The sequence below is a fragment of the Centropristis striata genome, chromosome 13 (assembly GCF_030273125.1).
Source record: "Centropristis striata isolate RG_2023a ecotype Rhode Island chromosome 13, C.striata_1.0, whole genome shotgun sequence".
NCBI classification, from domain to species: Eukaryota; Metazoa; Chordata; class Actinopteri; order Perciformes; family Serranidae; genus Centropristis; species Centropristis striata.
This window is the reverse complement of record NC_081529.1, coordinates 10,916,635-11,060,813: the sequence shown is the minus strand read 5'-3', so window position 1 is coordinate 11,060,813 and position 144,179 is coordinate 10,916,635. Positions and strand designations below refer to the sequence as shown.

Genomic DNA, 144,179 nt, shown 5'->3' with positions numbered 1-144,179 from the left:
AAAAGGTGACCTGTGGCCCCCCGATGCCATGCTGGAAACCGCCAGAGGGGTGCCATTTTAAAACCCCTCCATAAAGACATTTAGGAGTCTCAGGGTGCCAGCGTGGCAACCAGGTAGCTGCTGATCTTTCAGCTTGATGCCTGTGTGTTTTTGCCCAGGTACTAATGAGCTGCATCCAAAGATGGCCGTCTTCTGGCCTTGTGGCGAGGGTTAATGTTGGATTTTGGCACCAGGACAGACTGCAGAGGTTACAGATGTAATCTACAGCCAAAGCTTGAAGTTGGTGAAAAGGCGACAGGTGTCTATGAAGCCTTCACTTCAAATCTAATGCTGATGTTATTTCCATCTACTTTTCAAAAATGTTGTAGGCTTAACTCATTGCATCTAAAATTTGATGCTGAACTTTTCCTTCACGTGGTGCGGCATTAGCATAAATCTGGTACTATATGTCTGGCCTAATGACTATGGTAATTTCAATATTCATTTGCAGCTTTGTTTTGGTCTCCTCCTACTGCAGAGTTGGATGATCATTCTCTGTGGGATAATCACTTTGAGTGATCTATTTCAAATTACAAACAGTCATCTGATCTCTTGGTAATGTTAAAACATTGATAAGTGAAGCTTTAAAGTTAGGATACAGTTGGTTTATTACAAGTTGAGTCGTATTTTAAGAGCTTTCACTTGTTTTTGAATTGGGTATGATAACACTGTACTCACCACCAGAATATAACCAGACTGGCTTTATTAGATTATCTAAACCAGTGAATACAATCCAGGTGTATCCCAGGGGTTACTGCTGCTGTTAGAAAGATTGTCGAGCTGCTAAATTAAATAATTTATCAGTTGTAACACCTGAGCACATGGTGCAGTTTGTGAAAATTAGCAAAAGCAATTGCAGATGTTTAGACAGATAGCTCTATGTAATGAATACATGATTAAAATAATGAAATAAATATCAAGTTAAATCAAAGTTCATGTAAGTTAATGGATAAAATTGTTATCTTAAGATATTGCATAAGCAACTGAAATGGTTAGCTAAATGTACTGACTTAACATTTTGTATAATTAGCTAAAAGTAATGGATAAATGGTTGCAAGCTAAAAGTAAACCTGCAGACTAAACTATTAAAATAACTAAAAGTAATGGGTAAACATTTAGCTAGAAGAACTGACCTAAAAGTTGAAACATTAAGCTTAACTCCAAGTAGTAGTAGTAGTAGTAGTAGTAGTAGTATGCAGACCGAATGGCCATATGAAAAACGGAACAATATTACATTATAAGTGGTGTTTTATATTTGGAGCATACATTGGGAATTGTCAAAGGGCTGTGGGGCTACCTCAGACAAATAGGGTTGGGAACCACTGATCTAAACCAGTTTGTTGATCAAGATTAAAACAAATTGAGCACAACTGAAATGTTTTAATCCCTCAGGAGAAGTGACTGTGCACATTAACAGAACTCAAGTGGTAGCGAAAGGACATTGTTGCAATGGTAACACATCTAGAAGCCACTGAAACTAACAATTTAGCAAGCTAGCGAACAGCTAATGCTAACTGCTGTGTAATGGCCGTGGGGAATATCAACATATTCCTTATGACATTCATGCTACATATTGTACAATTCCAAAAACAAACTATACAACTAAAATAATAATATATTCATTAACCATTCATTGAAAAAACGTCCATGGCCTCCTTCATTTCAACCTGCCCATTTATATGGGCTCATCTCATTAGCATGTGTCCCATTCAGTGGGAAAAGTATTCAGATCCCTTATTTCAGTAAAAGTACCAATACTACACTGTGAAATTACTCCACTACATGTAAAAGTCCTGCATTGAAAATCTAATCAAGTAAAAGTACAAAAGTATCAGCATCAAAAAAGTAAAAGTACTCGTTATGCAGAATGGACCCACTCATATTGCTTTATATTGCATATATTGCTGCATTTATGTAAGGACATTTTAACTTTCTCAAGACAGGGCTCATTTTAACTACTTAATATACTTTTATGAGGTTTAATTAAAATAATGTCTAATCACTTTACATGTATCATGTTTTATGTTAAATCTCGACCATAGACTGTATAAAAAGAAAAGTAACTAAAGCTGTCAGCTAAATGTAGTGGAGGAAAAAAGTACAATATTTGCCTCTAAATGTGGTGGAGTAGAAATAAAAAGTTACATTCAAGGAAATTACTCAAGTAAAGTACAAGTACTTAAGTAAATGTACTTAGTTACTTTCCACCACTGGTCTCATTCTAGTAAGCATTGAAAGGCACCATAAGCTGGTGAATGTTGTGTTTTTCCTCTTCTGGCTTATTTTTTTCTGTAATTTTAGCAATTGACCTGGTGAATAAAATCTTATCTTGACTGATAGAAACATTAGTATAATGATAAAATCATGAAGTGTCAGCATGGGAAACAAGAAGAGATATGATAGGAAACAAATGTAAATAAAGAAGGGAAGAAAGGAAAGAAGAGGTAGAAGCACATTTAGGTCAAATCATGTGATGCTGGGGTCTCTCTCTCTGTCTCCCTGACTCTCGCTGACTTTACACGAACACAGTAACAGCCCAGTAAGAGGTTCTGGTTTCTAAGGAAGCAGTAAACACACCAGGTATCCCAGCATGCCCACTACTTCTCCTCCTTGATCTTTTGACGTGTAAAAACCTGCTGCCGCCAGCAACACCCGGCACAGTGAGAGTACACACACAAACATGCACGTTGCAGTTGTAAAATCAGTTCCAGTGTTTTTTAATGGATGTTTACAGCTAACATTAACAGAACAGCAGCAGTAGCAGTAATATAAAGAAAAAGTGTATCTTCTTACACAGCTCTTTATCATCTGTTTGAGGTTCAGCATATTTTTACATTTCACAGAATACCTTGCATCTTCAAGTCCTGTCATCAGTCTCATCTGTTCTTTGTTAAAGGTACTACAGCTGTGATTTAAAGCTGCAATCCTTAAGATGTTCATACAATTAAATTATATTTTTAACAATATGTATGGTCTGCAGGTTTTGTTTGCAATACTAAATGTATTTAGTTAAATTTTGTAATCATGTCTTTATATGTTATTGTTGATTTCTAGTTGCGGAGTTCGCCATTTCTGTGCTGGACTGAAATTGCCAATCTAAGCACAGGAAACTCACAGAAAAATGACATGCTTGCAACTTGCATTAAAAGTTTTATAATTTACCGAATGGCAGTCATAAAACTTCCAACTTCAATTTGGTGTTGTCAGTCTCATCAACAAACTTTGTGTTGCCAGGAATTTAACTGGCAAAATACAGGGCGACAGAAAATGCAATGTATTTGTCACCAAGGTTAGCAGTGACAAGTGTGTGGAAAGAACAAAACAACATTAAAGGGATAGTTTGGATTTTTTGAAGTGGGCTTATGAGGTACTTACCCACAGTCAGTGTATTACCTGCAGTACATGGTCTGCACGTTCCCAGTTTGGAGATTCAGTTCGCCACCATTGGGAATTCATTCACACACCGATGAACACAGCATCGGAGCAATTTGGGTTTCAGTATCTTGCTCAAGGATCGGACGGTTCGATTGAACCACCAACCTTTTGGTTGGGGGCCAACCAAGTCTACCAACTGAGCCACAGCTGAGCTTATACAACCACTCAAAAAAATCTATTCCTATAATATTTGACCTTTTCTGATAGCAGATCAGTTATAAATACTGCATGAAGTAATTAAACAGACAGAAGCTGTTTGCAGAAGACCTGCAGGTGACAGACCTCCAACTCCTTGCAATTATTATTGACTGACTTTTGTTTTATTAGTCTGACTGACTCAGAACAGCTGCTCTTCAGTTGTATTTCTGACAAATTTACCATGTCAGATTGTTTTGTTTAAATGCTTTTTAGTTGTCTGGGGAAATATATAGTAACTTATTAGAAAAACCAAAATTTGAAAAAGAAATTACATCCTTTTGTCTCCCAGAATTATGCATTTTCTGCTTATCTTTCCTGTTAATTATCTTTCATCCTTCCATCCTTTGGGCTTTTGGGAAATGCTATTCAACAGAGGCCACAAAAAAACAGAAATACTGAACAAGAAGTTCTACACCATGCACAATGTTTAATGTGTGACCTGTAAAAAATTGTCAAAGATTGAAGCTGTTGCTGCTGATGTTAACTTGCAGCTGATTGATTCTAAAATACATGAATGGTTGACATTTAAGATACCATAAAAAATATTCTGCTCTTAAACTCCATGGGAGCTGCTGGAAATATTTGGATATGATGTCATGTAATATACGACTGGCCACTTACCCACAGGCTAAAGAAATATACACCAAACTGCAAAATGCAGCCAGGAATGAACGGACAGCTGTTTTGAGCCGAGTTACAGTGTTTTAGTGAGGTTTTCTTTTAATGGAAGAGCACCAGTGGTAGTAATGTTAATAGTAGCGTGTTGAACGGCTGCTTAAACACACACAGCGTCCCTTCTCTCTTCACTGTGCCACTAAATGAAAAGGTTGGGGCCTTTTAAAAGCCTCATCACACCTGCTGGCAAAAACAAAGTATGTTAAAAGCAGAGCAGAGGTGGCGCGGAGAAGAACGAAGCTACGTGCTGATGGACACTATTTCTCAATGGAGGGTTGACAGGGCAGCCACGTCATTTCAGACAGAAAGGAAAGTCACTGCTTTAAAGTTTCCAGCTTTGAAAGAATGAAACATCCCTGCCATTTCATGACTGATATCGCCATCATATTGTGCATCTGCAGAACGGTAAAGACAATGATATGGACTATGAAAGAAAAAAGGAAAGGAGGAAAAAAGAGACAGATGGTTAAGTCCATAGACACAGACATTGTAATTTACACACACATAGACAAATACACAACTGTTCACGATCTCGCAACCCAAGTCCCATTAGTTCCCACAGACACAGACACAGACACACACACACACACACACACACACACACACACACACACACACACACACAAAAGGAGTCTCTAATTTGATGTGTATTTATAGCGGTCTGAGTGGCCTGGACGCCACGGTGGATGGAGGGAAATGTAGAGGCGTGATTACACACTACTATTCCCAGCCCTCCCCCTCCCTTCCTGTAAGCAGGGCACAGAATCTTTACTGTTGCAGCTTTTATTCTGAAAGGTGAAGAAGTAAGAACTCTAACTGAAAAATAGACCAATGAGCAATTCTAGCTGTAGTAGTAACGTTATAAGTATAACATATATTAATGTTAGTAAAGCATCATTACTTCTAATAGTTATAATTCTTTAGTTGCTAGGAAGTCGTAGTACTTGTACACATACACCATCTTGCTGTCGGATATTAAACCGTAGCTCAAAATATTCTATGGGAGAACGCAAGGAATATACCAATCTATTTTATTTTCTCCCCAATGTCCCCTTAAGATCTCTTAAAAGTTTGGGTATACCTTTTTTCACTTTTGCAGGTCAGAGTCCATCCATCCATGACACATAGTGACAGACAACCATTCATGCTCTCATACACTTCTATGGGTAATTTAGAGTCACCAATTAAACCTAAGCTGCATGTTTTTGGACTGTGGGAGGAATCGGAAGACCTGGAGAGAACCACGCTGACACAGAAAGAACATGCAAACTGAAAATAAAAATCACAAGCCGAAGTCGAACCAGCGACCCTCTTGCTGTGAGGTGAGAGTGCTAACCACTACACTTAACCACTTTCACTAATATTAATGGTCCTTCAGATGTGCAAAAGCAGTGACATTTTTTGTTATATTGGACGAAATCGTTGTCAGAATATTGAATGATTGTATATCAATGCATCAACCAATATGCCAATAGCAGGTTATTCTCAGCTCATTGACTGAGATGCTATATTAACATGTGTTGTTAGTGGCGTCCTCTAGTGACTGTGCTAATTGTGACTTATATAATTATTTTTAACTACGCCACTTCCAGTTTTAAAATCGTCCTTGCAACGACTTCATTTTTGGCATTTACATGCATTTATTTTATTTTTTAAAACAGAACTTGTTTGCCCTCACCTTAGAGAAGTAGTTTTCTAGCCTGAAGTGAATAAAACGATTACCTTTTTCATTGATTAAATCTAACATAACTGAAAGGGAAATGTAACTAACACAGTGAGCATCCACTGAATGAGTTAATAAAAACCTATTGTACCTACTAGAAGGTGGCATGGGTTATGAAATGGGCTGATAACAACCTAACAACCTACTAGTAGGTAGCGCAGGTTATAAAACGTGCTGATTAAAACCTATTGTCCCTACTAGAAGGTGGCGCAGGTTATTAAATGGGCTGATAACAACCTGGCAACCTACTAGAAGGTAGCCTAGGTCCCTACTAGGCCATACCTGCTATATCAGCCTGTTTCCACCGTGACCCAGTCCTTTGTCAGCAGCAGATAATGGATGGATAAAAAGTTGTAATGATATAATGTCCAACAAAGTGAAATATCAATTTTTTCCATTCTTCCAAGTTCAGAAGCTTAAGAGGATAGAAGTGTATTACATTTTAATTTCAAACTCCACATTAAAATCTTCCATGAGCCCTGTGCCTGAGTGGACTTGATAAAAGGATTTAAAATACTATCCATCCATCTATTGTGCCTACAGTGTCGCAGGGAGAAATAATGTAGCAGTAGTAGGAGACTCAATAGCTTTATAGATAGTTCTTTTTTTTTTTGTGGATTCCATTGGCGACACTTCACCTGCAGGACAAAAAATTCATAGTTATGAGCTTCCATGTGTGCAAATCATCAAGGAATAGGACAGTTATACACACATACACGTACACACCTTAAGCTATTATCGTCAGAATGAAAACAATGCATTTCTGGCTTTCTAGTTCCCTTTTCCTTTTGCTGAATGCCACGCCAATGCCAGGAGGACTTTCTGAAAAAGAAATACTCCCCTGCTCACTCACTTTCTTTCTTTCTTTCTTTCTTACTCCTTTTCTGAAATTATTATTTTCATCTTTTATTCTATTAAAAGGCATTGGAATGTGTATTCTTCAATTTCTGCACACAGTCTTTGTATTGCATAAATTGGGTATGACTGGAAAGTTGAGACTGAATGGATTCAATGAGCCCAATTGTGTTAGCGCGCAATGATTCTAGTCCGCATTGTAGCATGTCATTGTAGTGAGACCATTTTGTGATCTCACTGTATAAAATGAGCTGCTGTGACCTCTAGGATAATCACAGACTCATGAAACTTCACAACCACAAACAAGAGACTTTTTTTCAGCAGTTTCCAGAACAAAAGTGTTTACTGTCCAATCACCAAGAAATGCAATTCTTGCAGAAGTTTCCAGAATGTTAAAAAAATATATGCTGCAATAACTTTCTCAGCTCTTATTCACTTTGGTCTTTGTTTATTAATTAATTCATTAATTATCTTAAACCTCTTACCCAAACTCGGGTCGCAGGGTGTTGGGCGAGAGGACATATAGAGACAGAGAACAATTCACGCTCTCATTCACTCCTATGGGCAAATTTAGCTTAATCCTAAACTGCATGTCTTTGGACTGTGGGAGGAAGCTGGAGGACCCGGAGATAACCCACGCTGACTCTGGGGGAACCCTCTTGTTGTAAGGAACGGTACTGACCACTACACCGTAGTGGTCAGTACCATTTAGCCAAATTAGTTAAATGATTAGATGATAGTGGAACAAGTAATTTCCCAAAGTAGGTCTATGTTAAAAAGCAGCTTCAATTTTACCAAAATTGATCTTGACATGAAACATTTTCGTGGATTCCCTAATTGCATCGATTGCATTCAAATTAATTGATTTTTCCATTTTAATTGCAGCTATGACCAACACATAAACACATGCATAAGCAAGCAGATAACTAAAGTCCACCCACACTCACATCAGCTCCAGTGTCCTGGTGGAAAAACAGCAACAGGTTTTTCAATCAGGCAGCCTGAAGACACGCACACACACTCAGACACACACACACACACATACACACACACACGTTTTACGGTCCCACACAAGTATTCTTGAAAGAAGGAAAGGTCTGAGTGTGTGTATGTTCTTAACTCAGCAACAGGAAGTGCAAAATACAGACAAAAGGGTATGATGTGTTCCTTTTATCAATAACTTGTCACCCAATTTTAGGATAGCTAAAATGATCATGCATTTTACATATTGTAGCACCTATGGGCAGTGATGCAGAAATCAATGCAAATGCACTTATTTAATGGTCTAATGGTGTCTTTGTTCAATTCACTTTGCAGTGTGTATTACCTGTTTTTAAATATATTAAATTTACATGCTGTGTTGGTGGAAATGTTTTAATTTACAAAACGAATGAATATTTGTGTCGTGTGTATAAGGTAATATACAGATAGTGGTAAATAAATATTTTTATTTGACTTAAACCTCAACTGTTTGTTCTCTCTGCTCCACAGCTCAAAGTTTTTCCAGGCCTCTTTGCTCGAAACCGTTCAGTTCTCAAGTCAAATTTCACTCGGCTCCACTCAAATTACTCACTGCTTACCCTAACAAAGAAAAAACCCTTGTTAACCCCATTGTAGAGCTCACAGCTGTCAGCTTTTGACAAAAACATAGTTTGGGTAAGCAGTAATCGAACTATACAAACTAATTGTGTGAGCAGCACTGGAGCGATATTGGAGTGGAATGGAGCAGGAGATGGGTGACAACTGTTTAAAATATCCACTCTGTTTTATCCAAATTCCACCTGCACATGTTCTCTATAGCAGAGAGGAGGAGCGGGCTACAGAGGTCTGGTAAGCTACGGTTAGGGTTAGGGTTAGGGTACAACTAGCTACAACAGCTAGTGTTAACATCAAATTTGGGGTCCCAAGCAGGTGCAACCTCCTGGTCTAAACAATGAAGCAAATGCAAGCAGAGCAATGAAGTGCCTTAAGCCTGCAATCTTTCAAATATCCAGCAGGAGTCAACACAATCAGTTGCAGAAGCACTCCGGTCCTATCTATCTCAATACAAAGTGAGACTACTTCTCACTTTATTTACTACCCTCAATCGCTAGTTTCAAATCTACTTCAAGACAATATGATAGTAATTGTGTACATTTTAACATCATAGAAGAAAATTGATCATAAAGCAGGGTAAGATTTGGGGGGCGTGGCTACCTAGTGATTAACAGGTCGCTAACACGGCGAGTGCAATGTCCTTGGTTCTCACCCATAGATCCCCTTGCTCCTCCCTCGTCCAAATATGGTCTCTTACAGTTTAAAAAAACAAAGATGGCGACAGCAGTAACGACAAACACGATGCTTCAAACAGGCAGTTCACAAACCAATCGGTGACATCACAGTGACTACATCCATTATTTATATACAGTCTATGGTTCCAAGAACATTTGTTGCTGATGTGTTTTTAACAGTGTTTGGACAATAATTGAGCTCTATAGCACAGGAGAAAAGACTCATCACACTGGAAACACTCACATTACTTGTTAGGAGGATCAATTAATTGTTGGTTTTTGTCTTATGTCTTCAAAAAGAAATGATCACCAATTCCTGTCTAATTCCCAACAACCAACTGGGTTGAGTCTTAGAGTGAGGAGAAGACAGTGAGTAGTTCATTTTGTCTGACATTCTTGTGCATTTGAGCTGCCTTCTGTTTTCCTGCATGCATGTGTGGTTTTCTGAAGTCAAAAAAAGAAAAGACAAACTCAATGCCACAATGCGACTAACCTCTGTGTGAAGTTATTATTGTCCTGTTCTGTTTTTCTCTCTCAAATTCTCTCTCTTTTTGTCTGTTTCTCTTTTTTCTTCTTTTTCTGCTTCAGCTGTCCTTTAATCGGTGAAACCTGACTACACATGATCACAGGACAATGCTGTTGTGTGTGTGTGTGTGTGTGTGTGTGTGTGTGTGTGTGTGTGTTGACCTTGTGACATCTTTGCAGAGGTGGGACCAAGTCATTGTTTTGCAAGTCACAAGTAAGTCTCAAGTATTTGCTGTCAAGTCCCAAGTCAAGGGCGACAAGTCTCAAGTCAAGACCCAAGTCCTACAGTTTGAGTTTTCAGTCCTTTTAGCAACAGAGTAATAATATTTACACAGATCATGTATGCTTCTAAAATCTGAATTTATTTATCAAAACTTTTTTTTGCAAGAACATTCTTCAAACACATTGAAAAAAGTGCAGAACAAGAACATATTGAACTATAACTAGTTTAGTGATTGAATGAAAAATTACAAAAAAAACAAACAGTGTGTGAAACAAAGCAAAAAAATTTGGGGCGTTTTTTTGTGCATTCTCTCGTTTCTTTCTCACACTAATTTAGCAATGCTGCTAGCAAAGTTACTTAGCCGAGAAGCTAGCGTTATCGTTCATTCAGAACTTACCGTTCTTTGTGCAACTTCAAATGTCAGACGAAGTTGGAAGTTGTTGCGTCTCCATCTGTAATCTTTGACCTGCATGTTTGCCTACTGCAATTCGTTTTTTGATGGCCACTTTGTAGTTTTTATACCCGAACAAAACTATCTTTGGTATCATGTTGCCAACTGGCGCCATTTTTTAACAGTTCTTCTTCATTGGTTGTCCTGCAATTTGATTGGATGGATGCTGTCGGATCAAAATAATGTGGATGGAATTTCGTCAGACACACACTGACAGACACAGCTACGCACACATTTACATAAACAGAAAAAAATAAATAAGGCTGACCTTAGTAACAGACTTTTTAAGTCTTTTCAAGTCAAAAGGCTCAAGTACAAGTCAAGTCACAAGTTATTAAGTCCAAGTCAGGTTGCAAGTCTCTTTACATTTTGTCAAGTTGGGTCAAAAGTCATCAAATTCATGACTCGAGTCTGACTCAAGTCCAAGTCATGTGGCTCGAGTCTACACCTCTGCAGCTTTGCATCTGTAATATTGTAAATCCAGATCTACGATAGGATAAACCAAAAAAAAAGCTTCCCCCTTTCCTCACCTAATGCCGATGTGTGCTGCCTCTCCTTATCCTCGTCTTCCTTCTCATCCTCACAAACACACACTCTGTTTCCAGTGGGCCAACCTCTAATCATAAGAAAATAACAGGGATGTCAAGGTGATCATAAAACCGCACATATTTCTCCCTTCTGCTTCCATAATGTCACATATTACACACCAAGAGGCATCATGGGAAACACCTGCTTCAGAGCACACAGGTGGTTTGATGAGAGAGACAGAAGGAGGGGGAGAGATTTGGAGACAGGGCTTCTTTAGGGGATGTGGAGAAACATGTAATTTGAAGTGTTTTAACAGAACAGGTGATGCCTAGTGGAGGAATGTGTTTAAAAGAGTATAATTATTTTTTGTTCGAGGAATACAGTTTCCAGCAGATTGTCTTGATGGTCAGCTTAGTTGTTGAGAGTTAAGAGGATGTCTCCATTATAGAGTCTGCCAGTAGCGGTTCAAGACCAATTTTTACTGTGGGGGCCAAGGAGGGGCCAGTGTTTAATCAGAGGGGCATATTTAAAATCTGCAAATATGATATTTAAGCATTCAAAACCTTTATTTTACCTTATATGAAAAATGAATTTAAGTATATTTGGAAGATACAAATACATTGATTGAAACAATGAGACTTACCAACAAGAACAGTTATTTTTGTGCACAATTACTTTTTTTTTTGTAATATACACAAGCTTTTATTGCTTTTATTTAACTACACAATGTACACATTTTGGGTTCCTTTTGTGTACAATGCGATATTGTTTAAAGAAAAAATAGGTAAGAATTGTTCCAACATTCAGCGTTTTAAATTGATAATTTCATTATTAATTTGACACAAGGGCCACAGCAGGGGCCAAGGGCTTCTTCACAGGGGCAGTGGCCCCTGTAGGCCCCTGTGTAGAACCGCCACTGGAGTCTGCATTCAACTATTTAGCATTTGATCATGTTTGAACTAGGGATGGGCATTTGGAAGAAACCTGCCAACTCAAGCATCTATAGCACTTACAATCAATTAATCGATTAATTGCTATGTGTTTATACGTACTCCTGTATGTATAAAAACAAAATAAAAGATATATATACATACAGTATGCAAAAGCCTGTGTTGATAACGGACACTTTTATTTTGAAAGCAAAATTAAAACACTGCTTACATAAATGCATCGATACAAATAATGTAATAATAATATTTAGAATATATAAAACAATCTGAGTGGGTCCATTCTGCATCACGAGTACTTTTACTTTTGATACTTTAAGTATATTTTGATGCTGATACTTTTTGTACTTTTAGTAAGTTTTGAATGCAGTACTTTTACGTGGAGTAAAGGATCTGAATACTTTTTCCACCACTGGTGCTAATTGACTTCTTACTTTATGTTGGTGAAGTGGTAATATTTTATTTGGTAAAACATTTTTTATTACACAACAAAAAGAGAGCGAACAGAATTGGGCCTGCAGAATGTAAGTAAACAAAGGAAGCAAGAAGGGAGAGAAGGAAAAGAGGAAATAGGTGAAGCCATGTGGGCGAGAGATTAAGGAGTGTAGGAGAGAGAGAGAGAGAGAGAGAGAGGACGCACAAAGTGAATATGCAGACTGCAGTAACAGGAGACATGAGGAATATGAAACGTCTGCCAGAAGTTACAGTGAAGGAAAGAAAGGGAGAAAAGAAAAAAGGCAGTGAAGAGAAAAAGAGGGACAAAATCAGTAACTAGAGTCACACGTCAGCAAACTACCCACACTAAAGATTGAAACTAGTGTTTTTCATCTTTGGGATGTTGGGAGTGAAAGTATCATATCAACAGTTTGAGAAATGATCAGTCTGCAGTTCGGTTCCAGTTGCACGTCTGAAAATGAAATAAATGCACCACAGCTGATTCCAACAAGTCTCCGAATCCAGCTGAGAGGAAGGACTAACCTCTCTAGCATTTAACACACACACACTCACACACACACACACACACACACACACAAACAGTGCTGCGGTGGACTGTAACTCATGTTAGGGAGTGGTGAGAGTGTGAGAGAAACCAGAGAGGAGAGAAGTCCTTTCCAGAGTTTAACTCTTCATGTTCCATCCACACTGACCACATGCAGGCAAATTACAGGGCTAGCCTGCTGATAAAAATAGTGTATGTGTGCGTGTGTGCATTTATGGTAGGAGACATTTTAAGGTCACATTTTACTCATTTGGTTGTATTAGTTTTAGTAAAAGAAAAAAAAGAAGAAGTGTTTGTTCATGAAATGTGTCATTTTTGTCAATTTTTATGCCCTCAAGCATTCTAAGCTGTCATCATCTTTGTTTGTGAGCGAGCATGGTGGTTCGTGACTATTATGAGCTTATTTTAAAAAGCACTGTTCACCCAAATTGGTTGTTTAAACCAGCTATTCTCAACCTTGGGGTCCCGACCCCAATTGGGGTCGCGAGATGATTTCTGGGGGTCGCCAAATCATTTTGGAAGTCAGCGCTGTCTCCACTGTGTTAAAGTGTTCATGTGTTAATGTGTTTTAGTCTTTTTGGTCATTTTGTGTCTTTTTTGGTCATTTTGTGTCTTTTTTTGATCATTTTGTGGTCAATTTGTGTCTTTTTTTGGTCATATTGTTTCTTTTTTGGGTCATTTTCTGTCTTTTTTTAGTCATTTTGTGTCTTTTTTGGTCATTTTGGGGGTTTTTTGGGCCATTTGGGGTCTTTTTTGGTCATTTTGTGGTCAATTTGAGTCCCTTTTTGCTTAATTTCATGTACTTTTTTGGTCAATTTGATTCTTTTTTGGGTAATTTTGTGTCTTTTCTGACAAATCCTAAAGAAGCAAGTTATGACTTTCCAAGGAATTTTTTTCAGTCTTAAAATGTTATATTTGAATATAATTTTATATTATGTCTCTTTCTAATGCTTTTAATGTTTTTGTTAAGCACTTTGAATTGCCCTGTTGTCTAAACGTGCTATATAAATAAACTCGCCTTGCCTTGTGTTAATCAATCACTTCATTTAAATTAGTAGCTCTTTATTGGGCACTGATTGAAATACTTGGAAATTGAAAATTTCAACCGTAATGTGTTATTGAAGGATATTACAAGACTTTTTATTTTGTGACTTTTTTCAAAATGTTTCATTTTTATGTTACAAATCAAGGTCAATTAAGTTATTATTATTATTATTATTATTATTATTATTATATGTTATTATTACCCCAATCTTTGCTGATTTATTGGGAGAAATCCATGTGGTTCTACAACCTCACAGACAGCGTGGGGCCCCCATTTTGGATGTCCGCTGAAGTTGCCAAATACGAGTCTTTGCCTGATAAAGGGTTAAAGTTTATTGGGGTTTAGAACATTATGATTTGAGTATATGATGGCCATTCCCAATTATGGCCAATTATGTCTCAGAAGTTGTTTCAGCATTTTTGGGTTAATACCATTTGTTACACCGATTTGGTGCTAAACTTTGCCATTTTTCTTTTGTCGAGATGGGATAAAACATTACAGAAATCTCTCCAACATATCCCATCAGAACACCAAGACCTGGAAGAAGACAGATAGAAAAATCCAAACTGTGTTTGGTTTCAAAAACTTTTCTGCAATTGCATAGCAAACTGCTGAGAAACCCCCTTATTGCCAATACATGATTCAATATATACATATATAATATATAAAGCTATGAGGCTGTGATGATCCTCACGGTCACAGCAGGTCATTTTATACAGTGAGGTCAAGTTTCAAAAACTGCTCTCACTGGAATGAATGCAATGGCTCCTATAGAGACTAACATCATCACACATGAATACAATTGGGCTCATTGAATCCACAAGAATCTCAGCTCTGCAGTGATACAAAGGAGCTATGTTTCAACTCTTGTCTTGTCTCAACTCTGCTACAACCTCTGGAGGAAAATTTGGCAAAAAGTGCACAATGTGGTTAATCAACTTCTGAAAAAGAGATGTTTTAAAGTAGCAAGGATACTGAATGCATGCAGACTGCTGAAAACGACATTATAGATAATTTGTAGGTGTGCTGTTATTATTCAATGAAGAAACCTGTGATATATTTTGTTATAGTACTTTTATTTTTATTAAAACTACTTAGATCGATTTTAGGAATATACAGTCATGGAAAAAAATATTAGACCACCCTTGTTTTCTTTAATTTCTTGTTCATTTTGATGCCTGGTACAACTGAGGGTACATTTGTTTGGACAAATATAATGACAACAACATAAACAGCTCACCAGAGTTTAATTGAAGGGCTGATATTTAGACATTTTCCATGGTTTTCTTGATAATGATTTTGGTTATTATCAAGGAAACCAAGAAATCAAGAAATTTAAGAAATTCAAGAAAACAATGGTCTAATCATTTTTGACATCCATGACTGTATAAAATGTTAAAAAGTTTTTGAACCTAAATCACAGCATGGATTCTTCCATGTTGTTCCAAAGAGCTTGGTATATTGATGTTATATTCTAGAGGGTTTTTAACCATTTTTATCAATTCTCGATATGAATAAAATCGCATTATTCAGCATAAAATGTGTGTAATAATGGTATCAACCCAAAAATTATGGGACATACACTACAGGACAAAAGTTTGGAAGCAAGATCAAATTTGTACAAAAAAAGATCATAGTTTCATTGGTATACTTGGCAACAAAAATAAACATGATTATTATATAAAGAGTCACTTATCAGAAAACATTTAACTATAATTTTCTGGTTTTGGGGTTTTTCTTGCTTAGACTTTGCTTTCTTCAAAGTAACCTCCTCTGGCTTTAACAACAGCATGGCATATACAAGGTAGGTTTATATTTATAGGCAAACTCTCAAAGGCCAAAGAGCTAAAGTGAATAATGTAAACTGTTTGTTAATTTAATTTGTGTGTGGTTTTTTTTTTTACTTTTGCACTGAATCTGTGACTCTTGCAAATCTTCTTAACCCTTAAACTAAGCCCTTCTTCTCTTTTGTTTACATTTATTCAGCAATGGTCTGGTAACATCAATGTATACCTAAAGGTCAATTGAGGAAAATGGTTCAATTCATTGAAACTAAAGTCTGATCATGCAGTTAATCCAAAGAAATCCTACTGTTTTTAAAAAAAAAGTCATTGTGAACAGAAAATTGAAGATATTTGGCCTGCATTTTCCTTGCTTCCAAACGTTTGGCCTGTAGTGTAGTTGAACATGAAAATATACATCAGATAGCAACCACTAATGGTATGACCCTTTACACACCCTAGCAGGTTTCAATAATTAATTTATTAAGTCATTTTAATTAAATATTTTTGACGAGATCAACTTGACACACAGTGCTGAGCTGAATCTCAAATTAATCTTCAGGTTCACAGCTTTCAGATGATGTCACGACTATTATGTGGCGTTTATTGTTGACCTGCTATCTCCCCCTAAACATCCACTGCCCACAACCACCAATTCTCAAAAAGAAGGACCTTGGTTGAAGGTTACTTTTATAGTTTTAGTTTTGTTTTTCTCAGAGGAAAAAAGATTGTCAACGAATATTTCCAATCACGGTTATCAACACTGCACTCCTTTTTCCTGTTTTTTTTTCTCCCCCCCATTTCTTTCAGATGTTTTGTTGCTGTTGGCCTGAAACACAGAAAAGAAAGAGAAGAGAATGACATGAGAGGAGAGGTACACTGCAAAAAAAGAAAAGTTGGGTGAACTCAAAATTTCAAGGCAACAACTTTTACACAAATCAACAAATTTTAAGTTGGACAATTAAACTAAATATTTCAAGTTTTGTTTTTGAGTTTGCTCAACTCTGAATTTTTCTGGCACGATTGTAACGCCACTATGAATATCAGCTTATGTTGTGACCACAATTTTGAGTTAGCATTGATACGCTAATGGCTACTCTTGTAGCTGTAACAAGCAGCGCCGCTAGCATCAGTTAGCTGCTAGCATCAGTTAGCCGCTAGCTTTCGCTAATAACCAAATTTCCCAACAAAGAAATAAGAGTTAGCAGAACTATTGTCCCTTGTTGTGAACCCCAACTTAAAGATATAAGTAACAACAACTCACAAACTTGTTTTTGAGCAGACAACTGGCTTCCTTTGTTGTGCTAACTTACATAATTGCCCTAAATGTCAGTAATTTATATTTCCAAGTTTTACCAACTTAAATCACTGTTTTAGGCCCAAAAATAAGAGTCCGCTTTTTTGCAGTGTAGATGGTGTCAGGATGGCATAGAGGTGGAGGAAAACACAAAGTTGAGGCAGAAACAGCAGAGGGAGAGCAAAGGATACAAAAAAAAAGAAAAAAACTGGGAAATGGACAGTGAGGGGCGGCCGAGGGGGCGGAGACAGAGAGTGGAAAGACTGATGTCGCAGACAAAAGGAAAAGAGGCAAAATTATAGAGATGGAAAGAAGGAAAAGAAAAAAGTTGGAGAGAAGCAAGCAGAAGAAAGACAGTGTGACGTGTGGATGGAGAGGAGGAACAATCATAAAAAAAAGATATAGTGAGGAGTTGGATCTAAAAAAAGTGGGACATTTAAGGCAGGGAGAAAAGGCAGAGAGCGGAGGAAACTGAGGGAGGAGAAAGACTAGGAGTAAAGGAAGTCCGCAAAAAAGGAAAATCAACATACACAAAAATCACTCAACTTCATTAAAATTGCTTTAAATAATTTCAAAATAATATTTTTAATACTGGGAAATATCAATCAGCTCAGCTTTGAACTTGAACACAAATGATATCATTTGTGATTATCACAGTGGCAGAAAGTGAACGTTTGAACTGCTGGGATGAAATGCATCACAGACCAAAGACTTCAAAACATCTGGCTGTGATGTCATAATCGTGGGACGATGCCGACACAGGACAGAGGAGAGTGGGATCATTTTTGACGGAGCACCGAAGTGACAGACGTCTGATTAGTGATGATAGAACAAATTACTTTTTTCTCATGTGTCCAGACTGCACATGAACTCACACACAAACACACTCAGACTCTGCAGGCAGTGGTCAAAGACTCTGTAAAACATTGACCTCAATGGAAAAGAATGCAAGCTCTCTCTCTCTCCCTCTCCCTCTCTCTCTTTCTCCGTCTCCTCCCCTCATGTGTCAGACACACACATATTGGTTAGATTAAACTGCCACGGAGAGAGAGGGAGAGAGAGAAATATTCTTTTCCCCACATTTGACCCAGTCTCTCTCTCCTCTCTGTTTTTCCTGTCAGCTCTCATGTCTCTCTTCTTTTCCTTCTTAGCTCTGCTCAGTATGCTGAATAATCACACGACAACAAAACACTTTTTATCTGAACAGCACTTTCCTAAAAGAAAAGTGGACCGACAATGCTAAAGATCTATTACTGTGAGTGTGTGTGTAAAGGACGTTCTAGGTTCATTAATACTTGGTTGTTTTAAACTCGCAATTTACTAAATGAAGCAGTATCATTTGTTTTTGAAAACTGCAGGGGTGGAAGAAGTATTCAGCTCTCTTACTTCAATAAGAGTACTAATACCACACTGTGAAATTACTCCACTACAAGTAAAAGTCCTGCATTCAAAGCTTACTGAGGTAAAAGTACAAAAGTATCACCATCAAAATGTACTTAAAGTATCAAAAGTTAAAGTACTTGTTAGGAAGAATAAACCCACTCAGATTGTTTTATATATTCTAAATATATTATTAGATTAATTTATGTAAACAGTGTTTTAATTTTGTTGTCGTAGGGCTCATTTTAACTACTTAATATACTGTTATGTGGTTTAATTTATAAAAATGCATATCACTTTAAATTTATCATGTTCTATGTGTTAAATCTAGACCTGAAAAGTAATTCATTCTGTCAGCTAAATGTAATGGAGTAAAAAGTACAATATTTGTCTCAAAATGTAGTGCAGTAAAAGTATAAGGTTACATAAATAGAAATACTCAAGTAAAGTACAAGTACCTCAAAATTGTACCTCAGTACGGAACTTGAGTAAATGTACTTTTGTTACATTCCACCACTGGAAGAGTGCTATAGCTTTTTCCAGTGCTAGATCTCATTCATTCATCCTTATAATGGCCTGTCAGGGCCTCATTTTCAATGATGTTGAGAACACAGAAAAAACACAAAGAAAGAACAAACAACAAAAGATGGAACACCATTAAAAACAGCATCAAAAACAGTTACATTTACATAAATAAATACATTTCCACTATAAATAGATGCAGAAGAGTTGAATTAGCATGGTATGTTCACCATAAAGTATTGTACTATTGTAGTCCTTAGTCTTTTAACATTTACTGTAAAAGCCGTCAAAATACTGTGTTTCAGGATTGTCAGTAGGCAGTGGTGGAGGAAGCATTCAGATCTCTTACTTAAGTAAAAGTACCAAAATCGCACTGTGAAATTACTCCACTACAAGTAAAAGTCCTGCATTCAGACCTAACTGAAAGTACAAAAGTATCAGCATCAAAATGTCCAAATATATTATTAAATTATTATTACTAATGTATTTATGTAAGTGCTTTAATTTTGTAAAGACAGGGCTCATTTTAAATACAAATTATACTGTTATGAGGTTTCATTTTAAAAAATCACTTTTAATTGATTATATTTTTATGTTAAATCTTGACCTGTAAAGTAACTAAAGCTGTCAGCTAAATGTAGTGGAATAAAAAGTCCAATATTTGCCTCAAAATGTGTAGTAGAAGTATAAAGTTACATTGAATGGAAATACTCAAGTAAAGTACAAGTACCCCAAAATTCTACAGTACTTGAGTAAATGTACTTCGTGACATTCCACCTCTGGTAGTAGGCCAATTAATGCAGAATAGACTAAAAGGGAGCTATTCAGTTATATCATCTTACCAACCTTTTTACTGTAATGTTTGCATTGCATTTTTCAAATTGTACATTTTTGAATGAAATGAAATGGTGCTAAACTAATTAACTAATTATTTTCACTATCTTCCCAAATGTGTAAAACTTAAGACGTATCTAATTCAAATCTGGGATGAATTTGGTGAATTAAGGTCACTGTGACACTATAGTAGTGAGATTGGAGCCTGTATATAATAACTCGAACATAATTGTGAAACACTGTCAAGTCAGATTTATCGGCCATTTTACTGCTAGTTTTTGTGTTGGGTTTATCTACACTTGGTAAGTACCTATAACAAGATGAACAGCTTTATCTGAGTTTTGAGGGATTTTTTTTTAGTTTTTCCACTTTGTTGCATTTTATACATTTCACATGGAAATCACTGACTGCATCACATTTAACTGACTGCATACTGAGTGCACTGAGTAAGAGATGGTAAGATGATCTTGCAACAAAGTGTATCATATTTCCAATTAGCAAATTTAATAAAGCTACCATTTAAGAAGAGACACTTTTTATTTATATGTTTCCATGTCAAATTCCGTAAGCCAACAGCATGGTCACTAAGCTGCTCTCCTGCTCAACTTCAACAAGACAAATCTCAGACTGCCTTATCTGAGGAAATGAACAAAGGAAAAGGAAATGATAAGATGTGACACTGTTGACAAAACAGGGTTGGTTGGATTTTCAAGGGGGCAGAAAATGTGGACATCGAGCTCCAAGAAAACTCAAACTGCATTAAAACAATTTAAACAAGGGCAGCACTGAATAAATAAATCAAAATATTTAGTATTCTTAAACTCTCCATATTAAGACTTTTTATTCAACCTTGACACTGCGACACTACGACTGGTCACAGCGGTGCCAGACGTCCTGTGTCGTGTCATTGGGTGTTCTAGTCCTATTTGGATAAGATCATTTAAAACCTAAATGAGGCCTCATGCAAAATTAAACATTAACCCTAACCCTCGCCCTAACCATAAAGTTACCGTTACCAGTCATCAGTGGTGGAATGTAACTAAGTACATCTACTCAAGTACTGTACTTAAATACAATTTTGAGGTATTAGTACTTTACTTGAGTATTTCCATTTTATGTAACTTTATACTTCTACTCCACTACATTTTGAGGCAAATATTGTACTTTTTACTCCACTACATTTAGCTGAAAGCGTTTAATACTTTACAGCTCAGATTTAACATAAAAAACATGATACATGATGATGATTGGACATTTGTTTTTAAATGACACCTCATAACAGTATATTAGGTAGTTAAAATGAGCCGTCTTTCCAAAATTAAAACACTGCTTACATAAATGTATCAATACAAATAATCTATTAATATATGGGGAATATATAAAACAATCTGAGTGGGTTCATTCTGCATGAAGACTACTTTTACTTTTGATACTTTAAGTACATTTTGATGCTGATACTTTTGTACTTTTACTTCAGCAAGTTTTGAATGCAGAACTTGTACTTGTAGTGGAGTAATTTCACAGTGTGGTATTAGTACTTTTACTAAAGTAAAGGATCTGAATACTTCTTCCACCACTGCCCGTCAGTCATTAGATTTGCTAACTAACATTAATGATAAGCCACAAGGAAGTAAGGCCTTGCCCTGACCAGTCCCAGCATCGCAGAGTAGGTCTTGTTAAGAAATGCAGTTGAATCTATAAAAGCGCAGCTTTGAAGCCAATTTGACAGATTGGCTTAACCTTGCAACTGCAACTTCCGGTTGTGATGCATGATCCCAAGATGTCTTCTTGTGTTACATTTGTGGGTTATAGTTCACATCGCATTACCTGATTTGGTGTGAATGCAGCCTCCAGGTTACAGGAGTATGTGTTTTGGGAGTGTATTTTCGCATGACTGACAGCTGTCCCAGCCTATCATAGCCAGTCAAAGTGGTTATCCCTCCTCAGTGCCACACAGGAGCCACCTCTTCACCCAAATTAGGATTTCCAGGCTCCACTAGTTGCCGAAGATGAACCCAAACTCCAAGGTCACCCATATAGGTGCCAGGACCATGATTTTACAGTGAAATAAAACAGTTAATTTTTAAATAACATATTTTTGATATAAGTTCTTAGTCTCAAAATGCTGAATAATAGAGATTGATGTTATGTTTTACATGATTTCTGATTAAATGGACTTTTATTGTAATGTGTCTACACATACACACACAAACTGTGTTGATAAAAGTACTAATTTCTATCTTTCTTTCTTTCCTCATTTCTATCTTCTTTCTTTCTTCTTGCCATGCTTTCTTAAATTATTTTTTATTGATATGAGTGTTAAATGGCCACTGTGTCTAAATAAACACTCAAGGGGGGGAAAAAAGCCTCCCACTCCGTCTCATGCTCTTTCTCTCTTTCTCTCTGTCTCTCAGCGAGCCTGGAGGTTTGTGCTTGGGTTTTGCAACGTCACCCTGCCACGTCGAGGATGGGCAGTGTGCCTCTCTCTGTCTCTCTCTCTCTCTCTCTCCTTCACAAACACACATAGATAGAGAGAGGTCAAAAGAGGTAATGAAACGAGTGAGAAGAAATGAGAATCATGAAGAAGAAACTGAATTCTTTCGCATGTGAAACATCACAGGGACTTGAGGCGGACATGTTATCATTATAAACATTAAAGCAAGCCTCAAGAGCGCTACATTGCTTTAATCTCAGAGGCAGATAAGTGAGAGAGAAAATGAGAGTAGAGCAGAAGAAAAGAAAATGTAAAGCTGGCGGACACGAACACAGTGAAAGAAAAAGAAGAAAGAGGGCTGGAAATAGGCTGAGAGAGAAGTTATTCTGAGAGCTGTATGGGCAGGGCGGCCTGGAAGGGTTCCTCTAGGTCTTCATCACCTCACGTTCACTCTGTAGGCCAGCCTGGAGTTGGGTACGAGTATCCACCATGCAGATTAGCGTGCAACATCAGAGTCCCATACGATAAATAGTCATAATATACAGTCATTGAAAAATGATTAGACCATTGTTTGACCAATTTCTTGTTCATTTTAATGCCTTGTACAACTAAATGTACATTTGTTTGGACAAATATAATGATGACAACAAAAAATAGCTCATCAGAGTTTAATTTAAGAGCTCATACCTAGCCATTTTCCATGTTTTTATAACCAAAGTCATTATAAAGAAAACCACGGAAAATGTCTAGATATCAGCTCTTGTATATTTCCATGATGTAACGACATGTTTGTTGTTATCATTACTTTTTTCAATCAAATGTACCTTTAGTTGCACCAGGCAAAGTAAAAGTACAAAAGTATCAGCATCAAAATGTACTTAAAGTATCAAAAGTAAAAGTACTCGTTATGCAGAATGGACCCACTCAGATTGTTTTATATATTCCAAATATATTATTGGATTATTATAATTGATGCATATATGTAAGCAGCGTTCTAAGTTTGTATCGATAGGGCTCACTTGAACTACTTAATATTCTGTTATGAGGTTTATTTCTCTTTAGGTCATGTTTTCATGTTAAATCTAGACCTCAAAAGTAACTAAAGCTGTCAGCTAAATGTAGTGAAGTAAAAAGTACAATTATTGCCTCTAAATTTAGTGGAGTAGAAGTATAAAGTTACATAAAATGGAAATACTCAAATAAAGTACAATTATCTCAGAACTGTATCACACAGGTTGTTTTATATGTTCTAAATATATTATTAGATTATTGGATGCAGTAATGTGCTGCCCACTGCTCCTTGTATGGTGTGTTTACTTGTGTGTAAAAAAGGATGGGTTAAATGCAGAGGTTGAATTTCCCCATTGTGGGATTAATAAAGTAATTCATCTTGATGAATGGTGCATTTATGTAAGCAGGTTTTTTTTTGCTGTTACCTAAATGTAGTGCAATAGAAGTATAAGGTTACAAATGTGTAAATACTAGAGAAAAAGTTTGAGGTAAAAGTACCTCAAAATTGTACTTAACCCTCTATGGTACACATTATGATGCCAGTTAGGAAAAATGTTTGGAGTGTTTTAAAATAGACTGAATAAACATAATCTGAAGACATTTTATTATTTCTTTTATTTAATTTTTTGGTTTAGGGTAGTTTTTGGGGTTTGTTGCCCATAGGCAACATTGTACCATAACGGTGCAGAAGTGAAAAAAGTTTTAAAAATTAATTTTAACATAATTAATTTAATAAACATGGGTAAAATATTCAGTAGCTTCAACGGGGTACAATACATAACATTTTTATTTTGCCTGTAGGCAACATTATACCATTGAACCAACGACCCGTTGAAATGAATGTCTTGAACAGTCTAAGTGTATGAAAATATCAAAAATGAAGGTTTACTCACCTATCAGTAGAAATTTTTTTTTTTCTAGATGGAAAAGGGCCAGGAAATTACATTTTGAGTGATTTTTTGTGGCGCAAAATGGCAAAGCTGTTTCCTTTGGAAAAGTCTGCAAAAAAGTGTTTCATTATGGCCTCCTGGAGGCCATGTGACAAATTAAAGCATTGGTGGTTCCCTATACTCCTCCCTATTTTTTAAAGTATCGCATCACTCAAAAACATACATTATAGAAATTTGACAGACCAAAAATGGGTATGTTGCCTGAGGGCAACACTGTACCATAGAGGGTTAAATACAGTACTTGAGTACATGTACTTAGTTACATTAGACCACTGTTTGTTCCTCAGGACCATCTTAGAAGCCCTCATTGAAACCGTTTGGAAAAGTGCAGGTATTTAATAACAGGTGATTGGATGAACAATTTTTCTATGAATGTCATAGCTGGAAGAAAGGCAAAAGGCTTTCGTTTCTTTTAATGTTCTCATTTCACTGATGTTATTGCAGTTAATTGTTAATTGTTATTGTTATTGTTATTGTTATCTATGCTAACCTTAGTGCTGGACTACAATGAGATAAGACGACAATGTTCAGCATTACAGTGGACGAGAGGATCCACACCTTGACTTTCCTCTTTACTGTGTGTTTTCACAGGCTGGAGGGGTCACTGACCTCTCAGCCAATGAGGCGCAGTGTTCAGGAATGATGGAGAAAACACATGTAGGTCCAACAGGAGGCAGGATTTACGTTCCACTGCCCCACATGGACACAGTGTCGTCGCATATCCACACTGCAAAAAAGGTGTGTCTAAAAAACAAGATAAAAACACTAAATCTGAGGGAAATGATCTTGCTGCATGGACAGATAATTTCACTTGACAAGATTTCTTAAATTAAGATTGTTAAATCTGGAAATAAGCACGCTGAACGCTTAAAATAAGAAATTAACTCTTAAAACAAGATTTACCTCACTGTAGTTTTTTTTTAATCTAAGCAACAAATCATTTGCAGTGCACTCTGCTTGGGCCAGTTCATCGCTGCTTGCAGCTTTAATTTATCTTGTCTTAAGAGTTAATTTCTTATTTTAAGCGTACAACATGCTTATTTCTAAGTGCAGACCCCAGCCCGATCCATTCAGAATATTTGTGGAAATACTGGTTGTGGTGGTTTTGAAAGGTTTTGGGCTTAAGTTTAAGAGGGGCAGGAACAAAGTCAAAAATTCTTATGAGAAATCATGTAAAAGTGAATACAGAAGGTGTTGTGGTTAATTACAGCTCACCTGATGCCATGTGAACCACCTTAAACTGCAAATCCCCGCCCCTCTGCTACTTTGGGGATGGTAAAACAAACGGCAAAGAATTAATGGAAGTATCTTGAGCCTGACGCTGAGGCAGCTGGTAAAGCTTTTACCGTGTCTGACAGAGCAACTGTTCCAACCCCCACCAACACTTTACCGCCTCGGACCTTTGACCTCTACCAGGGGATGAGCACTGATGTCTCTCAGAATGACCTCATGTGGAAGTTTGTAGACACACATTCATCAGGACCCCCCTGGAGTGCTCCTAGCTAGGGATGGGCGTTTTGAAGAAAACCTAATGATCAATTAATCGATTAATCGCTTTGTTTTTATTTATACTCCAGTATTTATAAAACATGCATACATGGGAAAAATTAAAGATATATATACAGTACTATGCAAACGCCTGTTTTGGTAATGGATGCTTTTATTTTGAAAGGACGAAAAGAGTCTTTCTGTTGATAGTAAAGCTAACTCAAATGAGATTAAACTGTAAAGATGACGTCAAGGAGTTCAATGATTATGTTTTAGCCCCCGAAGAGACATGAGGTTAGTTTTCACAGTAATCTTACATATTTAAGTGTGTTTTGTGTTTAAATAATTTTTGGATAAAATTAAACCTATAATTCATGCTAGCAAGGTTTGATACAGTAAGCTAGTTTTGCTCAAATTAATACTCTTGTATTTCATACAAGAGTGTGTTTCATAATTGTGTGAAATTGTAACTTTCACTTTGCAAACTGTAGCTTTATCCAACTTAATTCTCAGCTCATTGGCTTATTGACATACGTGTTTCAGTTCAGTGAGCACTGATACACAGTCAGAGAAAATGAACCCATAAGAACCCAGACCCAGTTATCCTTAAAGGATGTGTTCTATAAGTTCACCACATAAAACACATTTCTGATGTTTTTAAATTAAAAAAAATGCTACCCCTAAATTGCAAAGATCTGTGATGTGACATATGAACGTTACATTGGCCGTTTATGGTATTCATGTTTATGATATTTCTTATTTTAAAATAGAAAAAAAATAGGCAAATTGGTGTCTCTGTAAGCAGAAAATGTGTCTTTTTCTTTTGCATGTCCATAACATATATCAAAATAGTGACTTTAATTTGTTCAGTTCCCTATTAATGGATTAGAATTTTTAAGTGGGTTTAAACTTAGCCAAGTAACAAAATATAACCTTTTTAAAATTAGCTACTTTTTCACATTTCTGTTCCCAGTCACAGCTACATTTTGGAGAAGTCACTTCCTGTCAAAGTCACATGACCACCACACCAGGGTGTTGAGTATACGTCACTTAGGGATTTAATGAGTTAACGTGAAGCATAAAGCTGAATATGGGAGATTATAGAAGATTTAAAGTCTTTGTTACATGGGTGTCACCATGGGTTCTAATGGGTTAAAATGAAAAAATACACACGTCGATTAAAAATTCGATGTGATCGACCAAATTCTTAACGACCATTAATCGATCATCGATAAAGCTTTCCCAGCATGCCTCTGTCATGGTTGGGACAGAAGCGCAGGCGCATTTACACTGCCACTTTGTTCATCTCCTGGTTCTAAGCATGGAAACACAGGGCTGAATGTTTCCAGATGTTCTGCAAACATATTCTTTGAGAGAGAAAAAAATTAACAAAGCAAATGCTGTTGTGTTGTTCTGCACTGACTAAAGAAATTGAGCCATTGAAGCACAGAATACACTGAGGGAGAGCGGAGGAAATGACCCCAGATCACAGATTCTTTGACAATAGAAATAGTACACTGACAGAAAGCAGCAGTGCTTTTATCCAAAGAGTATCATGTATGATTTGATCAAACATGCTGATTCAAGTTCAGTAAACATTCAAATCTAGAAAAAACATTTTCTGGCAGATTAAATTATATCAGTCACGTTTTAAGCTTTGACTGTTATCTCTTCACTGTCAATGGATAAGATTCTTATCTCCTGTTTGTTTGGGCGGGTACAGTAGGTGTGTAACCACAGAGGTAGTGTAGATAAATGTTGCCGTGCCCGGTGTGTCTCTTTCTCTTCCTGGGCTGTGGGTTTGGCTAGCAGCCAGATGAAAAAACATTAGCTAACGGGACTGTGGGGCGCTGGAGAGCCGAGACTCTGCAGACCAGCCTCTCACAGTGAAGGAGATATTCGATCTGAATGCACCGCCCATCCCCACTTGACTTGTCATGGGTTTTTTTTTCTAAAAGGGCTAAAAGTGATGATACAATACACTCCAGCCACACATAAAACAACTGTTTTATTGGGTCAGCTGTATTTCTCTCCTCTGACTGCTACTCTAATTCTTCGACTGGATCTAAAAACAAACTTTCAAAGCTTTCTTGAGATGTTCATCCCTCAAAGGACAATAATACTGTAACATATACACTCACCAGCCACTTGATTAGCTAGCAAGGTGTACCTAATAAAGTAGCCCGTCTGCTTCAAGGTTGGACTCTCAGAGATGCTCTTCTGCAGACCTTGGTTGTAAAGAGTGGTTATTTGAGTTACTGTTGTCTTTCTATCATCTGGAACCAGTCTGACCATTCTCCTCTGACCTCTGGCATCAACAAGGCATCAAGGCTCACTGGATAGTTTCTGTTTTTCTGACCACTGTAAACCCTAGAGATGGTTGGGTGTGAAAATGTCAGTACATCAGCAGTTTCGTGAAATACTCAGACCGACAACCATGCCACATTCAAAGTCCCTTAAATCACCTTTCTTCCTCATTCTGATGTTCGCTTTGAACTTCAGCAGCTCGTCTTCACCATGTCTACAAGCCTAAATGCATTGAGTTACTGCCATGTGATTGGCTGATTAGAAACTCGCTCTAATGCGCAGTTGCACAGGTGTACATAATAAAGTGGCCAGCTAATGCAATTGGGAATGTACAGACCTATCAGTACAGAGACCATGTTGGTCTTGTTGAAAGGAGATCTCTTGTGTGAGAATACGAAAGAAATGTCAGTGCATTTGTGAATGTTAACAGAATGGGTTTAAACAGGAATGTGAGATTTGTCGGACATCATCTGCACGTTGTCTGTTTTGCATTGTAATTGATTGGATGTTGTGCCGACAGCTCATGTCAGACACACACAGACAAAGACAAACTTTTTAATCTTTGGGTTTTGGGGAAAGTACCAAGTTTTTCAAGTCAAAAGGCTCAAGTTCAAGTGAAGTCACAAGTTATTAGTCCAAGGCGAGTTGCAAGTCTCTTTACATTTTGTCAGGTCAAGTCAAAAGTAATCAAATTCATGACTCAAGTCTGACTCGAGTCCACACCTCTACTAGCCTTCAAACATGTGGATCTATCAATGGAATCAGCTTTTCTCAGTCACAGTCTCATCACTAGCACCTGAAACAAACACCCAAATCACCATTCTTTTCTTCTTTTAACTATATTTCTGGTTTTGATCTGTGTTCTTGGTTAGCTTAGCTTAATCAGTAAAACCCAAATTTAACATCACCTCTCGAGTCAGCACACAGCAGGATTACCTTTTTAAATGCATACAAATGGCGCCTAAGCGCACCATGAGGTGAAGGCACACATAAACACACACACAGGTGTGACGGGAGACTGGAGGCTGTGGATTTACTGCACAGGAAGTGGAGGACAGCAGGAGGTTATGACACGTCATTAACACACACACACACACACACACACACACACACACACACACACACACACACACACACACATCTAATTTGCTGTTTCTTCTTGTCACGCTGCTTGATTAGCAATGCATAAAGTTACATAGTTGCACTTTGTATTCCCTGAGCATACAGAACAGCACCCATGTTGTGTTTAATGGTTCCTGGAGTGCATTCAAATATGTGTGTAAGAAAAGTGTACACATTTGCAGTAGCCTAATATGCATACACACGCTGCTTAATTACTCTTTGCAGTAATGGCCACATTTCCAATGTCCGGTAGGGATAAACATCCCTGAACCCTAAACAACTTTTCATCAGTTTTCACCAGATTTGTTATTTAGTGCAGAGTAAACTAGAAAAATGCACTCAGTAGAGTGAGGATCTCCACCTTGCGTTGATATTTTCCTGCATGGCATAGCAGCTCTCATCAATCCGAACTCCACTCAGAAAACAAGCATTTTTAAGATGAACACAGCATGAATATTTTTCTGCATACTTTTGATTCACTTATTGCAATTAAGGCAGAGCAAAATATTTTTTTTATTGGGTACAAACCATTTTGTTTTAGTGCTGAACCAGCAGTCAACCATTGCTGTTCCCGGAGGCGATAAAATTCACTGAGCCATGTGCACCTCTGGATGATATTAGACAGCGTTTGGTTTTCCAACGTATCCGGGACTTCAACAACAGCTACAAAGCAGCATTAGTGCTTATTCTGACCACGGTAAATGACAGAAAGTGACTTTAATGGCAGTGTTGTTTATCCTGGCACATGTCCCACGAGTAACATAAATAACAAATGTGATCAAACCAGATACCAGATGAATGAATGAATAAATGAATGAATAAATGAATGAATGAATGATTAACACAATGATTAAGTACACTGGTTTGGGAGAAAGGATTCGCAGTACCTGCCTCAGGTAGGTCCTTTCTGAGCCGATACTAACTAGTCGACGCTGATTGGAAACGGTTGAGGCGGAGACTTTGCGCATGCGTGACTCATTTGCAGACTGGACGCTGAGGGGTTAACATCTCCTGCTCTGACTGCAGCTGGGAGAGACCGCTGCGGGAGGACTGGGCCACTTGTGAGTGCTTTGGGACGGCGCCTGCTACTTGTTAAGAAGAGTAGGAACGAGTCTCTAAAAGTCTCCTACAACACCAGAAAAAGTCGCTAGATTTGTCGTTAGTGGCTTTTTAAAAAAATAGTCGCTCTGAATAGTCGCTAAGTCGGCAACACTGCTTGCCGGGTCGGTGTGTTGTCACATTTGAACTCCGTTGGTTAGCTGCTACAAAAGTATATGTATGGGAACAGAGGTCAAGGAGAACTAACTAGTGAGCGTAGCCAAAATACTTTCCAAAAAGTACTCAAAAAGTACTCCTAATGGCAGTACAAAGACAATGAAAACAGGTTTTGAAAATTCTGAACTACCACAACTAGGAGAAAGACTTCAGTAGACAGTCATAAATGTGCAAAACAAATCTAGAGTGTGATTGATCTAGTGACATGAGAGATTAGCTGCAGACAGACAGACAGACAGACAGACAGACAGAGTCACACACTCCCAACTACAGACTCCTGGCTTCAGCGTGGCAGAGACAATGACGGCAAGCAGAGAAAGATAACAAAATAAAGGCTTGTTGTGAAATAATTTACATGTAAGAATCAAATGTATTTCACAATAAAACTGTGTCATCAACAGACAAAGAGTGTGTGTTTTGTCGGCTAGAGCAGCAGTTTAATGCTTTATGACATCACCAAACTTTCTTTTTCTGAATGAAGACACAGTGATTGCATGGTAGTGTTGCATGCCAATTAACCCCACCTTATCATTACCATCATGATATTGTGCCTATAGGTGTGTCTCCTGGGGGCTGGGTGCTGTCTGGACGTGTAGATACTAGGTCTGTTTACATACGGGTGCATGACTTGAATTCAGCTCCCAGCAAATGACACTAATGTTGCCACATTTTAATCAAAATGTCACTGTTAACTCTGTGATTCTACATCATTCCCTTTCTTGAATCAAATATAAAAGAGTAGAATGATCTGAGTCAGAGCATTACTGGATATTTTCCCTCTGTGGATCATTTCTCTCTCTGCTGTCTGGCAGCGGCACTGTACTCATAGTTTCCATCCTCAGCCTGTCTGCTGAGAGAGGGGGATGGGTTTGATATTCTTTGCATGTTGAGAAACAGAGAAAGTAAGTGCAACAGAGAGACATAAAGTGTGCTAAGCATTCCTCTCTCTCTCCCTGGCTGTACTAAGTCACTCCTCAGTGTGCTTTTCCATTCGTTCACTCTCAGCTGGCCGCCTCCTCTCTAATCCAACCCATCCTTTGTTAAAGATTTTCCTTCTTCATTCTATCCTCTACTGTATATTTAACTCAGTATTTCATTTCAAATGCCCCCCGTCTTTCTTCTTGTAGAAACTTTGTTTGAATGACTGTCACATTACTGTTAGACCCTCAACATCGCTCTTCACAGCTGAGCCAACACGCCCTGCAGATGTAAAAGCATTCTAAACATTTACTGCAAGCATGTGATTGGTCGCAGATGGGTGATGTCACTCAGATTGTTCCTGGGATGTTGCATCGTGGCCGGAGGGTCTTCTTCTCCTGACGTAGAGCCATGAGGAAGACACTGTCTGTCTGTCTGTCTGTCTGTCTGTCTGTCTGTCTGTCCGTCCGCCCGTCCGTCCGTCCGTCCGTCTGTCTGTCTGCCTGCCTGTCTGCCTGTCTGCCTGTCTGTCTGTCTGCCTGTTTGTCTGTCTGTTTGCTGCCAGCCTGCCTGTTATTTTCCACTGTGTTTTACAGACCAGGAGGTTTTCAAATATAGATCCTTAAAAAGAAACATCGCCATATGTATGCTTCCTTTGGTAGGCTAGTGAGTTGGGTGTTAAGTAATGAGATCCTCATTATATCACTTGTGGGATAACCATCACATGATTTTAAATCATAAAACCTACCAAAACATTAGAACAAAATCTAAGTAAATTAGTAACATACTCCCCAACACTGCACACACATTCTATAGTTTACGTTGAGAAATGCATAAAAAGGCAACAGAATTCACATCACATATTCTGAATCAAAGCATGTCCTATATTGATTTAAGTGATTGACAGGTTGCAAACCAACAACTCAGGTTTGATACCACATCTTAAACATTGCCCACATTTAGATTCCAGGAAGTTACCCCCTTAATCCCCCTAAGTGGGAGATACAGTGTAAACAAGGCTCATCTTAAGCTTGGGGTCATTTTGGTCTTCGACCTGCCTTTGCAGAGCAAAATTACCTTGTTACTTGCATTCATTCTCTGGGCTCCATGAATATGTGTACCAAATTCAGCTGCAATCCATTTAGTAGTTGTTGAGGCATATTTTAGTCTGGATCAAAGCAGCGTTCTGAACGACATACTGAACTTGCAGTTGCTGGAACCACATCGTGAGCGTGGCTTAAAATGTACAAAAAAATGCTAATTTGTTTTGGTTGGTGCTTTTTACATGTGTTGAAAATGTTTCAGGCTCATTCTAGTGTTTCATGACCCATTCAAGAACATAAGGACATAAGAGGAAAATAAAATGAGCCGGAAGGATAATGACAGAAAGAATAGCATTTCCTAGAGATCAGTCAGCACACAAGCGGAACAAAATCACAACAGGCCCAGCTTTTTATTGTCTTATAGACAGGCACTTGACAGCCTATGCATTTAACAGACTACTAATTATAACTATACAACTGCCTTCCTCAGTATAGCCTTACTAGAATTAGCTTGAAAAGAGGACAAACTTAAAACAAAATTACAGAATGTACAACAGATTAAAGCATCACAAAAGCAGACAGGACAAGAATGGATAAATGAAGAACATAAAAAAGGTTGGAGTTCACAATCACACACACTGTGTGTGTTCCTGCATGTCAGCCAGGGGCCTCGAACTGAATAATTCAACCATTAAAAAATATGTATATATATTTTGTCTCTTAACCGCGTCTGTGACGTGTGCCTGTCATTTGTGAGAGTGTGGTGTCTGCGAAATGCAAGACAAAGTTTACTATCAGATCAGCTCTTGAAGTGGAGTCCCATGTCCCCATGAGGCCACAAAGGATTACAACTATCAAATACTAGAGAAGACTACACTGTAAAAAATGTCTGTAGATTTTACGGTGAAAAACTGCTAAACCACGACAGTGAAAGATCGTAAAATGATAAATGAGTTAATTCAGTTTCAGTAACAATGAAACACCATAAATTGATATATCAGCCAAACCAGTATTTTTTACAGTTTTGTTTTTGAAAAATACATTACTCCACTGTAAAATAAATTGTAATATGTATTTAATGTAATATATATACAAGCCACCAGCGTAATTTTTGCATTTATCTTTTGAAAAAAATAATATATAATATAATATAATAATAACATATAAAATAATGTTAAATGTACTAAACACCATATCTCTAACAAAAATATACTGTAATATTTAATGGTAAAATCTTTAATTTATGTGGCATTTATAAAGTATTTACTTGTCAATTATATGGCAAAACAGAGTTTCTTTTGATGGAAAAACTTTTTATTTATACAGTGAAAAATGGAATAAAATGGGAATCTTAAACGTGAAATCAACAGTGCCAATATCTTTTTACCGTAATATTAAAATAAGTTCTATTGTATTTATAATGGTAAAGCTCTGGCAACCACAGCTGCCGTTTTTTTACCGTAAAAACAACAGGGTTTATTTAAAGTCAGAACCTACAATATGGCTGACCACGTTTGGTCAATGTGTTTTTGCGATTTTGTGGGTAATGTGTAACAGGAATAGTTAATGGTAGTGTCTATGATGTGAATATTTTGGATATTAGTAGTTAGTATGTTTTTGCGATCTGTTCAGGTACCCCGCCTCTAGTAACCCTAGTGCGGATAATGAATAAATGAATGACTGGATATACGCTGAATATAATATATAATATAATATATATTTAAGGATAATGAATGACTGAATATAACGAACCCCTTGTCCGTCACGCACAAGCCTCACAAATCAAATAGGATTCCACTCTATTAAATGTGTCAATTCCCACTGAGGGCCTCAGAAATACATTTTAGTCAATCAGTAAATTTTAGTACATTTCTGCTATTGGTCAACCTTGATCAACAGTTGTTATTAACCAACATGTGGTTAATAAGTTCAAAACACATATACAGTGAGATATTTGTGTGAGTTGAAACAGCTGTCTATGCAGATTACACTTTACTTAATGCGACAGAAGACAGAGTCAGTGTGGACTGCACAATAGAACGTATTCTCGCCGCTCATGTCTCCATGACAATGTTCTTTAAAACAAGCGCGCACTGTGAACGAAGACGTGTCCACTCACTCAGTCACATACCCACCCGTGTGTAGGGCTTACTTCCGGCGGTCAGCCAAAAAAAACCAAACAGTTCTTCACACTGCAGTGGTTGTTGATGTTCTCATCTGGAGATTGAAGTTTCTGAATGGCATTCTGCAAACTTTTTGTTCATAAAGCAGATTGAAAATGCCCAATTCAATCTCTCAATCTCAATTAAGCATACCTGTATGTATGTATTTTGCTCAGTTTTCATTTTTGTTGTTTCATGTTTTCAGCCTGTTGCAGTTATTTCTTGTGGTTACCTGAGCAGCATGTAGCATTTGCCACCCACCCAACCACACACACACACACACATGCACACACACATATATTTAGATGCCAGACACCCCCCTCGAGCCTGTCTGAGTTTACCTTGGCAAGCACATCAAAAACAGACTGTTTGTGAGTTACTGTCTGACTGTGTCTGTAGTTAAACTGCCTGCACAGAGGGCATCAGTGCCTTGCTCAGGGGCATCTAATGACATTCAGACACATTACATGTAGTATATTATTAAATAGTATATTACTGCTATAAGTATGACTATAAATAAATAGTACTAGTGGAAGTATTTTCTGGGAAAACAAGTGCAGCTCTGAGTTCAGTTTGACCTCAATGACAGAGAGAGAGAGAGTGGTGGAGAGTCATAGAGGAAGAGTTATAGAGCAAGGAGAGTGAGTCATACATGTGGACGTGGCTTCCCTCTCTCACTCATCCGTCCCTCCTTTTGCTTCCCAAACCAGAGCAAGGCCTTCAATTATCTGTTTTTTTGGGGCAGAGAGAGAGAGAGAGAAGACTGTGAACTGACAAGCCCTTCATCGCAACACTGCCTCTCTCTCTCTCTGTCTCTCTCTCTGTCTCTATCTCTCTTAACCCAGGAAATTCCTTCATAATGTTCTTTCAGATTAAACTGATTCCGTCTCCCTCTTTCTCTCTGAGTTGTAATTCCAGTAGGTGGCAGGTGGCAGTAGAGTGTAGTCAGTCTAACCCACAGGCCCGCACCCTTCACCCTGACACACACACACACACACACAAACTGAATTATCTAATTACATCATTAAGGGCAATTTAAATCTTTCTATAGCGTTTTGATGTCTGTGACTCGTCTGCCTCACGGAACCTCTATTTCTATAAATGTAACTCTGAGACATGCGTGTTAGAAGATACAGCTCCCTGCTTAGTGGCAATTATGTGTCGTTTTTTTATTGCTCTCAGTGTACTACAAAATTTAGTTGCACTTTTTGTGATTGGACAATGACGACGTTTGACTCGCTCATCGGGACAGGAAAGTCAACTCACTGCTTTGCGGACTCTCCTTCTGCCAACTCTGCTACCTGACTTTGAGGTTGAGGTTTTCAAATCACTATATCTGTGCGCTAAACACGCTCTAACCTCACAGCAAGAGGGTCGCTGGTTAGAATCCGGCCTGCAGCTCTTCTGTGTGGAGTTTGCATGTTCTTCCCGCATGGGTTCTCCGGCTTCCTCCCACAGTCCAAAAACATGCACTTAGGTTTAATTGGTGACTCTAAATTACCTGTAGGAGTGTATGAGAGCGTGAATGGTTGTCTCTGTGAGTCTGCCCTGTGATAGCCTGGCAACCTGTCCAGGGTGTACCCCGCCTCATGCCCAATGTCAGTTGGGATCGGCTCCAGCCCCCCACGACTCGAGTTCGGATAGGTGGTTAGGAATAATAAATGGATGAATAAATGTATACTGAATATACAGCTACAGCCATTCAACAGAAAATCTTGGAACCCATTGCCTATTGCTCTGATGAGGATTTAGCCTCTGGGGTTCAGGGCTGAAATTTCTGGAGTTCCAGTGTAGCCAGTGGCTATCCAGATAGAGGAGTTGAGTTAGGAGACAACAACTACAACTGGATTGTTTCACATATAGCAAGTTAAGCTAAATAATCTAAGCTAATAAAAGGCTAAACTGAGACTCAAAGATTGCATTTCTGCTTCTTTTTACTCTCCTCATGGACTGTTTATCTGCGAAACCAAAGCTTTCTCAATTGTGATTGTTCAATACTATACTTGGACTTCAACCAAAACGCTTCTGATGTCAAAATATGGCCTGCACATTCTGCATTCATATGCAAAATCTGTTTAAAGACATCAGTGAGCAGATTCTTAGCTTAGCTTAGTTTAGCTTAGCATAAAGACTGGGAACAGGTGTAAAAATGTCATTTTGGTGACTGAAAGTGGATTGTATGCTTTCGGTTCGGTCTAAGCCATATGCAATAACTGTAATAATGTTTTTATACTTTTGCATTGATGAAACCGACAAGCACTTCAGAAGTTTAAGGCAGAATCTGCCAGTCTCCTATAACCAGTCTTTCTGCTAAGCTAAGCTAACTACATGTTGGGGATAATGTCATATTTAGCATACAGACATGAGAGTGGTATGAATCTTCTCATCGACCTTTTCGTAAATAGTCCAGATTGGACCGGAACCATGTCTGTCAGTACCCTGGTCCTCCCTTTTTCTAGTATTAGCTTCTCAGCACTGTAAGAAATGAAAAGGATGTAAGAATCCTTCTCCTGAGGCTTTTATCATATTCCTTTATCATATGTTCATTTAGAAAAGTTTATGCTCCAACACTGATACATTTTTATGGTTTCCTTTGTTTGAAAAACCCAAAGTGAGTACATTAAAAAAGAGAATAGAATTTCCCCCTGTCAGGTGTCAAGAAGTGGTCTGCTAACTCCGCATGTATCGGAGGAAGCATGTGGCAGTTCAGGGCTCTCCCCAGACTGACAGGGACGAGGTAGGATCATGAAGTAGGACAAACTGGGTGATTAATAAAATGGGTTGCAAATCGTGGGATAAAAAAAAAAAAAAAAGAGAATAGTGAGCATTGCAACAAGACCGGAACAGCCAATTAACAGGTGGTCAGTTCCTGTTGAGTACTGAACACACACACACACACACAAACACACACCCAGGTAACACGATTATTAGGTGTAAGCCTCCCGTTCCTACCATACACACACTTGCAGTAAATTATTATTAGCGGGAGGCCCCTCAAGCACACACACACACACACACACATGCATATGCACATACACACATACTCCGCATTAAACCCTAAAGTCGTCTTCTCTCCTGTCTTTGCCAGTAGCGTAAACATCAAACAGCCAATAGCTTCCGTTCATAAAGAGCCCATTACACACACACACCCACACCTACACACACACACACACACACACACCTACACACACACTATTGCTGTGGCTCTCAAAGGCAGTAATGAGAAAGCAGCAGGTAGGTTATTCTTTTCATCCTCCCTCTCTCTCTCTCTCTCTCTCTCTCTCCTACACACACACACACACACACACACACACACACACACAGAGGCTGTCGTGCTGTGTGTGATGACAGACAGCTGTGTATTCAGGTTTTACAACCTAAGAGGAAGTGCAAAGTCGACAACAGAGCAAGATCAAAGCAGCTGCTACTGTACCGTTAGGCACAGTTTAATTCAATAGATGCTCAGTAAAGTTGATCTCCTACTGTGAAATCTAGTTAGATCAATCAAATACACTTTAAAACCTTAAAGCATGCAGTGATGACAAATTCAGCTCACCGCAGTTGTTTCATTCTCCTCAAATGTTTGTGTCAAATGTTGAGACCCGGCATAATCATATCTCTGCATTTACACTTCACTTTCTAATCTTTTACCATGAATGTACAGTAGTCAGCTGACATGTGCAGACTGATATTCATAATCTGTGAGGTAGATCTGTGTTGGAGTGTAAAAGATGTGCTTCATTTTGGAAGTACTACTGTATTGAGTCCATTGTGCTCCATTCTCTTAACTTGATATGAGAGGCAGAACTCTACCCACCTGACATCTTCTCCATCACATCAGTACCCATAACTGAAAAACTATTATTTGAATTTGATGAGGCTGTATTGCTAATGGTGTTTAAACAGATTAATCTTTACATAGTTAGCATGCTGATAGCATAATTAGTACTAAACACTAAAAACAGCTGGGACTGCCATTAGTCCTGCAGGTATTTGTTCAATAATCAAAGAACTGGACACGTTTTGAAGTGATGATGTCGCTCTTATGAGCGTTTGGAAGAAACCAGCCAACTCAAGCATCTATAACGTTAACGATCAATTAATCGATTAATCTCTATGTTTTATACTTACTCCAGTAAGTATAAAAGTGATAAAGATAATGTCAAAGAGTTCAATGTTTTATGTTTTAGCCCCCGAAGAGCCATGAGGTTAGTTTTCACAGTAATCTTGCAAATTTAAGTGTGTTCTGTGTTTAATTAGGTTTTGGATTAAATTAAACCAAGTAATTCATGCTAGCAAGGTTTGATATAGTAAGATAGTTTTTCTTAAATTAATACTCTTGTATTTCTGTGTGTTTTATAATTGTTATTGCAACTTTCAGTTTGCAAACTGTAGCTTTATCCAACTTAATTCTTAGCTCATTGGCTTACTGACGTACGGCCGCAGAACTGAACGCTCAGCAGTGTTTCAGTTCAGAGAGTACTGATACACAGTCATAGATAAAATAAAAATAAAAAACACAGATTGATTAAAAATTTCACATGATCGACCAAATTCTTAACAACCATTAATTGATCATCGATAAATTATTCTCATTCCTAGTCGCTCTAAAGCATCATTTAGATTATTAAATTTATCTTGTTGTCAATGCATCCAATAGTTGTCAACATGGCCCAACAATAAAGGTCACTGAGGTCCAGACCTGGTATTTTCTTTGCAGCGAATTTAATAAAATTCAAGAAAGATTACTGACTTGCTCATCTGATAGCCATCTTTGCTTATATATGACTGGGTTAATGGTGAAGTGATTGATGAATGAAGAACATAATGGTTCTTTGATTATGTAATCAACTTGAATAAACCAAACAGGCAGCTGAATTCACGGGAACCACGATACAGGTAGGCCCAAATTGACAATTTTTCTGGTGGACTGCTTGAAGGGAAGAGATATGGGACTAGATGAGGAGACTGAGGGAAAAAGAAAGAGACAAGGAAGAGACAAAGAGCAGGTGCTGCTCACTGTGCCCAGGACCGTATTGGTATTATGTCCTTGTGCTGTTCAGCACAAACAATCTGACTGTGGAACGTAGCCGCGACTGGAGGCATTATGCAGTCAGGTTTTCCATTCATCCATCTGTCCCTCCCAGTCGTGTGAGCGTATCTCAGGAACACCTGGAGGGGATTCAAATTTGGCACGATTGCCCACTTACTCAAAGATGCACTGATTAGATTATGAAGGTTAGAGGTCACGGTCACTGTAACCTCAGAAAATACTTTTTTCTCTCACCTGTTATGACAAAATTTCACATAAACTTCCACTAGGAATAAATGGTGACGTGATGACATTTTATATTCAAAAGGTCAGCTTTACAGTGATGTCACAATTTTCTGAAAAAACACTTTTCTGGCCATTAACTGCCATAACTCAGGAACAGAAGGAGAGACATTTGGTCAGATCTTGAAGTGGTGACACCAATCTCGATTGTGTTGAGTTCTGAGCTATCGAGTCGATAGCAATAGTAGAAGTCCACGTTTTAGAATTTGTAGCTCTGGAATTTGATCTTCCTGTGTTTTCTATTTCTTTATGGTGTGGATCATTCAGTACAACACTGAAACTGATTCACATGTATACAGATCATTTATTCCACTTGGTATGAAAGTTATTATTATCCAGTTATCCCATTTTTGTAAGTTCAGTTTTTGGACTGCTGTATTTTAATCATCATCAATCATCAATCGATTGTCAGTCATAGAGTAAAGCTTTATTTTTTCAGTTTGTGTTTTTTGTCATTGTTTCATCTCTTCAGGTTTTAGATCCAGGCCTCTGTTGTAGGGATGATACTATTTGTGATGATACTATTTGTATCATCTCTCCAACAGAGGCCTGCTTGCATAGTACCAGTTGTCCAGGTTTGTGCCACACAGGGTTCAAGAGTCAAGTCTTTTCCTGTATCTGTTTCTTGCAGCAATTCTAACTGCATTCAGACTGAAGCTGCCAACAGCTCAGATCAAGAGGAAATCATGTGTGTGTGTGTGTGTGTGTGTGTGTGTGTGTGTGTGTGTGTGTGGTTACAGTGAAGGCAGCTCCACCCTGCAGTATGCCTTTCCGCTAACTGACCACGGGACATTATGAATACAGCACAAAAAGACAGTCAGTCAGTAAGACAGTGACGATCAGACAACCAATAGTCAGCCAGACAATCAATCGGACAGACAGTCAGTCAGACACACAGTCAGACACACAGTCACTCAGTCAGTTAACAGTCACAGCAGTACAGGGAGTAATGAATGCTTCTATTTCAGTCTGTTTGGACAACACACTGCCTTCCAGCCAAGGACACACGCCCTTTTCTTGCTTTGAATCTCTTTTTTTTTTGTCTTTTGTCTTCTCTGAATCCTCCGCTTGCTCTCTTCTCCTCTCCATCTTCTATTTTGTCCTCTTAATTCATCCTTCTTGCAGTTATGATTATGACTGACATAGCCTATTTATCTTAAAACCAGCATGTACGGATGCTATCGCCTCACTCAATGGAAGCGGCCTCAGGAAGAGCAACTGAGGATACACATGCACCGTTTGGGTGCATGTGTATACATATACATTAAAATGCATGGTGTAATATATGCATGTATACATGTATGCATGCAGTGGCAGACAAAAAATAAAAAGGGCACAGTCTGCACAACATGGGGCCCAACAACCACGCAAAAAGTTGTGATGCATGATGTATGATGAAATAGTCCTCATCCTTGATTACGATTACCATTAAGTTAAAGGAGATCCAGACGAACGTAATTAATAATATGTTACTGAACCAAACCTAACCATCTAGGGGGGCTCTTAATTTGAAAGCTGGCTTGTGGCTACCGAATGGTGTATGCAACAGCACCCTAGAGGGCACCCAATCATTTTTCCGTGCGTAAAGGGCAGCCAATACGGCACTTCCTCTTGTTCTCACCACTCTTGAGGGCAGTTTAGCGTGTTTTTTCAACAATGGAGGCACAAGGGGGGGCAACCCCCCCTGAGTCCGCCACTGTATGCATGTATAGACGTTTTCAGAATTAAGGCACAAATTCCACATATTTGTTACGGGGAGCAGCTGACCAATGCATTCTCAAGCCTGATTTCCACCGGGCGCGTTACAGCATCGTCAAGTCAGCGCTGCGTTCGCCGTTGCAAATAGGTAACACTCTAATCAATGAGAGCATTTCCACCGGGCGCGCTGCGTAACGTTACAGCAGCATCTCAGCAGCGTCTCTACGCGAGCATTAGGTAGGACTTCTATTTCTCCCCGAGACGCTGCCAAACCGCGTAAATCTCAACAGAGCAGATCGCACCAGACAGGAAGTCCGACTCCGAGAATCAACGTAAAACACTTCCGCCCCTTTCAAAATAAAACACAATACGCAGTTCATGCAGCCTAAAACTACTTCACATCAACATTATGTTATGACTGGGGCACCAGATCAGCAATCAATCAATCAAAGGGTCTCAGAGGATCGGTGACACGGACGACAAGAGACTGATTGTTGAAGTGGAACATTATACAATCATTTATGACATAACATATTGTTTTTATAAGGATAGATGGTCAGATCAACAGATCTTTCACGTCAGAGAAGCAAAGTAAGTTGGTTGTTGTTGTTGTTGTTTACTTTATACACACAGTTTATCCATAGACTGTATAAATAGAGTTTAGAGTTTATTGCGGGATCTCGTGGTCTCGCGTGTATACGACCGGCTCGCTAAGCTGACGTGACGCTGCTGTAACGCGCCCGGTGTAAATTGACGCCGGGCAGAAGACGCAGCAAAACCGCGGTGGAGCCGTGCCGCTGCTGTAATGCGCCCGGTGGAAATCCCCAGTCACTTTGCAGCGATGCTTCGTCACGACCCTCGATGCACAACTCATAGATACATGCATTGTGGCTTTTCAAAGTAAACTTCCCTTTTCGCAGGAAAAGGTTCCTCAACTCAATGCAATAAAACGACTTGACTAAGGTTAGGGTAAAAAAAACAGGGTTGGGTTTAAAAATAACTACTTTCTCACTTAACTACTGGGCACCGTTAAGTATGTTAACTCTGAATACCGACACTGACTCTTGCTTTTTCACAGGACATGAACACTGGTCTCCTGAATCAAAGGCTGGGGTCCATTTCACCCATCCACCACCACTCTACCCGCAACGGACTTTTACACTCCTTGTAGTACATCCATTAATCTAAGGGACAATACATTAAAACTGGGAAGTCTTCATTAGAGCATAATGCTTCAGCACTACGTTCCTGTACCACAAATCCAATACACACACACACACACACACCCATGTGGTTCTCTGTCAATGTACTGCATTATTCTTAAAGTCTTGGATCCAAACTAAAGGGACAAAAATATATTTATAAGGAATTTTAAATGTTTGTAAGAGTGGCCCGCCTATACTACTTCTTCTCAAGATAGGCCAATAAGGACTCAGAGTGAAGTGGGTACTAATTTGAGAGTGTAAATTGTGCTCTTTTTTTTATTGTAGGCATTCTGAGGAACATTTAGCTCTTCAGCCATGCTCTTTTAAAACAGAGTGGCTCTGAATGTAAACTGCATGTTGCAGCGTTATCTCTCATATTTGAAAGGTGAAGAGAAGACAAGAGTTACACAACAGGTAATTTCATCCAGTCAATCAGATTGATGGAGGAGGGCAAAGGACATTCTGGGAATTAAACATGACAAGCTGTTTCCTGTTCAAACATCTCCATCTATAACTGTGATTTATTGGGAAGAATCAAATCTTTCTTCCTTGCCGCTCGTCTTCTTTTATTCCTCCTCTCTAGATCCGGCTGTCATTCCAGCATTCTTCCACCCGCCTCCGCGCCTCTGTGCGATCTGTTTTTAACGACACAGTTGGCAACTAAAGCGAGGAAGAGGCTCACTCCCAGGGGGGAAACAGCTGGGAGCGACACAAGATGAAGGTTAAGAACCCCCTTCCCTCCTTAACCCCACCCCCCAGCCCTCACCTGCCTTTACTGAAGGATGTGCAGCAGAAACTGAACAGCACTAACACCTGGACCGACAGCCGCCCCTCACTTAAGAGTGTGTTGTTTTGTGTGTATGCACTTTGTTGATGGTGAGTGGTTATGTTGCTAATTATACCCACATTTAAAAACAGTTATGCAAACAGTAATACGTGCAATATTACGAAATGCAGATGAACTTGGAAGGGGTAAAGTCATCTAACACATGACGACATTTGGTTTTAAGCCGCGGTTGATGACAGAAAGTAACGTAAATTGTGGCATTCTTTTCACTGGTACATCTTGTGTGTTTAACAAAAAATAACATAATTAGACTTGCTGCTAATGGTTCCATTGGAGAAAACTCCCTGGAGTGACCCAGCGCAATGCAGAAAAAACCTGCGAGTGGGGCCTTTAACAAGATATTAAAATCATTTTAACAGGGATCAGTGAAGAGGGAATCATATTCAAAAGGATCGCCTTATTGAGAGAATGGGCTGTGATTGGTGTGTGTGGTACTGAAAAGGAATGATTCAATCAGAGGGCTGTCAGCTGGTTACAGAAACAGTTTTTTCAAATATTTTGAATCACTGCAACCATGAGCGGTCTTGAGAAGACAGTCTTGAATTGAATGTCTTTGGTCCAGTGGTATGATAAACTAGCTGTGGACATACAAACAGACAGAATTTCTGGAATTCTGAAGTCATTTTCTGCTGGATGAGTGAATGGCATGTTTTCTGAAGTTACTTAATAATCTTTTGATAACTGCTATGAACTTTTTCTCCTCCCATGAAGGGTTAAAGTCAGCTTTTAGGTTTAGATATCTCTGAAAAGAAATAAGGCATTGGACAAAAACAACTTCTGCCAACTATGATATCAGTTCGATCTGTTTGTCTTACAGGACATTTTTGGCCTAATTTACATGAAACTTGCTGGAAGGGTAACATGGGCCTAGGATGAACCCAGTAAATTTTAGAGCAGATCCGAATCACTGGACAGATACACAAATGAATTTTCACTTAACTTGATACTGCAAGATAATGCATTTGTGCTGCATTCAAGCGCTATTGGAATAATTTGAAAAAAAAGAACATGTACCTGATCATATTGCAAGGTTCACCCAATCTGTTTTCCTTGCCTTTCGTTGTGATGGGAATACTGGAAACACTGTTGTGTTGTTAATTGACTTTGGGCTCATCAACAAACCAAAGTCAATTAAACGACTTTGCTGCTTGCATGTCGGGATCATGGACCTTGGCGAACCTCTTCCCTCTCTGAGTGCCATTCTGATTAAGATTGAATTGTTTCAATGTTTGCCAAATTCCAACCCATTACCTCTAACAGTAACCAATGTTCAGTGGACACTGAAAGAAATGTGACCTTTATAGAGAAAATTCACATTTTTGTTGAGGTATGTAATGTATGTTTCAGGGTCAAAACCATATTTTCTCAAGCCCCTGTAAAAAACATTTTCTGGTGATGATGTTGCTATATATATCCTTATACATAGCATATGTTTTATTGACAGAGATCAGAACGGTCCCAGTTTGGAGAAACAGTAACTTTAAACCATGTTCGGCTGTGGATGCCACCTTAGTTCCGATCAAAGACCAAAAGTCACACAATACCACAAGAAAACTACCACATCAAGCCAATGGTAGACCAGCAACTCCTGTGTCCTGAGAGGTAAAATTATCATTTTTGTCAAAGGAGTGGTGGCTTTCAAATCTATTTCAGGCACTTCATTGCTTTTTGCTAAGACTCACTGGCCATTTCAAGATAAGATAAGATAAGATAAGATAGAACTTTATTTATCCTGAAGGAAATTCTGGTTCTAGATTGCTCCAAAGTTACAAATTACAAAAACAATCACATTATATGATAATATTTTAAAAAAAAACTATGAACCAAAGACTAACAATAACAATATAGATTATAAATAAAAATATAACTATATAACTCTACATATATATATGTATATATATATATATATATATATATATATATACTTTAAAAAATGATATGAACATTTAAATAATAATAATAATAATACCCATTTCAAAATAACAAAGAACTTGTAACCTTACACAAATGTTAAAGTAGTATCAACATTTTTTTTTTTTTTTTTTTGTGGATTTAAAGAACTTAAAGTGAACCGTTCATTGAGACTACCAGGTGAAAACTGCCCTGTGAGGGACATAGCAGTCTTCAGCTGTGCTGTACTTACAGCCACTTATCTGTCCGTCACCAGTGATGGTAATATTACTGACAGAAACAGAAGTACCAGTAATGACAGTAGCGGTGACTGAAGTAATATGAGGCCTAAAGGAAAAACACTTTTAACTTACAGCTCATCAGAAAGCTAAAAGCATGTCATTTGTCCATTAGCCAGGAATGAAGGGGACACTGTTAGCATGAGAAAATATGCAAAGCATCCCCCGACTCAATGACTGTTATCTATACACACTCACATAAGCAACAGGTTAGAGATGTTGGACGATGGTCCAGCTTTAAACAATCTGTAATCCTGAGCTGATTTATTCATACAGTGTAGAAGTGTAGAGTGTGCATACTATTCAGTGTTCAGTATCACTATGCAATGAAACTCTGAAATTATAACTAAGTATGAGACAAATCTTTTTTTAAATTGTGCTAATCATAGCTTTGAATTCAAGTCCAATCTTGTTATGTGGCCTTTTCACTTTTCAGTGGTAGGCCATGTTGGTCTGTGGCTCTTTGGCTTTGTGGCGATGATGTGGCAATGATGCCATCACAGCGTACAGGTCCAATCACACAGAAACAAAGACGGATAGAAAATACAGTTTAGCTCAACTTTCAGAGGCAAAACTTGGCTGAAACTTCTTTTCAAATTCTTTCACTTTGTCAACTTCCTCCAATCTAATTTTCAGAAGCTGCAGTTAAGGTTTAACCAGTTTATTTCATCAATGATTTTCATGGTTTTTATTGGTTCAGGCATTTAATGATAACAGATGTTAACAAAGACAAATTAAGAAAAATGAACTCAAAATCGAAAGGAATCTACAATAATTTTGTCTTGTCAGACCAACACACAAACAGCCATCCTTATGATGTGTTCACACAAGGCACAATATGTAATAATAAACCTGCAACATGAATGATGCAAATACTTGGTATTCCCTTCTTCTCATATCCGTTCCAATCCAAACTCCATTTAGAAAACTTGCATTTTAAACATTGTTTGCTTGTCTTCATGCAGACAGACCTGAAAAAGCATTGTAGATGCAGTTTCTTCCCAAAATATTGCAAAGTAGTGAGAGAAAATTTCAAAGAAACAATAGAAACGTGGATTGGGAACCAGTTCAGGTACTTGCCATGCAATACACATTGTAATCCCCTGCAGTTGGCCTGTCTGCCCATTTGTCTATGAGACATGATTTAATTAAATGTTGTGTAAATGTTTATTGTTTAAATATCAAGAATCTAATACTATTTTTCCACAGCATGAATTCAAACCTTTCACACATCAGCATCACATTGTTATTTGTTTATCTGTTAATTTTTTTGTACATACCGATGTGGAAGAGGCAGTCAGCATAGCCCTGCTCAATCCAAACTCAAAAGTTGTTTGCTTGTCTGTCCTACCGTAAAGACCTTATAATGCATGAATTCTGACTGTTAGCACATTGTCTTATGCTGTAGTTTTTATCCATTTATTGCAATGAAACCGCAGCTAAATGTGAGTGTTTTACTGCTGTAGAACACCATCCAGATGTTTGCACCTCCAGATGATACAGTGAATGCCACTTATTGTGATCATGGTTATAGTCAGGCGGCCTAGCTGAAATAATGGGGACACGCCAGACAAAAGCACTACATTTTTTCCACATGCTAACTATCACCATAAATTTCAATTTTTGATGGGAGCCAGATTGCGGATCGGAGATGGCAGCCATATAAAGTCTATGAGAACCAATATATCTTCCAAGTCACTTAAAAGGTAAATCTTGCTTTCAAAATATACATTTTCTGGATCAAGGAATCATTTAAAGCTATCGAGGATATCACTAGGTGATTATTTGATCAAATAGATATGTTTATTGGCCATGGATTTACCTAATTTCCAACTCAATGCCTAAGCGGTCATACATATATTATATATTATAGGGATCAACCTCATATGGATCAAAAAGCTCGGAAGAGAATCATTCTTTCTGCAAATGCGGTTTGCTTTTGCTACCTGTGTAGTCTACTTCAACAACAAGAAAACATTCATGCTTGTGATGGATACAGTTCGACACAAATGTGCTTCTACAATTCTACAATGTCAGTTAGCAGACACTTTTATCCAAAGCATCGTACGCATGAGAGTTAATACAACACAAGCAAAGATGAAGTCAAAAAACAGCACAAGAGTAATTGTCATAGGTTAAATTTGAGTCCATTAGGACGTGAGTAATTTAAGGTCGCGCGAGCGGTCAGTGTGAACAATTTGTTTTATTTTATATATTTATCATTTTCATTTGTGTAGATGGAGTGTGAAGGTGTTCAGTAAAGACTTGGGTCTTCAGTCTCTTCTTAAAGATTGATATGGAGCCAGCAGATCGGATGGAGTTTGGAAGTTCGTTCCACCACCGGTTCTTGGGAGAAGCACTTGTGGATGAAGCAGATCAAATGGATTGATAAGGGCCGGTGCTCTGCAATCAACCAGGGGGTTGCCGTCTGAATGCTGGGATGAAGAATCGTTACCAGACCGGTATATAGAGAAGCTGTCCATGTCAGTTGGATGGGAATCTCCATGAGAAATAAAGAAAAATAAAAAAGTTAAAAATGTAAATAATAATCAGTGTATAGTGAGTGAACTTGTCCGATGTCTTTACTATCATATATAAGCGATTTTCACTGTATTATTAATCCAGACATGGTGGTGTTTCTGGAAATATCTGCAACTTCCATTACAGCTACAAAGCAGGAACAGTTTATTTCAGCCATGGCTGATGATGGGGCATTTTGGGGCGGACTTTCACCCAGGAGAGCAGGGTTGTTTTTATGAAACTTCAGTTTTTTTTAATGTAACTTCCGTTTTTTACTTAACTTGTGGTAGTCACGTGACCCTTTTAACTACTTCACATCCAACATTTACGTGCATTTATTTACAGTTTAAACCGTCTTTTATAACGCCGAAGGTCAGTGGTTTAACAACATAAATGCACAGAAACTGCAGCTTTTTTTTTTACACCCGCGAACCGTACATGTGTGCTATTGTTAGAACGCGACGCTGTACCATGAGCCGTGATATGTACCTGCTTGTTGTAATGGGTGGTGCTGGCACAGGACCTCTTCTGCCATTTAGGTTGGAGAACTTGTCGGAATATACCATAACAGGACACAGACCGAGCTCTTAGCAGCTGACAGCATGGGCATGAAAGTAGACTTCATGCCTTTGTGTGTGTGTGTGTGTGTGTGTGTGTGTGTCTGTGTGTGTGTCTGTGTGTGTGTCTGTGTGTGTGTGTTCTTGTACTTCCTACATAGTGGGGACCAGAACACGTTTTTAGCCAACAGAGTGAGGACATTTTTGTAAAGTGAGGACATTTTGGCCGGTCCTCACTTCTTTAAAGGCTTTTTTGAGATTTCAGACTTTGTTTTAAGGGTTAAAGGTTACGTGATAATGATAATTAACTGAAACTGTATTGTGTGGTTACAAAACTAACTGAAATTAATTAAAATTATAGTGAAAATGTCCTTAATTTTCGTCTTTGTCAACTTTTTTCATACATAATGAAGATGGATAAGGCAAAGGAAATAAAGGCGAAATTTACTGTGACCTCTTTTAATCTCCCACCCAACAAATACCCCATTAAAAAAACTAAAACTAATAAAAACTAAACTAAAACTAAAGCATTTAAAAAAATATATACTAAACTAAAACTAGCAAACTCACTCTAAAAACTAATTAAAACTAATTTGAAAACAACAACAAAATTAAAACTAAAACTATTATAACCTTGATAGGGAATTCACTGTTCCAATGAGGGTTCACACAAAGAATGTGTGTGTGTGTGTGTGTGTGTGTGTGTGTGTGTGTGTGTGTGTGTGTGTGTGTGTGTTAACATCAAGGTGTCAATGTATTAACAGGTAAAAGTGAAACAAACTTCACAGCTTGTTAACAGTTGTCTCCCTGTCTGTTTCTCAACCTCTCTGCAGACTGTGTGTGTCTGTGTGCGTCACTACATGTGTTTGTGTGTCACTGATGTCCATTAGACTGAGACTGAAAAAGTGTTGAAGATCTAACACATCCCAGATCTCATTAAGGAACTATTTTAGCTGATCAGAGTTCAGGTAACTCAGCCTTTTGTCTTTTAATTGCAACAATTTTAAGAATCAATAAGTGTTACTACACTTGTGTGGAATATAAAACATTTTTTTATTAATGGATAAAACATTTAATCCAAATGGCTATAATTTAATGGTTTGATTCTGCAAACTGTCTTTTTAATTTAGAATTTCCTGTTCGAAAAAAAACATTTTCGAAAGCAAATCACATGTACAATGCACTTAAGGCTTTTGTCATCCAAAATCTTTTCTCTCTTTTTACAATCTCAGTCCCATTTTCATGATCTCTTATCATTTATTATGACTTTGGCAATACTTTATCTGATCAGATTACTTCATCCTGTGTGTTTTTGTGTCAGAAAGTGGGATGTCAGTGGTTGGGACAGTGGAGAAGATTATTTAAAAATGTGCTGTGGCTTCTCAAGTTCATCCTCAAAGATTTTCCATGAAAAACAATTTGACTCTTTTCAAAGAAATCCAGCCAACATTTCTCTCACCTCTATTCACTTTCTGCTCATGCATCACCTGCCAATAGTTCTTCAATTATGTAACTAATCTTTTCACTGCATATCACCATGTGTAGTTACATTTTTTTTTTTTTTTTACATATTTACACCATTTCAATTGACTGACATACAGAAAAAAAGAAGAAACGTATGAATTTCATAGAAATTTCAAGAAATTTGTACTTGACGTTGTTTTCTTTGCACATGAAAAAAATCACAATCTGTATACATTTACGTGTAAGAGTGTACACTAAACAACATTTCTTAAACTAAAAGATTAAACTTAGCAGAGAGTCATCATAAAACAGTGATGGAATAAGTATTCAGATCCCTTACTTAAGTAAAAGTACTAATACAACACTGTGGAATTACTCCACTACAAGGAAAAGTCCTGCATTCAAAACTTACTGAAGTAAAAGAACAAAAGTATCAGCATCAAAATGTACTAAAAGTATCAAAAGTAAAAGTACTTGTGATGCTGAATGGACCCACTCAGACTGTTTTATATATTCTAAATATATTATTAGATTATTTGTATTGATGCATTTATGTAAGCATTGTTTTAATTTTGAAAAGATAGGGCTCATTTGAACTACTTAATAAACGTTTATGTGGTTTAATTAAAAGAAGGTCGAATCACTTTAGATCGATCATGTTTTTTTATGTTAAATCACCGGAAAAGTAACTAAACTGTCAGCTAAATGTAGTGGCGTAGAAGTATAAAGCTACAAAAACTGGAAATACTCAAGTAAAATACCTCAAAACTGTACTTAAGTACAGTACTTGAGTAAATGTACTTAGTTACATGCCACCACTGTCATTAAATATACAGGACAGTCAGGGGCTGTCATCTTGAAATAAGAATTATTATGGCTGCAGTCAAGCCAGAGAAAAATTACCTTCATTTAAAGCAGGGGTGCCTGTTAGGGAGCCAGCATATGATTGAGAGCAGCACAGAAAATAATGCAGTCAGAGCTGACCACCAAATTAGCAAACCTTACATAAAGGCACCAGCATTGATGACAGAGTTGCAAACACTAGCTTTCTACAAGTAGTCATTCCTGACTTGATAGAGGCCTGTTAGGCTGTATTCAGTGAAAGCTGCATGCATCTCATGTCCTGTCTGGAGGCCACACAATACGCTTCTGAGCGTCGTTGGCCATTGCCCGTGTAGTCTCAACGGATTTCAAAAAAAGGCCTTCTATAAGAAATGAGGAGCATTTATGGGTACAAGTCAGGAACCAGCCTACCTTACATATTTCAAGGATGCTGAGTTAAAAAAAAAAAAGGTTCCCAAGCGAAATTTTGAGTTTTTGACCTTCTAATTTGTATATCAAATGGCCACGAAATTGCCCATCTTGAACAGTCATCGGACCATTTCCCCTTAGTTTTTTTGTAAGTAGGCAATCAAGAAGAGGAAATTAAGTTTCTAGATCTATAGTCTAGGGTCAGAGCAAGGATATAGTGGAGGCTCAGTGTATTTTTTATGTATATATATATATATATATATATATATATATATATATACATATATATATATATATATATATATATACATATATATATATATATATATATATATATATATATATATATATACATATATATATATATATATATATATATATATATATATATATATATATGCAAAATACCAACTGGAAGATTTAAAAGTGATTGATTGAATATTTATGTTGGCCTTAAAAAATGACACAAATAATGCTTAATTTCACCTTAAAAGTTGGTATTTTGCATATATATAAATATACATAAAAAAGACACTGAGCCTCCACTACATCCTTGCTCTGACCCTAGACTATAGATATAGAAACTTAATTTCCTCATCTTTGATTGCCTACTCACAAAAAACTTGGGGAAAATGGTCCAACAACTGAGCAAGATGGGCAATTTGGCCGCCATTTTGATATGTAAATGAGAAGGTCAAAAACTCAAAATTTCGCTTGGGAACCATTTTTTTTAAATTCAGCACCCTTGAAATAAGTAAAGTAGGCCGGTTCCTGACTTGTACCCATAAATGCTCCTCACTTTCACTTTTTGGACAATTCCGTCCAGACTAGTGGGCCACACACATTTTTTTTTAAAAAGAACACCCCCAAAATGACACTGTAAAAAAAGTTATTTTAAAGAAATTTAGTGTATAATTTTACAGGCTTTCCTGATTTTTCTACATTAACTGCAAATGTCATTAAGAGTAAATAACTTTTATTAGAAGTATTGACCATGAAATGGATGTAAATATGTGTAAATTAATATAATCGGACATTATATATATTTTTTACAATATTATTCACTTGCTTAAGGATCTTAAATGTTAAATTACAGTGAAATCAATGTAAAAAAAATAAGAAGAAAAATAAATGACCTATCATATTGCTGAAATTAACTAATTAACTTTTGTTTTCTTACAGTAAAACCTTAAATTTAATGTTAAAAGGAAACCATAAAAGAACGGTGCATGTGTTTCAGAAGTTTAAATAATAACAAGGTAAGTGCTTAAAGTAAGTATTGAGATTAAAAATAAAGAAAAACATGTTAACATAATTTCTTGATACATGTATTATGATTAGCAGCAGTCTCTGAAGAAGCAAAACAAAACACGAATCTTAATGTTATCAAAATTATTATTTTTTTAACCAGTTTCTACAAAGATTTGTTTATTGGAGCCAGGAACAGTAATATTCAAATTACCATATTTTATTGTACATGTCTTACATCTTATTGTTACATCTTATTGTAAGATATGTTTTTGTATGGTTACTTCCTTTTTAACCCTTTGAACTCACCCCTTATGTAATACAATAAACCATAGTGATTGATAACAGTATTGAAATTATATAATAAATAAATAATATATATATATATATATATATATATATATATATATATATATATATATACAAAATCATACACACTAGATTTTGAAGCAAGCCCCTACTTAAGGCCACGTTTCTTCGGTTTAACCTTTAACCTTGCTAAATCACAGAGATTGATTGATAGTATTAAGTTCCCCTTTGAAAAAAATTAACAGTAAACTGGATGATTAATATTTTTATAACTGAAGTGTCTCTCTTGTCATGCTATCCGACCTTTGGGGATAATTAATATCATTTCAGTCTCTTCTTTCCTTCCTCCGGTGCAGGAATTCCAAACATTTCCATGGTTTTTCTCCAACTCTACTCTGCCAGGGAAATGTTGGAAATTACAGAGTTGGAAATTTAGCTCCACTGATTAGTCAGTTTTTATTGCTATACGGCTTTGCAATATACTTTAATTATCTCATACTTATATGTATGGACCGTGAGTTGTCCTCTCTGGGGTCAAGCATAGTGAACTGATCTGACCTTCCAACACGCCAAAGTTAAACCTCTTGAAATTCTCAACCAGCCAATCAACTCACAACTAATTACTCTGTAAATGCACTGTCTGCCCTGTAGGCCTTTTTTTTCAGTAATCAAAGCCTTTATGTACATTTATGGAGCTAAAAAGAAAATGCACATGATCTCTACTCTTTAATTTAGGCCCCATTATTTTTTAGGTTAAAAAAGGCTCAATCATGAGCTCCTCAACAGCAACATATTTGGTCCAAGCTACACATTTGTGGAAAAAACACGATTTTCATTGGTTTATTATGCTGTATCTCAACCCGGATTCTTTATGAACAGTGTGTTTAAATAAACTGTTGAAACAGAAGTCTGCTCATTTTTTAGCATCACTTTATTTTTGACTGCTTTATTCTATACATAAACTGCAATTACAGCTAGTTCAAATGAGGTTTGCAGAAGTCTCTCATGTTTATTCACATCCATTTAATTCCAAACAACATAGAATGTCCATTCTAATCCACTTCAGTGAGAAAGTGTGGACACTCTGAATGCTGATGTCAAAATACCCTTTTGGTTTTCACCATTAGATGTTGCATTGTGAAACACTGGAACAATTTGTGGTTGCTTTTCACACATATTTAACCCTCCTGTTATGTTCATTTCTCAGGAACAACAATAATGTTCATGGGTCAGTTTTCCCTGGGGCATGAATTATAATTATTTATATAATAATATAATTATCCCAAAGTGTCAGAAACCAAAAAATCCCAGTAAACATCGTTTATAATTCATTCTTAACTCCATTACGAACCATTGCAATCAATATTTAGTGCAATGGTGTTCTTTACCTCTCACAGATCATGGTTCAATGAGGATAATTCACTCATTTTTCATAATAAATGCACGTTAAAACTTTTTTTATGTACACTGGAAAGACCTACATATAAAATACAATGGTATTACATGACATTGAGTTTTTATTCATTTTATTTTTCATTTTTAAATGTTTTCTTTTATGGAGTGAGTGGATAAATTTACATGTCACCGCTTCTGTTCAGGGTCAGATTGACCATTGAACAGTATCTATGTAATATAAACACGCAAATATGTGAAATGAACCATTTTCATTGTATATGCTGATTACATTTATTAAGTCAAGCAGAAGAAGTTTTATCCTGAAAAAATACTTTTAACTATTTTTTTTTAGATTTTTAACCTTTTGAAATGGGTCAATTTGATCTGCAACACAACAGAAGGGTTCATTCCTGTTCAGATCAGATGATAGGGACTGTTGTCGTTTATTAAAGTCGTTTATTTTTCATGCCTAAACTCGACCCCACATTTTAACTGAAGTCATTATGATGTATAAAGGAAGACTGCTTACTGATTGTACATCAACTGAAAATACCACATAGTGAAGATCCTGTTGAATAGGCATGAGTTAAGTCCATGTGGTGTGCTGCTTAAATAAGAGTGATATGTTTTTTTCATCAGAGATGCAATGGAACAAAAGCTAAATGTGTGCGTGTGTATGAGTGTGTGTACGTGTGTGTTGCTTTGTGACACTGCGAGGATCCGATCAGAGCTGGAGGTCGAACCAGGGAATGATGAGGTGGCGCTTTTCCTCCCTTTCTTCTTCTTTGCTGCTTCGCTTTCTTCCTGAAAGACGGATTGCATTCCATCCTCTTCCCTGTAAAAAAAAAAAAAAAAGGGAACAGGCAGACACATGGATAATGTGAAGGTATCTGCAGAGTGTGTGTGTGTGTGTGTGTGTGTGTGTGTGTGTGTGTGTGTGTGTGTGTGTAAGAGAGAGAGAGAGAGAGAGAGAGAGAGAGAGAGAGAGAGAGAAGAGGAGTGAATTAGAGGCTTGCTTGGCCAGCTTCAGACTGTGCAACGTGTCTGCTGCTGGTGGATCAGATGGCAGAAAGCTGCTGCTCTGCGTCTCCCTGCAGCTCTTCTGCTCCATAATGTCTGCTTTCTGCTTAATTACAGCTCACCTGCAGCCCGGCCGGCGCTGCACACAGTCTTCTGCAGGAGGGGGGAATCGCCCATATAAACCTTTATTTGGACTGGGGGTGGGGGGGGGGGGGACGCTAAAAAAGGGCTTTTATTATTTAGAGCCAATAACAATCATAATGTCTGCAAACCCCACAATTGTACAGGTATGCCAAAACAGAGGCAGTTTCAGCCGACTGCAGCCACTCGTTAAAAAAATGCAAACATCTGGTTCGTTCGTAAGAAACTGAAGCTTTTTTTTTCACAATCAGCCACTTTAGTCAGACACCTATTTATCTATCTATCTATCTATCTATCTATCTATCTATCTATCTATCTATCTATCTATCTATCTATCTATCTATCTGTCTGTCTGTCTGTCTGTCTATCTAACCTTCCAACACATCACTTAACAATATCCATACATTTTCCAAGTCCAAACTAACATGTTTCTTCACATAAAGCATCTGCACCAACTGAAGTACTTCCAATATAAGCATGTGGTTGACTTGAAGCACCACTCATTCCAAAAGCAACAAACTGAACTGACTTTTGAACTTTCCTGAACTATATGCTGATATGTAAAGCTATTTGTGTGAGAGTTCAGTTGTGCCTCCTACCTGTTAGCAATTGTAGATTACTGTTTTCTGTTGCAGCTTAGTTCTGCTTCTGTTCTTAAAATTGCAAAAATCATCAGAATGGTCCATCAATTTCATATTGTAGTGTGTGCAGACATTACATTTAAGGCTGCACTTGAACTTTTTTTTTTTCATTGTTTCAGTGATTTGTGCTTTAGGGGGAAATCCAAAAGTATTACACATCAAATTTTTGTAGAGTGCTAATGCATATGATAAAAAGGTGTGCAAGCATAAGAAACCTGAATCTAAACTGCCAGGCTGCATTGTGGGAAATGTGTGCACCAGTTTTTGAAAAAGAAGAATAATGTTGTATAAAATGGTGCTATCTCTAGTTCTGCTGCATCTCTTTTTATAGTAACTGTCCATTATGTGTCTAACGATTGCAACGGTTAATTGGCGGAGTACTCTGAACGATTTATGGTAACATCTCACTCTTATGAAAATGCATGCAAATATACAAGTAGTCGTGGAATTTGCATAATCGAGCAACATGAATATGCAATGTCTTATTCACATTTTCATGGTAGGCACACATTTTGATGTTGAGCAAGAAATTAGCATGATGCTGTTTCACCAAAGTCTATCAGAACTGATGCTGATTCTCCTGCATAGCGTAGCTCTGATCGATCTGTACGCCATTCAGAAATCAAGTATTTTAAAAGATGTTTGCTTGTCATCTTGCAGATGGACCTGATGAAGCATGAATTCAGACTTTTTACAATAATATTATAATTATAATAATTAATTCGACATACTTTTAATCATTTATTGTGATTAAATCAGTCAGTTAGGTGCGGGTTCAAACTGTTGTAGTAGCAGCAGTCATCCTGACACAGCTCCTGGTTATTTTGGTCGCAGTTGCTGATGCAAATAAATGGCGGAAAGACAATTTGTTGGTATCTAAACTGGCGCGTCTTGTGCACATTACCCAAATAAACAAATGATCCATATATACGGTCAAACTTACACAAGTAACGCAAAGTGAAAATCCTCTTCATGTTTGGTGTGAATACAGCATAAATGCTGCAGTAATCAGCTGAAAGTTTGAATCTGCTTCCAAGGCCAGAACTACAGGCCCATCTCGGATCAGGTCCCATGACAAAGGGGGGTAGCTCACATGCCGCTATTGATCAGATCTCTTTTATGAACAGTCAACAACCAGCATAACTGTGTTCTCCTACAGACACTCGCTGTTGATGAGTCAATGAGTCTGAGTGTCTGAATTACAATCCTATGACACTTTAGGGAAAAATCCACTACCACACTGATTTTTAACAAGTTCTGGGAGTCATTTAGTGAGTGTTGTGGTAGATGGAGTATCTTAAAGGGACTCCAGCAATTTAGTATTGCATTTAGATCCAGTTGGTTTACTCAGTAGACAGATTTTTTTTAAGAATGGTTAAAACTGTAGCAGCAGAAGCTAATATAGCCCCAACTTCCAGTCCCTAGTATGGGTAAAGCTGCTTAAAGGCTTCATCCTACAATTCCCATAATGCAACTTGATAGCATCTTTTCATTAGACCCTCCATGTCTGATAAATACCTTCTTCTTTCAAACTCCAATCAAGTTTGTACTGATGGAAATATGGTGTTCATTTGATGCCATGCCATTATCACAACTTCCCATTCCACAGAAGTGATCTTTCTCTAACCCGATCAAAGTGATTTTTGCACCTCAAGCTAACATTTGTTTGACTCCTTGACTGGACTCCAGTGTGCATTTTTGTCTGACCATATATGTATGAGTCAGACCAATATGATGTCAGCACGAGCAGTCCATCTCAATTTCTCTACAAACAAATTTAACAAACTATATAGACAAGTTATAACTTATAAAACTGTCTCTAGTTTTGGTTTTGGTGCTGAAGTTGTAACATGATGACTATCCTTAACATGAGAAAAATACATTTAAAGTCATATGAACAATGCAAACAATAAGGTGTTAAAGGGGTCAAACTTGCACACTGATAAGAACTGTATTAGCAACAGAAAAAAGCAGCTCAGCTAAACCTACAAATGAAACTGAACACTTCTCAGCCTGCAGCCATGCTCAGCACACGTCAACACTTTGGAAACAACAGTGAGAAATCTACAACCAAGAAGTAAAATAGGAAAAGGTTTAACTTTACTACCCTACAACACACCAAAACTGGACTAAAACTGTAATATTCTGAGAAATCACTTTGTTAACTAAACCTAAGACTGAAGCCAAACTCCCACAAGAAGTGTAATATCCAACTGAAATCAAAGTGAATCAGGAAGTAGACCAGAACCAGAAATAAAATCTAGATTAACCCGTGGCTGCTGGAGGAGGAGATCCTCCTCCGACCCTCCGATGCTCTTCAGGATCAGGTTTCCTCCTGCTCGGCCCCCCCTTCCTCCTCTGATCCAAACTCCAACCCTTCTGTAGAATTATGGAAGGAGGGACCTGCTGTTTTTTCTCCTTCTTTTCTCTCTTTTCTTCTGTTTTTTTTCTTTCTTTGAAGGAGGGGTCCATTCTTGTCTTCCCTAAACGTGAGCGGCAGCAGTAGGGTAATGAGGGTGCGTCCCCAGTCGGTCCAGTCCCCAGCACCTCCCAGTTCTTCAGGCTCCCATATAAAAACCCTGGTGGAAAGTGAGTGTAGGCAGTAGGGAGTTTTCTGCTGGGGTCAGGAGGATTGTGAACAGACAAGCGGACCCTGCCCCAAACACCCGTGTATGAGTGGAGTGTAGCAGGAAGAGAAAACATCCCCAACTTTTTTCCTCTCTTGCCTCAAAGAGTCTACATGTCTAGTGGCATCTAGACATGTTCAGCTTTGTGGATTTGCGGCTTGCGCTGCTGCTCAGCGCAGCAGTGCTCTTGGTCAGAGCACAGGGCGAGGACGACCGTAAGTTTCATCACTGTTTACTGGAGCTTCTCAACCCTTTTTTTTCTTTTTTTTTTTCTTTTTAAATGGTTTTGGAAAATGGATTCTCTCTTCATGGGTGGACGGCTGCTGAAACCTTAGACAGAGAAGAGAATCAAGGAAAAAGTTTAAACAAGAAATAAGAACTTTGATGTGTGCTGCTCCTTTGTCTATACACAGAGAGATGGATAGCTAGACAGATAGGTAGATGAGCTTGTGCAGCTTGTGGTTTAAACAGTACAGGGTGTGCGTAATGCATTGGGCATCCCAAGAAGGCCCCTCTCTCTCTCCTTGTCTCTGTCTCTCTATCCCCACCTCCCCCATGCATGCAGAGCGAGTTGCTGCAGGTTTTCCAGGCTTTCCTCCAGGGAAGGCTTTGTAATGGAGCAGAAATGCATGTTTTTGTTTCAGTTTGAAACCCTCAAAAATCTGTAAGAAAAACATCAACTTTTTCTGACTTGAAAACCTTAATCTTCCCTTGGCATTTTATCAGTTTTACATCCTGTGCCCCCAGGTTGATCTCAGCCTGGAATAGTGGTAAACTCTACAGTTTGGGATGTAAGACTTGAGGGTAAATATGGCCTCTTTAACGCCATCAGAAGGGAAAATTCCCCTGCTACCGCAGATAGGGAAAGCTTTCCACAGGCCTGATTGATGTGGCAGAGGAAGTCACTGCCTGGAGCCAAGTATTGAGTTGGCCAGGTAAGCGAGAGTGAGAGAGAAGGCAGGCATAGTCTTGTCTGCTGGAAACATTTGACCTCTATAGGCTGAGCAAGCTTCCATTTAATGCAAAAAGAGAGCTGGGGTCAGCGAGGGGGACGAAGGCCTCTGTTGGTGTTTAGACACAAACTTTTTCCTCCTTTAAGAAGACAAAGAAAATCAGCTCAGCTCTGGAAACAAGAACCGGAGTTGAAATTCAATTTTTCCAGATGTTCCTGTCGTCTGGAAAGGACTCAGCTGCCTGTGTGTTTGTCTATGTGAAGCAGATGTGCTTTGACCCTCTGAACGGTCTTCCAGCGCCACCTAGAGGCTTCACTCCGCACCTGCAGACACATCTGGCCGCCACGTCCCCCACACCGCCTCTTTTTTCCCCTCCTCCTCCTCTTCTTCTTCTTTCCACTCTTTTTTTTTTTTTGTTTCCTCTAATTGCAAACACATGCGGACTGTTTCCACCAGCTGCTGCCAAGCCGACAGTCTCAGCAGCAGCGCTGCTTTTCCCCTCTGAGCTCAGCACTTTGGCACGCTGGGAGATTTATAAGCCCTAAATGGAGCCCCAGTTTGGGTTCAGTTTTGCTGAGAAATCCACAGCAGCAGCAGTGATGCAACTCAAGTCGGAAAATGTGACTTTTAGTCAGAGCAGCGGATCAGCTTTTACTGTTGTTAAAGGGAATTGAAATCACTCAGAGACGCGTTTGGCCCATGCGTAACAGCGTCTTCCGTGCGTAAAGCTGATGTGACCTGCATCCAGACGCAGCACGCGGTGCCCTCTCTGTCACCTCAGACTGGCCTCTTTCGGGTCAGATTCTCAGGCCACCAGATCGTGTCCAAACCTAACACAACACTCCTGCTTGTGTTTTGTTTCATGTTACTGCCCTAACATTTTCCTCTGTTTGTGTTCATAGCGTTTATGTTAAATCCTTTAAAGTATTTTCTCAACGTTTATTTACTGCCAATAGTCTGTATAGATCATTTAAAATACATGTATGCATTATTATTATTATTATTTATTCATGTATGTTAATTATATTCTAATTTCACTTTTAGGTAATGTGATATGGGTATTTTACAAAATAATCACATTTATTTAAAAAAGAAAATTAAAGCTGGACAGTTATATGTTGGGGTTTTATAGTGCTGCTATATACAGCTTGTATATAGTTCAATTTGGGGGGGTTTTTTTCGTTTCCAATTCTGTGTTGGTATCTCACCTGTGTCTCCGTGTGTCGCCCCCCTCAGGCTCGGGCGGAAGTTGCACCTTGGACGGCCAGGTGTTTGCGGACCGGGATGTGTGGAAGCCGGAGCCATGCCAGATCTGTGTGTGCGACAGCGGCACGGTGATGTGCGATGAGGTCATCTGCGAGGACACAACTGACTGCCCCAACCCTATCATCCCCCACGACGAGTGCTGCCCCATCTGCCCCGACGACGGTATTATACCTAATTATTATTATTATTATTATTATTATTATTATTATTTTTACAATTTCTCCTTTTGGTTTAATTTCATCTGCATTGATTATTTTTATTCTATTTACTCTTTTTCATTTTTATTTCCAAATCCAAAACATTCAGACACTTCCAGTCTTGCTATCACACCTTCCCTTCCCTCACCTCTTTCACAGGTCTCCAACATGACTAAACATGTCTGCCCATTTACTATTGCACGCACACACACACACACACACACACACACACACACTCCTGCTGGAAGACATTCTGCCCTTTTATGCTAAATTCACGATTTTCAGGAGTCCATTTAATGGATTTAATGCTACGTATTTTTACCTCTACATTCATTAGGAAGCATTATTGTAAAAATCATTATTTGTGTATAATGTTTTGCATATTCCAACCTTGTGTCATCTGTCTCTGCAGGCTTCCAGGAGCCTCAGGTTGAGGTAAATATTGACTATTTCATCAATTTAATGACAGTTCTAAATTGGAAATAAGATATTTGTGATATAAGTGAAGCAGAAAGATGGTTTGATGTATCTACTGATTATTAATGGATTATGACTTTATAATAAAGTAGAAGGTGATCATTTGTTCACTAAATGTATAGATGTTGCTTATTGCTCTGTAATATAAGCAGTTCGTTGATTGATCGTTGTCTGTGATACATCACTTTATTGAATAGATCATTGATCTTGGACATAACAATCATATGATTTATTTTTTATCATTCACTGTACTGAGAAGTATCTTCTTTTGTTTTCCTTGCTCACAGGGACCCAAGGGAGCTCGCGGACCTAAGGGAGACAGGGTAGGTTCACACTCTCTTCCTCTGATGTTTCACTTTTTAATCTCTTGATTTCTGGTCACCATGTGGTGCGTTTGCAGTCTGCCCATGTGTTTATGATGTAGCTAAACTGACAGACACGTCATGAGTTTTCATTCAGGCACATGTGGAAACAGGATCTTTAAACCCAGTCCAGTATTAAAAAATCTTATGAAACATGAAAAGTGTGAAAAGTAAGAACCGAATGATGAATGATGAATTACTATGTAAACAGTAGACGCTCAAAATGACCTCAGGTCTTGGTACTTATTGGCAAATGGTATCATATTTAGTGATGGATTATGTATTTAAAAACATTTTTGCAAAGTAATCAAAGCTTTCAGATACATGGAAGTCCCAGAAATTAGCAATACAAAAGTAAATGCCACATAGAGTTAGTCACTGTGTCTTGTTTCTAGAAGTCAGAAGCAACAGAGTAAATTGAAGCCAAGAAATTTGCTTTAACCGGGTTCAGTGTTTACTCAGAAGTGAAAAGATGATTGACTGAAAACATGCTGAGGTCAGGTTGATACACGCAGACTGACAGTGGAAAAGTGCTTGGTTGAAGGAAAGTCAGTGAGGACAAGAGATTTTAAATATTCAGTAAGAAATATTCAACTAAAAATGAATGCATTCTAAAAATATTTGAGTTATGGGGAAAAAACTGTTTGGGTTTACTTTTGCCATGGTGATGTTACTTTAATCCAAATCAATGGGATCTCAAATTTAAATGTATTCATTTTTTTTTTTTTTTACAGATATTTATGCTGATGTGGCAATTTAATTAAACGTTTTTGTCATGATGAGATTTTTGGAGTTTAGTCAGCTGACAAGTTGGATCTGAACCTTTGAAAACACTTTTTACTCTGACAGATCAGCTCATCTTTTATTTCATATTAAGATATTTTCATATTCTTATCGGATTGAGTTTTCACTAGTGATTATTGTAATGTTTTCATGTAAATATTTTATGTAGAATCCATTGCGATCATATATTTTGAGTTTAAAATGCTACTTTTCACAACACTTACCTAGTTCCTGTATCCTGATGATGTCACATATTACATGACCACTACTTGTCCATTCCTGGTTGGTCACATGGTCAGTCTCATAGGGGAGCAAACTGCACCTCCTCCAGGTTTAATGCTGCTTTCATCACTATAGGGAGCCTGCAAGGACACACATAGGAAATAATGTGATTGGAGGTTGAACAAATCCAACAGTGGATGTTATGTAAGCATTCAGGTGACCCTCCTATTCTGGTTCCAGAGCCTGACCCCTTCTAATTTTCTTTCTTTCTCTATCTCTTGTGTGTCACATCTACAGGGTCCTGCTGGTCCCGCTGGAAACGATGGTATCCCCGGCCAGCCTGGTCTGCCTGGACCTCCCGGCCCCCCTGGACCCCCTGGCCTCGGTGGAGTAAGTTGTAGATTTTTATTTAATTTTTTGTATTGGTGCAAATTGACCAGTTCTAAGCCTGGGAAGAGAGTTGGAAACAAAAGTCACATGACTTATGCATGTAGCTGTTTTGCTGGACAGAAGTGTAGCATCACATAAACCTGCTAATGTCAGTAACTGCAACTTCTTCTTCTATGGTGGTCAGATAAACACATAAAAAAACTGCCAAAACAATCATTAGTCTAAATAAAGTTTTGCTCTTTTCAGCTCCCCAATGTCCCACTATCCACATTTCCTTTTCTTTCCTGTTAATTGTTGGATTGCATTCTAACACCCACCTCAGTGCTTCTGTTAGAAAAGTGACAGATCCCCAAATGACAGTTTTTACAGCCTAAACGCTTTTCATTGATGTGATGGTTTCTCACAAATCAAAGTTGGGCTTAAAATTGGAGTTTGGCCTTAAGTTTGGGGTCATAAGGTCACAAGTTCATTAGAGCAGCCTAGATGCTCAGGAAGGGAAAGCAGAGATGTTCTGGATCCATCAGCTGACTAGTTTATTGTAAAGTGAACAAATTTACTTCTAATAATACAGTATATATATATATAATATATAATATATATTCCCCAGAGACTTATTTTATTAAATATGTGCATACTAAACTAACATTCCCAAAGCCTCACAGTCTAATTTAGCATTCTACGGATTGGACTTCCATCCTAATTTAGCATACAAAATGTACATTCCTTCTGATTCTCATTGTAGTTTAGGATGCTGAGCTAGCATTCCCAGGCTAATCTTGCATTCCTGTGTAGAATTTATCATTAATTTGTATGCTAATAAACTAGGCAAAGATAACATCACACATGTATTATCCCAGTTGACCAAGCTAATGTAAAAGCTATCACTAACATGTTTCTTTACCACATATAGCTAGAAGTATCATTATCTCATTTGCATGCTATGATTCTGTCAACCATTGGCTTCCATCTTAATTTGGCATACTAGACTAACATTCCCACTAAATCTCATTATAGATTATGATACTAACATTCCCAGCCTAATTTAGCATTCCAGTGTAGAATTTATCATTAACTAACATGCTAATTGACATGGCTAAAATAACATTAAATATGTCCCAGGTTAATTGATCATGCTAAAGTAGAAGACACCATTGACTAACATGCTTTTTTAATTTTTTATCACAAATAGCTAATAGTAGGCCACTACAATCTGATTTCGCATGCTGTGATTTATTCAACCATCGATCTTCAAACCTTATCTAGTGTCTCCACTGACTCGTTTTAGTTCAGGATTCTGAGCTATAAATCCTGATTTTGTGATTTTTCTTGCTAATGTAAATGCTATTATTGACAAAAATATGTATTAATATAGCTAATAGTATCACAATCTTTAGCATGCTGTGATTCAGTTAACCATTGACTTCCTTCCTAATTTTGTATTTTTATGTAGAATTTATCATTCACTCACATCTTACTTTGGGCTAAAATAATAGGATTTACCATCACAGTGTAGTTTGTCTAGTTTAGTTTGTATAGAATTTACCACTAAATTAAGAATGTTATGTTTCAATTTGCTATTGACTTCCATTCTTATATTAGCATACCAACTGACCACAATTTGTCAACAAAATAGACCTACATTCTAATTGACAACAATGTGTCACAAAGTTGCTTGTGTGGTCAGATAACAGCAGTAGTCGAACATTCAAAAACACTTCATTGAGTTCAAATCCTACATCAGCAACCTTATGATTGATGAGGTCAAAGGTCAGGGGATAATCCTGGCAGATAGAGAAGTGAATGGAGCGAACTGAAACTGAGCCATACAGGAGGAAACAGGAGACAGAGCTGGACAATTATACAGTTGTCAGAAAACAGCTGCAGTTGTGGATCTGTTTTTCTTGCTTCTGCATTAATCTCAATTTTGAGGATTTAATTAAGACATAATTGACAATGTTTTGGCTGGGATTTCCCAAAATGTATCATCACATTTTGACGGATCTTTTTTTTAATTTGTATTATTATTATTATTATATAAGCTCCCATGTTCATAGAAGTCTTTGATATTTATACTTATATTCGAAAAATGTGTCTTGAGCTTGTTATGAAAATGTATGAAAAATGTATCAAAATGCATTTTTTTAAATAGTCAGCATAAAACAACAAAGAAAGGGCATTTTATTCATGTCATGGAAGGTTTAAACTTAATTTACATACAATTTTACAGACAATATGTCCCCTGAGAGAGGGATTGGAATATTTATATCTGTTTTTGGTTTGTTTTTCAGAACTTCTCCCCTCAGATGTCTGGTGGCTACGATGATAAATCACCCTCCATGCCTGTGCCTGGACCCATGGTAGGTCACAGTCACACACACACACACACATACATACACACACTATCATTTTACTGTCAAACATCATGATGCAATATCTGACCTTGCCTCTGTTTGACTGACAGGGCCCAATGGGACCCCGTGGACCTCCTGGATCTCCTGGTGCTAGCGTAAGTATACCACTTCCTTCTTCCCCAACTTAAAATCTTTTAAAGCTGAAGATGGGAGGATAAAGTAGGAGGGCAGTGACATTATGGTATCACCATGACATCACTACCTTCTCCTTGGTCCCCAATTGGCTTATAGCCAGTGCTGAACACTATCACACTCCTTTTCTTCACTGCACTGTAGTTAATTTCCAAATGAAAACTAAAGAAGCTGAGCTGAAAAGAAAACACAACTAGCTTAACTAGCCTCCAGCTAAAGTTTGTACAGTTTGTACAATGGCTGTTTGGGATACAATGGCCTGCCCTCCCTTACACTGCCTCTGATTGGCTTACAGTTAAATTCTTAGCCTAACATTAACAAATCTCTCTCCTCACGCATCAAATGGCGTTCATGTGATGAGTTGAGGAGGTTAGATAGGTGGTCGTGTTTGAGATGCAGTATTTTGAAGGCACTTGCTTGCATTATCCTCCATGCTTCTCGCTAACATACCAGCACCAGGAAGGTTCATTAAAACCTATAAGCTGTGTTAGCTTTGAGCTTCTTAGATTCACCACAATAACCAGTCATTTCCAATTAATGTCTTGAGGCTGGATCAAACTTGCACCTGGAGTGATCAACGCAGCAGATTTCATCACATCTGCGAATGTAGTTAAAGCTAGCCAGGACTTACTCCAAATATACACAAATGTCCTGCCATGTAAGGAGAGAGATATATACACAAATGTCCTGCCATGTAAGGAGAGAGATAGTGTGTAGGAATTTTCCTCATAACCACATTTAAAATACTGTTCCCACCCAAGTGCAGCAGCCATAAAACAAAGATATCCCAATGACTCACAGACATGCATGTGTTGTTATTGCAATAACTTGACAACAGGGTGGATTTAAACCTACTAGAGAGTGGTCTCAACACATTTTATGTAGTAGTGATGGTGTTTGTGTGTGTCTCCACTTGCAGGGACCCCAAGGATTCACTGGCCCACCTGGTGAGCCTGGTGAGGCTGGACCTGCTGTGAGTATTAGAAAAACAGAAACAGAAACAAACTTACATTGCACCTTGTTAGTCTATCATCATTCTCACCTTGAGTGTGTTCTCTCTGCAGGGTGCCATGGGTCCCCGTGGCGCCGCCGGCCCCCCTGGAAAGAACGGAGAGGATGTAAGTTGACTGGATCTGTACATATTCACAATCAGTTTCTCAGTTCAGAGTAAAGGATGACATAATCCATCCCCTTCTCTTTCTCTCAGGGTGAGTCTGGCAAACCCGGTCGCAACGGTGAGCGTGGTCCTTCCGGCCCACAGGTAAGCTAGATGGCCGGGTAATTCTTAGTGATGTAATGTTAAATTAAAACACAGAGCTGTGATAATTAATTTTGTCTCCTATCTAATTTCTTTCCCTCAGGGAGCTCGTGGTTTCCCAGGAACCCCTGGCCTGCCCGGCATCAAGGGACACAGAGTGAGTCAGAGCTAACATCTCGCTCAACAAATCAACACTATAGCATCTCTAGGCACTGTTGACTTCAACTGTGTGTCTCTCTTTCTCTGTAGGGATTCAGTGGTCTGGATGGTGCTAAGGGAGATAATGGCCCCGCTGGACCCAAGGTGACTGCCTCTCTTTTTTATCTTGCTTCTTCAGGCTTTTTCTTAGTGTAGAAAAAAAATAATGTACATTTTAAACCCACAAATGGGTAATAGCATCGCTAATAACAATGATGTTTTTAGGAGCAGTGAGAGAACATGTAGTAAAAATAGTAGTCATAATGTTTATTTGGTACTCCAGTGAGTTGAATTATGCTTTCATAGTTGATCACTAGCAACTAATGACTTATCTTGACTTTTACTCTCTAAAATTGGCTAAAACTAGCTCCTACATTTCCCATAATGCAACCAGTTGCATCTTTTCTTTAGACCTGCCCTGCCTGGTAATTGACTATGTCATGCACACTCTACACACCTAGTTCCTAATAGCCTACAGGATTTCTGTTGTAAATATGTAGTCTTTCAAGCCCAAGTTAGTATGACTTTAGTATGATTTGTCACAGTTCTGTTACTAACAGCAGAAATAGTTGCAGATATAATGTTAGTTATTGGCAAGTACCAGTCACATTGGCTTGTTATTGGCTAGCAGCAGCCATATTGGCTTGTTATTAGCTGGTAGCAGCCATATTGGCTTGTTATTCGCTGGTAGCAGCTATATTTGATAGCTATTCAGGGTATGCCTGCTAGCAATTGGCTAGTGGCATCTATGTTGGTGAGTTATTGGAGGTACATTGGCTATTTTTTGCCTAGTAGCAGCCATATTGGCTAGTAATTGAAAGTATCTTGGCTTGTTTTTGGCTAGGAGCAGCCAACTTGGCTAGCTATTGGAGGTAGCAGCTATATTGGCTAGCTGCATTGATATTGACAAATGATGGTGAAGTTTTCTTATCACCTCACCTGCCTATGTTTTTATTTAGGGAGAGTCTGGAGCCCCCGGTGAGAATGGAACTCCTGGTGCTATGGTGAGTAAAAACAGTCCCCCATCTCTGCTATGTCATTGCTATTTTGGATTTTTCTTCTCTTCAGATTGATGCTAAATCAAAGGGTATTGCTAACTGACTCTTTGTTTCTCTGCCTCAGGGACCTCGTGGTCTGCCTGGTGAGAGAGGCCGTGCTGGTGCTTCTGGAGCTGCTGTGAGTCTACATACACGACCATGCAAATACTGCAATCGATAATTTAATCGGTCAATGGAAAGATCAACCAATCATGTTTGTCTTTGTTCTGCAGGGAGCTCGTGGTAACGATGGTGCTGCTGGTGCTGCCGGACCTCCCGTAAGTCTTTCATTCTCAGATAGTAACCACTAAGAACACATTTTTCTCCCTATAAAATCAATCAAAATATTTTTCTGTATTAGCTGTGGTGGCACTGGCCAGATAGATCTGCTACATTTGTCTGAATCTCTTATTGTTTCCACCCAGGGTCCCACTGGCCCCGCTGGACCTCCTGGATTCCCCGGTGGCCCTGGAGCCAAGGTACGACAACATCCAACATGATACACACCAATATTGTGTCATTGTAGTGTCATTGTACTGAGTTATTGTACCAGCCATTATACAGTTACTTATCTTAATGTATGTGACCTTTACATTTAATCTTTAAACAGAGATCACATGGGGTGAGGGTCATACAAGGTCATTCAAGTTGCATGGGAATTTTTTGCCATATCCCAATTCAATATCCGTACTAAGTCTAAGCAAGTTTATATATGTAGTAGTGTGTGAAAAGTGACAGAATAAGCTACATTATGAATATCAAATGTGCTTTTGTTGAGTGTGCAGTTGATTCACACTATTGGCACTATTGACAGTAGCCCACACGTATTGAATTTCCCCCCCAAAAAAATTTACTTTGTGTTTGTTGAGTTATGTTTTATATGAAGATTAGAATGTAGTAATAAGGTATAATATTACTGTGTAGCGCAGATTTGTGACACAGCTTTAGTATAAGATCATAGTGTACAGCAAAGCTAACAAATGCTCTTTAAAACACAATGCTTTAACTAAGACATAGTAACCCCAAAACACAATCCTTCCTCTCCATATTTTGCCTTTTGTTTTAAATATGATTATTTGACTGTTATTTCTTTCCTCTCTCCCCAGGGTGACGCTGGAGCTCAGGGTGCTCGTGGAGGCGAGGGACCCGCTGGAGCCCGTGGTGAGCCCGGTAACCCCGGACCTGCTGGCCCATCTGGACCTGCTGTAAGTACAAAGAGTAACCCTCTATGAAGGACTGTAACAGTCCAAGATGATATCACATTTATGATTATCTAATTGTATCATCGTTCCTCAGAATTTTCTGGCCTCTGGTTAATGAAAATCTCTTCCCTTCTTTTTCATCCCAGGGAAACCCTGGAACTGATGGAGCTGCCGGACCTAAGGGAACCCCTGTGAGTATCTCTCTTAACACATTTATTTCATAAACATGTCAGGGTTGGGGGTTTGAAACCCTCTCTGGCTCAGTAATGTGCAAGGCACTGATAAAGCATCCGAGGCTGGTGTTTCATAGTAACAGTAGCCTCAGAGGCTCATTACTGGCAGTGCAGCATGATGTGACTGTTTGTTGCTATGTGCTGCCCCCTGCAGGGTGCTGCTGGAGTTGCCGGAGCTCCCGGTTTCCCCGGACCCCGTGGACCCTCCGGACCTCAGGGTGCTGCTGGTGCTGCTGGACCCAAGGGTAACACTGTGAGTAAAACTCTCTAAAAACCAAAAATTTTACCTTTTCTAGGATTTGTAATTATTAAAAATGTGGTCCAAACATAGTGAAGTAAATATAGTATAATTAAGTTCAACGTAAAAATGTATTACTTTCGTTTCCTAGCAGTTTTTTTGTTTGTTATTGACAGATTGACAACTATTTCTGTTGTCTTTTGTATGCTTTTTTGTTGTTTCTTTATTTTTGTGCTGGTGAGATCTATCTCAGTTATTATTTTTATGCCATGTGTTTGTCTATTTATTTAGATGATGCAAATTTTTGTCGTTGAATTGGACATGATTGTTTATGTTTGCTTATGTGCTTGTTTCCCTCAGGGTGAGGTTGGTGCCCCAGGAGCCAAGGGAGAGGCCGGTGCCAAGGGAGAGGCTGTAAGTTGCAGTTCAACAGATTCAGCCTGGAGCATAATTCTGTATACACAAACTTATGAATGCACATTCCATCTCTTATGCCATCGGTGTGTGTTCTTCAGGGTGCTCCAGGAGTTCAAGGACCCGCTGGACCTTCTGGTGAGGAGGGCAAGAGAGGAGCCAGAGGAGAGCCTGGTGCTGGAGGAGCTCGTGGAGCCCCCGGAGAGAGAGTATGCATCTACCCAAATTTAAATATTAGTCTGTATACTATAATCTTTTTTAATTAAAAGTATAATGCCAAAGAGGTGTGATAGAGGTGCCCTCTGGTGGCGTCTTGTTAAGTCAAAGAGAAACAGCATGAAATCGCAAAATTAGCATTTTGGGGCAGCTATTTTACATTAACTGAAAAATCAAAACACTAATGAAGTAAAAGATCAAAATATAGCCTACTCATATAACACAAGTATACATAATGTAGGCCACAAATGAAATAGACATGCTTATGGCTCATCAGGACCATAAATGAACTGTTGAGGGCCCCTGCAGGCCAGTAAGTATAACTGCAGGAACAGAGCATCATTTTCAAATGTTTGGAAATTGATACTGATATATCTTACATGCACCAACCAACAAAAAAAATTGAAACATAGAATTGATATAAAAAATATTTCTTGTTTCAAGGTATTTTTGGCAATCTCGTGTTATTTTGATTATTTTATAGCTTATTTTTGTTTTATTTACATAATGTCCAACTTGTAATAATGCATCCATGTCTAGATGTAACAGTATTAGCTGCTGCCCATTGAGGTAACCAAGATGTGCTTGATTCTATCTACAGGGTGCCCCTGGTGGTCGTGGTTTCCCTGGCTCTGATGGCCCTTCTGGACCCAAAGTGAGTAAAACGCACACACGCACACACACACACACACACACACACACACACACACTGAGATACAATAGTAATTATTTGCCTTTCTCCCTCTTTTCATAGGGTGCCACTGGTGAGCGTGGTGCCCCCGGTGCTGTTGGACCTAAAGGTGCCACTGGTGAGCCTGGCCGCACTGGTGAGGGTGGTCTGCCCGGAGCTAAGGTGAGGCACTCTACCATCTGTCCATTACATGACTGTCAGGTACATAATTTATCCAATGCCCTCTTCTGACATCTGACCTCTGTTTGTAGGGTATGACTGGTAGCCCTGGCAGTCCTGGAGCTGATGGCAAGACCGGACCTGCTGTAAGTTCATGTTCAGTATAGTACAGTTGATCCTAATCTCATAAAAACACAGACATTTTTTTATTTAAATTGATCCGTAATCAATCCTTCCTACCAGGGAGCCACTGGACAAGATGGTCGCCCCGGACCCCCTGGCCCCGTTGGAGCTAGAGGCCAGCCCGGAGTCATGGGATTCCCCGGACCCAAGGGAGCTGCTGTGAGTACTGTCTCTCAGCTTCTACACATATCATAACATGATGATTTCTGAATATTTCAGTCAGTAGATGACTGAGAAGTAGGCTACTTAAAATTGGTCTACACATCTTTGGTAATCATGCTTTTCTCCTCCTGTCTGTAGGGTGAGGGTGGAAAGCCTGGCGAGAGAGGAGTGATGGGACCCACTGGCCCCGTTGTAAGTTGTCTACACTATGCTCCACCTTGAACCTACTGTAATGCTTTTAAGCTTGAGGCTGTGTGTCTGAAAGCCTGCCATTTTTCTAACCAGGGTGCCCCCGGAAAGGACGGTGACGTTGGTGCTCAGGGCCCCAGTGGACCTGCTGTAAGTAAACCAACAACAAAATACATACATACAAAACTAGACTGATACCAATTCATACCCATATAGTGCCCTTAAATCTGGTCATTAGCCCTAACAGTCCTTCTCTTGCTCCCCCTCAGGGACCTGCTGGTGAGAGAGGTGAGCAGGGAGCTGCCGGAGGACCTGGATTCCAGGGACTTCCAGGACCCCAGGGTGCCGTTGGTGAGAGTGGCAAGCCCGGAGAGCAGGTACTGGCTGAATTATGATTGATTAAGATGCCTGATTAAATTGGTAGTGTCTAGTAAATTAAAACATGTATTGCCTCTCTCTCTCTATCTAGGGTGTGCCCGGTGAGGCTGGAGCCCCAGGACCCGCTGGAGCTAGAGTAAGTCACCTATCATCATCATATTCATAATTACTCAGCAGTCTGCTCCCAGCAGCACCCATTAAAGGGGACATGTCATGAAAAGCTCACCTTTTCAGTGCTTGTACAGATACGTTTGAGTATCTGGAGTACCTACCAACCCAGTCAGTTTTTGTGCACTGCCTAGATCAGAACACAAGAGATTTAACAAGCTATTTAGATTTGGCTCCCCTTGCTATGTCACATACAGGCTCAGTAGAATATACTGCTAATGATATATGGAAGATCATTGGAGAGTTCACCAACGAGGCTACAAAGTGTTAAAAAAGCTATGTGTTGTTGCTGTAAGATGTCACATTGATGTTAATGCTAACAGGTTACAGCTAGCTGATAACAAGCTAATGCTAAAGGGGTGGTTGTGAGCTATGCAGATAGCTCATTCCAAGCTTACATTTAAAACAAAAACAAACAGCTCAATTATGACCACCTGAGGAAAGACTCTATTTTAGCAGCTTTAGCACGTTTCCGAAATGTGGTCCACAGTCAGACGGATCGCCATGATTACTTAATCCACTCTGAGACTTTTAAACTCAACTTACTAACTCTCTGCCACCCTTTCCTCTCAGGGCGACAGAGGATTCCCTGGTGAGCGTGGTGCCCCTGGTGCTCTTGGACCCGCTGGTGCCCGTGGATCCCCCGGATCTGCTGGAAACGAAGGTGCTAAGGTAAACCCCAGGAGATGTGGAAGAAGAAAAAAACTTGTGAAGACTGCCTTTGAAGTTGCCATTAATTTGTTGGTTAACTTCTCTTGCTCTTATTCTCTTCCCCTTTTCTCTTCTTCCTCAGGGAGATGCTGGAGCCCCCGGTAACCCCGGTGCCCAGGGTCCTCCTGGACTGCAGGGAATGCCCGGTGAGCGCGGTGCTGCTGGCCTTCCAGGACTGAGGGGAGACAGAGTAAGTTGCCACAACAATATTCCTCCCAATATTCCCAGTATATATGATTGGGTCTAACCAGTCACTAAAAGTGAGAAGCATTACTCAAACAACATCCTCCACAGACACCTCACTCTTTACTTTATTAACCCAGGGTGACCAAGGAGCCAAGGGTGCTGATGGCGCTGGTGGTAAGGATGGCCCCCGTGGTTTGACTGGACCAATTGGTCTTCCCGGACCCGGTGGAGCCCAGGGAGACAAGGGAGAACCTGGCGCTGCCGGACCTGTTGGACCTGCTGGAGCTCGTGGAGCCCCTGTAAGTACCTGTCTGTCTGTCCTTAACATAAATGTAGCTCATAGGCCTGCTTGAATCTTGAAACCTTGAATGACTCTTCCTTCTCATCCTCTCCCTCAGGGTGAGCGTGGAGAGTCTGGCGCACCCGGACCCGCTGGATTCGCCGGACCCCCTGTAAGTCACTTCTTTATGAATGTCCTGGCTGCTCTCACCTTTAGCTTGAAGCTTCAACACAGAATGTACTGAGTGTCTCTCTCCGTCCATCATCATTTCCACCACAGGGTGCTGATGGACAGCCTGGTGCTAAGGGAGAGGCTGGAGATAATGGTGCTAAGGGAGATGCTGGTGTCCCAGGACCCGCTGGAGCCACTGGTGCCCCTGGACCTCAGGTTTGGAAACTCATACACTGCAACTTATTATAGAAAATCCCATACTTTAGAGTCAGCATGACGCGTTGAGACTTCATTGCATGGTTGTTCTTCAATGTCAACTGGTAATATGTTGTGTCCTTTCAGGGTCCCCTTGGAAACACTGGCCCTAAGGGAGCTCGCGGTGCTGCTGGACCTCCTGTAAGTCACATCTCTTCTTCTACTTTGTCCATTCATCGTTTTTTGTTTATTGTTTGTACTGATGTGATACAGCTATGTTTCCAGCCTCAGTCCACTAATGGACTCTCTCCCTCTCCCTAGGGTGCTACTGGCTTCCCTGGTGCTGCTGGCAGAGTTGGACCTCCCGGCCCCTCTGTAAGTTCTACTCTCATGTTGTTAGCACTTGTTCCTGTTGCAGAGCTCAACGTCCTGGATGGTATTCAGCAATGTTGTATCCCCCCAAACAGGGCAACTCTGGACCTGCCGGACCCCCTGGACCCGCTGGCAAAGAAGGACTCAAGGGAAACCGTGGTGAGACTGGACCTGCTGGTCGCCCTGGTGAGATGGGTGCTGCTGGACCTCCAGGACCTGCTGGAGAGAAGGGTAGCCCTGGCGGTGATGGTGCTACCGTAAGTTCAACCTTCAGAACAAACCAGAACCACTTCCATCTCAATTGATCACAGACCAAAATGATGCCTCTCTAGTAGTAGCTGCTGCCCTACACATTGATGTCTAACCACTTTCTCTATGCCACTCTCTGTCGCCCCCTGCAGGGAAGCGCTGGTCTGCCTGGACCTCAGGGTATTGCTGGATCTCGTGGTATTGTTGGTCTGCCAGGACAGAGAGGAGAGAGAGGTTTCCCTGGTATGCCCGGACCTAGCGTAAGTTCTGATTGTTACACTAGAAACTGTACAAAACTACAAACAGCACATTAGATCTGAGGAAACCCAAAGCAATATAAGTCAATATGATGTTCAGAATCAGATATGACTCCAGATCCATAAATATTAAGTGATAAAAAAAACACTTTAGAGGATGTGACAATAGAAACAAAACTATGGGAATGACTGGGAAATATCATTAAACTCATCAGCAGAAATGCAAACCGATAAGCTCAGATATTAAAATTATTTACTAAACCTATAATGCAGAAAATGGTATCATCATTACCAAAATTTGGGTTTCTAGATGCCTGAAAAGCAATAGCAAATGTGCAATAAATAATGTATAATATTTCTAAATATGCTTAAAGAAATGTAATTGTTTAAGAATGCAACTTACTAAGTACCTTTACAAAGTCATATCTGTGCAAAATGTGTGCACAATTCACATAGAAAAGGTCTATTTTCATTCCATTAAAAATAATCACTATATTGGCTGCCATATTTGTATTTTTTCCACTCTATAGTATCAGTCTCAAAAATCCCATATTGGACAGACCCTACTTTAAATGAGTACAAAGCAGCTTGAATTAGGATTTCACTGACTTGATGTCTCCTGATAAACTTTAGTCAATTAGAAAAGTAACTGAGGTTGTTCCAAGAGGACTGACTTTGGCTGTGTCACCAACAGGGTGAGGTTGGAAAGCCTGGATCTTCTGGCCCCGGCGGTGAGCGTGGACCTCCCGGACCCATGGGACCCCCTGGACTGGCTGGTCCCTCTGGCGAGGCTGGACGTGAGGTATGAAGAAACCTGTACACTAACTTACTGTCTAACTTATTTGGATAGTGGTGTAGGTTTTTCTCAATCAGTTAACCTGCTTTGTGTTTGCATTTTAGGGAAGCCCCGGTAATGAGGGATCTGCTGGTCGCGATGGAGCTGCTGGACCCAAGGTGAGTCCAAATGACATCATCATTAAGTCACCAGCATCAGAGAGGAAATTTTCTCTCAGTCAAAGCGAACAGGTTGCTGTGCTATGTTTCCAAATGACAAAGAACTACAGTCAACTTCGTTTGGAACTCCAGCCTCTTCTACTATAATCAGCTACAGAGGAATCCACTAAGTTGACCTGAAATAAGAAATCACTAAAGCAGCCTGCAAGGTCATTTAGCAAACAACATGGCAACTACAGTTGCTTCTGCTAGTAATGCCGGACTCAGCATCAACTTTAATATTTAAAATTAGCTAGCTGAAAAGCTGCCATTATCACCTGAAATCAGTCAGGTTTGAAAAAATTCTGTTTACATTACAGAATAGGTTGACCAAATCCCAGTAAACCACATTTGGGACAAACTGTACGTTTGTGTGGGGACATGTAAGCGATGATGAGAGGCAGTCTTAAATTTGTTTATTTGCTAGCTTACTAGCACAGTCTGTCACTTGTGAGATAGGGAGTGCATGGGGAAACTATTAGATTAGTTTAGCACGAGGACTGGAATGAGGAAAAGCTGTTAGCATAGCATAGCACAAAAATTGAAAGCTGAGGTAAAGTGTAGGTATTGCATAGCACAAAAATTGAAAGATGGGGGGAAACTGTTAGCATAGCATAGCATAGCCCAAATACTAGACGCATGGTGAAACTGCTTGCATGGTTTAGCACAAAGATGGTAAGCATAGCAATCTGTTACCATAGCTTAGCACAAAGACTATAGAATCCTTCCACTGATTGCACCCAGTTAAGTCGTTTTCAAATACAGGACATTATCTCAATATGTGGGAAGTGGGACAAGGGATAAAACTGTGGGACATCTGGTCAATCTATGCAGTGGTGTTGGTAGTGTGTGGTATAGTCTAGACAATGGCTATTTAAACAAAAAAAACTAAAATACACAAGGTTGAAGCTGGTCAAATAAAATTATTTTGTGTTTGCGTTTCAGGGAGACCGTGGAGAGAGCGGCCCTGCTGGAGCCCCTGGTGCCCCTGGACCCTCTGGTGCCCCCGGACCCGTTGGCCCCGCTGGAAAGAACGGTGACCGTGGAGAGACTGTGAGTCACAAAACCGTTTTTCAATTCAGTTACTGCCTTTTTATTAAAATACCTTTAGGATATACTTCAGCACATGTTAACGAAAATTAGCCATTGAGTGCCACTGTGGATGGATTGTGTTTCACTGCAACCTGCCTCTACATCAAACTGACCTTTGTATGTTTCAGGGACCCGCTGGCGCTCATGGACCTGCTGGCCCTGCTGGACCTCGTGGCCCTGCTGTAAGTAACAACATCAGCACCTTTAATGTACCGCTAAAATAGATGCAACGGCATGCAAATGAAGGCAAAACAACGCTCTTTATTCCCTTCTTCCTGCTAACAGGGAGCTGCTGGACTTCGTGGCGACAAGGGAGAAACTGGAGAGGCTGGAGAGAGAGGCATGAAGGGACACAGAGGATTCACTGGCATGCAGGGACCTCCTGGCCCATCCGTACGTCACTTCACACATACATCTACAGATGTAGAACACATGCAGTAGGCACACTTTATTTCTAACTTCTTGTTTGGAACCCATAGGGATCTTCTGGAGAACAGGGACCTGCTGGTTCTGCTGGACCCGCTGGACCTAGAGTGAGTTAATGCACCACACGATCTTCAAGTGCTTGGAGCAGTTTTACATGTTTTGCATTTTAATATTTGGTGTTTTTCATGTCTTTTAACGTGTTTAAAGGAACTTTGACATTCAGGGTTTCTCCTTTATGCTGTTTGCAGGGCCCAGCTGGATCTGCTGGAGCTGCTGGTAAGGACGGTATGACTGGCCTGCCCGGACCCACTGGACCTCCTGGACCTCGTGGTCGCTCTGGAGAGATGGGACCTGCTGTAAGTCTCGCTGTCTGACTACCCAATCGTTCATCTGTGTATTTACTTAACAAAGTAATGGCCAGCAAATAAACAACTTCTTCTTATCCCCTTCTTGTTTCTCAGGGTCCTCCCGGACCTCCTGGACCTGCTGGAGCACCTGGTGCCCCAGGCGGCGGTTTCGACCTCGGCTTCATTTCCCAGCCACAGGAGAAGGGCCCCGATCCCTTCCGCATGTACCGTGCTGATGACGCTAACGTTCTCCGCGACCGTGACCTGGAGGTGGACAGCACCCTGAAGAGCCTGAGCCAGCAGATCGAGCAGATCCGCAGCCCCGACGGTACCCGCAAGAACCCTGCAAGAACCTGCCGTGACCTCAAGATGTGCCACCCTGACTGGAAGAGCGGTAGGTTTTTGTGCTACAGGGTAGAAGCAAAGGGATTGGAGAGTCCATCTAGAAGACAAATAGCATGCTGGAGTGCCAATTTTTACTGACCTTTTCCTCTGAACTCTTCCAGGAGAGTACTGGATCGACCCTGACCAGGGCTGCACTCAGGATGCCATCAAGGTGTACTGCAACATGGAGACTGGAGAGACTTGCGTTACCCCAACTCAGCCTGAGGTCGCCAAGAAGAACTGGTACATGAGCAAGAACATCAAGGAGAAGAAGCACGTCTGGTACGGAGAGGCTATGACCGACGGCTTCCAGGTAAACATGCCAAACGGAGCACTTTCTCAATCCTTGGTCCAAATCCATTCCAACCTGCCATCCCTACGCTGCCCTCCCTGTTCAGTCAGTAACTTCCCCCCTCTACTCTCTCCTTTACAGTTCGAGTATGGCAGCGAGGGCTCTCTTCCCGAGGATGTCAACATCCAGCTGACCTTCCTGCGTCTCATGTCCACTGAGGCATCCCAGAACATCACCTACCACTGCAAGAACAGCGTCGCCTACATGGACGCCACCGTTGGCAACCTGAAGAAGGCTCTGCTCCTCCAGGGCTCCAACGAGATCGAGATCAGAGCCGAGGGCAACAGCCGCTTCACCTACAGTGTCCTGGAAGATGGATGCACGGTGAGGAAACTTTACTGGCATTCCGATCACACTGACAGCTGAATAAGCTAAACTAGACCTGCAAAAGTTATAACTAGCCAGTAGCAAGGAGTCCAAGGTCACAATTCAATGTGCACTGGTATTGGTTTGATTTAGGTAGCAAAGACATGATGAAGTACATCAGACACCAAACAGGCAAAATTGTAGAAATGTGCAATTTTAAATGTTGACACTAACTCTTATTTCTTCTTGTCCTTTCCCTCCAGTCACACACCGGTACATGGGGCAAGACAGTCATCGACTACAAGACAACGAAAACATCTCGCCTGCCCATCATTGATATCGCTCCTATGGACGTTGGTGCTGCAGACCAAGAGTTTGGCCTTGAAGTTGGACCCGTCTGTTTCTTGTAAAAAGAGAAATCTGGACTTGAAATTGTTGTTGTGTGAGTGTGTGTGTGTTTTATTTTTTTCTAGCAGTCATCTCTCTCTAAAAAAAACCCAACAAAATGCAATTTTTCTGAAAAATCTGACCCCTCGCTCCTGATTCTACGATTTTTTCATTCGGCCATTGTTCCGATGGTCCACTTTGCCTAAAACCTGCACTTCAACAAGATGGCGGCGATGTGGCGGAGTCTGCATCGTCGCGTTTGGGACCACTACTTTTTTTGTTTCTGACTCTTGTTTTTTTTTTGTTTTTTTTTACCATCACCAACACCAAGGATCCTCTAGAGAAGACATTTTGTTTCACTGGCAACAAGAAAATAATATATGCTTCTGTAAAGTGTAAAAATTTACTTCCCCTCTTCAACCAACCAAACCAGGCCTCTCTGGAGTTTACAGAAACACACACAGGTGACTTTTGTATTTTTATACACCACTGTGGTGAGAGGAATGAAAGGACAGTCCCAACAGACAGAACCCAATTGCTTTGTACCACGTTTCAGGTGTTGATGAATAAACGGTGAAACTGACAGCCATGTTTGTCTCTGTTGTTCTGCCCCGTCCACCTGTCCCAGACAACACTGACAAGTCCCTCCTCCTCATCCGCTGATTTTGTAGCTGATGTGTTTGTTGTTGTGGTTGCTTTCTTGTTTGTTCCTTTCTGTTTCTCCCTTTTTTTTTTTTGAAAGAAAAGTCACATTAAAACCACCAGCAGAGAAACATGGGTTTAAACCTCTTTTTTTGAAAGAAAAAAATCATATGGCTACCTCAGAAAAGCAAGGATTACCAGCTGTAAAAAAAGAAGAAAAAAAAAGAAAAGGGCCCAGTGTTTGTGAAGTGAAGCCTGCAGTGGCAGTCGGTGGGGTAGTCAAGGTTTACTAACACTTTAGCAGAAGCAGAAACAGCTAAAACTGAAGGTGCTATTCTTTCTTTGAGGTCTCCTGGCTGTCCAGTGTGGCTATACTGTTGTGCAGTGTTAAGGCTGCTCTGGCGTGGCAGGGCCTTCTTGGTGCTAAAATGAAACCATAGTTTTTATTCTTGGTGTCCAGAATGACACAGACTTCTTCTAAATGTCCAGCCACGGTTGTGCTGGCACTCACACTTGAGTGGATCCGCATCTTTTCTCACACTTTTTTTGTTATGTCCTCCAAAATTTTCCCCAACCACACATCTGTTGTAGTTTGTTTTTTGTTTTCTTGTGCGAAGGGTGAACTTTCTCAAAAAAATTGGAATCGAATAGAGATTTTTAAAAATGCACAGAAAGAGAGCCATCAGAAAAGAGTCTGTGAGAGAAGGCAGACAGACACACCAATGGGGGATAACACCACAAGGATCTGTACCTATTTTGTATATGTATATTAAATTGAGATGTTTTTAATTATTTTGAATGCTGAAATAAAGCATGTTAAGTGGTCTAACATTGTATCCTGCCTAATTCCCTGACTGACTCACTGACTGCCCCTCTAGAACTTGAATTAAAGCAGCTTTTGTTTTTACCTTTCACCAGTTGTACAGTGACTGATTGAGGGGAATAAAAACAACAACAAGAAAGGATATCAGAAATGTTCTGTATCTGTATACCTCTTTGAAAGGGCTGAGACAGAGAGTGTGTGGGAAGAGAAAAGATGCAACTGAGACAAATCCTACAGAAAACACTGGGGGGAGGACTGGAGTAGATTCTTAACTTTGGTTTAAGTTTCCTTATTTGCTTAAAGGCTCAGATTGGATTTGCGATGCGCTGTGACACTTGCTTTTAATCTGAAAATCTCTTAAACATCATTGTTTCCCAGTGTGATCAGTCAAAAACATTTCAGCCTCTTCCTATGTCGCTGACAATTTATCTTAACTTCTTTAGCTCGGTCAGAAAAGAAGGAATAACTGAGGCCTACCTCTCAGTTGGTGGAGACTCCTTGTTGTTGTCAGGCATCCCTAAGAAGTTGGTGTTTTATCCAAGCCATTAAATCCAATTTGAGAAGATTTCTGAACATCCACAATCCATCAAGAAAGCACCTGTAGCTCTGATAATCCAGCACAGATGATGATGATATTTGTCCACATTAATCCAGTGTTTCTTCAGCGTGGCAGTCCATCTGCACAGCTCAAGCAGCAGGACTGAATTCTGCCGGGTGGACCTGCTCCGGGCTCAGCCTGTTGGCATCAGCTCGCCTTCACAAAGACACTGATTGTCCACCTTGAGGGAGGCAGCTACCCAGGAACAGCGGATACGTTTGCAGTCCCAGCGGGAACCTGGATTATTTCTGCAAGAATTTGGGTCTTTATTTTGAGGCCTGGGCAGAGGAATGCTGACCTCTCAGGTTTCAGACACAGACGAGGCTCTGTTTGCTGAGAGGAAACCCCTCTGCAGGCTGGTGGGACTCAGCCGTTGGCTTTACACTGAGGCTAAACATCAGAGGGATGTTGAGGAGGTAAGGCCAAGTCAAAAGTAGATACAAAAGGAGATGGAGATGTGCATAAGAGGAACTGGGATTTAAAGAATTAGTTTGCCCCTCACTAATCTGTCAATGAAATGTACATCATCATCCTCCAATGTGGAGGAGACTGAAACTCTGTGGTGCAAAATATTGTGTCAAATCCTGAAAAGTGCTGATCAGGCTGATGATGCCAACACATGACAGGAGAGATTATAGACTGTACAGGGTGAAGACGTTGACTGCTGTGAGAGACGTCTGTGGACTGGACTGGATCAAAATGATCTCATCTCTCATCATCTGCACTGTGTCTCTGATCTGCACTGAAGGTAGTTTCAACCCAAATGCCTTGATTGTTGATTGTTTAACTCCTCTAAAGCCTATATCTTCTGTTATATGTAAATCATTGGTAACACTTTACAATAACCATCATTTATAAATGGTAAACAGATTTATTCATGTTTAATCACCATTTATAAACCGTTTACAGGCCATTTAGAATGGTAAATAGATCATTTATTAATGTTCAACTATCTGAATCATTTAAAAAATGGCAAATAGATGGTTTATTAATGCAAGTGTATAGTTAATTTACCATTAACAAACAGTTACATTATAATTAACAGTTTATTAATAGTTTTAGTTAGTTAGCACTCATTATAACATTTTTAATACCATATTAAGTATGTTAATGATTTTGAAATGATTCATATACCTTTGAAAAATTGGTTGAAAACATTTAATGATTCACTATGTATAGCACTTTGTAAATGGTTAATAATTGGTTTATAAACCATCTATATACATGACTTAGTTGGTTATTGTAAAGTGTTACCAAATCATTTTTTACATAAAATAAAAGCATCGTTAATGCAGTTCTTAACCTTTTAATGCTGGTTTTCAGGTATAACAGTGACTAAGGAATCCATCCAGCAGAGCCCTGGTTTAATAGTGGAGAGGGGTCACTCTGCTCAGATGCGCTGCACTCACACCCTGCCTGGCACTTTCTATCACACATACTGGTTCCAGCAGTTACCAGGGAAGTCTATGAAGCTTATTGTCCACACTGTGCCGTATGAGCAGCCTGACTTTGGAACCTATAGCCAGGACAAATTCTCAGCCAACAAGACTGAAACTTATAGCGGATCGTTCACAGTGAAAAATGTTCAACCAGGTGACAGCGGAGTGTATCTCTGTGCTGTCGCTGTCAGTGAGGCACGGTGCTGCATAATCCCTCTGTCTTTAACAAAAACCATCAAACACAATCACAACATTCACCTGCTCCAACCACACAGGGAGCAAACACTCAGGATGTCAGACAGTTTATCACACAGTGGTGCAATACTTTTACTATCCAATGGGGTGTAGTGTTTTTCTCCAAAGATAATTTCAGCCTCTGCTTAAATCTCTGATTAGTTCTTATAGTCATCTTTACACAGTTCAACCCTTCTAAATCACAACTGAGTCTACTTAGGTTGCATTTTTTGGAGGTTTAGAACAGTTTGTTCAAAAGAGGTCTAATGGGGAACTATATCTCTCTGGAGTATAACTGCTTTCAAGTTTTATGATGCTGTAAAAAATGTAAATAAAAGAAGAATGCAATGATTTGCATCCAATGTTAATGCTGTTAGTGTTCAAACTGATAATTAGTCTCAAAACACAATCATGCTCAGTGAAGAATTTTAAATGTTTGTTGCAAATACATACACTGAAAAAAAAACTAAAAAAAAAACTGTTTAATTTACAGTAAAATACCGACAGCTGTGGTTGCCAGAACTTCACCGTAAAAATCACCGTGACTGGGTTTTCTACTGTAAATTAAAATTTAAATATAAGCAAAAACTGTAATTTAGATTGAAAGGTCCCTTTGTTTTAGGGTAATTGTGTCCTGGCGACAATATGGTTGTCTCCATTAATTTTACATGAAAATGTTATATTTATACAGTAAAACTGTGTGTTTTCTGAAGTTTCTCAAAAGTTTTGTACTATTCCTTGATTTGCAGTAATTAAAAGTGTATACTAAGGAGATATACAATTTTTTAATTTTACGCCCTTTCTCTGATGCAATTTGACAGTGTTTTACTGTAATCTCTGCAAACATTTTTTACAGTGGTATTAGGTTAAATGAGGATACCAACTAGTTCTATATTTTTATTCTAAATATATTTGACCGTATCTCTGGTTTTACTTGGTCCATCATCATCAAGCAGAAACTGGCACAGATTTTCAAATCAATACTCTAGAGCAGACCTGGGCATTAGGCGGCCCGGGGGCCACATCCGGCCCGTTGGCTGTCCCTGTCCGGCCCGCGTGAGTGTACCTGGAAATTAGAAATCAATACAACTTGCTTTTATTTTGAAGGCGATTAACATATGTACGTGACGTGCATGCATAAGCACCTGCACAGAAATGCTTCCCACAAAAAACAAGAGTGACCCTGTTAAAAAAACGTATTGCTTTTTGCATAAAGTTAATAATTTGCCAATTTACTGAATAACATATGTGCTCCATATTGTTTTTGTTGTTTAAATGTATGTTGTGTTTAAAATGAATGGAAAAGTGAGATAATGATTGGAGTTTTTACTATTTTTTACTGCTATATTTGAGTTACTCCACATTATCATAACATGTATTCTTACCAGTAGCAGCTCAAAACCAGATAATTTACTGAATTAGAGTTTTGGTCCGGCCCTCTGCAACCTTTGCAGTATCTCATGTGGCCCCTTGGGAAAATTAATTGCCCACCCCTGCTCTAGAGGGACGTTGAAGGCAGGGCTCGGTGCTGTGGCGTTTTAACATCATGAAATCATGATAAGTCATGATGACTCCAGAGGGCTACAGATCACTCTGGAATACATTTTAAGAGGGAAATTTTGAGACAAATTCTGAAAAGTGCTGATCGGGCTGATGATGTCAACACATGACAGGAGAGATTATAGACTGTACAGGGTGATGACAGTGACTGCTGTGAGAGACGGCTGTGAGAGACGTCTGTGGACTGGACTGGATCAAAATGATCTCATCTCTCATCATCTGCACTGTGTCTCTGCTCTGCACTGAAGGTAGTTTCAACCCAAATGCCTTGATTGTTGATTGTTTAACTCCTCTAAAACCTTTACCTTGTGTTATATGTAAATCGTTTTTTACATAAAATAAAAGCATCATTAATGCAGTTCTTAACCTTTTGATGCTGGTTTTCAGGTATAACAGTAACTAAGGAATCCATCCAGCAGAGCCCTGGTTTAATAGTGGAGAGGGGTCACTCTGCTCAGATGCGCTGCACTCACACCCTGCATGGCACTTTCTATCACATGTACTGGTTCCAGCAGTTAGCAGGGAAGTCTATGAAGCTTATTGTCCACACTGTGCCGTACGAGCAGCCTGACTTTGGAACCTATAGCCAGGACAAATTCTCAGCCAACAAGACTGAAAGTCAGAGCGGGTCGTTCACAGTGAAAAATGTTCAACCAGGTGACAGCGGAGTGTATCTCTGTGCTGTCGCTGTCAGTGAGGCACGGTGCTGCATAATCCCTCTGTCTTTAACAAAAACCATCATCAGTGGTGCAATCAGTGTTTTTCTCCACAGATAATTTCACATGTCTGATTTAAATATATGTCTGATTAGTTCTTACTGTCATTTTTTACACAGCAATACCCTTCTAAATCACAAATGACTATATTTAGTTTGCTTTTATTGAACAGTTTGTACAAAGGAGGTCTAATGGGGAACTATTATCTCTGGAGTATAACTGCTTTCAAGTTAGTATGCTGTAAAAAATAAATAAAAGAAGAATGCAATGATTTGCATTACTTTTTGGCCTATTCAAATAAAACAGTACAAAAACAAGCAATCTAATGTTAATGTTGTTATGAGTGTATCTCTGTGCTGTCAGTTCACACAGTAATGCAGATACCTGCCCAGATGTACCAAAACTACGCATATAACTGATCACACTGATTTCACCTCACCTCGGTGAGGAACTTTGAGCTTTACAAACAGAAGCACAAATGCAGCAATGCAACACGTTGGGGTAGTTTTACATTAAAAATGGTTTAAAGTATCTTTTTCTGCCTGCTTAGAGAGTCAGACAGGTTTCATGACTTCCTCTCAGTGAAGCAGGGAGACGTGCGTGGCTTCAAAATGTGGTTATTATGGTTGATGACAAGTTTCCCATGCCTGCAACACTTCTGCAACCAATTCCAGGTAAATAGTATTATATATCAGTCAAAACATCAGTAAACAGTTAAAAGTCTGACAGCAAAAGTTGCACTTATCATCAAATAACAGTCAACCACTTTAAGTTATTTTATCAATAATTTATTTTCTATAGATGATACAATAATATCTGTAGTCAAAAAAATACATCTGTAGAATGACTAAACATTTTTTTGTTTTGTTTACTTAAATATGATGCCAAGTGTTTAGTAACTTTTGCTGCCAGAATTAAAAAAATATATTATTATTTGTCATATAAAAATAGAAGACGCCCTTTTTTCACAATTTTCAGCCCCGGATGTTGCTTCTTGACAAAGAGTTGGTTATTTTCTGGCCCTGTTTAATACATCACGCCCCTTTCTTCTCCTTTTCCCCTTCAAACCTCAGCCAGCTCAGCAGAGGCAGTTGATTCCACATGACAGAATAAGCTACCATCATCATCGGCTCATATCTAAAACCCAGGTTTATCTACAGCAGATTACCTCCAGGTTTTGAGTAACACAGTTTTATGTTAAAATGAAGTGCTTTATCTTCTTCTGCTGCCTTGCAGGTAATAACTTGTGTTGAAAATGGTTTAATTCTGTCATTCATCACAGACTAAGAAGGTGTCTCTTTTTGTATCCAGGTGGTTGTCTGGGTATTGAGGTCCATCAGACTCCCCATGCTCTCATCCAGAGCCCTGGTGACAAAATACAACTTGTCTGCACCCACGGAGAGACTGACTACAGAGTGATGCTCTGGTACCAGCAGCCACCTGGACAGACGGATATGAAACTAATCGGACATGTGAACTATAAGACGGTCAAAATAGAAAAGATATATGAGCATCAGTTCAGCCTCTTTGGAGATCTGAGTGGGAACGATGCAAAAAATGTGTCTCTGATATTCCAACTGACTGGAGCTGAGGACAGTGCAGTCTATTACTGTGCAGCTCTCTATGCACACTGACACAAAATCCCTCTGCTGTTTACAAAAACTCTACAATATCTTTTGGCACTGCTGGTTTTGTACATGACATGGAACAGTAGGCACCTGCTCCTGTGGTTGAAATTTGGTTTGACATAATTTCACATATTGTTGAGTCCCAAGAAGATCAATATCAGTGCCCAAACATGACATACACCATTTACATTAAAGTGGCAGCGACCTGTGGGCCCACCACCTGCAGAGTTAGGCGTAAGGGTCAGGTGCATAGTGAGTCGGGTGGCAGGCAAAGGCGGGGACCTGGGCGTGCTGACCCCCGGCTCCAGCGGCTAGCTCTGGGGACGTGGAGCGTCACCTCGCTGGCGGGGAAGGAGCCCGAGCTTGTGCGGGAGGTGCAGCGTTACCGACTAGAAATAGTTGGGCTCACCTCCACACATAGCGTGGGCTCTGGAACCAAACTCCTGGAGAGAGGCTGGACTCTCTCCTTTTCCAGAGTTGCCCCGGGTGAGAGGCGCCGGGCAGGTGTGGGGATACTCACAAGCCCCTGGCTGAGCGCTGCTGTGTTTGAGTTCTCCCCGAGGAATGAGAGGGTCGCCTCCTTGCGGCTGCAAGTCGGAGCTGGACGTTGTGGCTGGGGAGAGGGGCGCCTGGAATGCCCTGCTTAGCCTGCTGCCCCCGCGACCAGATAAGCGGACGAGAATGGATGGATGGATGGATGGATGGCAGTGCCCATTTGATGGGATGACATGAGGACTTCAGATAATGATGTCATAAAGACAGTGGTTCATTTACGGTCTCCAACTGATCGTCATTGTTTAAATGTAGAGCTTTTAGAATGTGATAGTACAATAATCCTTTGAATAATTAGCACAGCTTTTTTCTTGAGTGGGAGAGGGGTAAAAACTTCATCAGGGTCATCAGGTCGGGCACCCTCCGTCATCAGTGTTTCATTGATTTGAGCCCACAACACCTCCGGGGGGCCCAACGCCAACACCTGGTGTCACAGGTGTGCCTTCCTCCATTTTACCTCTCTGTGGTAGTTTTGCAGCCCATTTGATGTCCTTCCTCCAGATCCACAACCAGTTGCTGCTTCACTCTGCAGCCTCCTAGAATGACTGTACTGCTTGTTGGAAGGCCTGGCCTTTCACTCCCATTATGTTTAGTAGCCGGGTTGTAGTCCTGGCAACAAACCCTCTGCACCGAACTTCCACAGGGAACACCTTTGTACACCAGTTGCGTTGTTCAGCCTGGGCTGCTATTTCAGCATACTTTAAGCTTTTTCGTTCGTATGCCTACTCAATAGCAGCTTCCAATGATACCGTTGGTCCCAGGATGTACAAGAGTTTCTGGGAAGTTGACCACATGATGAGATCTGGCCAGAGGGTAGTTGTTATTATCTCAGGTGGAAAGACGAGCTTGTGATCCAAGTCAACCTGCATCTTCCAGCACAGCCTATCAGCAACACATCTGCCTATGACGTAAAACATTTTGATCTTTTACTTCATGTGCTGCGCCATATCACTTCCATTTCCTGCTTTAGACTCACACAGTAAAGAGTTTTCATCATGCAAAGCGCTTTCATTACAATTATTATCCCACTCTTCTGGATCAAAGGTACATCATCTTATTAATTTGTTGCTTCAACACTGTTAGTTTGATGACAGGGATTCACTGAAATTTCCATTCATGTTATTTTTGCTTCTTTCTGCAGGAATATCATCAAAACAGAGTAAAGATGTTGATCAGACTCCAGTTGATGTGCTTGGGGAGATAAACGATAAAGTCAAACTCACCTGCAAACACAGCATCAACAACTACGACACTATTCTGTGGTTTCATCGCTCACAAGGAGACTTGTCTTTGAAGCTAGTTGCATATACGAGTTATACAAGTGTTCAGATAGTTGAAAAACCCTTTCAGGGTAGCTTTAACGTGAGTGGAGATGGTGAGAAGGAGGCATTCCTTCACTTTCTCAAACTGAGGCGTCCTGAAGACAGTGGGCATTATTTCTGTGCAGCATACACACTGTGATAGAAAAGTCCCAAATTCCCCTACAAAAACCTTCATGTCACCCTGTACACCTGCAGCAAACCACATGAACAGACACAGCATGAGGAACTGAGGAGGTAATGGCAAATAGACAATTTTAGTTCAGACTCATCCAGGATGGATTAAAACAGTTAGAATGAACCAACTCTTTAACATGGAAGGTGCTCCACGATTGTGACAGTGCACACTTAAGTGGACCGAAGTGGATACAGATGTATACCTGAGACATTAACATTTACGATTGTGAAAATTGGAATCCTGAAACTAAGGATATTTAACATAACAACCTACATATGCAGTTATTTTCTGTTATGGTTCAGTTTAGTTTGTCTTGGTTGTTGTGTTTTTTTTCCTTTTGTTCTCTCTGTTCACCCTCCCTTTTCTTTTTCTCTGCAGAGCTTGCGTGTGGAAGGGGGCGTGGCTGGCTCCTCCTGTTGGCAGCAGTGGCACACCTGCATCCACTCAGCTCATTTCCCCCAGTACTTAAGCCTGGTCTTCCCTCCAGATCACTGCCAGATTATTCCTTTGCTTCCCGGCATGCTGTACCCCTGTACACCTGAAGCCTCAGAAGATTTCCTCCTGCCAGCCAGCTCCCTGCCACTGCAGCCTGCCTTGTATGGTTTTTTGGTTCGTGTCATTAAAGACATTTTTCAGTTCTCACCCATCAATGTGTGCACGTCTCTCTGCTTTGGGGTCCAATCCTAACGAACACAACAATTTTCGCCACTAAGTCATATTGTAGCAACCTTGCAGGACTATGGGGGGATTGATGGGGAGTTTGGTGATTGATGGGGAAGGAGTTGCCCCTAGTCCAGCCTGATAGACCAGTTTGGGTTAAGGGAGCAGGAAGCAGGAGGAAAGAGAATTCAGTTGGGAGAAACAGCGAGGAGAGAGGCTGCTACACTTCACAGTCAGCTAACCAGCTAGTATTCGGTAACTAGCTATTGTAATTTGTGGCACTCCTCCAATCCTGTTATTAGCCTGTTGAAAAGGGCAATAAAACCTGGTTCTCCGGTTAAACGTCAGCCACTATGTTTTCATCATATTGTGGCAAACGCCACTATATATCCAAAGTCAGTTTTAGGCTAACTACATTTCTGTAAATTAAGCTAAAGCATTTGACACTATGTAACTCATGTTGTAGCAGAATGTGGATAAATCAGACAGCTCTACAGTATTAAGTGCCTTAGCTTACTAACATTATAGCTAACATTAGCTTGCTAACAGGCAACTTGTCTTTTCTGGTGGACAGAGTGCGAAATGAATCATACCATCTCCATATATCTAACAGTTTTAGCTAGCTACAGCTATTTTGTTAGCGTTTGAGCCTATGGTGTATTGTGGCACCAATAGTTTACCCCTGGTGGGCGTGGTCCTCAGAGTATGATGCGTGGTGCTCCATCCACAGTAGGAGGTTTGGGGATAGAGAGTTTTTACAACCAATCTTGCAGATGAAATAGGCAAGGCAATGCACATCTTAGCATGTTTGCGACTCTTCTGTGTGGAGTTTGCATGTTCTCCCAGTGTCAGTCTGGATTCTCACCGGATACTCCTGCTTCTTCCCACAGTCCAAAAACATGCACTTAGGTTTAATTGGTGACTCTAAATTTCCCGTAGGAGTGAATGAGAGCATGATTGTCTGTCTCTATGTGTCTGCCCTGTGATAGTCTAACAACCTGTCCAGGGTGTACCCGCCTGTCAGCTGGGATCGGCTCTACTGCTGGTGTGTGTACACTATGATGAGATTATTCAGAGATTTCAAACCATTAATACTTGTAATGTTATGATACTATATACAAGGAGCACACCTACAACAAGCATTCCTTTTCAAGTATTTATTTATACAGCAACCTATGACCTTTAACCTCAAAATATGTGTGAGTGTGTGTGTGTGTGTGTGTGTGTGTGTGTGTGTGTGTTTGTGTGTGTGTGTGTGATTAAAATCACATAACGTTAGCTGTGTGTGTGTGTGTGTGTGTGCGTGCGTGCGTGCGTGCGTGCGTGTGTTTGAAGCATGTGTATCTAGTGGAGTGTGCGTGCTTACGCGCATGTGTGTGTGCGTGTATCTGTAACTGTAATCACATCAAAGATCAAAGGCAATCAGAGCAGAGCAATCAACAGAATTAACTTTCACCAACTGCCAATGTTCCGTAATAGAGGTGGACAGAGTGGAATTTCTGGCCTCGAACAGAAAGCATTTTTGGCAAAACCATAATACCTATCATTGATCCGACTTCACTTTGAGCGTCGAGATCTTCCTGAACGTCTACATATGTTTTTTTTTGAGAAAAATAAAAAAATAGCTTTGTTAGAGCAATCTAAAAAATCTGTAACAACTCCCTTTTCAGAAATCTTCCTGCGTTTTTAATATGGGAGCCTATGAGGCTGTTGGTGCGTGTTGGTGGCGCATCTGTGCATCTGTGCGCCCCGAGCACTGGTCCCTACAGCTATTGCTGTATGGGACCAGTGCTCGGTGCGATTGCCCCGTGGCCCTAATGAATATTTACAAATTTCACATGATTCGTCACGTGGTTTAGAGAAGATCATATGGATTAAATCTGGGTGGGATAAAGAGGTGTGGCCAGTACAGATGTCACTTCATCTGCGCAGCTATTTACATAGAAACACTAAGTTTTCCTTCTTTCTTAGCTGTCACAGAAATAGCAGCAGTCAGGCTGCACAGAGTTCACCTCAGTCACACCGACATGCACAGCTGCTCTCACACAGACACACAAAGATGAAGGCTGAGATATTGAAAAGCCTGATGGGGGAAGGAAAGACAAGATAAACAGAGAAGTCAGGTTTTTGTCTAATGGTTTTTCACTGTGAGGATGTGGGGGGGGGGGGGGGGGGGGGGGGCACAGTGATACAATCCAATAGAGCGGCTGTACAAAAACCTCCTTCATTTAAAAAGCTTAGTGTGAAGTGCTAGAAGTCACCTTTGACACTTGAAATATTAATTTTCTGAACCCATGCCAGATGCCTCATTATTCTGAGATGTACAAAAACAAAATGTTAGTAGGAAAATTGATTTGGAATACAATATTTTATTAAAACTTTTTAAATTCAGCTTTTCTCTTCTCTTCTAAGAAAAACAACAAATGTATATCTCAGGGAGCCTATTTAAAATTCAGAAACAGCAGTGATATTGTGGATTGTTAGCTTATTCCAAAGCACCAGTTATGGGTAGTTTTGTTACTTTTTTGGGAGAGGATGCAGTTAGAGTGACACTGGAGCTGCAGCTTACTTTGGATATGGAACTTAACTCACTGTTCTGGGTAAGTTGACACTCCCATTGCTTCAATTCATGAAAAATGTTTCTGTTGTTCCCAAGACTAACTAGCTTGGGAAGATTTTGATCCCTTTTCTGATTTTCTGATCCCTTTGATATTGCATTTTGGAATATTGAAAAGATTCTCAAATTTACGACACAGATTAATGTTCAGTATTTCTACACTGTAAAAATCTCAACAAGGCATTAGAACTGGAACAAAACAGGTTAATAAGGATTAAATAAGTAAAACAGCTTCTGGTTCAAGTGCACCAGAACTGGAGGGTTTTTGATATTAACCATGTACACTGTGCCAATGATGTAGCTTATTTCGGCCAAGGCACAAAACTGACTGTTCTTGGTAAGTAAAATATCTAATTTTCCTGCTTGGGACACAAAGTACACTGTATGTGCATTATGTAATGTTCTTTGAGCTGCTGTGTAGGAGAAAAACAACGAAGCAAACAGGCTGTGAAACAGCATTGTCGCTTTTAGAAAATTGTAGGAAAGCAATATATAGTTGTTATAGGGTTATATAGTAAAAGTTTTAAAGACAAAAGGCATAAGCCACGTCTTAAATTGATTTCTGTTTTAGGAAAATATTGTATAAGTGTGATTTTGTTCAATTTGATCCCCTGTAAAGACACACCAAAGCCTATAAATGATAACTAATGTAAGAACTCCTATCAGAATGCCACAGTATCGTATGTTGGTGTTTCTGTGAGGGTGATCTGCAGCAGAGAGTGACTCGATTCATTATTAATTACTGTGCATGACACTGAAAGTCTCCACAGGTAGAAAACTTGCAATAATAATTCATTTATTTGCTTATTTGAGCATCATTTACCGCTTGGTTGTAAGAAAGAATAGACAATTTGATGTTTTTTAGGTGATTTTAGGCAGTAAATAAGGTATTCTCTGTTTAGTAAAAGCAGTAATAGTACAAGTTTGTCTTGCTTCAGTCCTAACTTGCCAGCCAGCTACTGCTACAATAGAATAATTGGCTCTTTGCCGAGATAATTGCTCTCAATGTAAATTCATATCTTTCATAACTTTGGGACTGTCACCAGACCAACTGTTTTCAGAAGGAAAAATAAGTATTTTAAATGATTCTGTTATATTCCATAATTTTAAATTCATTAGGTGCAGTTTAAATGTTTTTCGCACCATTCTCTAAAATTAGAATGTTAGCAATATTTGTTACATAGTCCAAATTTGGAGACAATTGGCTTTATAGTCAGTTTATAGCTGTTGGTGCAGAAAGTTTAAACACTTCTTCATCCATCAATGTAGCCAGCTCCAACCCTGCTTTCTTTGCGGCACCACATTGAAAATCTCAGGGAAGAAAAATATAATTTGAGGATGCCGAAGAATTTTAATTTTAATGTGTTTGCAACTTTGCAGTTAGATGGACCTCAAAAACTCTCAAACCCAATGCTGTGAATTTGTCCCTCTCTTTTTTTCTTTTCTTCTTGCTAAATAAGGGAAAAGTAAGGGGAAGTAAAGCAAACACAAAGAAACCGAAACAGGTAGAAAAAGCTTTAAAGGCCTTTTCAATTGTTATTTAAATAAAATGTTATTGGAATCTGATTATGGACCAAAACGCAGGAAGGCGCAATATTTGTTAAAGACCAAAAAAAACGTGTCAAAACAAAAATTTAGCATCGTGGTGCTGCAAGATGTTCAAACTGGTTTCTGCCAAGAAATAGTCTGTCCCATAATCCCTGATAAACTGCAATGCATTGTTATTGCTGTTTTTTTTCTGCTTTTGTGCATCTTCAACAAATGAGATGTAATATTTTTCAGTAAAGTTCTAAAGGTGGTAATTGGTAGATTTTTGTTAGCTTTAAAAATATTGAATTTATATTTAGAATATATATTTATATTCTGTATCTCAATGCATATTAAGTAATTATCTGAATCAGGTTCCCCCTAGACTTTTTTCAAAGATTTTTAATTAAAGTAAACCATAAAAAATAGTTATTATTTCATTGTAAAGCATAACAAAACAAAAATAATTATATTGTTTTTTAGAAATGGGTTTTCTAAGTAGGCCGAGTAGTCAACAGGTATGTTTGCATGTCCTCTCTGACCATCATATTTTTACTGAATACAAAACAAAGGGAATTTAACAATTGTTTAAGAAAATGTAATGCTTTTGCAAAATATTACAATATTATGATGTCCCGAATGCCATGTGGTGCTTTTTTTCTATGGATATTTTTTATGTAAAAGATCCAGACAACATGACTGAATAAGGATTATTAATATTTTGATGAAAATAAGAAATATGGGATTAATATCCTTTGAACAGTGTGTAAAATTGACAAAATATTCAGAAAAATAACCATAGCCCTAACCCTAATCAAATTATAACTTTAATGCATAATTTGGAGAAAATATGGCTGATGATAAGGTTCTCATGACCTGCTTTGGCAATCACATGGTGAGCATTTTAAAAGAAAAACTACGTAAAATAAGGGATTTGAAACAAGGAATCTCAAATTATAAAGAATGTAGATTAATATTGTTTTAAACCACACAAGGTCCACCCAAAATGACTTTAAGTAGGAAAGAAATGCCGAATTAGGATTGATATTTCATGCCTGGGGAATTGCAAGATTAAAGGCTTAACTCATCTATTATCAGATGTAGTGATCATAATTTTTTTTTTTTCAAAAATGGCATGACCCAAAGGCAAAAGAAACAGCCATTAAGCATACAATCTTCTCATTTAGCTCCTTGCAAAAAAGTTTTTGCCAAAATGCCACACTGTTCTGATTATTTATTGCCCCTGTCCCCGCAGATTCAAACCGTACTATCACCCCGCCAACAGTGAAGCTACTTCGACCTTCACAGAATGAGTGTCAAAACAAAAAAGACAAGATAAACAAGAAGACATTGGTCTGTGTGGCCTCTGGTTTCTACCCGGACCATGTGAGTGTGTTCTGGCAGGTTGACGGGGTGAATGTCACGGATGGCGTGGCGACCGACCATGCCGCCCTGTGGGAAGGGGAACATTACAGCATCACCAGCAGGCTGAGGGTCCGGCTCAGTGAGTGGTTTACACCAGACAAGAAGTTCACCTGCACCGTCAGCTTCTTCACTGGGAAAGAGACTGTGCACCGCTCAGACTGGATCCTAGGCGTTCAAGGTATTTTCATTTAGAAGAATTTGACATGTTTTTAATGATGTGAGACTCCAAAGCCAAACTAAATGCATTTTCTTTCCCTGTCAGGCCCAGGAGCTGCAGCGATAAGAGGTAAATATAGTTTTGTGGGAGCCTACGCAGCTTAAAGCACCAAGCACAACCAAAACACTTTTAATGCTTTTTTTTTTTTTTGCAGGGAAATATTTGAGAGTCACGAACACAGCCAAGCTCTATTACATTGTTTTGATCGTCAAGAGCTGCATCTTCGGGATCTTTGTGGTGTTTCTGGTGTCGAGGCGTCAGGTTTGTCCAACATGAGTGTTTATGGTGTCCAAGGTGTCTTTATTAAGCAATCAAACAGAATCGAGAAAAAAACTTTCCACCCTGCAGTAAAAAATAGATCTAAAAGGCAAAACTATTCACCCTGCAATAAAAATGCATGTTTCTATTCTATTGTAGACATGTCTTACATCTATAGGTTCTGCCCATGAGATTCAGATCAACAGCAAACCAAACTTTTGGAATCAAAAGCAAAATATTTGTATTGGTTTTCCACTATATTTGACTGTAGTCAGACTATTGAATGGGGGGTTATCAGCGCTGATCAGTTCACTTTAACCAAACTGAATTTAAGCCCCGTCCCCACCGGAGGTGAAACCAATCCATCTCTCTCCATTGACTTTGTATTGAATGAAGGAGTCTCCTTAACAATTTTTTCCGGACATGGTCTTCAGAGTATGACATGTGGCACTCTGTCTCTATGGGCGAGTCCTCTGCATTTCATTACATTTCACTTTTGCTAGCTTGAGGCACCAAAAAGAGGCCAAAAAGACACATTCATGCACCTTTTTTGTCACTATCACTTCCTTGTATATTGCCAGGTTAGTTAACATTGGACTCACCCAATCATGTTTCTTAAACAGAACTGACCTTATCGCTCTCTCTCAAAAAATACAAATACAATCATTTGAAAAAATTGTGTCCCACATTTATATCAAGTTGGCTTGAGGGCTTTTTCAATTGCCATCACGCTAACTTTTAACAAGGTGCATGTCTGAAAGGGGCTAAAGTGAAGTAGGTGGAAGTGTTGGAATTATTGTAATTTCTTAAAATGAATGACTGAAATGTGTCCCTCTCTGTCTGCTACACAGGTTTCAACTGTAAAACAGAGCGACTGACAGCTGAGCTGCACATACCAGCTGATTCTCCTGATTTCTGTTCATAAACATCAAAAGTAGCGCATTTACTTTCAGTTATATTTTTCATAAATTACATCAACTTGCTTGACTCAAAGGATCTGATATCTATGAATGATTGATACTTCATTATGCTGCATGTTTGTCTAAATGCTGTTTTATGCTGAATTATTTTCTGAATAAAAGTTTTTTACAGGAAGTATATTGTATGGCATTATTATTTCTTTGATGTGACACCATAGATGTCTGCAAAATACATAACATAAAATATGTGATAAATAATATGCAAAAACAGATTTATTCAGTTTGCTGCTGAGTTGCCTTATTCAGATATCACAATTTAAAAACAATTACGTATTTTCATTCTGCACGCCAGTGAAAAAATATATTTTTTATACAATTTTTTAATCATAACAAAGAACATTTTACAACAAAGTGCCCTCACATACTGAGTAATAATAATTAAAATAATAATAATTATGAATACTAATTAAACTGAATAATAATAAAAAAAAATAAACCATCCATGTAACAAAAGCAAACACACACAAAAATGGAAAAAAAACACACAATTGCAAGTTCATCTTTTTTTTTTTTTTTAGATATTTTTTGGGCATTTGTAGCTTTTATTGAGAGTACAGAGAGTGAAAGGGGGAGACATGCGGGAAAGGGCGCCGAGCCGGATTCGAACCCGGGCCGCCCGCTCACGAGGACTGGGCCTCTGTGGTACGCGCTCTACCAGGTGCGCCACCGGGAACGCCCCTGCAAGTTCATCTTTAAACTAAATCTCTAGGTCAAAAATATTCATTTTAAGAATGAAAATCTGATTTTGCAAATTATCTCTTCTTATGGTAATCTTCCCACCTTTCAGATGACAATCACACAGTTAGCCTATTAGTTATCGGCAGTTAACTTGCAAGTTTTTCACTTTCCATTTATTTAGCAGTTGCTCATCTGTCTTTTTTCTGAAAATTCAACCTTTTTGTCTCTTAAGTTTCCATTGACAGCAGCTTTGCAGACTCATGCCATTTGGTCTGCAACACAAGGTTGATAAAAGCCTCTTTGACAACATTTAAAAGCCACATTATCATTAAATCTACCTTTGTGAATTGATGTCAACATTTATTAAATTTCCTTTTTCCACTATGCATATAATTTATGGCTGTATGTATCCATTGTATTGTGAACCAAGCTTTATTCCTGTCAGTTGAAGGCTTTTAGTAGATGTTCACATGTGAGTCGACCACAGCCCATAACAACAGGAAATCGATCATCTCTGTACAGAAGAAGGTTGAAACTGTTGTTGTGGAACAAACTGGGACATGAAGAAGCTGCAGAGGCGTTGAGAGCACCAGCAGAGGAGAGGATGTGGTCACAGAGCGACATCTCTGTGCCGAGAAACCAAGGTGGTTCACCTGCATCTGTGCAACAAGCCCCCACGCTGCAAGGCTGCAAAAAACAGCTGTCTCTGTGTCAACTGAAGCGACACTGTGACCCAGCAGCTGCTGAGTATGAGCTGCTGCAGCAGTCCCAACATCAAGAATATCACAGCAGTGACTCTGTTGCAATGACAACAATCAATAATCGATTCATAATAACACTGTGTGAGTTTACATGTCATAAGAGTCTATTTCCAACTTTTTAAATCAAAATTCTAGGAAGTTCCTTCTGGCAAAAACAAGATGAATCTATTTTTTTTGTATCTATGTAAGGGTATATATACATATATATACACAACAAGTTGTTATTTAAGTTACTGTTGCCTTTCTAACCCTAACCTCTGGCATCAACAAGGCATCAATGCTCACTGGATATTTTCTCTTTTTCGAACCATTCTCTGTAAACCCTAGGCATGGTTGTGTATGAAAATCCCAGTAGATGAGCAGTTCGAAATATCCAAACTTCAGCAGCTCCTCTTCACCATGTCTACATGCCTAAATGCATTGAGTTGCTGCCCTGTGATTGGCTGATTAGATATTTGCACTAACGAGCAGGTGTACATAATAAAGTGGCAGGTGAGTGGATATCCTCAAAACATGCATGCAGCATGTGAATGACATCCCACAACCCAACTCAGGATGTGTGGATATTATCAATTGGGTGTCTCCATCTGCTGGACAGTGAGAGCCAGTACAACAAAGACTTTTATTCTCAAATGTTGCTGCTCTGTGTTTGTTTGTCTGCCATTTTATAAGGTGATACTAGGCCACTCTTGCACTTATAGCTCATATATATATATATATATATATATATATATATATATATATAAATATATATATATATATATATATAGATAGATAGATAGATAGATAGATAGATAGATAGATAGATAGATAGATATAGATTTCTGCATCTCCTCTCGGCTTTGTTTTAAAATGTAGCCTGTGATGTGAGATTTTAGCCAATCACAGGTCATTTCATAGAGCGAGTACTCCTATTGGCTGTTCTATTGGCTGAAATGCAGATGCATCTTTCTTCAGATGGTCAAAGTCTCATGAATGGTGGAAGATGCTGCTAAAAAGGTTGCCATTACAGCATTGGTTGTAACTGCATACACTGTAAAGCATCCCCCCAAAAAAGAAGATATATGGACTGACAATAAACGCAATAAAACACATGCCAATATTGGTGACGCATTCCAAATATGGAAAAATAAAAACGTTGCTAATAGTGATGTTTTTTGCTACCTGTAATGTTAGCAAAGGGCTAAACTATTAGCAGCATTTTCTTATGTGAGCTTCGGACATTTTAACATTTTGATCTACCACATAAACTATAACTTAGCCATCGGTAAATACCCCACTGATGAGCTTTGAAGCTTTATCTAGTGGCTAAATGAGACTAGAGAGGTTTTCACAGACATTACCATCTTCATCAGCTTGAGGTTGTGACGTTATGTTGTGTTATTTTCGCTATAAAATGAATTACTCTTATACAAGTAACAGTATAAAGCATCTGCCCATGCTCGGGAATTAGGACTGAGAGAGCTGCAGGAGTTTTAATAGGACTCCAACTTAATGTACATTTTGATACGAATACTTTGGTACTTTTAATTGTCCTCTAGACAAATTTATAGTATGAAAAATAATATGCTGTGTGATTAAAATTAATTAAATTTGTTTTAACATAGTTGTCCCACATAGTTTAAAATAAAGAAACTTGTAGAAGCACATCTACTATTTCCACCTCATTTAGAAAAAAACAGAAAATTATTTTCCAATTTCTGATTGACTTTCAAAGTAGTGATTTACATAATTTACAGTAGTTTTCCTGTTTAAATGTCAGATTTTAGGGAAGTGCACAGACATCTCCTTCAGTGAAGAAACATGAAAACACCTCTCTAGTTACAAACTTTGCACAAATACAAGTTTTACTTGTAACAGAGTATTTCTATACTGTGGTTTTTCTACTTTTACTGAAGTTAAAGATCTGAGTACTTCTTCCACCACTGTAAATGACATAAAAGAAGTAAAAATGATCTGGTGATCAAGGGTGCCTCTCGCCCAATGTCAGCATGGATTTGCTCCAGCACCCCACAATCCGTGCTCGCATTAGCAATTATGGATACGGGCAGCCCATGGCCTAGAGGTTAGAGAATCAGGCTTGTTACAGAGGGTCGCCAAGACTGAGGTGCCCTTGAGCAATACACCTAACCCTCCACTGCTCAAACTGCAGAAATGTGCTGCCCACTGCTCCTACCAATGGTGTGTTCACTGGAGTGTGAAGGAAGGGTTTAATGTCTAACCTAGCTTACGTAACCAAGGAGTTGTGTTTGACAAGGACATGTCCCTGGATCACCACTGTAAACAGTTGGTGAAGAACTGCTTTTATCATCTTCGGAATATCGCTAAATTGGGGTCTATGAACTCAAAAACTGAAATGGAAATGATAATTCATGCCTTTGTGTCATCTCGCATTGATTATTGCAACACACTTTTTATGTGTTTTAACAAAAAGGCCGTAAATCGCCTTCAGACTGTGCAGAACGCGGCAGCAAGGCTCGTAACTGGAGCTAGGAAAAGAGATCATATCACCCCGATTTTATACTCTTTACATTGGCTACCAGTTAATTTTAGGATTAATTTAAAGATTTACTTTTAGAGCCCTAAATGATCAAGCTCCCGTGTACATTGCTGAACTGCTGAGACCCTACTCTCCCTCATGTTCATTAAGGTCGTCAGATCAAAAACTCTTGATGGTCCCCCGGACCCATTTTAAAACACGAAGTGACTGCTCTTTCCAGGCCAGCGCCCATCGCCTCTGGAATGCACTTCCACTGACAGTTTTAAGAGAGAACTTAAAACATATCTCTTTAGGCAGGCTTTCCCCTGATGTTGATGTTTCCCGGGCATCTGTGAAGTTACCTGTTGTTGTACTATTGTGTGTTTTTCTGTTAACTCTATATTTTACTGCATTTTATCCCTGATGTAAAGCACTTTGTGATTGTATCTATGAAAAGTGCTCTATAAATTCATTTTACTTACTTACTTACTTTCATGCAGCGGATGAATTGCTCGCTGTTTTGTGTGTGTGCAAAAACAAATTTTAATCTTAATCTTAAGGAATGAAAAAAAAATCAAGTCACACCCCAGCAGTTCAAGCTAGAACCCTTGAGAATAAAATAAAAGATTATAAAAGATACAGTCTATAACTTTGCCATGAGTAATCCAAGAGGAGACAGCAAGGCTGCCACAGAAGACCAAGAGGCACTCTGGCCTACAGAGCTGGACACCCTGCCCCTGCTGAGGTCCACTCTGGGCAGGGGACAGGAGCTGTACTTCCCTCCAAGCATAGTCACCCCCTCACTCGCCAGCAGGACGCCGGAGAAGGTGATGGTTTTGGAGACAGTGCTGGCCCAGGCGCAGCTTCCTGCAGTCTGTTTTATCCACACCTGGTCACCTTTCTTCAGTTCCTCCAAAGTGAAGCAGGTGTTGAGGGTCGTGTCAGTTCCAGACACCTGAGGGACAGGGGTGGAGAATTGCAGCACATTGCTCTGTTACTTAGTTTGGCTATTGAATTTCAAAATCATCCTTGTCTTTTCACTAGATCCTCATCACCTTTAATGGAGATGGAAAACTTGTCTTGTCTAGTGTGATTGAATTATATTTAACCTAGTTCTCTCTTCTTATTGAATTTGCTGTTTAGTCTAGTATTGTGTAGTTGTAAAGTTTTCCATTGTTGAGTCCTGTCTTGCTTATTTTGAGCTCCTTCAGTCATGTATCTTCAGCTTGGATCCATGCAACTTGTGCCCACAAGCTCTGCACAAAACTTGGGTGTCATGATTGATTACCAACTGACCTTCAAGGTTCATGTGTCCTCAATTGCCAGGTTGTGTCGATTCGCCCTATACAACATCACGAAAATCAGACCCTACCTGACCAAGCATTCAACACAACTCCTGGTTCAGGCCCTCGTGACATCACACTTAGACTACTGCAACTCTCTACTGGCAGGTCTTCCTGCAAGCACTTCCGAGCCTCTGCAGATGATCCAGAACGCATCGGCGCGTCTAGTCTTCAACAAACCAAGATAGCACATGTCACTCTGGCTTCCAGCCCACATCAAATTCAAAGCCTTGTCTCTTGCAAATAACAATGGGTACAACCCCTGCATATCTGAACTCTGAACTTTTTTCTGAACTTTTTTTCAGGTCCACAAACCCTCCCGCACATTACAATCTTTGAGTGAAAGATGTCTGGCTCCTCCGCTGCTGAAGGGCACTACGTCTCAAACCAGACTCTTCTCAACTGTAGTTGTTTTTGTTGAGAATTAAGGATACCTCTTTTATGAATAAATGATGACCTTGCACAGGGCGTCAAATATGTAAATAAAAGGGCCTTATCATAAATGCTATCCCTCCCAAAAGGATATCAAATATGTTAGGGTGAACCTGGCAACGCTTGTGCAGATCTCATGGCTTAAAAGTGTGGTTAGATGGCTATCAGAATTATTAATAATTATCATAAATAATTATTAATTATAATAAATTATATGACTTGATTTGCTCTAAGTCACAGCTCGTTGGGGGCACCACTCTGTAAAACAAAGAAAAGATAGCCAATTCACCTAAATCAGTCTCATAAAGTTACTAAACTATCAATTTGGAACACTGATTAATAATTATGAATATAATTATATTCAAATTACCATATTAATATTTAGTAGTGGTTGAAGGAATCATGAATCATTTACACAGAAGAGGATGGAATATCGTTCATAGTGTACAACATTAAATAGACAGCATTTGTAATCAAAAGGTATTTATTCTAAATAACAAGTAAAGCAAATAAAAGCACACATCTATAAAATATAGAGTTTTACAAAGAGTCAAATCTAGTGTAGGCTTGCAAAAGAGAGGAAAGGTGTGTGTCTGTGTGTGTGTGTGTGTGTGTGAGGCTCTTCACAGAAAGAGTCATAAAACTCATGTGGTGCAGGGATGACTGGCTAAATCATCCCTGTTACAAAACTGTGTCTTTGCTACAGCCAATTTGAAATATATTATGTGTAAATCAGTGTGTGAGTAAATGAAAGGTTAGTAAAGTCAGTTGCATATAAGACTGACTGTCTGTATAAAGCAAGATTAACTTTGAATGATGTAGCTACACGAATATCACGACAAATATACTTAAAACACACATAAACCAAATCATTAATTACAGGTCAAATCCTTCGTACTCAAAGTCCCTGCTGATTTCTTATCTAAGCCCAGTACATTACTCACAGTCCAGTTGGAAAAGGGGGGAAATCCTTTTCGATGGGGGGCGTGATAGGAAGTTTGATTTCAGGTTGAGTTTCAATAATTTGCTGCCTTGCAAATTAAGTTGCTCATCCTTGTTGTTGAGGTAAAGCTTTCTCTGGCAGTTTCAATGAACTTTGCGTTCATTAATGCAACTTTGATGCGCAGGGAAGATCAGAGTCGCAGTTGTTACAGGATTACTTCTCGAAAGAAGATTTCTGAGGAGAAGGCCTCACCCTGAGATAGGATCTCTGCAGGGGGTGAGTAAGGAGGGGGGCTGGCATCCAGGCCTCTGGATTCAGACCTGTGCCCCTCTGGCTGGTCAGTAGAGAAAGAGAGGGAGCAGGAGACTCCCATCTAATTTAACAGGAGACCACATGTGGTGTCAAAGGTCCCTTGACCAATGAGGTAGCCTGTAGGTGTCGTAAACGCGAAGCATTCTGGGAGAGAAGTTCCTTATCAGAGACCTCAAAATGGTGGTGAAATGAGTTGTGAGTTGAATCAGGATGCCGTTGCATTTTAGTCCACAAATGAACCTAAGATTCCCCTGTGGTTTGATCACAACATTTTGGATAAAAGCGTCTGCTAAATGGCATTGTAGAATTGTGGAATTGTAGAATGTCTGCTGAAGCTAGTCTGTAGAAACTTGACATGTAGGTTGTTACTGGGTTGTTTTTTCTTTCAGCAGAAGCCAATAGCCATATTATTTTTATTGTATTCTGTAGCTATTAGCTTTCATTGTTAGGGACACAGTCGGTCATTCCTGTGCTGAATTCAGGTTCAGTGGCAGTTCACAGGAAATAATGCAGGATGTATTTCAGTGTTAATGATATCAGCTTCACTTTTTTGCAGTGTTTAAGTATCCTACAGAGGTCTTTTGTAATAGTTTTAAGTGAGACTGAAGTACTTTGCTAGGCACCTCACCACATTTTAATTTTTGCTGTATGCAACTTGTGATTTTACATTTACATTTATTCATTTAGCAGACTGCAAAGCAACTTACAGGAAAGGGAAACAATCAAGATATAGTGCTATAAGAGGTGTTAGTGCAGCAATAAGTGCTAGTGAGGATTCTTTAAGGAGTAGAATAGCCGTGTGGTGCTAGGAGAGAAGATGCTCTCTGAAGAGCTGGATCTTCAGGAGTTTTTTAAAGGTAGAGAGGGATGCCCCTGCTCTGGTAGGAACTGCATTTCACCAACAGGGAACAACAAACGCAAAGAGTTTGGTTTGCCTTGGACAAACAGGCGGCAGAGCCAGGCGCCATTCATGGGAAGAGTGCAGCGGTAGTGAGGTAGCGTATGTCTGTATCAGGGCGTTCAAGTAGGTAGGAGCAGTACCGGAGACAACTTTGTAGGCGAGCATCAGAGATTTGAATTTGATGCGAGCAGCAACAGGTAGCCAGTGGAGCTTGATGAGCAGCGGTGTGACATGTGACCTTTTCAGCTGGTTGTAGACCAGGCGCGTTTTTGCAAGACCTCCCAGTATACATAAAGTTGGAAAAACTTCCACTCAGAGTGGAGAAGCGCAAAACTTGTGCCTTTTGTCCTTTGTACTATTAGATGACTTGAGACACAACCCACTATCATCCAGGCTAAGCTCCTAGACCAGCTGGTGATGACGTTACTGCAAGTTACTTCTCCTCCTTCTGAGGGTCTCATGAACTACCTACATGGATCTCAGCTTTCCAGTCCAACCAAATGTTTTAGCACAATCTAAAGTCAAGTAAACTCAGAATCAAGTGCACTCCAGTCATGTTTTGAAGGTAAACGTAGATTTACAAAATTTGCACAATTTACTAAAGTCTAGATGCTAAGTTTCACTTAAGCTAATCTTTTTTAGTAGTCTTGTGTACCTGAGCATGGCAGGCCGCCCTCCGGATCCCCTTGACTATGAAGTACCAAGCGTTGTTATGGCTTCCACGACAGAGCTGAGCAGCAAACACAAACTGATAGATGCCAGCGACCGGCGCAGTGAACCGCCCTGTTGCATTGTCGTAGGCTGCGCCCTGGTTAACCACTATCTCTTTGAAGATGATTGGGTTGATCTCGATATCTCTCAGTGAGCCCTGGTGGGCAACATAAAACAGAACAGCAACCCCTGGGACACAGATTCATGCCTCAATCAAATGTAAAAAGACTGTATTACTTTGACAACTCATTTTATGTTATGCCTAACAACAAATTAAATGTTTTTTCATGTCACTCGTGCATGTAAACACAGCCTAACTATTGAAACCATGCTTAAAACTTTTATTTCAAGATCACTAGATAATTCACTCATTATCTTGAGAAAACTAGCTTTGTTATCTAAGGACAATGAGATAATTGGTGGAGATGCTGGAACTATTCCTATTATTTTTCTGCCTCATTTTTTTAATCTCCTTCCACAATTTTCATGTAGAAATTTAATTCAAACATCAAACTATTGAGCTCAATTATCATTTGTGCCCTTGTATTTTTGTCATTCATAACTTTAATAATTTTAGAAATATTCCACATATTCTAGGATTGTTTTTCTCCACTCAAATGAATAGGGAATGTGACAAAAATGGATCTCTCTTGACACTTTTTTAATGCATGAATCACTAAACACTCAGCTATAGGAATTCCATTCAAACCTTAAAATGTTCCCCATCTTTCCAAAATTCTACATGTCATTCAACTTTGATTTTTATAAGTCTTTTAGAAATATTTAACCTTATTGGAAGCTTAGAAAAATGTCACATTATTGCATTTTGTGTGTATTGCACGAAAAGTTCAAAACTAGTGAATGACATCACAGCTAGAGTGGAGAGGAACATTCAAAGTTGTTTGTTTTTAAAGCACCCCACGCATTCAGAAATGTAGACACATGGGATTGATAATGTAAAAATGCTTGATTTTGTGGCTAATTTTTTAAACCTAACCCTCCTGTTATGTTGCCGGTCAAATTGACCCATTTCAAAGTTTAAAAATCTAAAAAAAAAATAGTGAAAAGTATTTTTTGGGGGATGAAACTTCTTTTGCTTGGCTTAATAAGTGCAATCAACATATGAAATGAAAATGGTTCATTTCACATATCAATGTCATGTAAAATTGTATTTTATACTAAGGCCTTTCCAAAGTACATAAAAAAAAGTTTTAAAATTTTAACTTTTTAAAAATGAAAAACAAGTGAAGTATCCTCATTGAACCATGATCTGTTAAAGGTAAAGAACACCATTGCACTAAATATTGATTGAAATGGCTAGTAATGGAGTTAATGATGAAATATAAACTATGTTTATTGGGATTTTTTGGTTTCTGACACTTTTGGATAATTAAACATGCTCACGAACATAACAGGACGGTTAAATGTATCAGTCATTGTCAGGAATAAAGCTTATCATTTTTTCCAGCAACCCAAAATGAAAAGTGTTTTAATTTATACTCACAGACACGACATGTTTTATACATTTATACACCTTATTTCAAGTAGATATTTTTCCGTGTTAACACCTTATTTTGAAAATTTCTAACTCCACCGGGTCTGTCACTGTCAGCTTGATGTGGGCCATTTGAAAGTAACATAACACAACAACATAACAAAGCCTATTTCCTTAAGATAATGAGTTAATTATGTTGCTAGGATAAGGTTGTTTTTTTATGCAAACATTCCTCTGCTTTCGTGTAAGACAATTATAGTCAGTTACATCGCTCTCTCTCTCTCTCTCTCTCTCTCTCTCTCTCTTTCTCTCTCTCTCTCTCTCTCTCTCAATTCAATTCAATTCAATTCAATTGGCTTTATTGGCATGACGTAACACTGTACATATTGCCAAAGCTAGCGTCAGAAAAAAAAAAGATAACAGTAAGGAAAGCAATATTTACAATAAATTATTATAATTCTATCATTCATTTTAAAAGAGAAGAAAAACTAATAACAATAAAAGAAAGCAATATTTACAATCATTGAATTACAATCAATCTATCATTCATTCAATCTAACTGTCCCAGCAAAGAAGAAGGAAAAATAAAAATAAAAACAAAATAAAAACAAAACAAACAACTTCTCTCTCTCTCTCTCTCTCTCTCTCTCTCTCTCTCAAAAACACACTCATACACACATGCTACCTACCCTGTTGTCTGGATGCTGACTGAAGGGGGAACTGTGGAGACAGTTGGTTATGTTAAGCCACTGTAAATTTGAGCTGAGTTTGAAGGGTCAAGGTCAGTTCACTCACCATTTCCACTGGCTTTGCTGCAACCAAACTGGTTACAAACGACATCATCACAATAACAAAAACAGAAAACATCTGTAACAAAACGAAACCGGATTAAGGATCAGATAGGAGAAACAAACAAACAGACGGAAAGAAACGGTACCTTGGTGGAACTCGTCTTCTTGCTGAGAGCTGTCCAGCACTGACACTCTGCCAGGCTTCTGTTGAGGTCTTCTTGTGCCCAGCAGGCAAAGTCCACCTGCTGCTGGTTTGTTACAAAATCTGTTTGACTAACTCATGCCCACCTCAAACACACACACACACACACACACACACACACACACACACGCACACACACGTATTCACACACCCAACAAATAATACAAAAGAAAACTGGACCAAAGTCATTGTGAAGGAGTTATAAAAGACAGTAAGTACATGTACGTAAATTCCGGAAGTGAAGTAGTTACTAGGGTAATGGGACTACCATAGGTTGTATAAAAAACGTGATTCACACAACGTGTTCCACTGAAGTTATGTAAAAAATGTAAGTTATGTTAAAAATCATTTACTTTTGTTTTCACACAGGACACAAACCCTGTTCTCCTGGGTGAAAATCTGCCTTTTGGTCAACCCATCCACCCTGAATGTGACATATATTATTAGGGCCTAGGGGCAATCGCACCGAGCACTGGTCCCATACAGCAATAGCTGTAGGGACCAGTGCTCGGGGCTTTGTTATACTGTGGATTTCTTCTTCTTCCTCTTCCGGACGCAATTTCGTCCCGCTACTAGTCCTACAACTTGAAGAGTTGCAGGACAAATTATATATCAAAACGTGCGGTTTGATCGGGATCGGTGTGCTATTACTTTTCTCTACAAAATACGAATTTTTACAAATTTATACGAAAAACTGCCCAAAATTTTGCATTGAAATGAATGGGACGGCCGACAAAAAATGAGCGAAAAAGAACAATAATTGGAGATTTTTAAACGTCTACTTCTCCGGCATAATTTCACCTAGAGATTCCATTTAAACTTTAAACAGTAAACACAAGTCTTGTGTATTGGTGTATTAATCCATGTTTCGATAGGTCATATAGTTTTTTTATCAATCCCTGTTCAATGACCATGATCATTTTTGGAGAAATTCTGAGATTATAATGGGTGTGTATTGCACGGAATGTTTGTGTCACAGTGTGTGACATCATCACCAGAGTGTAGAGGGAGAGAAAAAATTGTCAAAAAATAAATTTGAAAACTGCTCTCCAGGCCGCAAATTCCACTCTACAGAAATAATTTATACATAGAAATGTAGGAAAATTTGTCTTCTCACTCACAATCCTCTGGTAAAGCTTTCAGAGTTATAGTTTGGGCGTACGATGCACAGATGCGCCACCAACACCACCAACAGCCTCATTGGGTCCCATATTAAAAACGCTGGAAGATTTCAGAAAAAAGGAAGATGGAACAGTTTTTTTAGATCGCTCTAACAAAGCTATTTTTTAATTTTCTTAAAAATATCATATGTAGACGTTCAAGAAGAACGCTTCTTCGGGACGCTCAAAGTGAAGTCGGATCAATGATAGGTATTATGGTTTTGCCAAAAATGCTTTCTGTTCAAGGCCAGAAATTCCAGTCCACCTCTGGCTGCTGTCACTCTTTCATTAACAGGTGGTGTCAGTTAATTCTGTTGATTGCTTTGATCTGATTGCCTTTGATCTTTGATGTGATTACAGTTACAGATACACACACACACACATGCGCGTAAGCACGCACACTCCTCACACATGCATACACATGCTTCAAACACACACACACACACACACAGGTAACTTTATGTGATTTTAATTACACACACACACACACACACACACACACACACATATTTTGAGGTTAAAGGGCATAGTTTGAAATCTCTGAAGAATCTCATCATAGTGTACACACACCGGCAGTAGCCCCCGTGGCCCTTTCAGAATTTCCCCAGAGGAAATGTTCTAGTTATTATTATTATTATTATTATTATTATTATTATTATTATTATATTATTATTATTAATAATAATAATAATAATAATAATAATAATATTGCAATATAATTGCCTCACAATAAGACGGTTGCCGGTTCGACTCCGGCCTGCGGCTCTTCTGTGTGGAGTTTGCATGTTCTCCCCGTGTCAGCGTGGGTTCTCTCATGGTCGTCCGGCTTCCTCCCACAGTCCAAAAACATGCACTTAGGTTTAATTGGTGACACTAAATTGTCCGTTGGAGTTGTCTGTCTCTATGTGTCAGCCCTGTGATAGTCTGTATCAGGGCTCATTTAGGATAATGAATGAATAATATAATCAATATCAACGTTTAAAATGTAAAGCAATGATTGCAGTACATGAGAGACACAAACACAAGCTGCTCCTGTCCCTTCAAAAACATTTGGGACTGTCCTTACAGAGAGTGCATTGACACTGTTAGGGTCATATTTTGGTCGAGGCTGGTGGAAATTGGAATTTGACCTCAGAAAACAAAAACCGTGTATCATAGACCTGTGGCCCAGTGTGGTGAGCCTCACACTGTTACATCAGTGTGGGCTTTTGTGTTTGTTATAGAAGTTCAGATCAGGTAGGCCATTGATCAATATCAGTAATAAGTTGTATGTGTTCAGTGTATTTTTTTTGCCACCGACAGATTTCAATATACTACATATACAGTGTTGTAACTTTGACCTGGAGCATTTATTTGTGTTTCAGGTCTTTTTTTTACAATTAAGGTTGATGCCTAATATAAAAGGCACTTAATCAATATAATGATCCAAATTCTGCAACCTTCCATGTCAAAACATGATACACAATGCAGCTCAGGCACTGATAAATATTCCATGTGTTATTCAAGTAGTGTCTAACGTAGCCTTGAATCCAACTGACATGGAATAAAAACATCCTTATTGGTTAATAATAAACTATTAGCACAAATTTGTATTTAGTCACACTTGTGCTGCTGCATGAGACAGACAAAAGGTAACTTGCTCATTAAAACGGAAACCACAAACTGAATAAAAATAATGGACGTAGTCACCACGACATCACCTATTGTTTTTGTGGACACTGGATTGGTAGCCTTGAGTTCAGCAATTTGGCTGTTGCAATCTTGGCTTAAGGCAAAGTATGACGAAGGGAAAACACATTGTGTGAGAGTCAAAGTTCTAAAACAAACACCCAGTGTGCTGTGGTAGTGACAAGTCAATCATAATGTTGCTCCTCCTTAATGCATACCCTGCTTTATTTTCTATTTCACTAAATGAGGGCATCATTTACAAAATGAACATCTCCCTGCACTGAAACAAGACCATAAACTCAGTCAGAGACACTTTGCTATTGACTTTCATACAAACAGACTTCTTTTTGCAACCAGTGTAGTCGCCCCCTGCTGGTCATTAAAAAGAATGCAGCTTGAAGGCACTGGCTTCCCTTTTCAGGCCCTGGGGTTGCAGCTTGATCTCAACATCCACTTTTTAAAAAAATTACATCACATTAAGGAGGTAAATATGTATTTTAGTTGGGCTTCTAAGTTTCAGTGTAACAAAGGGTGTGTTCAATTTGGCTAACATCCCCTCTCAGCCCCCACCATTCAGTTTGTGTCAGTACAACAGAGTAAATCTCCCTGTAATCCCCGTTCCAGTCTGTCCTGTGCTTCAAAACATGTTAACTAAAAGAGAGACAAAGGGGACAAATATGTCTCTATTCATGTGCAGATCAGTCTTCTGATTCAGTTTTCAGTGATGCACAGTTACCAAGCCACTGTGCAACTGTGCTTGTGACTTCTTGAGAGCTGTGTGCTGTCACCCAGGTTAATGTTGAGCTAGCTGCTGGGTGATCAGTAAATCCCTCCATTTTATAGCGATGTCTGCTTGTTAGAGACCTGCAGGACCGCCGATTATCTTTGCCAAGATCAGTGCTGGCTACACAACTCTTGCCTTACCCTAAACTTAGAACAAACTGTAACCATGTTTTTCACCAACAGGTTCAGACTGAAAGAATGCCCTGACGTCTCAGTAAATGGGCAAACAATTAACAATGTGAATACATTCAAGTACTTGGGTGTTTCCCTTGACCCAACTCTTAGTTTTAAAAACCATGTTAAAAAAATGAGAAACACACTGAAATTTAATCTAGCTGATGCAAGGTAGTTGCTTCAGGTGGTCAGGGGATGGCGCTCTGGCGTCACGTATGGCCTGGAGTAGTTTAGCTTTTTGTCCCTTGCGGGACACCGTGTTTCATTTTCTCTATTTGGCGCGGTCGTCATTTTTATTCAGTGTTTACATGTACTGTTAAAGGTAAGCACTGTAAAAGGGGCGCGGCAAATTAATGTCTATTCTGTTAGATTAACGGTTGTTTGTGTATGTTGTTAGACTGTTGTTAGTTATTTCTTAGTCCATTTTATGTGTGTATACAGCGCTAGCTCAAAAGTGTCTGTTGTTTAGCATGAGAATCTGCCTTTAGACTTTCTGTTGTCTGATTGAGTGTTTACATGTACTGTTAAAGGTTGAGCTGCCAGCCGTTGCGAGCAATAAACCAGACGCGGTCCGAGCCACAAATATAACCACCCGAGTCTGACTGGTCCCTCTTCCGCCCTACACCATCACCATAAAACACAACGCAGAGTCCCAGAGTGTGGAGAGGCTCATCTCACGCGGGCCGGGTTACACTAACTTCAGATACATAAGGAATTCACTCAAAGTTGACTCTTCCAGTATGTATTTGAATGCTTTGATGATACCACATTTTTTATATTGTATTGTAACAAAACAGTTCTAAAAAAAATTGAGTCATTATACAAAAGCACCCTCAAAATCCACGATAATTAGCCATGGCGCTACCATCAGTGTTATATACTCAATAAATATGAAATTATGAAATTTCAAACTTTGAGAATCTGATAACGCAGTTATATGTCTGCTTACTTTTTTAAATTATTCACAATGATGCAGCTCCCCCCTTGAAAAAATATGTTCACTCTGCTCTGAAATGTCAACAAGAACAACAAGATCTGTTACAAGGGGTCAGTGTAGTGTAGCCCAAATGCAAAACTGCATCTGGGAAGTCATCATTTTCTTACATTGCCATGACTCAATGGAATACTCTGCAAACAGACATTATTTATTATAGACGTCCCCACGCTTTCTAACATCTTGCCAAGCATTGGCTATTGTCAAGAAAGGAGTGTACACATTTATGAATTGTGTGTGTGTGTGTGTGTGTGTGTGTGTGTGTGTGTGTTGGCATGTCCTGCCCTGTTGAAAAATGTTTTCATTTTTCTATTTATCTATTTTATATATTGTCTATTTGCCTTGTTCTGTAATTTTACTTAATAATTGTCCTGTTCTATACTCATTTTCTATGTACTATTACAGGTGGAAAATAGCAATCTGCTAGAACCTGGCACAATGCATATTCTCTTGTTGTACAAGATTAATGTCTTATTGTGCGCTGTCCCTTTTTTTAAATACTAAAATTATAAATTACAAACATCTTTCATAGTTTCTGGTGGGGTCCTTTGTGGAGATAGTTGTATCATATGAAACTAGATGACCAAAGAAGCCCATTGGTACCAACCATGCCATGTTAACTTGTCCGGAAGGGGCCGAAATAACAGTCCAAAGTAAGGCCAGGAGAGGAACCAACTGGCATGGCCATTTCTAAAGGGGTCTGTTGACTCAAGATATCTAGATAAAAATGGGTCCCTCATTTACAGAAATACCTGCTTTAAACCTATCCCATACAGTTTGTGGTCCCTAAACAGTCTTGGAATTGCACAAGCTGGGTATGACTGGAAAGCTGAAACTCCTGTTGATTCAGTGATTCAATTTTAATTCATGTATTAATATGAGGCTGACCTCACATTTTGTGACCCCTATCCTCGTAATTATTTCCAACCACAAACTATGGAGACCTTGGGAATTTAGAGGATGGATGTTTTTTTCTGTAGTGTACTGACAAAAAAGGGGATTGATGTTTCTTGCAGAAATCTCCAAATGTCAAAGGTTTTTGATATGAAAACACAGCATTTTTGTGGTATTTTGGAGGGATTTTTGACCATTTCTTATAAATTCTCAATTGACCAAAACTATAAATGTGCCCACAATCTGTGTAACAAATAGTATCAATCCCAAAATTGATAAAACTAAAGAGTAAGTGGAGGTATGGCAGCAAGGCAGCTTTATTTATATAACATATTTCATACACAGGACAACTTAATGTACTTTACATCAATCAGAATGTAAAACATACAATTAAAAACCCTCAAAATAACAGTTTACAGACATCTGCAACTGTCTGCAGGGGGAAATCACATGCAGCCCGCCTGAGAATACCAATAAATGAACCAGTTGTGTAAGAGTATTTTAAAAGTGTTCATATTAATTATACATTTTATATTGTGACATGCTTACACACTAAATATTTCCTGGGGATATATTATAAAAATCATGCAGAAATACCACTAGATGAGAATATGACTGTGGTAGAAATATTATATATAACTATATTTGTGTGGGGACTTCTGGGAGTCCTTCAACCCCTCATCTTTTGAAAAGGGATCCAATCGCCTTTCCCAATTGTCTAACTCCTTCAACTATCAATTTACCAGCTACTACCACGGGAAACAGTGGGTTAAAGTCCTCTGCTTCCTCTCGGGCCTGATTTTCATGCCTATTCCTCACTTTTTCTCTTTCCTCATTAAGTTCTTTGTCATGCTGTTCCTTTATTTTATTCATCATGTTTGTCATCTCCCTCTCTTTGTCCTCTCTCTCCCTCTTTCTGTCAGCTTCTCTCTGCTCCTTCTCCCTCCTTCTCTCCTCATTCATCTCCTCCTTCTCCTTCTTCCTCTCCTCCTCATTCTCTTTCCTCTCCCTCTCTCTCTCAGCCTGGATTTGTTCGTTCATTTTCTTCATCTGTTTATCATATTTTTCCTGTAGTTTCCTCTCCACTTCTTCTCTTTCTTTGCGTATTTGCTCTTCTTTCTCCTTCAGGATGCGTTGTTTCTCCTCTTCGATTGCCCTCTCGGCTTCTTGGAACATCTCGTTGGTGTAGTGGCTTCCTCCGTTCCTCTGGGCCACATTTCTGATCTTTTGGAACAGCTCAGTGACCTGAGAGCGATCTTTCAGCTTGTTATTGAAGACGTGGTACTGGCCATTACATCTGGCCACGAGGTCTTGCAGGTCTGAGCACTCCATCAAGAAGTCTTCAATAGTTGTATCTTCAAGAAGGTCACCATGAGTGAAGAGAACCATGCTGTATCTGTCTGCAGCCTGGCCAAAGATTTCTTGAATCCTTTGCACTGTCTGCTTTTCCTCTTCTGTGTATCTGCCAAGCCTGATGACCACCAGGAACACATGGGGTCCAGGAGCAGCGTAAGAGATGCACTGGCAGAGATCTTTAGTTGTTTTATCCATGCCAAACCTGGTGTCAAACAGACCAGGGGTGTCGATAACAGCAACCCGTTGCCCATTCACCTCAGCTTTGCCTTTGGAACAGTCTACAGTCATAGACTTTCCACTGAACTTTGATTCAAAGCACTGTCGTCCCAGAATGGTGTTTCCAGTGGCACTCTTCCCAATTCCAGTCTTCCCCACCAGCACTATCCTCATCTCATTGTTGTTTTTAATGCCGCAGCCTGTGAAGAAGAATGAATAACACAAAATCAGTAAAGTAAAAGTACTAATACCACACTGTGAAATTACTCCAATACAAGTAAAAGTACTGCTTTCAAAACTTACTGAAGTAAAAGTACAAAAGTATCAGCATCAAAATGTACTTAAAGTATAAAAGAAAAAGTTTTCATCATGCAGAATGGACCCATTCAGATTGTTTTATATACATTAGACCACTCTTTTTCTTCAATTTATTGTTCATTTTAATGCCCTGTACAACTAAAGGTACATTTGTTTGGACAAATTTATGAGATCGTTTTTTTGTGATCAATATGAGTTTAATTTAATCTTGACATTTTCCATGGTTTTCTTGATAATAGCCAAAATGATTACCAAGAAAAACATGGAAAATGTCTAGATATCAGCTCTTAAATTAAACTCTTATGAGCTATTTTTGTTGTTATAATTATATTTATCCAAACAAATGTACCTTTAGTTGTACCGGGCATTACAATGAACAAGAAATTTAAGAAAAAGGGTGGTCTAATAATTTTTTGCCATGACTGTATTCCAGGTAGATTGCTTGTTGTGATGCATTTATGTAAGCAGTATTTTAATTGTGTAAAGATAGGGCTCATTTTAACTGCTTAATATACTACTTGTGTGGTTTAATTAAAAAATAAAAAATAAAAAGTTAAATCTTGACCTTAAAAGGAACTAAAGCTCAGAGTAAAAGGTACAATATTTGCCTCAAAATGTAGTGGAGTAGAAATATAAAGTTACATAAAATAGAAATACTCAAGTAAAGTGAAAGTATCCCAAAATTGTACATAAATACAGTACTTGAGTATGGTTTCCGTTTACTGTGCAGTTTACCATTTACAGGAAAAGGCAGCAAGTATTGAAAACTACCCCCTCTTTCAGCTAAAAGTGGTACTGCATGATGGAAACCAGTCCACCTATCCAGACATTATATACAGTCTGCGATCCAGACCAATAGGGGAATCCTGCCATGCGGGAGAGCTGCAGTGTCAGGCTGCTCATTATTTTGCGACATCGCCACGTAGTTTGAAGGATAAACAAGTGCATTTCTCCAGAAAATATGGCTTACATTCAAACGGTGAGTTAAGGTGTATTTAGGTGTATTTTTGAACGCTAAAAAACAATTATAGTGACTTAAATTGCACAGTAAAATGAACGTTAGACATGAGAAAGAAGACCATTTTGTTCAAGAATAACCTTCACTTTTAACACAAAAGAGACCGTTATTTATTTATTTTAAACAAAGATTATTACTTTTACTTTAAACTTACTTTAAATGCTTTTGTTTGTTTTTTTTCTTTTTGAGTGGACGGAGTCATAATGGTCCCGATATATTAAGTTACTTTTGTTATCTTATTTTGAAGGGCACACGTCCGGAAGTATGTTGAGACACTGTATACGGCGAGCGGAATAATTGCAGGATTCCCTGACTCATCCAGACTAACACATTTGTAAAAATGTTTCTTTAACAAGGATATTTTTTCATAACAGAACAAGGTTAATAATATGACTATTTGTGTCTGTGGCATCCCTCAATACACGACAAAAGGTTCAGCTTCATTTAAAAGCACATCCTCTGAAACGTATTAATGCAATGAAGATGCATTATTGACTGAAACATGCCCCAAATGTTCAACATTCTATTAGTGACCGAGAAATCATAAAAAAATGGAAAATAAGTAGTCTTTAATTTGAAAAACAAAATAATGTATTTACAGTTCTGTACGAGCTACAGAAGTACATAAGATAAAATTAGTTTTGTCAGCCTTTAAATCATGAAGACAGTTTCAGGACTTACCAAAGTTGCTGTCCATGTTTGTGTGAAAGAGTACAGAGTGGATACTGAAGCTGACTTCTCACTGTGTCTCCTGCAGCTCACTTACAATGGTCCTATATATGTGCCTCACCACACCCATAAATAGCTGCACAAGTGAAAGTGAAATTAAAGCTTTTAATGGTTTCGGTTTCAGAGGGAATGTTTTTTTGCTGTTGTTTTTTCAAAGATGGTGTATTCCGTATTTAGTTTAATCCAGCAGCTTCTCTTTTAAATAAAGTGAAAAATAGACATGTTATCTGAATAATGCCTCACCATAATAACCATATGAAAACCAGTTATAATAAATGAATCCATAATAATAGAATTACTATTAGTCACATACTGTTTATAATAGCATCACATATTAAGTTTGTTATTAAAGTTTTAAGGAATAGTTTATAAATACTGAAAATCCATTAGTCTCTAATGACTGCATGTACTGTGTAGGAAGAAGTCTTAATATGAAGATATTATCATATAACTGTAGTTATTTTGTGTCTGCACCCAGGGTGCTTTAAAATATATTTTTTAAATGCATACATAACCTGTGGTTGGAAATCAGGAGAAACAACTACATAATGCTGTATACTGCTGTACTTCTCTAACTGTTTGTCTGACTACTGCTTTGTTTCAGGAAAGTCCCTGAGTGTACGCAGTGCCTCAAACCATTCTCTCCCCCAACCCCTCACCATTTACAAGAAATGGCAGCACTTCCAAACTGTAACAGTTCTGCATCACCAAGCTCCTCCTCCCCTGGCACCATGCAGTACCACTTTCAGCTGACAGAGGGGGAAGTTTTAAAGACCAGCTGCCTTTTCCTGTAAATGGTGAACTGCACAGTAAACAGAGACCATACTCAAGTACTGTATTGTACTGTAGGATTCTTTATGTACAATTTCCAGATACTTGCACTTTACTTGAGTATTTCTATTTTATGTAACTTTATACTTCTACTCCACTACATTTTGAGGCAAATATTGTACTTTTTACGCCCAGCTTTAGTTACTGTTAAGGTCAAGATTTAACATAACAAACAGAATACATTGAAAATGATTATGCTTTTTTTTTTTTTAAATTGTATTAATCCACACAAGTAGTATATTAAGTCCTTAAAATTAGCCCTATCTTTACAAAATCAAAATGCTGCTTATGCATCACTACAAATAATCTAATTATATACCTGGAATACAGTCATGGCAAAAATTATTAGACCACCCTTTTTCTTCAATTTCTTGTTCATTTTAATGCGTGGTACAACTAAAGGTACATTTGTTTGGACACATATATTGATAAATAAAAAAACAGAAAATTAAATAAAAACACCATACTTAAGTATGGTACTTATGTATGTTTTGAGGTACTTGCACTTTACTTGAGTATTTCTATTTTATGTAACTTTTTATTTCTACTCCACTACATTTTGAGGCAAATATTGTACTTTTTAGCTACCAGCTTTAGTTACTTTTCAGATAGATTTAAAATGATTTTTTTTTTTTTTTAATCAAACCACATAACAGTATATTAAGTAAAATGAGCCCTATCCTTACAAAATTAAAATGCCGCTTACATAAATGCATCACAAGTAATCTAATTATATATCTGGAATATATAAAACAATCTGAGTGGGGACATTCTGCAAGATGAGAACTTTTTCTTTAGTACATTTTGATGCTGATACTTTGTACTTTTACTGCAGTAAGTCTTGAATGCAGGACTTTATTTTGTGCTGGAGTAATTCCATGGTGCTGTATTAGTACTGTTACTGAACTAAGGGATCTGAATGCTTCTTCCATCACTGCTAATGAGACATAGTTGAGCACGGGAATGGCCATCGTACACTTCAGTTATATTGTCAAAGGCCCTTATACAGGTTCCAGCTATTACATGATGTACACTACTGTATGTGGGATCCACTGTTGACCTGCAATGTGTCATTCTCTATTTCTACACATTAAATACACACTGCAAAAAAGCCAACTTGTATTTTTTGGCCTAAAACAGTGATTTAAGTTGGTAAAACTTGGAAATATAAGTTATTGACATTTAGGGCAATAATGTAAGTTCGCACAACAAAGGAAGCCAGTTGTATGCTCAAAAACAAGTTTGTGAGTTGTTGTTACTTATATCTTTAAGTTGGGGTTCAAAACAAGGGACAATAGTTCTGCTAACTCTTATTTCTTTGTTGTGAAATGCGGGAAAGCGGTGAAATTCTGTCATTAGCGAAAGCTAGCGGCTAACTGATGCTAGCGGCTAACTGATGCTAGCGGCGCTGCTTGTTACAGCTACAAGAGTAGCCATTAGCGTATCAATGCTAACTCAAAATTGTGGTCGCAACATTAGCTGACATTTCATAGCGGCGTTACAATCGTGCCAATTCAGCACATTGCAGAAGTTAGCAGAAGTATGGATTAAAAGTTATTATAATGTAAAATTATAAGTTAGTACAATTTACAGTTGAGTTGACAAAAATCTGAATTCAGAGTTGAGCAAACTCAAAAACAACACTTAAAATATTTAGTTTAATTGTCCAACTTCAAATTTTATCGAAGTTTGTTGCCTTGAACTTTTCTTTTTTTGCAGTGCAGAAGATGAAATGTGTCCATGTGGAGGATGGATAAATGATGAAGTTGGACCGAGTAACAAAAGTAAAATAGCAAGTAAGAACACAAAACCTTTGCTGCTATTTGTATTTACTTCGTCAATAAGTGATGTGTAATCCATTGCCCAACTCTGGTCTCAATAGTACTTTGATGATTTTTGTTGGTTTTCTCTGATTGTTTCTTTCATTTGTCAAAAACATTTTTTAATAATGTGACAATGAAAGCACATAGCAAGGACAGCAGAAGGGCAGTCTGCTGTTTGGCAGGTCTTTGCTTCTTTAATTTCCCCAACACACATTTATCGGATGCATTCCAGTTCAGCAGTAACTCTCTGGACATCTGGCCTGTAACCTCAATACGATTGTTTCTGTTTTTCTCTTCAATCCAGCAGTAATCCTCCGTGGTGTCCAGAGACATATGGTCCTCATTGAATATATTTGGACATTTGACAATCGCTCAAGAAGACTTATAATAAAATTTCAAAGGTGTGTCATCATCATATGTAAAGCTTTGTTATTGGCCGAATAGTTTCTAGTTTCAAAAATAAAACTGTATTGCTGAAATTGCTTTCAAATCGCTGTACTGTAGGACTGTACAAAAATTATTTGAAGGGGAAGATAATATTTATTATTTATTTATTAAATAATTTTAAATTAAAATCAAAATATTTTTCATTAAAATATCTTTTTTTGGAAGAGCAGGGTAAGCTTGTTTCATTTTGCTAAATAAATCCAGTTTGTTAATCGCACTGATGGATGGTATTGTATAACCAATTACTGCTATTAGATTATGAGAAGCCATTTAATAATAATAATGTTTGTCATTTATTAACATTGTATGAGTCTTCATAGGAATGGCTAAAGTTATTTATGAATAAATATATTAAAGCTCCTTTTGGTAGGATTTGAACATTCCTCTCTTTGGCTACAATTCCAAGTGGTGGTAGAAAAAAGAAAACGTAGACTACAATAGTTTTTCATGAATTTATCAAATTTTCTCCAAAAACAAGAAACTTTAACTCTACACATAGGGTCTTAAAGGAATTCAAATTGTACTGTAAATTGAAAACATGAGCAAAAACTCAAACCACACTTCCAAGTGTCCTTCCAGCCTTCAAGACTTACAGTCCGATCTGTCAGCTGTTTGAATGTCAGAGGAAAAGGGAAGATTGTCCATTCAAGTACTGGCAGCCATCTTTGATGCTGCATGCCTCCTTGTCAATAGACGAACCCAGAGTTAAGCCTCTGAACTCACAGGGTCTGCGTTTTGTTAGGTATGATTGTTCTCTGGCTGTTTGTTATGTGGGCTCTCAGGATGTACGGCTCTAAGTTTGATTCTGTGACTCAGTGTCCCAGTTCTTCCCACGGTTTTTCTTCCTGTTCCTCTCCGCCATCACCAAAGCCGCCAGCACGGTGACCAGCACGGTGATGGTGATGACGAGTACTGTGGCGGTCTCGGCAACGCAGAGCTGGCTGTCCACCCAGGCCAGCGATGCCCCGGCCAGCTGCGGCGGATCCTGGCACGTCACGTTGCGGTAGTCGTCGACGTGGAGATGGCGAACGTGCAAGATCTTACTGAAGACACGATGCAGATCGCAGTCACAGTTCCAGGGGTTGCCTGGTAGACCAATAAGAACGGTATTTGTTAAACTGAATTGTTTGAAGTTTTCAAATTATACGTGTTAACTTAACTGTTCAATTTTCTATGACATTCAGACTTACCTTATTATAATAAAAGAGGATACCTTATTATTTTTTTTCTACGTTCAATAAAACATTAAATACTACGATGGAGTATTAGGGCCATATTTAGAAAAAAAAGAATAACTACGAGATTAAAGTCATAAATATTTAATTAATTACGACAATAAAGTCAAAAATATTTAATTAATTATGAGAATAAAGTCGTAAATATTTCATTAATTATGAGAATAAAGTTGAAAATATTTAATTAATTACAAGAATTAAGCCAAAAATATTAATAAATTAAAGGAGGAGAGTTAAAATGAGGACTCTGGAGCATTTCGTAGAAATGTACTTTAAGATAGGTTTCACAAGCAAGGAGATACTAAATCTTTTGGCACATCAGCATCACATTATCATAAGTAGCCTATAAGCACTTTCAAAAGAATATGCAAGAAATTTCATCTTTTCTGCAGAAGGAACCAGACGAACTTGGAGGAAATCGCTGCTTTTGCTGAAGGGGAAATGGCTGGAAGTGGTCGACTGCAGAGCTATCGGTGGATGCATCAGCGGGCCATCCAGAGAAACAATCCGACTGATAATTAAGATTTTGGATCCAGAAGTAGAACAGCCTACCAATAATGTATGACTTTATTCTCGTAATTATTTGAATATTTTCAACTTTGTTCTCTTAACTAATCAAATATTTACGACTTTATTCTCCTAATTAATTAAATATTTACAACTTCAATCTTGTAATTATTATTATTTTTTTCTAAATGTGGCCCTAATGCTCCGTCGTAAAAATACCCTATAGCTATATGGAGAGAAACAGTATATTGTCAGTAATGGCAGCCAGGTCTTCACTGGGGATAGATAGACAGAGGGTGGGATTCTGGGCTTTTATACAGATAAGAATGAATATCTGCTACCCGCCCATCAGCAGGAGCAATACACATGAGACCAGATGGCATTAGGTATGATAGTGTGCTTAATCATGCACATCCAGTTCATGGCCTCTCCTTTATCAGTTGATAACTGCTGTTTGCACATAACACGAAATAATATGCAATCAGCCTGCAGCCATACTACATCTTACTATATAAAAATGTCCTGCCACATGTCTAGATCGTCATTTTAAATGATTGATTGGTGTCTCGTCAGGCTTTGACTACACTGCAAAAGAGCCAACTTGTATTTTTTGGCCTAAAACAGTGATTTAAGTTGGTAAAACTTGGAAATATAAATTATTGACATTTAGGGCAATAATGTAAGTTCGCACAACAAAGGAAGCCAGTTGTCTGCTCAAAAACAAGTTTGTGAGTTGTTGTTACTTATATCTTTAAGTTGGGGTTCACAACAAGGGACAATAGTTCTGCTAACTCTTATTTCTTTGTTGTGAAATGCGGGAAAGCGGTGAAATTCATTAGCTAAAGCTAGCGGCTAACTGTTGCTAGCGGCTAACTGATGCTAGCGGCGCTGCTTGTTACAGCTACAAGAGTATCCATTAGCATATCAATGCTAACTCAAATTTGTTGTCTCAACATTAGCTGACATTCATAGCGGCGTTACAATTGTGCCAATTCAGCACATTGCAGAAGTTAGCAGAAGTATGGATTGAAAGTTATTACAATGTAAAATTATGAGTTAGTACAATTTACAGTTGAGTTGACAAAAATCTGAATTCAGAGTTGAGCAAACTCAAAAACAAAACTAAAATATTTAGTTTAATTGTCCAACTTAAAATTTTATCGAAGTTTGTTGCCTTGAAATTTTGAGTTCACCCAACTTTTCTTTTTTTGCAGTGTAGGACTTTTTTTTAGTTTTAACAAGGCAAGCAATGGATCTTGTTTTAACATTATACAATATTTAATGATATAACCAGATAAAGCGATTACTTTTTTATTTAATTTTATTTCACAATTGGGCACTGGCCCAGCACCACCTCCAGTGGAAAAACCCTATTTGTGTAACAGGTTAAAGCTATGCAGGACAGTCTGGAATGGGGCCTAAATTTGGAGCGTTATTAAGCCCTCATCCAGTTAACATATCATGACATGGTGCCAATTGGTTGGCTGGTCTTCTAGTTTCATTTTTCTTTGTCATGGTGGCAGCAACTTCCATAATTTTTTTATATATCATCATATTTTTCTACTATGTCAACTTCCTATGCATTCATCTTGTCAGCAACAGTGGTGTCTGTTCATTAGATAACAAACAAAGGATCGACAGTAAGATAGATTTTGTAAACCTGAAAGCTGGATGTGTGTCGCTGTTGTATGAAGGCTGATGAAGGTCTTGAACTTGAGATGTTGCAGGTTGTTTCCCTCCAGAGAGAGGACAGCCAGGCTGTAGAGAGGGGCCAGAGCATCATTCTCTATCTGAGAGATGTTGTTGTTACTGAGCTGGAGCACCTAGACAGACAGACAGAAAGGTAATCAGACAGGCATACTGGCAACTTGCATCAGTACAGAGTCATTTCAGTCATTTATGCACCTCTAGCCCAGGCAGCATATCCATGCTCCCCTGCTGTATCACAGTCAGCTTGTTGTTATGCAGGTAGAGCTGTCTAAGCCTGGAGAGGCCCCTGAACACGCCGGAGCCCACCACAGCTAGCTGGTTATAACTGAGGTCGAGCTTCTCCATGTTGTCCAGATACTCCAAGCTGACAGAAGGAGGGAAAGACAATTCCAGGGTGAGACACTGAGAAAAAGCTCAAAACACATGTGCTGAATAAAGCTGTCTGAAGCTTGAACTAAGAGATTTGTGTGGTCACTGACAAGCCCTTTTGTTAGAATCCATTTGTTAGAATGGACAGAGGATCTGACTGTCATAGAAGGGACACAAATCGGGGAATGCTGTTTATTATTTATACTAGATTTATTTTATACATAAAATACAACTCAAGATTTTTAACTAGAGGTGTACAGAGACATGATTATCTGTGTCTGTATCATTCAGCCAACAAACATATCTGTCTCTGTGTCTCTGTCTCTATCTCTGTCTGTATCGGTATTTGGATATAATACCAGAAGGGGGCATGGTTTAGTTTTGTGCCTTCAAAGCATCAAATTGATTAATAACGGAAAATAATAATAAAATTTTTTTTTTAAAAAGTATTATTTTTCATTTTCAGTAATCAAGACAATATTTTTGGTGTTTGGAACATCATTGTTTCTCTGTTTTTGACTTGACTTGACTTTTTATACTGCTGCTACCTTTGTCTGTCTATTGTTGAGTGCTAGAGAAGTGGTGTTCGGTTGGTTTTTAGAGCTTTTGTTGAAGACTAAAACTATGCTATGGATGAGGTGAGAGTGAAGCAAAACAGTGAAGTTGCAAGCCTGAGAACCAGAACAATAAAAATACATGGGCGACTCCTATGACAATACACAAAGTGCACAGCAATTTAACCTGTGTTATTATCAAGATAGGAATCCTGATAGGAATATGAAGTATGGTGGTTTAGACAGACAAGTACTGGTACCCAGATATATGTTGTAAGTTGTTGTGCTCCAGTCGCAGCTCTCTGAGAGCAGAAAGACTGGTTGAGAAGTCGACAGGTAGAGATGTTAACTGGTTCCCACTGAGATCCAGCTTCTCCATGAAGGACAAAGAGAAAAATGCCTGCAGGGATAAGGAAAAACAGGAAAGAGAGGAGCAAATACATAACTATCGGCCCTTTTCTTTTTTTTTTTACAGACACAAATATACTCGTTCCATCCTCCCTGTCCTCCCTTTTGCATTACTTCCCTTTATCTTCAACCGCTTTCAGTTTTCAGTTTAACTGCTTTCAGTGTTTTCAGTTCAACAGCTTTCAGTGTTTTCAGTTCAACTGCTTTCATTATTTTCACTTCAACAGCTTTCAGTGTTTTCACTTCAACTGCTTTCATTATTTTCACTTCAACTGCTTTCATTTCCTTCAGTTCAACTGGCATTTTAACTGCTTCCAAAATGTACACTGACTCTTCACCAGACTTTCGCTTTTCAACTGAAAGTTATTACGAGTACTTTCCTCTCTTACACTGCTACTGCCATATAAACTGACACTTCAACTGCTTTCAGTGCACAGAATTTCCAGAACATTTCCACTTCAGTCATCTCTTTTTTTTTTTTATTGAAATACCATTTCAAGAAAATCCTTTCATTGCTTTTAACTTGAACTAGTTCAACTGCTTTCATTTATTTCTCTGATTTGGATGAAAGCAGGGCAACACCGTACCATAGAGGGTTAATGAATTTCACCGCTTTCCCGCATTTCACAACAAAGAAATAAGAGTTAGCAGAACTATTGTCCCTTGTTGTGAACCCCAACTTAAAGATATAAGTAACAACAACTCATAAACTTGTTTTTGAGCAGACAACTGGCTTCCTTTGTTGTGCGAACTTACATTATTGCCCTAAATGTCAATAATTTATATTTCCAAGTTCTACCAACTTAAATCACTGTTTTAGGCCAAAAAATACAAGTTGGCTCTTTTGCAGTGTAGTCAAAGCCTGACGAGACACCAATCAATCATTTAAAATGACGATCTAGACATGTGGCAGGACATTTTTATATAGTAAGATGTAGTATGGCTGCAGGCTGATTGCATATTATTTCGTGTTATGTGCAAACAGCAGTTATCAACTGATAAGAATGAATATCTGCTACCCGCCCATCAGCAGGAGCAATACACATGAGACCAGATGGCATTAGGTATGATAGTGTGCTTAATCATGCACATCCAGTTCATGGCCTCTCCTTTATCTGTATAAAAGCCCAGAATCCCACCCTCTGTCTATCTATCCCCAGTGAAGACCTGGCTGCCATTACTGACAATATACTGTTTCTCTCCATATAGCTATAGGGTATTTTTACGACGGAGCATTAGGGCCACATTTAGAAAAAAATAATAATAATTACAAGATTGAAGTTGTAAATATTTAATTAATTAGGAGAATAAAGTCGTAAATATTTGATTAGTTAAGAGAACAAAGTTGAAAATATTCAAATAATTACGAGAATAAAGTCATACATTATTGGTAGGCTGTTCTACTTCTGGATCCAAAATCTTTTATTTCATTTATTTCAACTGCTTTTTGCTTTGGATTTGGATTTGAATGAGAGTTCCACCGCTTTTAGTGATATGATTCCACTTCAGCTTACATTTTCAGTGTGTCATATTCCAGTCTTAAAATGGCATGTCAACCAAAGTTTCAAAGTTTGTTAAATAATTTCATGTTTCATTTTGGAAGATATCTTATGAACGGTGTATGCGGATATGTTGTCCACTGACATATATGCATGCCATTGGCAGTGGTGAAAGAAGTATTCATATCTCTTACTTCAGTAAAAGTACTAATACCACACTGTGAAATTACTCCACTACAAGTAAAAGTCCTGCATTCAAAACTTGCTGAATTAAAAGTAGAAAAGTATCAGCATCAAAATGTACTTAAAGTATCAAAAGTAAAAAGTACTCTTTATGCAGAACGGACCCACTCAGATTGTTTTATGTATTCTAAATATATTATTACATTATTATATTCATTGCTGCATTGATGTAAGCAGCGTTTTACTGCTGTCAAGTAAGAAGTGCAATATTTGCCCTTAAGATGTAGTGAAGTAGAAGTATAAAGTTACAAATTTGGAAATAATCAAGGAGCCTCAAGTAGTACCTCAAAATTGTCGTACAGTACTTGAGTAAATGTACTTAGTTAGATTCCCCCACTGGTCATTGGTTGCAGTGCCTGCATTAACTGAGAGCACATTTATATTAATGTCAACACTTTAGATGAAAGTTCAGCCTCATTTAATTTTGTTTTTCAGCTGCCTTGGGTGATTACACTACCACTTCAATCCCTTTCAGTGTTTCAATTGACACATTAAAGACTTAACCTTTTGGCCTTAACATACCTTTGAAAGTTTCAAATGCACTTTTTAAAGTTCCGCCTTCCTTCTTACCTGTGGTTGAATGTCTTGTATCTGGCTGTTGGACAGCACCAGCACCCGCAGGGACCACAGTCCAGTGAAGACTCGGGTGCCAATCTCACTCAGATTGTTTCCTCCCAGCTCCAGCAGCCATGTGCCATGCGGCAGGCCTCTGGGAACATGCTCAAACCCACGGCCGCGGCAGTCCACTAGGTCAGCGTGCTCGTAACAAATGCATTGGTGTGGGCACAACCGTGAGCAATCGATGGAAGGAAAAAGGAATGGCGGGGAATAAAAGGCATGAAGGAGGAAGAGAAGGGCAAGGAAAGGGAGACACATATTTCCCCCCGCTGACAAGAGGAAGGAGGGCAGATTAGTAAGAGGAGTGAGTGTAGAAAGCTGAATAAAGCTTGGTAGTTTAATTCTGCCGTCCACTTTGCCAAGCCTTACAGTCAGCCTGGAAATAAAGCAAACACAGCACAGAGTTTTTAGATCACATTCACATGTAGGGTTTTTTTGACCGGGAGCCGAAGCCTGGCCAGTACTCGTGTGATTTGCAGTTAGTTCAACTTGCCACAAGCTCTGAGAGCCACGTTATTGCATCACTGCTAACGTCTGTATAAGTCTCGGCAAGTATAATTATAACGTCAGACATGTCTCCACAAAGCATCTGTGCTGTCCATCTTGATCACTCGCCGAATACATTAACACTGAACGTAAGATGTTAATGTTGGGCTAGTGTTAGCCCGCTAGCCTGTATTAATCACATTGCAGTTAAACATATCAAATAAATTAATGATACATGTTTTAGTTGGGCACTCTCAACGGCACCGAGTTGGTCTTTGCTCTTGCTAGCCCGCTAACGCTAGCATGATATGATCGGCCGCTAATGTTATGCTAACCTAGCGCTAACCTGTATCAATCCCATAGCAGTTAAACAAATCAAATAAATGAATGATACACATTTTTGTTGGTCTCTTTCACCCCCAACCCCGTATCGGTTTGCGGGTCATGACCAGCAAAGAGTTGGTGCCGCTGTGGAACCAGTTCCAGGCCGGGAGCCGGCTCTTTGGTGGTGGAAAACCAAAGAACCGTTTACAATTGGGCACTGGCCGGGATCCGCCTCCGCTGGAAAAACCCTAATGGTGGAGACAGTAACTGAAACAACTGGTGAAAATTCTCAACTTTTGGAAAGGAGATACTTATTTACTTCCTCTTTGTTTATTCCAATATGATTTAAGCATATGTTAAAACTTTAGTGGGACCGCTGAAATATTGACAAAATCTTTGGCATCTAAACCAGTTACCAAGCTTCTTGAAACATTCTTTTCACTGCAAGAAGACAGTATACTTTCTACAACAACAATTTTCATCCTTACATAATTGTCAAATTTAAAATGTTTTGCATTATTGTTAAAGTCCTTTCAACACAGGTCTCTCATCCGATTTATTTTCCCCTTCTCGTACAAATGTAATTACATAATCACAGTCATTAAAAGCAGAGCAGCAGAAAGGATTAAATTCAGCGAGCCTGTCTGAAACACACAAACACCGCAATAGAATAAAAACAATTCCAATTATTCTCTTATTCACTGGAAAATAGCCACACAATAGCCTGTTTGTTATTGTCCTTTAAACATGTTCACTATCAATGCTGATAAATATTTTAATAATGTATTGTCAAGAAATATTACTTTCATAAATTTTTCCTGGTTGATAATACATTTTCACACTCAAACCAAAACATTTTTTATTAGATTTTTACAAGGAAAATATCTGACTACAATTAAACTAATCATCACCGCACAAAAATAGATCAACAAAAAGTAAAATCAACATCCAAATGAGGCAGATATTAACTTTAATATCAAAGCCTCCCTCTTATCATGCCTGACTCACCTCCTCTGCTGAAAGACAACCCAGACATCTCTACACTGGGTCATCAACTTCTATATGTCCTCATTCTTCGCTGAATGTCAGGGAGATGATGGACAGAGAGAGAAACAAAGACAGAGTGATGATGCTGATGGAGACTCTCAGTGCATTCAGCTGTGTCAGTAATCCTCTAATCCTGTCCAATCACTAAATGTCTCCTCTCATCCACTAAACTCTGGCAGCTTGTCTGATGATTTCATCATGTCTCTGACTCTGTCCCTGTCCCCCCTCCCTCTCGTTTCCTGTTAATACCACTAGTGAGCCTTGGCATCCGATCCATCCTCCGTCTGTTTCACTGACTTTAAAATTATATAAAGACTATTATGTCTTGACAGATGGATGACAGAGAAATAAACAAAACCACAGCTGATTTGCCCACAAAAATTCACATGTGAGCATCAATGCTGGTCTCATACGAGCTTGGATTTAAAACGACAGACAGTGGACACTTCATCTGGTCCCGGACCTCCGTCCTTGAAGACACCAGTTTTACTGTGTATCAGTTATTTTTCCGCAAACAAGAGAATACATCATGAAAATACAGTTTCTACTGACAAAGAGTCTAGGTGCAGGGCTGTTGTTTCAGCAAGTCCTATACTGTGCTATTGGAAACTTTTTTTTTTTTTTTTTTTTTTACAGACAAAGCACTTACTCATATTTACAATGTAATGTTTATATGTATTATGCAACTAGCAGCCTATTGTCATATCTATTTTGTCCTTTATTTCAGCACCATGGACAGAGATATAAATACCTATTTATTCTAAAGACAACATTTTGCAGCCTTTAACAACAGATTATACGTTGAGCCTTACAAATGACAACCAGAAAAGAGACAAAACTCACCAAAATGACCAACAATAAATAAAAAGTCTATGGACACCTTTGGTGCATAAAGCAATATTAAGATAAGAGATAAGATAAGACAGAACTTTATTAATCCTGAAGGAAATTCTGGTTGCAGATTGCTCCAAGTTACAAAAACAATTACAAAAACAACCACAATGTAGGATAATATAAGAAAAACAATGAACAAAATAGGTAACAATAACAATATATAATATAAATATGACTACAAGTATAACAATATAAAAATTAAAAATAAAGTGTCAGAGGAGTAGAGTGGGTAGAGTGCAGATGACATGGCATGTATATCTGTAACAAATACACATATATTGCACATAATAATGACCATAGTATATGTAGTGTTGAAAAATGTATTGCACATGATGTTAATATTTTTCAGTCCGATATGTTGGCTTTCCTCTCTGCTGAAAGGAGAGGAGTTTGATGGCCACAGGTAGAAAAGATGTCCTGTGGCGTTCTGTGGTCATTTTTGGTAGCTACAAAAATTAAACCAGCAAAGGAGAGATTGCACAACTTCTGTATATCAGGTAGTGTGCACATGTAATTTGCTAGGTAACACAGTGGTTGTTGACAAAAAAGTAATTTTGAATAGGTTTTTTCTGTGCTAACCTGACCTAGATAGATAGATGGATGGATAGATAAATGGATGCAAATCAAATGTGGCAAATAATTACAATTATAATGGAAAAATAAATAAATTATTGAAAAATATAAAAACTGATCATTGGCCCATAAAAATTATATTATATTATATACATTAATTGTTCTTTTATTACCTTTGTATTTTATTTTTATGTTTTAATACATTTGCACTACTGCAGAAATTTGCACTGATTTTCTATTTTTTTCTATTTGCACTGATATTCTAGTATGCTTATTATGTATATATTGTATATACCTATATCATTTTCTTATTTGGTGTATTTTTTTATTATCTTTCATTTTACATGTAAATTCCATTTACCCTATTTTTTATTAATATTATACTTTAAAAAAAAGTATTATTCCTCTATATGCTGCTGTAACACAAAAAAATCCCCCTCGTAGATTAATACAATATATATATATATATATATGTATTTGTCTATTCTTCAGCTCTTCCATTGTGGTACCATATATATTTTAAAATTCCAAAATTAGGTTTGGAGTCCGTCCATGTTTTCTCAAGGATGTGAAGTTTTCGCCCAAATAAAAATATTTCCAACATCCTGCAAGAGCGAGCGTAACTACGTACCTCTACGTCATGACGTCTCCGAAAACGTCTGAGTGCGGAAGTGGTTACTGTTGTGAGAAGTGGGCATGGATGTAGGTAGTGGGTTGAATTAAATTGAACTATGGCGAGTGGTTAATAACAGAAGAAACGTGGCAAACGACCAGTCTCTCTGATGTTGCTCTGCTGTTCGGACAAGTACGTGTTTTTAAAAGACCGTGTAATGTTGAAGAAGGAAACAACCGCTACGCAGTGCTAACTTCCAGCTACGCTAACAGCTAGCAGAGGAAGGTAAAGTTATGTCAAGTTTACTCAGAATAAATCTGTCGTTTGATTTAACTGTGATTAGCTAAGTACTTCTGTGTACACTCTAGCTACACTTTGTAACCTTATATTGACATGCTTAGTCTGTACATTGACAGGTAACGTTGTCTTAAAGACATTATAAACAAGAAACTCCCATTAAGAATAGCCCAAACCTTTCTGGATAAAGGAAGTTATATTTTTAAAAACTTAAAAAATGCTGTACTTTATGTCCCCTGCGCCGTTAAAAGCTTGAGTTGAACTTTAACCCCTATGCAGAGGTCATTGCAACACACACACACACACACACACTCTTCCATAAATGTGTCAAAACAATAAAGGAATAATAAGTGATACCTGTGCATTCCTGTTTTTAATATGAAGATGATAGACATAAATTACCTGGTCAGTTTGTGTCATGTAAACCAAAATTACAACTTCTGTATCTGATACAGTGACTTCTATTTTGTGAGAGAGAGAGAGAGAGAGAGTGTGTGTGTGTGTGTGTGTGTGTGTGTGTGTGTGTGTGTGTGTGTGTGTGTGTGTGTGTGTGTGTGTGTGTGTTTCATACACAACAAGTAGTAGCTTGGATTGTCAAAATGTAAACAATGTAAAATGTTTTAATTCGGAAGGGGAAGATATATTCTTTTACCGAGATGGTTGGATAAAATAGTGGTCATTGAATGGTTCAGTGTGGGTCTTTGGGGCTTATGGAATACAATCAGAATTACAACCATGGGAAGGAATTTTGTCTTTGAGGAAACTCCATGCTTAGATTTGTGTCTTCCATAAAGGACACAAAACTGGGTATTTCATTATTATTGTCCTTGTGTTGTGGTTGTGCAGCAGTCATGGCAGAGGTCGGAGCCCATCTGACTTCCACCACTGGGAATGAGCTGCCATCAATCTTTGAGCTCCTGGCACAGGAGTCTCTTATGGAGGCGGTCAAACCGGCACTGAGACATGCTATCAAGGTAAGGGAGGACTTCCAGAGTCTGTGGACTGTTAATGGTAAAAAAAAACAGATGCATGACTTCATAGTTTGTCTTTAAAATGATGCATTTATCATATTCAACACGTTGTTTGTAAATTTAAAGCCGGTACTGTAAATTAAAAAAGAACAGTTTCAGGATGGCATTTATTTGATTTTTATTGGACTGTATTTTACTCTGTAACCATAGACTGTGTGAAATATGGACATAGTCTCAGTGACGTCACCTATAGATTTCTGAAGAGGCAAAATGAAGCTCAATCGTGCTGAATCATATCAATATCAGGTCTTTTATCCCTACCACTGTCAGACTCTACAACACCTGCACCACTGGATCATGTTGATGAGGTGGTGCAGGTGTCATCTAATTTTTAATTTTACACTTTTTTTCACAGCAAAGCATGCAGCTGTAAGGGGAATTACTTAATACTTAAACTTAATAATGCATAACTTGAATAGAAATGAAATGGGTTAGTTATATAAAATGAATCGCCCTCACAGTTGTCCTGAAGGGGGAAACTAACAATAGAAAGAAAACTTTTTTTGTTGTTTATTGTGTTTTCACATCAAGTAAACATTTATACAGTCAGCCCTGTAATTTTTAGTTTAAATAAAGTTATTTAACCAACCATATTCGTACTCAACTGACAAGAATACACAGATATTGGCTTAATAAAACTGAATACCCCCCCATCCATCCTAATACAATCACTGTCTGACCAAAAATCTCAGTATGTCAATTAAGTACAAGTGAATTATCAAGGATAAAGGGTGACTAAAACTATTTTTGTTGTGTAAACATGATGGGTTTTTTTTGCTGTAAAGTGGGACCTCAAGTGGTCGGTCGAGGTATTGCAGTTTTCTGCACTTCACTTCTCAGCCAAATGGGTTGCTGCTTTTGAAGAACATATGCTTGTGATTTGTTAGAGCAGATGGAGAAATTCTGAGCTTCTATTAAAGCACTGGATCTCTCCACAAGTACAAATACTGTTGAGTTGTTGTCACATGAAGATGGCCTTAAATAATACTGAGATCATATTGTGATTAATCCTTCAATCCTTAAATTAGCTTCTACAAATAAACTTCCATGTTGGTTCTAACTATCCCACTGTTGGTGACCTTCTCAGGTTTTGGCAGAGTCCAACCCGTCCCGTTTTGGCTTCCTGTGGAGGCGCTTTGATGAGCTATACCTGCTGCTGGACCTCCTTCTCCAGAACCACTTCCTGTCTCACTGCAGTGCCTCTTTCTCTGAGAACTTTTACGGCCTGAAGAGAGTTCCAGGAGGACGAGGACTTCCCGTTCGCCTGGGCCTGTACCGAAAGTCACACTGGCGCTCTCTTCTTCTTCTGTGCTTGGTGCCGTACCTGCGGGCCAAGCTGGAGGCGACGCTGGCCAAGCAGAGGGACGAGGAGGACTTCTCCATCCGGCTGGCACAGAGCAGGAGCCAGAGGCTGTACCGGGCGGCCGTGGCAGCTTACCCGTACGTCAGCTCAGCTTGGCAGGCCTGGGTCTTCTGCCAGCAACTGCTCTTTGTCTTTGGAGTCGCAAAGACCCATAACCCACTGCTCTGGCTGGCCAGGGTCAGACTGGCACGACTTACCGTTCAAGATATCAGAGAAATGGAGCTGATGAGCAGCAAAACTGACAACCCAGCTGGCGGGAGGTACATATCTCAGTTTCAACACAATCTAAATGTGTGTTTTATTTGTGATATATTAAGCTTATAGCAATCTTTTTTTGCCCTTCTGTGAGGCTGACAGGCTGTTTCGTGTTTTCTTACAGTTTTGTGTCCTCTAATACAGCGGTTGTCAACCTTTTTGAGTCATGACCCCCAATTTAACATGCATGTTGTCCACGACCCCCGCTCACTTGAAATTGGCCCAAAAAAAGAAACAAAATGACCAAAAAAGACACAAATTCACCAGAAAAGAAACAAAATGACCAAAAAAGAAACAAAATGACCTAAAAAGACACAAAATTACCAAAATAAGACACAAAATGACAAAAAAGACACAAAATGACAAAAAAGACACAAAATTACCCCAAAAAAGACACAAAATTACCAAAAAATACACAAAATTACCAAAAAAAAAACATTAAATGACCAAAAAGACTAAAACACATTAACATATGAACACTTTAACACAGTGGAGACAGAGCTGACTTCCAAAATGATTTGGCGACCCCCAGAAATCATCTCGCGACCCCAACTGGGGTCCCGACCCCAAGGTTGAGAATAGCTGCTCTAATACGACTGCTGACACAGCTAAACTTGTTACTTTTGTCAGTCGATATCTCACAGCAGAAGTTCTTAGATTTGCTCTTTGGTAAAAATTTGGGGAATGAACAGGCAGCCCTATATGGCATTTTGTGGGGCATTGATTTTGGTAATGATCAAATCTAACAAACCCACACCTCATGAACAGGTGTCATACAGCAGGTGAAAACAAGCAATTTATGACGGTGCAATTAGAGCAGGGTAGGGCAATTAATTTTCCCAATGGGCCACATGAGAAGGTTGCAAAGGGCCGGACTAATACTCTGAACTAAATTCTGCTCAACATTAATTTCATCGCTTTATAAAATGCAGGAAATTATCTGGTTTTGAGTTGCTGCTGGTAAGAATACATGTTATGATAAGACTATGTTAATGTGGAGTAACTCAAATATAGTGGTAAAATAGTAAAAACTCATTATCTCACCTGCCATTTATTTTATTTGTTTTTATTATTTTAACTCAGTGTTTTTTGTGGAACGCATTTCTGTGCATACGCCTTCCAAATAAAAGCACTGCGGTTGTATTGATTTCTAATTTCTGGGTAACCTCACGGTTGGAGGTTGGAGTTGATTTTTGAAGCCGTGGAGTGAGTCTGAATTCAGGTACGTGTTGGGAGGGAGTTCCACAGAATCTAGCACACATTAATAGAGGTGTGAATCCACAGAGGCCCCATCATACGATTTTTATCCCGATACTTGAGTCATGATATTATTGCGATTTTAAGCATTTTGCGATATGGTGAGTCAACTGCATTTTGTTTCCACAAAATTAAATTTAATCAAGAATTGTTTTGTCAATAAGGAAAAATTCTCAGTCTATTCATCTCTCTTCAGTCTTTTCATTTCTTCACAATGAGAGTCAAAGCCACAGACTGACCAACAAAGTATTCAGTCAAACTCAACTTAACTGTTGTCAAACATGTATGGACGACAACAACTTCAGCAATTTATCAAACTTTCCTCAACTTTAAGCTTCACTGCTCTGTGTAGCTGGACACGGCTCTGTCCATGAAATAACGTTGCGAAACCCTAAAACCCTTGTAAATTTGCAGCGTTATTTTGTCAACTTCCCGACACATTGTGCCTATAGATTCCTTTGATCTTCTAGTTTCATATGATACCAGTATCTCCAGTATATTCATAAAAGTGTGCATAAAAGAACGGTGAAAATACTGACGGCCGCCAGAACGCTAAATATCGATACTTGGTGGCCATGAATCAATATAATATTGCCACGCAAAATATCATGATACTATGCTGTATCGATTTTTTCCCCCACCTCTAACATTTGGTGTGTCTTGCTTGCTAGGTAGTTTGTTTACACTTTCAAATTCCTCCACCAACAATACACTGTTCTTTTGCTTTGCAGCCTGCTGCAGAGAGCGTGGTGTCTGATGTCACAAGCAGCGCGTGGCGTGGCCATGTCCCTCTCCACCTCCCTCTCAGTGGGCGTATTCTTCCTGCAGTTCCTGGAGTGGTGGTACTCTTCAGAGAACCAGAGCACCGTGAAAACCCTCACCTCCCAGCCCGCTCCTCCGCCCCCCCTCCACCTGCAGCAGGAGCAGAATGGACGGGACTCTCCATCCATCTCAGCCAATCGCAGCAAAGACACCGTAGCTGGCTCTGACAACAGACACTGTCCACTGTGCCGGAGGACGCGCACAAACGCCACGGTGCTGTCCACCTCCGGCTTCGTCTTCTGCTACCGCTGCATCTACACGTACGTGAAAGCCAACCGCCGATGTCCGGTCACGGGCTACCCCAGCGAGCCACAACACCTCATCAAGATCTATTCACCAGAGAACTAGAACACATTCAAGTCTACAGGTGCATCTCAATAAATTAGAATACCATAGAAAAATGTATTTATGTCAGTAATTCAGTTCAAAAAGTGTGAATAACACATTATATAGATCCATTATTATGGATATGGATACTTTAATATGTAAATGTTGGCCTCTGAAAAGTATGTCCATCTATATGACTCAATACTTGGTTGGGGCTGTTTGACTTGAACTACTGGAAATGGACTTTTCCATGATGATCTAATTTATTGAGATGCACTTGTACTTTCTGTCTACAGAATCTTCCAGAAATAAAGGAAGCGGCCTTATTTTTGTTTACGAGTTGCAGGGTTATTAAAATGGGTTCTCAAATGTACATAGTGTTTGATTAGAGATACCAGCTGATTAATATGATTTTCCTGCAGTAAATGAAAAATTGTCTCTGATCAGTAACTGTAAGTGATTGGATGGCTTGAATTTTTTCCCTCTCTATGTGACAGTAACTTGATGCTGATTGTTTTTATAAGCTGATTCCATATGAGTATATTTAATTTTGACTACTTCAAATCAAAGAGAAATACATTTCAAACAATTCAGTTGTCTTCTCAATTAATCGTAACTGTCCATTAAATGTCTATAGTACAGACATAGAGTACAAGTGAAATGTCTTTGGCCAGCACTTGAAAACCCAAAGAACAGAAAACCTTTAAATTAGTGATGGGACGTACTGTGCTGAGGCTTCGGAGCGTGTGTCGAGAAATCCAGGAAGTTTTTTATGCTTGTGTCGAGGCTTGATTTTTAAGGGCAGGTGACGTCATTGATTCAGGGAGTGGTTAGAGTGTTTGAGTGACTTATGAACATAGATAAAATGCAATGGGTCCCCGCAAAATTGAGTCAAAGCACAGTGGCAAAATTATTGTTTTTTTTAATAAAAAAGGAATAAAGTCATCATCAGCCCAGTATTCATAAGCACAATCACTGTCTAATCTTTGGAAAACACTGCAACAGTTTTAACATAAACATCTCATGTCCTATTGGATTTATGAAAAGAAAAATTTAACTTTTGGTGAACCAATCGGATGGAAAGCTTCAAGGCTTCATGGGGCTTCATCTGGCCATCACTATTTTAAATATTATAAAAAAAATTTAGGGGGGTCACAGCCACAGGGAACCAGTGCAGGCAAAGTGGCACAAACTGGCTAATTCTTATCTCAGTTAATCAAATTCAGCAGCCAATACAAAAGATTCAGTCTGTGGCCTGTAAGACACAATTTAAGTTACGCTTCTAGTTAAGCCCCTCTCTTTGAGTGAGCAGGCAGACCACTCTCACCAGTCTTTCGGATCAGTGGGTGACAGCTCTACCAACTGAGCAACAGCCGCTCAAAGGGGTCATGTTTGGACACATTTTTTTGCTCTTTTTAGACTTTTTTAAAATTTGACCATTTTTGACAAAAATCTACATGACTTTCTCATTTTTGGACATCACACAATATGGTGTTTTTCCTGTAATTTCTGGCCATATTATGCTCTAACATGTATCAAAAGACTATAGTTGGGCCATGTCTAGCATTTTTAAGGCATTTTCAAAATTTGACCATTTTTTTACAAAAATCAACAAGCTATAGTATGACTTCTTTTGAGAGGGTAATTTTTGGACATCCCATAATATGGTGTTTTCCTACTATTTTTGGACAAACTTTACTACCACATGTATCAATCATATTGAGCATTTTTTGACATTTTAAAATTGGACATTTTGGACAAAAATCAACATACTATAATATGACTTTTGAGTGGAAGTAGGCTGCCATGGTCAGGGATTGAACCAACAACCTTCCAATCAGTGGGGGCCGCTCTACCAACTCATCCACAGCTGCCTGACATACCATATGATTTTTTTTTGTTGAGGGGGTCATGTTTGGACATCCCATATATGGTGTTTTTTCGCTCTTTTTGGACAAACTACACTACTGCGTGTATCAACAGACTATAATTGGTCCATTTTAAGAATTTTTAGGCATTTAAAAATGTGACGATTTTTGACAAAAAAACAACATGCTATAGTATTACTTTCTTTTGAGAGGGTCACAGGGTGTTTTTCTGTAATTTCTGGCCATTATTATGCTCTAACATGTATCAGCAGACTATAATTGACCCATTTCTGGCCTTTTTAGGCATTTTGAAATTTGACCTATTCTGACAACTATGACCTACTATAGGATGACTTCTTTTTGAGTGGGCGTAGGTTGCCATGGCTCATTATCGATGAACAAAGTCCGTGAGCTGCCTTGGTCAGGGATCTAACCACAGCAGTGGTGGTGCTACACAGGGGCCTACAGGGGCCACTGCCTCTGTGAAGAAGCCCTTGGCCCCTGCTGTGGCCCCTGTCTCAAACTGATAATAAAATGATCAATTTATAACAATGAATGACGGAACAATTCTTGCCTATTTTTTTTCCCCAAACAATATTTCATTGTACACAAGGAAACCAGAATGTGTACATTGTATAATATTTCAATTGTGCAATAAAAGCTTGTGTGTATATATTAAAAAAAAAGATAATTCTCACTGTACTGCACTTTGTGCACAAAAACGAGAAATGTCATTGTTGTACAAAAATAATTGTTATTGTTGGTAAGTCTCATTGTTTCAATCAATTAATTTGTATCTTCAAACTATACTTGAATGAGATTTTTAAATAAGCTAAAAAAAAAGATTTTGAATGCTTAAATATCATATTTACCGTTTTTTAATGTGCCCCTCTGATTAACACTGGCCCCTCCTTGGCCCCCACAGTTAAATTGGTCTAGAACCGCAACTGCTCACCACATGTCACTGCTTCAGCCACCATATTGCATTGGTGCTGCATAATGGCTTTCGACATAAAGAAGAGGGTATGGAAAACAGATGCAGTCTGTCCGAAGGGACTTGAGGTGATGAAGGCAGATTTTGTTCCCTTCAGGCCCCGTTTACACGAGGACGCTTGCGGGTAAAAACGACAAAATATTTTATCGGAAGTGCCTTTTCTTTAGACGGTGACAGTGTTTTTGGGGCTTAAAAACGCAAAAATCGGAAACCACCCTCCAAAGTGGAAAAGTTGAATATGCTTCACAGTAGCGTGTCCGTCTACACTGACAAGACGCAAAACTCTGCTCAGATCTGCTCACGTCACGTACGCGTTTACCTCACATACATGCTCCAGTACAGGGAAATAAACAAACATGTGGGATTATTTCCATGCGTCGGTCCTTCAAGCTGCTCTGGCAGCTCTAATAAACTTATAGGAGTCTTTCCACCAAATGTACAGGATATGTACAGGTAGTATTAGTTAGGATCTGTAATTACCTCTATCACATTTTGGATGCACCAATTGGTCGGAGGCGAGCCAGACGACTTTGGACGAGACCTGGGAGATCTAGTGGATGGAGGAGAACTTTGTGGAAGGAGTAGCTGATGAAAATGTGTGGCGTGAAAACTTCCACATGCCCAAAGATGCTCTTATCGCTTTAAGTGATGCCGCCTGGCATGCATACAGTCCAATTCCACACACTTTTGCGTCACCGTATGCAGCAGCTTTCCTCCTGAAAACGCTCGTCTAAACGCGGAATAAAAAGTGAAGACGCAACGCCACTTTTGCGTCTTCTGTTCAGACCGTCATCATGTAAACGTAGCCTTAGACAGGTCAGAAAAATGCAACAGAAAGTCAGTGAATTGCTTTATTGAGTTTCCAGACAAGTTTAACAACAGGCCCACTTAAAAAAAAACAAAGAAACAGATAATCAGGATCAACATCACAACATTACAGAGAAGTAATAAAAAAGGGCTTCATTAAAATGTCCACAAACCCCTGAAATTAAACTGAGTGTGAAGAATCACAAGAGTCACCTTCTTCCCTTTTTAAGCTCCTGCAACACAATTCATCAACAGGAAATCAGGACGAGAAGAAAAAACGGGCTGAAACTTCGAAAAAGGGACAAGTATCATCATCAATAATAGTCACAGTAATAGATTGCTCGAATAGCGTGTATTGCACATGTGTACACATATATGCACTTTATATACATGTGAGTCTGCAAGAACTAGACACATGTTGTATTGTCGCAACAGGAAAGAATCTGGATAAAACGACAGCACAGACAGAGAATAGTCAGGAATGTGCTTGTGATCAGTTCCAACAAAACGGCGTTTTCCAATTTTTCAGTCACGAGCCGGACAAGAGAAAGGTAACGGAGAGAACACTTCCCTCAAAAAGAGACGGAGGTAAAAGAGAGGGAGAGAGAAGGTGACAGTCACACTGACACTGAACCTCCTCTGTCCCGCCCAAGAGTCCAAAAATACCCTCCCCCCCACACCGCATCATAGCAGGACACTACATTTACACCACAGTATCAAACATATCAAGAAATATACAGTATTAACTCATGTAGCAAAATAGTCTGTGTGTGTGAAAGTGTGCATTTCACCTTAGTGTATGTGTGGGTAGTAGCAACAGTAAAGCTGTGTAGCCTCTGGACTGGGGAGGAGACTCCAGACAGCGAGATTCATCACCCTAATGATACAAACCATCAGACTCTGAGAGCACTATGAATATTTAAGGGTTTTTAATGTACAGAATAGAAAGTCTTGTAGTGATGGCCAATTGAAGCTTTTCTTTATTTCCTGAGTCCACTTGATGGTGCTGTTTGATCAACAAAAGTTTGAAAGCGCAAGAGCACCATCTAGTGGGGTCAACATGTACAACAAATGATTCATGAAGCTATGTTCGGACATCACTACAGGTTTGTCAGAGTACAAAGCAACCAGAGCTGAATGTGGTCAGCTCTGCACCCAAACAGTTACTTGAACTTTGCAATCTGTGCTTGTGTGTGCCCTCTGGTAGCAGTGCAAAACCAAGCAGCAACCACCCCAACATGAAGGATCATTCTCTTTGTTACAATCTGGGTCTTTTTCTAATAGTTTTGGCTGTCATTCCTGTCGATTGCGATAATTTTGAACCCACAACAAACAACGAAGCAATAGGCCACAACAAAAGGTAGGGGTATGTTCAAAATGAATTCGTTGGTTCTACAGTGGAACATTCGTGTCAATGACATAACTACGGCTAGTAGTTTCGTGATTTTAATCATAACCCTGTTAATTTTTCCTCACCTTAAAGAAGTGGTTTTGTTGCCTAACCTAGTTCTGTATCAGAACGTTACTGCGTTTAAAACGTTGGCCGTCAGCTGTTTAAAACAACAACCGTTATTTCGTAGGATATCATCATCCGTTCATGAGAATACTTTGAACTCAAGGTCCTGAGTAGCCATTGCTTGTCTTGGGTTGGGAACAGCTGCTCTAAACCACTTCATTTGAAGGTAAAGTTGTTAACGAGTGAGCATGAAGTGTCAGTAATTACCCCTCACCGTACAGAAACACTGGCGACCAGCTATGGCAAGTGCGGTGCAGGTTTGTTTGTTTGTTTCTGACTGCCCGTGTTTTGAGCACCATCAAACTTTTTTTTTTTTTAATTTCTGTGTTCCCAGATTAACTTGGTGACAACTCTGTTCTTTATACTCATGTGAATGATGGCTAAAACTACAAAAAAAATGAGGCCCAAGTTGTGATAAACAGGAATTAAAGCTGGGGGAAGCACTTTTAAAATACAATTTTATGCTAAAAAAAATGCTCTTCCTCCTGCAGCTCTTGCCTCTGTCCTAAGCCCCTCCCCCATAGACATGTACTTCATAGTAACCTTTAAAAGTACTACACATTCATTGTAGCCATCTTGATCATGGTGCCCTTATATTGTTGCAATATAAAGCCAATATTAACATGTGTTTTATTGCATTTATTGTCTCTTTTTGACAAGCCTGTCCCCTTTATAAATGCCTTTGCAGTTTCTGCCATTTTTTGTTGATGCAGGATTATCGCTGTTTAATCAAGCTTTCGCAATCTGAAGAGACGTGCATCGGCATTTGTAGAATAGCCAATAGAAGCACCCTCTCCTTGAAATAACCTTTGATTGGCGCAAGTCTCCCACAACAGGCTAGATTTTCTAAAGCCTGAACCTGAGACAAGAGGAGGTGCAGAAGTCTGGTTTTCTTTCATACCACTTGAATTAGTATATAGTATATAATATAGTATATTCTGCGAGGTTATTGTGGAATTTTTGCTGGGGGGAAAAACTGCCTACTCCAGCTTTAACCCTCTATGGTAAAAACAACATATCTTAAACTGCAGTTCCTCTAATGGCTACCAGATGCTGCCCCAGTAACATTTGACTTCATTAGTTGTTGGTGGTAGTTTAAAACATAGTAGAGAAAATACTAAGGCATTTTAAGCGGGGTAAAAATGAACTGACAGGCTTCTGTGGTAGTTGCCGCTTGCTTCTCTCGCTACAGCTGTTTGTTTTGTTCCTTTGTGCCCGAATAAACTCCAGTCGAGCTCAGACGTCAACACCGTCCTACCATGTTCGACGGCTAATTTTTGTAAGTTACCGACTTCACCGCTATAACCTCCTCCCGACCTGAGGCGATGCTATTACTGACTACTGGTATGATGGACAAAAATGGCCTTAGTGTTTACATTAGTACAAAAAGACTACACTGAACTGCCTGGAAACACAGCTCAATAAATCAATCAATACTCTGTCAGTCCATTCCACCTGACAGGTAACGCACACAAACAGCACTCAACCACATGATTGAGAGCTAGCTGGAGCTCTACGAACGATGTGAGCTGTGACGCTGTCTGCTGCGTTACCATGGCATCACTAAAGCTGGACATTGTAGTTCGCTCAGCCCCCTGCTGTCCTATCAGTGTTATATTGCTTTGAACAGATGAGACCCAGAGGTAGCAGCGCCAGCTACAGCACTCGCTAAACCACAAGAGGGTCATGGGTAATGGATTTCAGTGAGGTTGAAGATTGTGTCTGCCGGCAGAGTTAAAAGCTTACTGACGTCATTCAATAGTGTTTCTGAGTTGAGTTGTAATGTGGCTAATAGAATGGTCCAGTTGTGAAGATTTGCATCCACTGAGCAGAGAACAGTGGCTTAAAGCTTTTAGGAGTTCTGATGAAGGGAGATGCAAACAAAAAGTGCAGCGGTTCTTTGGAGAACTGCAGCATCATTTGCCATACACCTGGAGTACACACTGTATAATTACAAACTCGATTCCAAAATATTCAGGACACAAACAGAATGCATCTATTTGCAAATTCTTTGCAACCTTCATCCAACTGAATACAATACTAAGACAAGATATCTACAGTCATGGAAAAAAATTATTAGACCATTGTTTTCTTCAATTTCTTTTTCATTTTAATGCCTGGTTTTCCATTTCCCATGGTTTTCTTGATAATAACCAAAATCATTATCAAGAAAACCATGGAAAATGTCTAGATATCAGCTCTTAAATTAAACTCTTAT

At 39.0% G+C, this 144,179-nt stretch overlaps 6 protein-coding genes and 1 long non-coding RNA gene across 10 annotated transcripts; 4 read left to right on the top strand and 3 right to left on the bottom strand.

Annotated features, from left to right (window-relative positions):
- Window positions 1–58,771: 58,771 nt before the first annotated feature.
- Window positions 58,772–80,095, top strand: col1a1a (collagen, type I, alpha 1a). The gene is made up of 49 exons (XM_059347989.1): window positions 58,772–59,100; window positions 61,075–61,266; window positions 61,714–61,736; window positions 62,066–62,101; window positions 63,443–63,535; window positions 65,824–65,892; window positions 65,997–66,041; window positions 66,998–67,051; window positions 67,143–67,196; window positions 67,286–67,339; window positions 67,440–67,493; window positions 67,586–67,639; window positions 68,494–68,538; window positions 68,657–68,710; window positions 68,805–68,849; window positions 68,997–69,050; window positions 69,678–69,776; window positions 69,920–69,964; window positions 70,161–70,259; window positions 70,605–70,658; window positions 70,760–70,867; window positions 71,476–71,529; window positions 71,629–71,727; window positions 71,817–71,870; window positions 71,968–72,066; window positions 72,208–72,261; window positions 72,355–72,408; window positions 72,528–72,635; window positions 72,728–72,772; window positions 73,378–73,476; window positions 73,598–73,705; window positions 73,839–74,000; window positions 74,100–74,153; window positions 74,261–74,368; window positions 74,495–74,548; window positions 74,669–74,722; window positions 74,815–74,976; window positions 75,121–75,228; window positions 75,920–76,027; window positions 76,126–76,179; window positions 77,164–77,271; window positions 77,439–77,492; window positions 77,596–77,703; window positions 77,790–77,843; window positions 77,985–78,092; window positions 78,198–78,477; window positions 78,590–78,780; window positions 78,901–79,143; window positions 79,389–80,095. The coding sequence occupies exons 1-49, from the start codon at window positions 59,019–59,021 to the stop codon at window positions 79,533–79,535; spliced, it is 4,344 nt and encodes a 1,447-aa protein (XP_059203972.1). The 5' UTR covers window positions 58,772–59,018; the 3' UTR covers window positions 79,536–80,095.
- A 1,770-nt stretch (window positions 80,096–81,865) lies between these two features.
- Window positions 81,866–96,986, top strand: LOC131982949 (M1-specific T cell receptor beta chain-like). The gene is made up of 9 exons (XM_059347546.1): window positions 81,866–81,947; window positions 82,899–83,168; window positions 85,196–85,511; window positions 86,888–86,892; window positions 92,780–92,815; window positions 95,261–95,608; window positions 95,693–95,716; window positions 95,802–95,908; window positions 96,757–96,986. The coding sequence occupies exons 1-9, from the start codon at window positions 81,866–81,868 to the stop codon at window positions 96,781–96,783; spliced, it is 1,215 nt and encodes a 404-aa protein (XP_059203529.1). The 3' UTR covers window positions 96,784–96,986.
- Window positions 96,987–97,425: 439 nt separating this feature from the next.
- Window positions 97,426–107,996, bottom strand: LOC131984080 (multimerin-1-like). Its single transcript, XM_059348956.1, has 5 exons — window positions 107,878–107,996; window positions 107,736–107,807; window positions 107,630–107,660; window positions 105,390–105,634; window positions 97,426–101,758 (listed from the first exon to the last, which is right to left on the bottom strand). Exons 2-5 carry the CDS (start codon window positions 107,805–107,807, stop codon window positions 101,447–101,449), a joined length of 660 nt encoding a protein of 219 aa, XP_059204939.1. The 5' UTR covers window positions 107,878–107,996; the 3' UTR covers window positions 97,426–101,446.
- Window positions 107,997–113,916: 5,920 nt separating this feature from the next.
- LOC131984163 (GTPase IMAP family member 9-like) lies at window positions 113,917–117,270 on the bottom strand. The gene is made up of 2 exons (XM_059349056.1): window positions 117,196–117,270; window positions 113,917–115,378 (listed from the first exon to the last, which is right to left on the bottom strand). The coding sequence occupies exons 1-2, from the start codon at window positions 117,209–117,211 to the stop codon at window positions 114,285–114,287; spliced, it is 1,110 nt and encodes a 369-aa protein (XP_059205039.1). The 5' UTR covers window positions 117,212–117,270; the 3' UTR covers window positions 113,917–114,284.
- LOC131984166 (uncharacterized) lies at window positions 116,396–120,801 on the top strand. The gene is made up of 3 exons (XR_009395528.1): window positions 116,396–116,475; window positions 119,799–119,870; window positions 120,202–120,801. It is a non-coding gene; the product is annotated as an uncharacterized LOC131984166 (long non-coding RNA).
- A 137-nt stretch (window positions 120,802–120,938) lies between these two features.
- si:ch211-237i5.4 (leucine-rich repeat-containing protein 70) lies at window positions 120,939–127,806 on the bottom strand. Its single transcript, XM_059349057.1, has 5 exons — window positions 127,440–127,806; window positions 124,980–125,119; window positions 123,992–124,160; window positions 123,747–123,909; window positions 120,939–121,430 (listed from the first exon to the last, which is right to left on the bottom strand). Exons 1-5 carry the CDS (start codon window positions 127,743–127,745, stop codon window positions 121,138–121,140), a joined length of 1,071 nt encoding a protein of 356 aa, XP_059205040.1. The 5' UTR covers window positions 127,746–127,806; the 3' UTR covers window positions 120,939–121,137.
- A 3,693-nt stretch (window positions 127,807–131,499) lies between these two features.
- On the top strand, window positions 131,500–139,287 carry pex12 (peroxisomal biogenesis factor 12). 4 transcript variants are annotated; one of them, XM_059347054.1, is made up of 4 exons: window positions 131,500–131,709; window positions 132,571–132,695; window positions 133,840–134,375; window positions 136,359–139,287. In XM_059347054.1, the coding sequence occupies exons 2-4, from the start codon at window positions 132,573–132,575 to the stop codon at window positions 136,795–136,797; spliced, it is 1,098 nt and encodes a 365-aa protein (XP_059203037.1). In that variant the 5' UTR covers window positions 131,500–131,709; window positions 132,571–132,572; the 3' UTR covers window positions 136,798–139,287. The 4 variants fall into 4 exon arrangements, with proteins under 4 accessions (XP_059203037.1, XP_059203036.1, XP_059203040.1 ...); XM_059347053.1 differs by having other exon boundaries at window positions 132,568–132,695; window positions 136,359–139,286; XM_059347057.1 differs by having other exon boundaries at window positions 131,513–131,616; window positions 132,568–132,695.
- Window positions 139,288–144,179: the final 4,892 nt, after the last annotated feature.

Coding starts and splice junctions, on each gene's coding strand:
- col1a1a (XM_059347989.1), top strand. CDS start 59,019: ATGTTCAGCTTTGTGGATTTGCGGCTTGCGCTGCTGCTCAGCGCAGCA. Junction 61,267..61,713: donor CCCCATCTGCCCCGACGACG/GTATTATACCTA, acceptor CTGTCTCTGCAG/GCTTCCAGGAGCCTCAGGTT. Junction 72,773..73,377: donor CAGGACCCGCTGGAGCTAGA/GTAAGTCACCTA, acceptor CTTTCCTCTCAG/GGCGACAGAGGATTCCCTGG.
- LOC131982949 (XM_059347546.1), top strand. CDS start 81,866: ATGCTGACCTCTCAGGTTTCAGACACAGACGAGGCTCTGTTTGCTGAG. Junction 81,948..82,898: donor CAGGCTGGTGGGACTCAGCC/GTTGGCTTTACA, acceptor GCTGGTTTTCAG/GTATAACAGTGACTAAGGAA. Junction 95,717..95,801: donor AGGAGCTGCAGCGATAAGAG/GTAAATATAGTT, acceptor TTTTTTTTGCAG/GGAAATATTTGAGAGTCACG.
- LOC131984080 (XM_059348956.1), bottom strand. CDS start 107,807: ATGTTTTCTGTTTTTGTTATTGTGATGATGTCGTTTGTAACCAGTTTG. Junction 107,661..107,735: donor CAGCAAAGCCAGTGGAAATG/GTGAGTGAACTG, acceptor CTGTCTCCACAG/TTCCCCCTTCAGTCAGCATC. Junction 105,635..107,629: donor GTCAGCATCCAGACAACAGG/GTAGGTAGCATG, acceptor TCTGTGTCCCAG/GGGTTGCTGTTCTGTTTTAT.
- si:ch211-237i5.4 (XM_059349057.1), bottom strand. CDS start 127,745: ATGTGTCTCCCTTTCCTTGCCCTTCTCTTCCTCCTTCATGCCTTTTAT. Junction 125,120..127,439: donor TACAAGACATTCAACCACAG/GTAAGAAGGAAG, acceptor TTATCCCTGCAG/GCATTTTTCTCTTTGTCCTT. Junction 123,910..123,991: donor ATATGCTGCCTGGGCTAGAG/GTGCATAAATGA, acceptor CTGTCTGTCTAG/GTGCTCCAGCTCAGTAACAA.
- pex12 (XM_059347054.1), top strand. CDS start 132,573: ATGGCAGAGGTCGGAGCCCATCTGACTTCCACCACTGGGAATGAGCTG. Junction 132,696..133,839: donor CACTGAGACATGCTATCAAG/GTAAGGGAGGAC, acceptor TGACCTTCTCAG/GTTTTGGCAGAGTCCAACCC. Junction 134,376..136,358: donor GACAACCCAGCTGGCGGGAG/GTACATATCTCA, acceptor TTTGCTTTGCAG/CCTGCTGCAGAGAGCGTGGT.